Source organism: Gigantopelta aegis, chromosome 6, assembly GCF_016097555.1.
Source record: "Gigantopelta aegis isolate Gae_Host chromosome 6, Gae_host_genome, whole genome shotgun sequence".
NCBI lineage: Eukaryota > Metazoa > Mollusca > Gastropoda > Neomphalida > Peltospiridae > Gigantopelta > Gigantopelta aegis.
Genome location: NC_054704.1, coordinates 72,139,327 through 72,279,326, shown reverse-complemented (window position 1 = coordinate 72,279,326; position 140,000 = coordinate 72,139,327). Strand labels below are relative to the sequence as shown.

The 140,000-nt window shown below is 38.1% G+C and overlaps 3 protein-coding genes across 5 annotated transcripts; all 3 read left to right on the top strand.

Moving 5' to 3' along the window:
* Positions 1-13,938: 13,938 nt before the first annotated feature.
* Positions 13,939-17,973, top strand: LOC121375461 (alpha-crystallin B chain-like). Its single transcript, XM_041502929.1, has 3 exons — positions 13,939-14,378; positions 15,566-15,742; positions 17,628-17,973. Exons 1-3 carry the CDS (start codon positions 14,088-14,090, stop codon positions 17,775-17,777), a joined length of 618 nt encoding a protein of 205 aa, XP_041358863.1. The 5' UTR covers positions 13,939-14,087; the 3' UTR covers positions 17,778-17,973.
* Positions 17,974-22,800: 4,827 nt separating this feature from the next.
* Positions 22,801-29,836, top strand: LOC121374058. The gene is made up of 2 exons (XM_041500953.1): positions 22,801-25,475; positions 28,890-29,836. The coding sequence occupies exons 1-2, from the start codon at positions 23,294-23,296 to the stop codon at positions 29,192-29,194; spliced, it is 2,487 nt and encodes an 828-aa protein (XP_041356887.1). The 5' UTR covers positions 22,801-23,293; the 3' UTR covers positions 29,195-29,836.
* Positions 29,837-47,549: 17,713 nt separating this feature from the next.
* Positions 47,550-108,556, top strand: LOC121375008 (putative ferric-chelate reductase 1). Of its 3 annotated transcripts, none has more exons than XM_041502199.1 (13): positions 47,550-47,649; positions 82,308-82,380; positions 85,353-85,547; positions 89,459-89,557; positions 90,472-90,619; positions 93,273-93,389; positions 96,931-97,046; positions 98,806-98,892; positions 100,249-100,323; positions 102,710-102,809; positions 104,573-104,713; positions 105,883-105,953; positions 108,216-108,556. In XM_041502199.1, the coding sequence occupies exons 2-13, from the start codon at positions 82,330-82,332 to the stop codon at positions 108,306-108,308; spliced, it is 1,293 nt and encodes a 430-aa protein (XP_041358133.1). In that variant the 5' UTR covers positions 47,550-47,649; positions 82,308-82,329; the 3' UTR covers positions 108,309-108,556. The 3 variants fall into 3 exon arrangements, with proteins under 3 accessions (XP_041358133.1, XP_041358134.1, XP_041358135.1); XM_041502200.1 differs by lacking the exon at positions 47,550-47,649 and adding an exon at positions 77,601-77,921; XM_041502201.1 differs by lacking the exon at positions 47,550-47,649 and adding an exon at positions 77,891-78,012.
* The last annotated feature ends 31,444 nt before the right edge of the window (positions 108,557-140,000 follow it).

The following is a 140,000-nucleotide window of genomic DNA, read 5'->3' as shown; positions in this document are numbered from 1 at the left end:
CCCATGTTAAACTGCCCAACTTCAAGCGAAGACTGCCCATAGAACGGGTTCTCGTTGGCACTAACAACATACACCATTGCGAACATACATTATATAAGCATTTATATTCATTCTAAAATTGTGAACATTTCCGTCTCAGTTTTTTGCTATATGACCGCATCTGGCTGTAGTACCGGTCCGAACAGGTGGTTCATAAACCGATTCACTCCGGCTATCACTTGCACTATATACCCATGTCCTAAAAGGTCGATGCACAATATTACAAAATAACATGGGCAAAATACAGCCAGAAGGCTTACCATTAAACATACATATTGTTTTAATTCTTCGCCATTTCCTAGAAGTGAATATGTGAACCATAACATGTGCCACAATTAGGAACTATAGTGGACCGTGATGAATGAACTCTCACCCGGAAGTGATCTGTGTAGTGAGACCCAAGCTCTCGGAAATTCTGGGGTGGGTTCCTGATGTTTCGCAGTCGTCTGCCAAGTTTATCCCAACTGTGCTCGATAGGATTTAAGTCTGGTGAGCGGGACGGCCATTCCATGACATTCACACCGGCATTGCGTAAAAAGTTTCGTGTCACGGCTGCTGTGTGGGGCGTAGCATTGTCATGCTGAAACGTTAGTCCTGGTCTATGTGCGCGAAGAAATGGAAGCAGCTCTGGCGTCAACACGTGGTCACGATATTGCTGTCCTGTTAGGTTGCCATTAATGACAAGGAGTCGAGATCGACCGTTTCCTGTAAATGCACCCCAAACCATAACGCTTCCGCCTCCAAATCTATCCACCTCTCGTACACAACACCGATCAAATCGTCCTCGTTGCCTACGCCATACTCGTACCCTCCCGTCGGCAAATCTCAGCGAGAAACGAGACTCGTCACTGAATACAACCCTATTCCACTGTCTTTGGGTGAATCTCACATGTCACCGTGCCCAGTGTAAACGCTGAAGACGATGATTTGCCGTCAAAATGGGTCCAACGTAAAGACGTCTGGCACGAAGTTCTGCAGCGCGCAACCGGTTTCGAATGGTCTGTGGTGTCACCCTCCCCCTGAATAATTCCCTTGATGTTGACACGGAAGTCATAAAGCGATTGCGTAGATGGCTTAACCGTATTTGTTGGTCTTCGAAACGTGACGTCACTCGAGGTGCTCCTGACCGTGGGCGATCTGCAGTAGACCCAGTTTGCTGAACACGTCCTTAGGTTGTAGATTGTCTGTTGGCTACAACCAAAGGCTCGCACAACTTCTGGTACGGACTGTCCAGCTTACAGCCTACCCGTGGCGCGTTCTCTGTCGGTATTGGATAGTCTAGGCATTTGCAAATAATTGTTTGCCGAAGATTTTCGTGTGTTTTTCCGTGTACTACGAATAATTGACATACATCCGTATCACTGTAGCAATTAAAGGTGTGGTGGTCACGTGACATAATGTACGTGCATTTCATGCTTTTCACAAAATAGACCGTGCACGTGCAACATCTCGCATGACTGAGTATTGTGTATGTGAAATGTCATGTCAACAGCTGGACACAGCATAATATAACAATTAAGTTACCTCAAGTTGCAGCGTGTTGTTGTAGGGCATTTTGTAATAAAATCAATTTTCTTTTTTGTTTCAGTATAGTTTAATAATATTTGTAGTAGCCAATATTGTTCTTGTTTTTATTAACAGAGGATAGGTCGGATAATTTGTGCCCAATCCTTTGTATTTTATATGCAATAAAATATATTTCAGTAAGAAAAACGCATACATTAAAGAAATCATCGTGATTAGATAATAGTAGGCCTAATTAATTAAAACTAAGAAATATATATGATACGCAGGTTTTTTTTAAATCTGTTTCCATGACGTTATGAACTTTTACAAAGCTGAGTGACCGAGTGCTTAACACATTCCATTCACAAAATATGTTCACCTATAACATTAAATGTTTCATTAAGGCGCCAAAATGTAAATATTCTGATGTTAGACAGTTTGCTTTCACTGAAAACATAGTCACTTAAACAAGCCTGGAAGCTGGAATGTACCAGGTTCGTGTTCCAGTTACGTCAATTAACATAAAAGTTAAAAGTTTGTTTTATAATCTGTCTCCGCCCTTAACATAATAACGTAATCATTAAAACTACCCGTCTCTATACTTACAAGCAATTGTGTCCATCCTGATATAAGCCCATTGGGCTCTTTCTCGTCCCAGCCAGTGCTCCACAACTGGTCTAACAGAGGCGGTGGTATGTACTATCCTGTGTTTCGGATGGTGAATATAAAAGACCCCTTGCTGCTATTAAATCGAATGGATGGGCGACAACGGGTTTTCTCCCTAATTTTCTTTGTGGTCCTTAACCATTTGTTCAAAAGTAAAGTTTGTTTTATTTAACGACGCCACTAGAGTACATTGATTTTTTTTTATCTTATCATCGGCTATTGGACGTCAAACATATGGTCATTCTGACACTGGTTTTTTAGAGGAAACCCGCTGTCGCCACATAGGCTACTCTTTTACGACAGGCAGCAAGGGATCTTTTATTTGCGCTTCCCACAGGCAGGATAGCAACAAACCGTGGCCTTTGTTGAACCAGTTATGGATCACTGTTCGGTACAAGTGGTTTACACCTACCCCACTGAGCCTTGCGGAGCACTCACTCAGGGTTTGAAGTCGGTATCTGGATTAAAAATGCCATGCCACGACTGGGATGCGAACCCAGTACCTACCAGCCTGTAGACTGATGGCCTAACCACGACACCACCGAGGCCGGTCCATTGATCAACGCCATATAACCGTAATTAAAATGTGATGAGTGCGTCTTTAAATAAAACGTGTTTTTCTTTCTTTCTTTTCTTTTTTCTTTCTTTCTTTCTTTCTTTCTTAAACATTGTAACTGTTTATCTCTTTTACCTGCCTGTGAAATATGTTGCCAAAAACCCGTAGTTTATTTTTATGTACTTTAAAACCTACACAGATGCAGATCGCGTGGCTTCAAAAGATCCAATTAAAACGTTCCTAATGCAACGTTTGTTTTATAATGGCGATAATCGGCCAAATCTATGACTACGTGCACCGAGACTAATCTGGCCAGTCTTCATAAAGTAAACGACTCTTTAATAGAAAAAAAGAAGAAAAAAGTTAAAAGAACTGTCAGTCTAGTTCTCGATTCATTGCGATAACTGCAATATTTTGTACCTGTAGATGCATCTTTTCATCATGGGGCGGGATGTAGCCCAGTGGTAAAGCACTCGCTTGATGCGCGGTCGGTTTAGGATTGATCCCCGTCGGTGGCCCCATTGAGCTATTTCTCATTCCAGCCAGTGCTCCATAACAATTGTAACAAAGGCCGTGGTATGTGCTATCCTGTTTGTGGGATGGTGCATATAAAAGATCCCTTGCTGCCATATAACCGTAAATAAAATGTGTTGTGTGCGTCGTTAAATAAAACATTCCCTTCCTTTTCACCATACGCCTCTGATACATACACACGTGTACTTGTAAGTATATAGCGACACAACGTGTACACGGAGTGTAGTTGCACTTAAACCTATAGCAGTTGCATGTACGTGTACTAATAAGTACAGCGACACGTACACGTACGTAAATTCATTATTATTACTTTTTTCATTTTCATATTTATTTGATCTTACATGCACATAGTTATTAAATACATATACTACACACATAAAATGTAGTTGGAATTACAACATATACCAATATTTTCTTTTTCTTTTTTTATTCTGGAAGCCTTTGCAGAAGTGTATAAATATAATGAATACAGTTCTGTGTGTTTATACTTATCAATTATTGACCATCATTGTGGGCAATATCATGTTTTATGGACCGAAGAAATTGATATTGACCGAGGCCAACGTCCGAGGTCAGTATCAATTTCTTCGGTCCATAAAACATGATATTGCCCGAAATGTAGTCAATAATTGTTTTATTACATAATGTCATCCATAAGACTCGTGCATTTCTGCTTTGTTTATCAGAATCGAAATACGCCAACGCTTATAATTTCCCGCAATGTGTTAACGCTGATGGGATTTAGTGACGTCACGTAATCCTATGACGTTGTATGACACGCAGAGGAATTTGAAAATAAACTGTTGAAACATTACCAAGACAAAAAAGTCAAATTCGAGACATTATAACCAGCAAGAGTGCCAAAATCATATTAATAGCAAAATAAAACACAAAATGTGATAAATCTGAACATACATTTATACTGAACAGTTACCGATTACCTTCAAATGCATTTTTTATTTGTAACATAAAATCCTAAGAGTGCCGATTCCAACTGTATTTTGATGTATTATGTACATTTCTAAATTTGTGATATATTCCTACACAATTTGACGATTACTGACCTTGTTTTTGTCGTATTTGCGGAATTAAACTCGGTATGACTAAAGATGTTATCTTTTTGCTGAAGGACAGCAAAGCGTTTTGTCACAAGTTTGTGCTTGTTTACATTAGAATTAGCAGTTGACGTTGTATTACGTTACCTACTCATTTATTGGATAGAATTTTGTCTCATCTTTATTTTCATTGGTCAGGACAATATCACTTTTGATGGACCGGTGAGACCGTCTCAGGGCAGTGTCACTATTTACGGACGGTTATGTGACTGGTTTTTAACCAATAAGAATACAGATATATTTGCATTATGTAATAAAACTTAATATGTTCTACCTTTTTAATTCATCATGTATGGATATATTGTTTTATTAGAATTAAACACAAATTAATGATGTCAGATTTTGAAAGGCACAATTATGTTACATTTTGTTTTTAGTATCTCAAAGAACCCATACCAAACAGTTCAGAGATACTGACATTCAGCAAATAGATGAATTAATGTCTCTTATGTGTTTCCACAAAAAGTACATTATTCCGTTTCGTATAAATTACGTTGCATAAATTTACTATTTGTAACGTACGTAAATTGTAGTTAATTTGCACAATGTACATGTACTTGTACGTATAGTGACAGGTACATGTACACGAATTGTAGTTAACTGATACGTGTACGTGTACTTGTAAGTTTAACGACACGTACACGTAGGAGAATCGCAGTTAACATGTGTATCTACGTGTACAGCGACACGTACGCGAACTGTCGTTAATTTGCACTTGTACTGGTGTCTGTGGCGACACGTAGACGAACACGAATTGTAGTCAACTTGTTCATGTACGTGTACGAGTATGAATTGCGATACATACACGTACACGCATTTGTAGTTAATTTGTACATGTTCTGGTGTATGTGGCGACACGTAGACGAACACGAATTGTAGTCAACTTGTTTATGTACGTGTACGAGTATGAATTGCGACACATACACGTACACGCATTTGTAGTTAATTTGTACATGTTCTGGTGTATGTGGCAACACGTAGACGAACACGAATTGTAGTCAACTTGTTCATGTACGTGTACGAGTATGAATTACGACACATACACGTACACGAATTTGTAGTTAATTTGCACATGTTCTGGTGTGTGTGGCGACACGTAGACGAACACGAATTGTAGTCAACTTATTAATGTACGTGTACGGGTATGAATAGCGACACATACATATACATGAATTGTAGTTAATTTGTACTTGAACTGGTGTGTGTAGGAACATGTAGACGAACGCGAATTGTAGTCCACTTATTCATGTACGTGTACGGGTATGAATAGCGACACATACATATACATGAATTGTAGTTAATTTGTACTTGAACTGGTGTGTGTGGGAACATGTAGACAAACGCGAATTGTAGTCAACTTGTTAATGTACGTGTACGGGTATGAATATCGATACATACACGTACACAAATTGTAGTTAACTTGGTTGCGAAATAATTGGAAACGTGTTCTACCATACTCCCTCAACTAATAAGCGTACAAGACAATAGGCAAGGACGGGGGCAACTGCCATCTTAGTTCTTGGACAAAAATCTCAAATTCGGGCAAAATGTGCTAACCTGAAACTTTTTTACCATGTATTTCCACCATTCTACACTTAAAATTTATTGTAATATTGTAATCCATGTAAAAATGCGTAGTGATTCGTTTGCAACCCTATATAGCTGTTTGGCAGTACTGCTAATATGAATAAATATTGTTATCCAGATTCTGGCAGTTTCGTTTAATTCGGGCAACCCCCCCCCCCCCAATAAAAATGGGAACCTGTACGCCTATGCTCCCAAACCCTTTCTACCTCCCCCTTTTCTCACCTTTTTGAACTCCTTTTTTTTCCCCCATCGCTTCTCTGTTTATGTTATACATCGTGTCATACACTATATAGCTCCCGTGTAAGACGTGTTTGAAAGGTTTTTGAAATGTTGATTTCTCAAACAAGTTTACATTCATGAGATTCATGAAATATTATACGGCTGACATACCATATAAACATATGGTACAAATATCATATATATAATTCTATATTTACAATGTAAACACAACTGTCTTATTTTTTACACTCAGATACCGACACAGCTGCAATGACATTGGATGCCCGCTTATCCTCCATAATATTACATAATTTCAAACAGCTGGATTAACTTTGGATGCTTACTTATCCGCCCTATTAAATAACTGTCCTATATCCAGGCAGCCATTGTTAACACCTGTTTTAAGCCGTATCCAGCTTATTGAGGAGTAACCAACCGGCCTCGGTGGCGTCGTGGTTAAGCCATATTTTTCTCGACCTAAATAAGGATGAATTAGTTTTTAAATACCCATTTCAAAACTGATATTTGTATTTTGTATTTCTCTAGAATATTTCACATTATATTATAAGCTCGGTATCCCTCAATTTTTGGGCGGGACGTAGCCTGATGCGCGATCGCAGTGGCGGAACCAGAAAATCCATTTGGGGGGGGGGGGGGGGGAGGGGGCAGTGAGATGAGGTGGAATGCCAAGGGAAATTAATATATAATAAAATTATAAATTTCGCAAAAATTAGGGGGGGGTGCCTGGGGCCCCCTAGAACCGCCTCTGGATCGATCTAGTATCGATTTCCATCGGTGGACCCATTGGGCTATTTCCCGTTCCAGCCAGTGCTCCAAAGTTGGTGTAACAAAGGCCGTGGTGTGTACTGTCCTGTCTGTGAGATGGTGCACAGATCCCTTGCTGCTAATCGAAAAGAGTAAAAAAGAAAGAAATGTTTTATTTAACGACGCACTCAACACATTTTATTTACGGTTATATGGCGTCGGACATATGGTTACGGACCACACAGATTTTGAGAGGAAACCCGCTGTCGCCACTTCATGGGCTACTCTTTCCGATTAGCAGCAAGGGATCTTTTATTTGCGCTACCCACCGGCAGGATAGCACAAACCATGGCCTTTGTTGAACCAGTTATGGATCACTGGTGGGTGCAAGTGGCTTACACCTACCCATTGAGCCTTGCGGAGCACTCACTCAGGGTTTGGAGTCGGTATCTGGATTAAAAATCCCATGCCTCGACTGGGATCCGAACCCAGTACCTACCAACCTGTTGACCGATGGCCTAACCACGACGTCACCGAGGCCGGTCTCGAAAAGAGTAGATCATGAAGTGGCGACAGCGGGTTTCCTCTCTTAATATCTGTGTAGTCCTTAACCATATGTCTGACGCCATATAACCGTAATTAAAATGTGTTGAGTGCGTCGTTAAATAAAACTTGCATTGACAAATGAATTCGGCAGCAGATATTAAGAATAAATAATGTATTATATATATACAGCACTGGACCAACTAATTAAATAAATAATATGTATTTTATTGCTTTTCGGTTACACGTGTTTACTTTACTGTTTGTCCTTATATGCGCGACTATTGAATGCTGTGTGCTAAAGCGCTCGCCTGATGCGCGGTCGGTCTAGGATCGATCATCTAGGATAGTCTTAAAAAGAAAACCCGCTACATTTTTCCATTAGTAGCAAAGCAATCTTTTATATGCACCATCCCACAAACATGATAGCACATACCACGGCCTTTGATATTCCAGTCGTGATGCACTGGCTAGAACGAGAAATAGTCCAATTGGTTCAAAAGATCCAATTAAAGCGTTCTTAATGCAAAGTTTGTTTTACAATGGCGATAATCGGACAAATCTCTGACTATACGCGCCGATACTAATCTGGCCAATCTTCATAAAGTAAACGACCCTTTAATAGAAAAAAAAGAGAGTTACGTCTAGTTCTCGATTGATTGCGATAGCTGCAAGTATTTTGTACCTGTAGATGCATCTTTTCATCATGGGGCGGGATGTAGCCCAGTGGTAAAGTGTTCGCTTGACGCACGGTCGGATTAGGATCTATCCCCGTCGGTGGCCCCATTGGGCTATTTCTCATTCCAGCCAGTGCTCCACAACTGGTGTAACAAAGGCCGTGGTATGTACTATCTTCTCTGTGGGATGGTGCATATAAAAGATCCCTTGCTGCTTATCGAAAAAAGTAGCCCATGAAGTGGCGACAGCGGGTTTCCTCTTTATATATCTGTGTGGTCCTTAACCATATGTTTGACGCACTATAACCGTAATTAAAATGTGTTGAGTGCGTCTTTAAATAAAACTTGCATTGACAAATGAATTTGGCAGCAGATATTAAGAATAAATAATGTATTATATATATACAGCACTGGACCAACTAATTAAGTAAATAATATGTATTTTATTGCTTTTCGGTTACACGTGTTTACTTTACTGTTTGTCCTTATATGCGCGACTATTGAATACTCGGGATGTTGTCCAGTGCTAAAGCGCTCGCCTGATGCGCGGTCGGTCTAGGATCGATCATCGCTATTTCTCGTTCCAGCATCGACTATTGGAATGAATGAATGTTTAACGACACCCCATCAAGAAAAATACATCGGCTATTGGGTGTCAAACTATGGTAAATGCAAAACAATTGAATCGGCTATTGGATGTTAAACATTTTCCATTAGTAGCAAGTAATATTTTATATGCACCATCCCACAAACATGATAGCACATACCACGGCCTTCAATATTCCAGTCGTGATGCACTGGCTAGAATGAGAAATAGCCCAATGGGTCCACCGACGGGGGTCGATCCTAGACCGATCGCACATCAGGTGAGTGCTTTATGCCCGGCGCAGACGAGCGTTTTTTTAACGCATGCGTCTTGCGTTAAAAAACGCATCCGTACGAACGCAATTAAAACGCATCGTGTGCGACCCCTTCTGCGTTGCGTTTTTTAGCGCTGCGTCGATTTTTCAAATATCAAACATGTTTGATTTTAGACGCACAAACGCATCCGTCTCCTGCCGCATCCGTTAAAAACGCACGTGTGCGCCTACTTGCGTCTGCGTTGCGTTCACATTTTTATACTGACCAATCATCTGTCTATATATCTGTATATAACGAAATTAACAATTATTGGTTTCAGTGATGAATAGAACTGTGAAAACAGACCCGACCATTAAAAATGACTAACATGTAAATGTTTCAACTCAAATAATTTCCAACTGCTCATCTTTGAAACAAAGACTAGGCATGTGTAATTAACGACAATTCTAAATAGATGAAATTAAAAAATATAAATTATTGCATTCATTGTACTATGCCTAATAATAATAATTAAAACAAACAATTGTGAAATAAGAAAGATTTATATCGTAATAGTATATTGTACATAATATTTTAAATAAAGTTTATTATGTTTTAAAATGTATTAATAAATTACATTTAATCTTTGTTATTTTTCCTAGAGTAAAGTATAAATAAATTAATTATTAAAAGAAATCGTCAGTGGATCGCAGGAACGCATCGCAGGTAGGCGCACACGAGACGCATCCGTCTGCGTTGAGACTGCGTTTTTTAACGCAGACGCATGCGTTAAAAAACGCTCGTCTGCGCCGGGCATTACAATGGTAGCAAACTCAGGACAGTCTCTTTAGTAAGTAGTGCATGTCCACACAAAAAAACAAAAGAAAAAAAGAAGGAAAAAAAAAAAGGTTAAGAGCGTTAAGAACGATCATCACTGTTCCAAGAAGACAATAAGACTGCACATCGTTGCTCAAATTTGTTTACTTTTTGTTTAACGACACCACTAGAACACATTAATTAATTCGTCATCGGCTGTTGGATATCAAACATTTAGTAATTCTAACATATAGTCTTAGAGAAAACCCGCTACATTTTTTTCATTAGCAACAAGGCAGTTGTTATATGCACCTTCTCAGACAGGACAGCATATACCACGATCTTTTATATACAATTCGTGAGGGGGCGAGGCGTAGCCCAGTGATACAATGTTCGCTTGATGCGCGGTCGATTTAGGATCGATCCCCGTCAGTGGGCCCATTGCGCTATTTTTCGCTCCAGCCAGTGCACCACGACTGGTACATCAAAGACCGTGGTATGTGCTATCCTGTCTATGGAATGATGCATATAAAAGATCTCTTGCTGCTAATCGAAAAGAGTAGCCCATGAAGTGGCGACAGCGGGTTTCCTCTCTCAATTTCTGTGTGGTCCTTAACCATATGTCTGACGCCATATAACCGTAAATAAAATGTGTTGAGTGCGTCGTTAAATAAAACATTTCCTTCCTTCCATTCAGTTAAGGGGGCGGGACGTAGCCCAATCGTAAAACGTTCGGCTGATGCGCGATCGATCTAGGATCGATTCCCGTCGGAGGGCCCATTGGGCCAATTCTCGTTCCAGCGAGTGCTCCATAACTGGTGTAACAAAGGCCGTGGTGCGTACCATCCTGTCTGTGGGATGGTGCATATAATAGATCCCTTGCTGCTAATCGAAAAGAGTAGCTCATGAAGTGGCGACAGCGGATTTCCTCTCTCAATATCTGTGTGGTCCTTAGCCATATGTCTGACGCCGTATAACCGTAAATAAAATGTGTTGAGTGCGTCGTTAAATAAAACATTTCCTTACTTCCTCAGTCAAGCGCGTTACCCACTGAGGTACATGTCGCCCTCACACGCTCTTCAGATTCCCCAGATCACTATAAAAGTTAAAGTTTGTTTTGTTTAACGACTTCACTAGAGCACATTGATTATTAATCAATAATCATAGGCTATTGGATGTCAAACATGTGGTAATTTTGACATATAGTCTTAGAGAGGAAACCCGCTATATTTGTCCATTAGTAGCAAGAGGCTCTTTTATATGCATCATCCCACAGACAGGATAGCACATACCACGTCCTTTGATACATCAGTCGTAGTGTACTGGATGGAACAAGAAATAATCCAATGGACCCACCGACGGGGATCGATCCTAGACCGACCGCGCATCAAGCGAGTGCTTTACCACTGGGCCACGTCCCGCCCTCTAGATCACAATCATGTCATGTTGCAATTATCATATTAAACACTTACTACACCAGAGGCGGATCAGGGGTCGAGGGTAGGACCCCCTAAATTTTGCGAGAGTTTTAGTTTTATTATATATTAATTTTAATTGTTTTACGATTCCCCTCCAAACCTCCCCAAAAGTTCCCTTGGCATTCCGCCTCATGTCATTGTCCCCCCCCCCCACCCATCCCCCTTAAATGGATTTTCTGGATCCGCCACTGTACACTCTGACTAGACAATTGGTTGGGATGACAATACAATTTTTTAAATCAGTAGTTTCGTATAAAAAAAAATCCAAATCAAAACAAAACAACAACATTGTTAATAGGTTCCCTTTCAATTCCTTTGAAACCCCTTGTAAAACATTAACATACTCAAATAAATACAGAATAGACAAAAACTAAACCAGTCATAAAATATATTCATACAAAATTTTATTATACAAATTATTATACAGAATGTGGCATAAAATGTATACAGACTAAGGTGTTACCATTATACATTGACTTCAGTGGCGTAACCTGGGTTGCCAGCATCCGGGGCAAGGCAAATACTGCGTTCCCTAACCAGTCCCTTCCACCAGTCCAGAATTTTGCGCCCAGGGCAACCGCCCCGGTGGCCCCGCCCATGCTACGCCACTGACCGACTTCTTACCGTAAATGTACAGGTGTCAACAATTAAAATATTATTTTGTCCCATTTCAATCAAAGACGGTGATTTGATAGTCAATTATCTGTTTGAAGTGCACGTGTGCAGTGTTATTAAAACTTCACTGGAAACGAAAGTTTGCTAATCATCTTTTCGAACTGGTATAATGATGTCTTCTCCAGTGTTAGCTTTACTGGAAGCCGCAATGATTAAAATTCCGTCTTCTTGCAGTTTGCTGATCACGGTCGAAGGATCGGCTGAATCGGGGAGATAAATGTGTCTGTCGTACTTCTCAGTGCCGTCATAGTTATCGCCCCTTATTTTTCGTTCCGCCGATACCCGAACAACATTATCTTGAACTGTCACGCGTATCTCACTTGGTTTGTATTTCTGAAGACCGAAACTCACAGAAAAACAGTCTCTACCCGTATGACGTGTACTGACTTTGTTTTGGATACCCTCAGTGATATTCAGTTGTATCTTGTCATCAGGCAGTCTCTCTGGATGCTCCGAATATACATCCTCTTCGGTTTCTTTGGCTTCATCAGCTTTCACTTCACCTACTTCTACGTCAGCTCTTGTGTCGTCTGCTTCTCCTGCAGTCTGAAGGAAAACGAAATCATGCTCCTCAAGACTTTTTTCTTCTCCATCTTCGTTCATGGGATCACCGCAACACGCGACGACTTCATCTGTGGATGAGTCTCCATCACACTCATCGCATTCTTCCCTGATCTCGCCACAACGTACTTCTTCAAGTCCTGTGGATGTTTCCTCTTCACATTCACCCCTTTCATATTCTCCTTTGTCTTGAACGCCACTTCCTTCTTCTACCGTCTGTTCAATGACAGTCTGTGCGTCATTTCCACCATCACTAAGAGTCTTTTCGACTGTGTCCACCTTTTCAGTAGTTTCGTCCATATTCTTCATTTCAACCTCTGGTGCAGGATCAACAGGTGCGCCGTGTTCTTCCTGACCCTTGTGACAAGTTGTGTTGTCGTCAGCCATATCTTCAGAATGAGACTTCGTACAAGGGCTGCAGGAACAGTCAGTAATTGTAACTTGTTTTTCTGTTTTACCCATCTCGCTTTCCGTTCTCGGTTTCGCGTCTTCAGTCGCGTTCTTCACCCATCTCCCCTGCAGCAAGAGAATCCCACTCGGATGAAACCTGCACGAGACGGTGGACAGGTCGACGTTGTGAGGAACTGGTATCGTCTGCTTGATGTCCAGTACATTCCCCGCGTCTTTTTGCTCGTGGCGAATATGAATAAACACTTCCCCCTTTCTCACCTTGACGTTAATATCATCAGGAGCAACGCCGCTACAGTTGACTATTGTTTTCCATACAGGTGATTGCGGCTCCTGTTTTATCACCCGACAGGGTGTTTTAGCACCTTCACCCCGTGCATAGTTCCGTTGGCATGGTTTCCATGTGGTTTGTTGCCCCTGAAATCGGGGTCTGTGGAGGCACCGTGGTCCAAACAGGAAGGGAACCATGTTGGGTCGCCCACATTTATGAAAACTACTCATGTCTGGCATTTGTCCAAAATATTGACTTTCGAAAGGTAACAAGAGCAACATTTTCGGAGGAGATAATAACTTCTGTGCTGTGCAATTTCTCTGATCTCGACTGGTTAAAAAATCGTAATACCCCAAAGCCCAGCGAGAGCTGCTGATATACAGACTGTGGTGCGCCGGTAGAATTTACGAGAAACTTCCAGAACGCGTGCAAATGTTTATGGAAATTGCGTCAACCAAGTAACTGCGCTGTCATTCTAAAAATAGCGAGTGTCAGTGTCGCAAAATTATTTTGCTGAATAGTTTAGACCAGTACCAGTTAATTTAGGGAGAATGTAGTTTATGGACGTCCCTTATTCGCATTGCTGTGAAATGTAAATTAAAACAGTACAGTCTACACTGACGAGGGGGAAACCCCAAGCAGAAACTGCTATTTTTAGTATCAAAACAACATTCTGCGTATCGATTGGTAAGCTGGTTTCGAGACTTCGAGAAACTTCACAGTCGCACTGCATCACCGGTGTAGCCGCGACGTCGCAGTTCCATTCCAGCTATAAAATTGCGTCAGAAATATTTACAAGTGCATTTCGAGTTTTGTTGCAGCAGCGAAAAGATGTTTCGACAAGTTTTCCCACGAATTTGTAGAAATCTTCGAGGACCATGTCGGCAGATGAGCAAAAAGAGCGGCTTTGTCATGAGGTTTAGACCGAGGGAAAGAGCGATGCCATGGAACCGATTTTTTGATGACTTTCCTCCCCGAACTCCGTTCCGGGCTTTTGACGAAGCGTGTGAAAACATGGCCAACAGGATGGAGAGGATGATGTCCCCGGGGTGGCCGGGCTACATGGCGCGACCCGTCGGACGCTGCCGCATGGCCGCGATGGCGGAGGATGCAGGAACCGAGGTAGGTACACAGTGGCAGGGACAGCATTTTTATGGGGGTGGGGACCTTGGCGTAGCGGGGAAGGGGGGAGAGGAGGGGGTCACGGGGGCAATGCCCACCCCAATCAAACCTTGTTTCTTTTTTTCTGTATTAAATTTTATAAAATTATACATATACACATAGTCATAGTGTGGGTTGCCCCCCCCCCCCCCCCCATAGTGGTTTGGCCCCCACAATATAAAGTCCCTTCTACGCCCGTGGGTGGAGGCGACACCCAGATAAATCGCCAGTGGAAAAACAGGGTCGAACATACATGTAGTTTATGGGGGAGCTGGAGGTAGAATGCAGGAAAAAACACCAATGTATTGTCCCCCCGATTTATTTAATTTTAATTTGTTTCTCCTCTCATCGATTTTGTCTTTGCCATGTAAGGCCTTTGGTACATAAGTAACTGGTAGGCCTACAGAATAATAACTAAGAAATATAGATCACGTTTCTGAATTAAGATATAAAATCATTGATTTAATATTAATCGGGTGGGGATAATATAATATTAATTGTGTAATGTAGTTTGATGGCATTGAATCTTATAAACGACTTCTGAGCCACTCCCAAATTACTTCGACCTATACATGCGAACGTGCAGAAATTTTAGCTGGACAAGGATTCTAGACAAGCAAGCGAAGTTTATAGGGGAGTGGAGTCCAGCTTCCCTGGAAAATATATTGAAGAAAAAATATGCGGGGGAGGGGGATCTGACCCCAGACCGGATTTATAATGGGGCAAGGGGGGGGGGGGGGGGGTTGTCCCGCCCCCCCCCCCAAACTAAGGACTTCCTTTATAAAAAATGTAATAATTATAAAATTAGTTCATGTTTTTATTTGTCATGTAATTTAATTTCTGTGTTGAGGGGCCCCCGAACCTGAAGTGCCCGGGGCCCCTGCGCCGGGCCCCCAAGGTCTAAATCTGGCCCTGCCCAGACACCCACCTGCACACGTGCCTTCTATATAAAGGCATCGGTTCTGGCTTCCAAAAATATTAGTGGGTTTCCTCCCTCAATATCGGTGTGGTCCTTAACCATAAATAAATAAAATGTTTTGAGTGCGTTGTTAAATAAACCATTTCCTTCCTTCCTAAAATACAGAGAAATTCCTGTTTGATTTGATTTCCTTTGATTTCAGGTTTATTATTGTTGTGATTGATTTCAGGTGAAGTACGACAACAAGTCTTTCCAGGTGAAGGTCGACGTGGACCAGTTCGAGCCGGAGGAACTGAACGTCAAGGTGTCGGGGAACAGACTGGTCATCAGTGGACATCACGAGTCGAAACCCGACGAGCACGGCTTTGTGTCGAGGGAGTTCACACGCGAGTTCATCATACCAGAGGTCATTATTCTGTCATATTTTTAACATGTTGAAGGGTTTATCGTCTGCTACAGTTTTGATTGAAACTTGGTACCTGGGTTACCCGCCACAAACTAATAAAGATATTTAGGAAATTTTGAAATTTTATTAATTTTCTTTAAAATTTGAAACTTTGCACAATGATCCTCTGGGGGTACCCGCCACAAACTAAGATGTTTTTGAAATTTGTTAATTTTGTTAATTTTCTTTTACATTTAAATTTAAAAGTTAAAAGTCGTCTTCTAGAATTATGATTGGATAGTTCTGAAACTTGGTATTATGGGACAGTCTTTTCAAACTAATAACAATATTTTGGAAATTTATAATTTTTTATTAAATTTAAAAAATTTAAATAGAAATTTAACATTGACAATTTGAATGTATATCTTCTGAAGCCTAGAGTGTTCATTATATAGTTTTGAAACTTAGTGTTGTGATTGTCTGGGGCAGTCTTCACAAAGTAATAGAATGATATTTAGGACATTTAGAATTTGTGAATTTTTATTAAATTTTAGATACAATTAACATTGAACTTTTAAGTTATCTTATAGAGCTTTGATCTGAGATATTTAGGAAATCTATAATTTTTCAATTTTTAGGAAATATTAAAATTTTAAATAAAAAATTGACATAGAACATTTAAACGTATATTTTCTGGAGCCAAGAATTTGATCAAATAGATCTGAAACTTGGTACCATGATTCTCTGAGGGAATCATCACAAACTAATAGAGATATTTTGGAATTTTAAAATTTTAATTACATTTTTAAAATTGAAATAAAAAATTAACATTAGGTGATCTTCACAAATTAATAAATTATCTACTGCTGATAAAATTGAAACTTAAATAGTGGAGGTCTATAGGCCGATTTTCCTCTTGTTAAATGTTTCCACCCCTTCCTGAAGACTGTATATGCCCCTTTAAGATGTTACACCCCTCTCTGAATACTGTAGGTGTCTTTTTAAAATGTTGCAGCCTATCAATAGAAAAATACTATATCTGTTCATGGCTGTCCGCAATCAGATTTTCGCAAGTCAAGCATACTTTGTTTTGTTTTTGAAACACCCAGTTGATACAGGGTTTGCACCCCGGTACCGGCTACGCCCAAAGCGAGTTTCACAACTCAATGGGTAGGTGTAAGATCACTACACCCTCTTCTCTCTCACTAACCACTAACAACTAAACACTATCCTGGACAGACAGCCCAGCTGAGGTGTGTGCCCAGGACAGCGTGCTTAAACCTTAATTGAATATAAGCACGAAAATAAGTTGAAATGAATAAATGGGAGTGATTAATTGCTCACCTAACTTATATATTATGGGGGAGCCATATAAGATATTACGATACTGATACCATATACATTTAACTTGAATAAATATAAAGGGACATACCCTAAGTTTTAAACACTACGGCATATCTTTTTTACTATTAGAGCCGTTTTTGATAACTAAAATCATACTTTACTTAGAATTTATTGTTTAAATTATCCATTTCCGTACATTCGAAGTGTATTTGGTCATCCTGGTGTCTTTAATATCACAAAATGCATTTCTCATATTTAAAAAAAAAAAAAAGTGCGTCTGAGAAGTAACAGTTATGGAGTCAAATTTTAGTCTATTTTTAGAGGGTATTTCACTATGTCAAAATCACAGACTCATGTTTTGTAGTTTTATCCAAATGTATTTCAGGTTTGTAGATTAACTAAACTTAGTGTCCATTTTGATGGGCTGAAACTAGGGATCTGTCCCTTTAAAGCTACTCTCCTTGAACTGGTCTCCAGAGAGTGATGGTGGAGCAAGGGTGACAGCTCCCCTTAAACAATGTAGTCTACATGCAAATATACTTATAGTTTTCTTTTATTGCAGGATGTTGATTTGGAAAGTCTGACCTCTCAGATAACAGAAGACGGTGTCCTCGTGGTTGATGCCTTGGTGAAATCTTCTCCACAGCTGGAGGAGAAATCTATCAAAATAGAGCGGCAACCCGCTGAAAAGACGGACACAGACAAGAGCTAAATACAATCGAATGAGCTTGACTGTATAAAGACAGTTTTGTGCTTGTGACTGTGATGGAATCGGTGTGATGTGATGACATGTCCATAAATAGACAAGGGCGATCAAGTTCAGTGAAGGCTGGCTATGTGTGTATAGCAATTAGTGCTTGTTGTAACAGTGATGTCTGTGTGTCTGTAATAAATTGATAATGAAAATATTTATGTATTTCAAATTCATTCATCAGAACATTTGGAGAGGAAGAAAACAAATGTTAATGTATGATGCATTTCAGTATTCTTACATTATTATACAGGGCCGGGCAAAGGTGGAGACAGGCAGGTGATCAATCTAATTAAAATTAGCTCCACTATTACATGTGGATCTAACAGCAGCCAGTTGGAGCTCATGTCCACCAATCAAAACCTTACTTGCAGAATCATGCTAGTGATTTAAAAATAATTTGAAAACATTCCGAATTATCCTGAGGGTATACGACATGTTTCGTGTGAATTACGAAAGCCTTAAAACATGTTTTATTTTATAAAATAAACTCGCTTTTGCTCGTTAGATACATTTTAAAACAACTCGTTGTGAGATAAATGGTATCTAACGGCCACTCGTATATTCTAGGGCTAGTGAATTTTTAATCATGTCTTAGTGAATTTTTAAAATCACTGATCCCATGGCTAGTTGATTTTTAAAAAATTCTACATGCCCCGATATTATATAAACTTTATTATCCCCAGATCAATTACAATGTCAGGGTTGGGGAGCCCTTGAATTATTGCCTTACAATATAGTAATAATATATTTAATGAAACAAATAGGTAACACAGAAATTTAGCATTGGTATGGAGACGTTGTCTTAATAAAACGTAAAAAAAAAGGGAGTAAAAACAGATATTATTAAGGAAATGATGGAAGTTTTATTATTTTGTTTTCAGTGTTTTACGAAAACAAGCTTTGATTTATTTACGAACAAATATATATATATATAAGTTAACAGTAACAGACTAGCATATTTTAGTACCTTAATGAGGGGTGTGGCGTAGCCCAGTGGTAAAGCGCATACGTGATGCGTGGTCGGTGTGGGATCGATCCCCGTCGGTGGGCCCCTTGGGCTATTTCTCATTCCTAGCCAATGCACCATGACTGGCATATCAAAGGCCGTGGTATGTGATATCCTGTCTGTGGGATGGTGCATATAAAAGATCCCTTGCTACTAATGGAAAAATGTAGTTGGTTTCCTCTCTAAGGCTATAATGTTGGAATTACCAAATGTTTGACATCAAATATTCGATGATCAATAAATTAATGTGCTCTAGTGGTGTCATTAAAGAAAACAAACAAACTATTTTACCGTACTTGTTTTTTTTTTAAATTATTATTTTTTGTAAATAATATTTTGCCATTATAATCTACTAAACGAAAAATTAAGCTGTATCTAAAATTATTTGCCATAGAGCCCATTGTTCATAATTTGTTTTTAATGACAATTTTTATAAAATATATACTTTTCAATATTTAATTTCTTACTAATAATTTAGAAAACTACATCTTTGTTCAATCCATGTTTTTGTATTTTCATCCTGTATATGTAATACGCCAACCGCGACAGAAAGAAATGTTTTATTTAACGACGCACTCAACACATTTCCATCCGCGACAGGTGATTGCTCTTGTGGCTATATGTGCCACATACCTGCCATTCCCCATCAGCTTTTAGCTGTGGACTTAATCTGACCACTTAAGAGAGTATTCAGTAGTTACTTCGGCGTTGATAAGATGCACTTGTAACCACCTACAATACACCCCTATTACCGGCGGTCGTTAGTTAGTGTCGTGGGTCAGACCAGCTTTATTAGCGGCAGAGCATGGGCGGATCCAAGGGGGGGGGGGGGGGACCAGGGGGACGCGTCCCCCCAAAAAATTGTTCAAGTGCCCTCAAAATGTCCAAGTGCCCTTTTTGTTTGTAGATTTTTTTTTTTTTTAAGTAAACAATAATTATATTGTAGATAAATGAAATCAAGATTTTCGTGTACATGCGCAAGCTTGCAGATATGTGTCTGTGTTATTGAGTCTCAATGGGGCCCCATTGAGGTTCTAACGCGAGTGACGCCAATTTACTTCATTATTGCTAGTATATTATGACGTAGAACTGTAGGAATTCATATTAATTGTAAATATCAAAACTTGTAGTAAGGTGCCCTTTTGACGAGTCAATGTGCCCTTCTTTTTTGGTCCCCCCCTAAAAATATTTCCTGGATCCGCCCATGCAGAGGACGAGGATGCCAGATTGGTACAGGGGAATACACAGACTGCACCTGTGGAGAAAGTTGAGACAGGTAAGCGATGGTGTGGACAGCTCAGAAGACGGTCGGAGGAAACTGACAGAAAAGTTCGAAATGGATTGGGAGAAATTGGAAAGTTATTTTATATTAAAATAATGAGAATGATAGACAGAGGGTGATAGATGAGAAAGATGAATGAAAGTGTGAGCCATCTTTGACGGGATTTGAACAACTGTCGTTATCTTGATTGTCAGCAGCTTATCCATTAGACCACGGAGCTCACTATAAGCAGTACTTAGATTTTTTTTTTTTATTTTTATTTTTTTATTTTTTTTTGTAATTCCAAACAATATTATATTTTTATCTAATATAGAATTTTCTCCATTGTTGACAATCCATTATTCTATAGCTTTCCAAAGTATGTCCATGGATATTAATAATTATTTATTTCTTAAAATTAAACAAAAGTAACTAACTCTATTAGGCTACTTGTTCTATTACCTTCGGTATATTATTTTTACGCCAACTTGGTTTCCTCGTCTTCTCTAAAGATTATATGTCAAAATTTACCACATGTTTGACATCTGATAGCCGATGATTGGTAAATCAATATGCTCTTGTGGTGTCGTTAAGCAAAACTAATTTTTTAACTTAACTTTTCTTTTACTAATATACATGTAGTCCCACTCTCACACCTTGGTATTAATTAACAACTTCTAGTGTTATAAGTTTGGACATCGTCATACAACAGCATATTATACAACTGTTCAAGAATGTTTGATAGTATCGACAGGACTGCATCGAACCCAAAGATACCACATACATTTGTGTGTTGATTTTTAGAAGAAACGTTCGACAGTTTGGGCGGTGCTTTACTGCAACTTGGAGCTTGTAAACAGGGCCCTGATTCTCGCGAGCTTTCACTTTCATACATTTCCGGATCGAAAAGCCGAAATATTCTGAATGGCAACATTCGGGAAAACTCGGCTGATTTCGGTTTTTATGATATTTCACTCGTATAGATCTGAATGGATATTATTTTTCTGTCACTTTTACAGTAGCTTTTACGGCGACATTGCAGATTATTGCAAATTTGTGGTCACAACATGTTGACTTCTGAAGCTAACAATTCGCCAATTTCTACTTTGAAAGTTTGTTCGTTTTATTTAACGACACCACTAGAACACATTGATTAAAGGGACATACCCTAGTTTTTAAACACTAATGTATATTTTTGACTATTAAAGCTCTTTTTGATAACTGAAATCATACTTTACTTAGAGTTTATTGTTTAGATTATCCATTTCCGTACATTCGAAGTGTTTTTGGTCATCCTGGTGTTTTTAATATCTCAAAATGCATTTCTCATATTTTTAAAAACGCACGTGCGTGTGAAAAATAACAGTTATGCAGTCGAGTTTTAGTCAATTTTTAGAGGGTATTTCACCATTTCAAAGTCACAGACTCAGGTTTCACTCAACTGTAACTTTATCCAAATGTGTTACAGGTTTGTAGATTAACTAAACTTAATGTGCATTTTCATGAGCTGAAACTAGGGTCTGTCCCTTTAATTCGGCTACTGGATGTCAAAATAATATATATGTTTACACGAAATCTTAGAGGAAATCCGCTATATTTTCCCATTTGCAGCAAAGGATCTTATATGTACTTTCCCACAGACAGGACAATACATACCACGGTCTTTGATATCACAGTCACTGGTTGGAACGGGAAAAAGTCAAATCAGAGAATGGGTCCACTGAGGTGGTTCTACTAAAAAGCACTACATATATAATCAATGTACTGACGTTGATGTATGAGGTTAATAGTACTTAATACAAATATACATGCATTTACAACCGTTTGAATATTCTCTTGTCACATAGGGGCAGGACGTAGCCCAGTGGTAAAGTGTTCGCTTGATGCGCGGTCGGTCTGGGATCGATCCCCGTTGGTGGGCCCATTGGGATATTTTTCGCTCCAGTCAGTGCATCACGACTGGTATATCAAATGCCGTGGTATGTGTTATCCTGTCTGTGGGATGGTGCATATAAAAGATCCCTTGCTGCTAATCGAAAAAAGTAGCCCATGAAGTGGCGACAGCGGGTTTCCTCTATCAATATCTGTGTGGTCCTTAACCATATGTCCGACACCATATAACCATAAATAAAATGTGTTGAGAGTATCATTAAATAAAACACTTCCTTTCCTTAATTTCCTTCTCACATAGGTACTGTTTGGCCGAGGTAATGTGTTTGTTTTTGTTCTTTTAGTGGGAGAGGGTTTCACAGTTGCCACGAAACAGCTACCACCTCTTGACATACAACATAATCGAGTTCTTGAATAGTTCTGAATAACAGTGGTGAAAACACGAACGAGGAAACACAATGGGTTCGTGTAGATGATATTATATATTCCAAACACGATATGCGCACACTTGTCTTGTCTCTTAAGAGTGTTTATGCGTTAACGCCACTCAATCTCAATCGTTGCAAAGAGACACCGAAGAACGAGTATGCATTCAATAAGAGGGCAAATGTCTATTTGAAAACACCAGCTTAACCTCTCTTTGTGAATATCTTTGTGATATATGTGTCCGCTGAAGGAAAAATAAAAGCAATATATATATATATCACATTCACGGCTGTATTATACGCGTAACTAACCAATGACAAACGGCGAGAAAAGAATCCAGAGAAAGCGTGTGTTGTTTGTATGTACATACTCTAGATGATTCACAAACGTGGATATTGAGACCCCACCAACGGCGTCGTTACGATACACCGGTCGTTTGTCCAGCTGCTCGGTTTCGGTGTCTCGACAAAACTAACGAAGAAAACGATAACTCAATACAAATTCCGCTCAGTTATGTGTGTATTATAGACTTCCAAGGAGATATTTTGTGTTTGTGTCTCGAGTAGAGGATACAGTACAAGATACAAGATAGAAGAATTAAATTAACGAATGAATTGTTGTTCTTCAGTTAAGGAAGTGTTTCTGTTTGTTTGTCTACGCTAGTCCACGTCTGACAACCACATAAATGAAAGAGGTTTAAGGACGTATTTTGTGGACACAAGTTCCGCCTTTGTCAGAGACATGGGACTGACAAGGTAAGACTCCGTTTTAAAATCGTGTATATATATATAACAGTAATACCAACCATACTGCATAGACGCCACCCTCAAGATAATACAACTGAGATTCCTACGCCTTGGTGATTATAGAGATATTACATATTGAAACAGCATGGAGGATCCACAGACGAACAAACGCAGGCAGGGGCCATCCATTCCCGTACGCAGCAATCGCCGTACCGTGTTCGTGCGGATGTCTGAAATGAACGAAGATAAGTTGCCGCAGTTACGGAATGTTGAAAAACCCGAATTCAGCAACAAGACGAGACATTACAACGGACTCGTGAGGACCCACATGTGGAAGAACGTGCACCTGATGTACAAAGAGCACGTCATAGCTCTGAACAAAGTGAAGCGAGGACAGGATCAGATTTTGAAAACTCTGTGTAGGGTTACGAGAGACAAGAGGAAAGCACAGCGAGAGGAATACACCAGACGACAGGAGGAGGGGAGGACAAGACCGTCCATATCTCCGCGGATACTCCTGCTAATGCGAACCGTTGTCGAGAAGTTTAAGGAAAATGTGAAGAAGAAACGAAAGCAAAAGTCCGAAGACGAAAAGAGGAGTTTAATACTAGATCAGGACCGCAGTCGCAGACGTGAGTCGCTGTTCATGGTGACTGGCAGTCGCAGAGGATCTTTGATGTCCGGAGACGAGGATAACGCAAATAATGATTTGGCAGAAATAAATAAACTGAGATTAAAACTACAGAATATTGAACTGAGCACGAAAGCTAAAACAGAACAGACACAAATGTCAGATACAAAGGAACCCAATAACAATAACGCTGACAAACATGTTTCGAAAACAAAAGAATCTAGTACCCATAAAACAGACAAAGCTAGAAGTCACAGTGCAGAGGGAAACAAAAAGAAAAAGCGACTCTACACCGTACAGACCGCAGAGAATAGGGCGAGACATGGGAAGTCTATACTGGATACAGAATCCTCAAATTCAGCCGAAACTGCAGAAGGCGAGAGTCTGGAATCACAGATGGGTCTTCTTCCAACGAAAGCCATTGAAGTCAGCAAGGATACAGAACACCGCACCCTATTAAAACGTTCTGCCTCTGATCGAGCTGGTTCCTCAAAGCGTCGTCACAGAAAACGATCGACAAAGAAGAAGGATTCTTCTTCTTCCAATATGGAAGTACCAGAACCAGGTTCACGACAAGTCAGTTTTGCCATAGAGACGGAAAAGAACTCTCCAGGATCCGATACTGATGGTCATCCACAGACACCGCCGGTCAGAGTACCAGTGAATCGCGGCAGACGAAAATCCTTGTTTGAGAAACTCGACCCAGAGGATGAAGAGGATCGAGACGTTGGGTGGTTTACCTTTGGTAATCCGAAAGACAACACAACAAGTACTGTGAGTGTAGATACAGACTCGAATACTCACTCCCGTACCAGTTCTGGGTCACGAACAACCATGGAGAAGCAGAGAAGTGTGATATTTGAGGACGAATCTCTTGGCAGTGCCGGCTCGGGTGTCTCAGACAAGCCAAAGGAAAGTCCTGTACAAACGTCTTTACCTCCTGTGAGAAGAAGAAAAATAACAATTGTAGGCGACCCTCCTCCATTTCTTTCTTTACAAGACACTACAGACAAAGACAAAGAGTTAAAGTCTTACGGGATGGATGTGATTTTAGAATCAGGATCAACACACAAACAAAAGAACACTTTCGACAAACAAGACGAACCGTCACCAAATCTTCTGGAAACTAGCAAGCAAGACCCAAGACTGGTTAAAAGAAAAAGTGATTTTGATTCTCCGGACAGCCATGAAATAATTACCAAACCCGAGGATAACTTTGCAGTGTGGTATCCAGTGTCGAGGAAGGAGAAGAAAACATATTTTCTAGAACCGTTGAAGAATAGACCGACAGTACAGTTCAAGGAGTCTAATACAGATCAAAATAAAACGATGGAGCAACCAACAGTCGCGTCAGTAGATAGGCGTAAACGAAAGCCCACGGAAGCTACTGGGCGTGAATGTAAAAGTCTTGATGATGAAATGTCGGCTAATATGATATGGGTTTTGAAACAGGAAGAAAAGTACAATAAGAGCCGATACGCCAGAATTCTTAATAAAGAAGAGGTGCGACATTACAAATTTGTATCCCACAACAAACTAGTGAGCGAACTGGTACAGAAGAAGACGGGTCAGTTTGTAGCTCCGAGCCACAAAGAGCTCTATCTCCGGAAGAAGCTCAAGAGAGAGAATCGAGATGACATCGTGAAACAGAGAATAAAGATGGCGCAATTCTTCCAGACCGTTACTGTCGGATTCGGTAAGAAACGTTAATCCTGGCCAGGGTCCATATTTTCGAAGCAATCATTAGCCTACGAAATCGTAAAATCATCGTAAGCTATGACATCACTATGGCGTGTGATCATGGGCGTATGGGGACTCTTTGATTTAGGGGGGCTGGAGGGGTTGATTTGCCCGAAATTTTACCCAGATAAAAACTGCCCGAATTTCCCCCACTGTTTTCCTACTGTTTTGCCCGAATTTGGGGGGGGGGGGGGGTGCAATTGCCCCCCCTGCCCCCCCCCCCGGGTCGTACGCCCATGCGTGTGATGTAGTGACGTCACACCCTACGATGGTTTTACGATTTCGCAGCACTAAGATAGCTTCAAAAATATGGGCCCTGGTACTTATAAAACGTTTAGAGTCTGAACTCAAGACTCTAATAGGGTCTGAGACTTTATCGTCATTGCAACGCTATACAAATTGCACGCCTGTGACGTCATTTGAGATTTAATTTAGACTCTAAAAATTTTATAAACACGGGCCCTGGGGCGGGATCTAGATCAGTCGGTAGAGCTCTCGCCTAAGGTTCTTGGGTCATAGGATCGAATACCCTCGGTGGACCCATTATCAGATTGTTCCCCGTTCCAACCATTGCCCCACGATCGGTATATCAAATGTCATGGTATGTGCTGTCCTGCGTCTGAGAAAGTTCATATTAAATATCCCTTGCTGTTAATGGAAAATTGTAGCGGGTTTCCGCTTAGGCTATATATGTCAGAATTAACAAACGTTTGACACCCAATTACCGATGATTAATAAATCAATGTGATCAAGTAGTGTCGTTAAACAAAATAAACTTTAACTATAGCAACGTTAACCCTTCATTCCTAGGATCAGGGGCGTAACATTATCTAACAGGGTGGGGTTCGAATATGAATCTAACGGACCCTCTTGTGTACGATACATTTTTCATGGCCATCTATATGAATAGCCTAATATTACACTGTAAAAAATTGTTTTAGCCTCCGAACTCCCCCCCCCCCCCCCCACACACACACACCGTCTACGCCCCTGAGGTTTTGTTCGTTATGTTGACGTTGCCCCGTCGAAAGTGGTTCATATAATTGTTGAAGGGGTTAAAATACTGTAAAATCTGTGTTAAACAGCTATCTCAACAAGTATTATCAAATAGTCTCGATAAAGAGATACTCAAGAGAGGTGGCCGCCTGAACTTGTTTGACTATTGTACGTTTTGCGCAATGAAGCCTAAGTTTGTTAAAGACAAGGTCGCAGAGCCTTTGAACTACTAGATGGCGCATCAAAATATTGTCTGAAAATGTATAGACCTACATTTAATTCATCATATATTAATTTTATTTAAGTAGTTTTTATCAGCCAGCTACATACAGTGTAGTTATATACCCGGTATATTGGTCTATAATTGAAGTATAACTACGTAGCCATAAATAAAAAATTAATCAAATCTCCGTTATTTGTTTTTTTTTAGCTATTCCTAGCTCTTTAAAATATTTGCAAAATGTCTTATGATAGCAATCGTTAGTTGACTAAGAACGTATCGTCCGTTTATGTCAAAAGGGAGCCGACGAATTGACACGCAACTCTATTATTAATACAGTTAAAGTTTGTTTTGTTTAACGATACAACTAGAGCACATTGATTTATTAATGATTGGCTATTGGATGTCAAACATTTGGTTATTCTGACTTATAGTCTTAGAGAGGAATCCTGCTACATGTTTCCGTTAGAAGCAAGGGGTCTTTTATATGCACCATTCCACAGACAGGATAGCACATACCACGGCCTTTGATATACCAGTCGTGGTCCATTCATATAAAAGACATACATGTATAAAATAATATGTTATCCCATCTAGTTATGTTTGGTACAGCCCTGTTATCTGAATACTTTATTTATTACATTGTACATTACAGTCAAATCGATCTTTAAAAACCACACAAAGACTTTACAAATGTAACCTTTATGTAAATACATGCATTTTCTGAGGTGTCCTTTGTAGACAGATGATTGATAGATGTCCTTTGTAGCAGAATCGAGTGGATTATAATCGAATAACATAAAGAAAAGCAGAAAGATATATTTAAAATGTAGAAAACATTTTGTTATAATAGTAAGACACCGATTCAACATATTCATAAGGCTATACAAAAATATAGAAATTCACAAGATATATATATATTCATTTGAAATCATTTGATTGACATCTAAGGCGACAACCTATAATAGAAAAATGGAAAATCCTATTAGTATCATAGCACACGTAGTTTATTCTACACGTTGAATGCCTCTGACCAATTCTCCAAAACATTTCATCGTCTTAAAATGTTTAGACCGCAGGAGAGTTCTACACTGATCGCTTATATTATTTCTAAGCCGTCATGGAATTGAAGGTGACGAAGGTATTTGAAAGGCAATGGCATGCCTGGCATGTACTTGGTCGTATATTTTGTTCTGTATTATCGCCACACTAATGATAGCAAAATGGAGAACCCATTAACGACAATGAATTATTGTCATGGTAATATCTACTCTGCAAGGAACCGATTTTGAAAGGTCTAAGCTACCTTTTGAAGACTTACAATCGCTATTATGAGCCGGTCGAATTGTAATATATCTTGTCGTTCATATTATGCTTTAGCTATGTAGCCAAACATACTACTAGTAAAGTGAAACTCTTCTAAACCGGACACCCACAGGTTCATGTTAAAAAGTCCGGTTTTAATGGGTGTCCAGTTTATAGAGGTTCTGTTCAATACTTATATTTTAAAAGGGACCATGAAATTCCAGTTTACTGAGAGTCCTGTTTTGAGAGGTTTCGTTGTATATTCTTATTAATTATATTCAGTGGCTACAATTAAACCTTTTATAGTGAGTGACGGTCTAACGCGTTTGAGACGAATCTATTTGAGGGACGGTTGAGAATGTTGAGAATGAGCTAATTTTTCTCATATTGAGCCTGAACCTGATCTTTCACGATTACTGACTTTTCACTAAAACAATTTACATGTTTTTTTAAATTTTATGTTCTAAATACATCACTCAAAACAAGTCTGTTTGGGAACCTGTCAATTACTAATCTAATGTTGTATTTTTATTTTTCGTTAACATGATTATTTTATTGATTCCATCCTTCCAATCTACAATCCGCCATCTCACCTATCCATCCATGCATCCATGCATCCATCCATTCATCCACCCAAATCTCTCATGGATTTATCCATCCATCCATACATACATCCATTCATTGACCCACCACAAAACCCCCACCCACCAATCTATTCATCTATGCACCCATCCTTTGATTTATTTAATTAATTTCTTTATAATTATTCTGTATGTTCATTCTTGTTTCAAAGTGACATTAACATCAATCAGTTAATTATTCAGTCTGTCGATTATTTGTGTATTGTAGAACAAGACCAAAGCTTCCACGAAAAACCAGCGGCTCAGCCTCAAAACCTGACTCCAGAGTCTGCCGAGTCGCTGAGCTCCAGTGTAGACAACCCGGCCGGCGTCTCCAAACTGACTCTGAACATCTTCAACAACGAGCAGATTCGTCTGGCCGGCAAGTCGGACTCGAAAGACAGCATGAAAAAATGTAGATACATCAGGAAGAAGGAGAGCATGATGGTGCCAGGTCACCGTGCAGGAAGAAGAATGTCCATGTGGGATCTGGTCGACCCCAGTAAACTGAAAATCTCTAAAGGTTATGCGTAAGGATTCGTCAGATGTATGATGTCATAGACCAGATGTGGTGGATTTCAGTAAAATGAAAATCACAAAAGGTTACGCGAAATTGTCTGATGTGTACTGTGTAAGACTGGAACTGATGGACCTTAGTACACTAAAAATCTCCAGAGGTTATGCGTAATAATTGTCAGACTTATTGTGTATTGCGGTAGTCTTAGGCTGGATCTGTTGGACCCCAGTAAACTGGAAATATCCAAAGGTGACGCATAATCGTCAGACTTATTGTGTATTGCGGTGGTCCTAGACTACATCCGGTGGATCTCCGTAAACTGAAAATCACAAAAGGTGACGCGTAATCGTCAGACTTCTTGTGTATTGCGGTGGTCCTAGACTGGATCTGGTGGACCCCAGTAAACTGAAAATCTCCAACGATTACGCGTAATCGTCAGAATGATTGCAAGACGTATGTGTGTTGTGTCATGCGGTGTCATGATTGTCCAGCAATTCATTCTGTTGAAAACACTAAAGCTAGATTTATATTCTACACCGCTGGCTTTTGTCGGCGAGTAGTTGACTCGCCCAGTTCTGCCTCTGTTTAAACCTAACCCTCAGTTTTCAGTGAATTCAGTATGATTGTAACATAGTTCATATTAAATGCTATTGCCCGTTCGTTCAAATCTTTTCAGTTTACCTAATACAAAATGTAATTTCAGTTTCACATAAAAAAGGAAATGTTTTACTTAAGGACGCACTCAACACATTTTTAACCATTAGAAAGATATTTCCATTGGATAACATATCTTATGACACTTGAAAAACCACCGCCTGAAATATTTATTTGGACGCACCCCGAGCCTGACGATAAACAAACAATCAAACACTTACCTCTGTTGATAATCCACTCCACACTTGTAGAAAACATTGCAAGAGAAGAACGCAATAGTTAGCTGCAGTCGTCACTAGGTCGAGCCATGCATGTTTAAAATAAATATGATTGTAAATGACAAACAGCGATTCTGTACGTATATTTCTGAAGTTTAAACTATTTTCAGAAGAATGTACGTCGTATCACTTTGGCATTAATAAGCATATTAAAAAGTTGACGTCAAAGTATTGTTGACGTAACGTAAAAGACATGTTGCCGTTTTCATGGTAACATTTCCGGAAATTTTCGTAACTGAACGGAAAATACCGAAATATCATTGAAATGTGGGTGAAAGTGATCTGGCAGGTATAAACGGAATAAGACTATTATCGTTAAAGACGGAGAGAAATTACAGATGTATCAATTTGTATAAGTTTTTTTCTGATCAAAGACTATGGCAAGCAAAATGGAAGTAAAAGAAGCAAAGTCGCGTATGCAGGAAATTTTACAGGGCTGAAGCCTATTTCGCAAAACATCGTAAATTTACGTCTGCGACTAGCAATTATTCAGGTCATACGTTTACACGTGTTTGGCAGAAACTTACATCATTATGGAAGATAGAGAATTTTAAAGACCAAAGAAAATTAAATGTTTGTACTTCAAACTACATTTGTTGTACTGTTAGTAGTAATAAGAATTTACGTGCAAAACGTCGCTTACGATGTTTTGTGAAATTGGGCCCTGTTCTAGACTAGGGTTTCCACGAGTACTCGAGTACTCGGGTACGGGCACTCTCATTTAATTATTAAAAAAACAACAACCAAAAAACAATACGTCATTTTACCATATGCTTGCAGCCGGTTACATTATAGGGCTATGGGACATGAAGGGAAAACAAAAGTCGAACGTGAGGAATGTAATACAATGGCATCATTTGGCATCCATCTTCAGCGCTGGAATTAAGATACATAATGCTATTTTATTTTATTCCTTAGTCCCATCATCATCGGGTATTCGGGTCTGCGTCGAGTTGGACTCTAGGGAGGTTCAGGTCATGTTCTCCTGAAAATACACACGCGTCTGAATCAGATTCCCGACAAAATCAGGATCCAGGGAGGGTTTTAAAAAGGCACCCAGTGCTGCTTCGGTGTCCCCATTTTGCCCACCGTCTGGCACCCCATAGAACAAGAGGTTGAACCTCATGGTCCTGTGCTGCAGGTAAAGTATCTCATCGTGTGCCTTGTCATATTCCATTTGTGTTTCACTCAAACTCTTGGAAAGATAGTGAATGTCTTCATGTGCAGTGCTCATGTTTTTAGAGAGATCATCTATTGTTTTCTTGAGGTGGTTAATTTCAGAGTTTATGGTATCGTAGGTGTTACTTATAAATTGGCAGCTGTCTTCTACTTTAGATATTCGCTCATGACCCATAGTATTCAAACGTACATCAACACGCATAACCATAGGCAATCTTCCCCTGAAACACCAAGCCAACCAAGATATTACAATATATTACAATAAATACATTTATTATATCCCTCTGACAAACTTTGCATTTTCGGGCGGCACTCCGTAATTTAGGAGGGGTGCACACTGGTATATCCTTTCCCTGGATCTGCGCCTGAAATGAAATACAAGTTAAAGTTTGTTTTGTTTAACGACACCGCTAGAACACATTGGTTTATTAATCATCGGCTATTGGATGTCAAACATTTGGCAATTTTTACATATAGTCTTAGAGAGGAAACCCGCAACATTTTTGCATTAGTAGCAAGGGATCATTTATGTGCACCAACCAACAGACAGGATAACACATACCACGATCTTTAATATACCAGTCGTGGTGCACTGGCTGCAGATCATAGACCGACCGCGCATCAAACGAGCGCTTTACTACTGGGCTACGTCCCGCCACTACATGGAATAAAGATAGCGCATAACTATGTACCATAATTCATTGCACGTCATCGGTATTATTGATGATGTAAAAAATATGAAATACATAAAACAACAATTATTCTTTGTCAAATTCAAAATTAATGTATCATCACGTTTACCTGTAGGCCAACTTGTCTGTCATCCTTTTCGGATGTTTCAATAATACACATTTGAAAAAATCGCAGTGAAGGAAATTATTTGGATATACATGTACATGTAATTTACCATTTAGAAACAGACTATCAACATACTTTGCTTACTGTTGAACGCCTTTTGGCTATACGTGACTCACAACAACGTATTCATCTCTATGTTAAAAGCAATAAACAAGCTGCTGTTTAAAGGCACATTCCTGGATTGTAAGATGTTTTCGACTAATAAAATATTTAAAGATTAAACTTACATATTAAATATATAGATTCTCCCCCGTTCTCTATATATTAAGAAATCATGGACTCCCCCTGAAAAGCGTGATGAGGCCCTAGACGTATATTGTCAGTCTCAGTGTCTACAACTTAAAAGTCATGTACCCACCACAGTCCGAGACAACCTTTCTAAAGTAGAATGTCAAGCCCTCAAGGTGGAGGTATAGTTATCTGGAACAAGGAGGATTATATCACTGAATGTGAACGTCACTTGAAAGATAAAGATGTGTATGTAGAGGTATACACAGACAATTCCCAGAAAATACACCAAGACCTAGAAAACTGCCTTCATTCACTTGACATTCCAGAGGAAAAAAATAAAGCTATTGTTAACTGGCCTATTGAGAAACCAGCACAATTTTGCATCCTAGGAAAAGTACATAAAGTGCATGAACCTTGTGATATACCCATAGGGAGACCTATTTGTAGCCAAATCACAGCCCCCACCAAACAAGCTTCCTCGTGGTTAGATTGGAAACTTAAACCAGTTGCTGACCAATACTGCACAGATCTAGTTAAAGACACTACCCCATTTCCTCCAAAAATAGAAGATATCAATAGTAAACAGTCACATTTCACACATGTATTAGCCCTTGATGTCATCAGCCTCTACCCCAATATCCTCATTGACGAAGGTATCCAAGCTATTCAAAAAGTCATAGAAGATGCTAACATCCTGGAAGATAGAGAAACTACAGCTGTTCTTAGTATAGCTAATGTTGTCCTCCGTAACAACGAATTCGAATTCAACAGACAATTTTATCGTCAAATCTCGGGTACTGCTATGGGTACCCCTTTTGCTGTCACCTATGCCAATATATACATGTCATTCTGGATGAAACAGTTTTGGCATATTACACCCCATACCCCAGATATTTGCTACAGATTCATCGATGACATTTGTGCATTTTCATCAGATACTACCGAAGAAATCCAGGAGTTTTTAACTATACTTAATCAACACCACTATTAAGTTTACTATGGAAATGAGTGTAGAGAGTGTCCCAGTCCTTGACGTTCAAGTGATCCTAGATACAAACAGCATTGAGACGGATATCTATTCTAAAGAGACTGCAACCCATATATATCTAACACCTTCAAGTTGCCATCCTAGACATGTATTCCATTCTATTGCATACAGTGGAGCACTCCGGATCCGACGCATCTGTAGTAAACCAGAATGGGCCGAGATAAACCGTAACAAATTCTACCAGTATCTGTGCATCTGTGGTTATAAAGCCAAGGTCATTAAAGAAATGTTTGATAAAGCCCGAATTCAGTCTAGAAAAACGCTTCTACAGTACAAACAGAAACCCCATACATCGGTGGGTACTATAGCTTGGGTGACAACCTACGACCCACGACAACCAGATTTGAGAACAATTGCTAAACAAAATGTCATTCTGAAAACCAGTGAAAACATGACCAAAGTGATGAAAAATTGATTATTGCAGAGAGAAGAAACACAACTATTGGCAATATTCTCAAAATTAATAAACTTAGACAGCCTCAACCTAACAGAGACATGTGTAATACTTGGGGGTGCAGACCCTGTCATCGACCAAGGTGTAAATCATGTGATACCATGACTGTTTCTAAAGCCATTCTAAACAGAGACGAGGTTTCATTCCCCATTAGACCACCTTGAATTGCCAGTCAGATTTTGTGATTTATTCACCGACTTGCACTAAATGCAGCATGCAGTATGTAGGTCAGACAGTCACCGCCTTTACTACGCGTCTTTCAGGTCACCGTCACAATATAAAATACAATAAAACGTTTAAAGCCCCTCATGTAGCTCCACACTTTAATCAACCTGAACACTATTATGTTTGTCACCTGCTTGAAAAGGTATCCAATCAGGATAAAAAGAAACTCAACATAGCAGAGTCCCTTTGGATTCACAGGCTGAACTCAGTTTGGCCACATGGTCTAAATGAAAATCATCCCAGTGGCTTTGGGTAGCTCTTGATTCTCCCTTTGTTGTTTTATTCGTGCTACTATGGTTTTATAGCTACGTAGCTTTCACCTGCTATACCTATTGACAAATATCGTTATCAGATGAGATGTGGTGTGTATATGCAACTGAATGAATAAAGTACTTATTAAGACAATCCAAATGTATTTATTATCTGTGAAAACGTTCTTAGGTTATTCTGTACGTCATTTGACAGTGCATGTCATGTAAATACTTTATTTAGACATCCCAACCACTGCTCCACGACTTGGATACCAAAATGCCGTGGTATGTAGGGCCTACTAGGGCAAACAATATTTAAACTTTTAAAGGATCATGATTTTCGTCTACACAGTCGAATGTTTATGATTTGGTATCACCTGCTATACCTATTGACAAATATCGTTATCAGATGAGATGTGGTGTGTATATGCAACTGAAAGAATAAAGTACTTATTAAGACAATCCAAATGTATTTATTATCTGTGAACACTTTCTTAGGTTATTCTGTACGTCATTTGATAGTGCATGTCATGTAAATACTTTATTTAGATATCCCAACCACTGCTCCACGACTTGGATACCAAAATGCCGTGGTATGTAGGGCCTACTAGGGCAAAAAATATTTAAACTTTTTAAGGATCATGATTTTCGTCTACACAGTCGAATGTTTATGATTTGGTATTAAATATACAAAAAAAACCCAAAAACCCTACAAAAAACCAAAAACAAAAACCAAACAAAAACCAAACAAAAACAAGAAAAAAGAAGAAACATCAAAGGCAAGAAAAAAAGATGAAAAAAGGAGAAAGAATTTGTTTTGTATAATTTTAAGGGGATTCCTAATTTAGGTGTTTGTTCAATTTGTTGAGCTTAGACTAATTCACAGCATTTATTAAAAATGTATTTTATATAACGACACAATTAGAGCACATTGATTAATTAATCATCGGCTATTGGATCAAACATTTGGTAATTCTGACACGTAGTCATCAGAGGAAACCCGCTATATTTTTCCATTAGCAGCAACGGCTCTTTATACATGCACTTTTCAACAGGCGGGAAAGCATATACCACGGCCTTTGGCCAGGTGTGGTGCACTGGTTGGAATCCACCAAGCACCTCAGGCCAGCACTCAACCGACTGAGCTAAATCCAGCCCCGTATATATATATATATGTCTGTCTGTCTGTCTGTCTATCTATCTGTCTGTATATCTATCGATTTGTCTATCTATCTATCCGTCTGTATGTCTGTCTGTCTGTCTGCCTGCCTGCCTGCCTGCCTGCCTGCCTGCCTGCCTGCCTGTCTGTCTGTCTATCTATCTATGTGTGTGTGCGTGTGCGTGTGTATATATATATATATATATATATATATATATATATATATATATATATATATATATATATATATATCCACATATATATATATATATATCCACACACACACATATATATATATATATATATATATATATATATCCACATATATATATATCCACACACACACACACACATATATATATATATACACATATATATATATATATATATATATATATATATATATATATATATATATATATATCCACATGAATCAACATTATTTTGGCTTGTGAACTTGGATCCGCACATACTTGTCGACTTTCAGCACAATCGCTCTACTGAGTATTGATCCAAGTACCCATATACAGATCAGGGGTCTAATTCACAAAGGTCTCTTAGGCTCTGCTAGACAATAAAGCATCCTCTTTGCAAGTCTTTTAGCATTGCACTGCGAGAGTGAATTAGGTCCCAGAACATGAAAGAGAAAACTTATGCTGTGAAAGAATTTTATAAACAGAGTTGTTTCCCTTTCATTTCAGATAATATTTTTGGGTCATTTAGTTAACCAACTGTCTTTTAAAAATATTTTCCTTTGTACCTCCGTAATATTTTAATACTTGAAATAGCTCAGAAATGATAACAAAAAGGGTTCAAAGGAAAATAAAACAGCAAGAAGATATTAAAAACGGTTCACGGTTTCATGTTGTTACGCCAGGACATAAATAAGGAAATCACCTTTCTTATCAAATAATAAACAACAATACGGTTTTCTTTGTTGAGACTTTGTTTGATCAGAACCTTTAAATTATATCTGGAACAACCCATCAACAAAGCTATATAACAGACTGAACTGACATTAACACCGTAAAAACGGATAACATCTGATAAATTGTAACAGTACATTTTACTTTTTAAAAGTGTTATTAAAACAGAAAACTAATAAATATTCGAGTCAGTGTCTTAGTGTTGTACTCACTAGGCCACTAAATAATGTAACTCCTTGGTCATGTTCAGGAGGGCGAACGTTCGCGATCGCTCACTAAACTGGTACCTAATGCTTGATACGATAGAACACGATAGTACCAGTCAAATTGTTCACGAAAGTTTGTTTAAAGTTTGTTTTGATTAACGACATAACTAGAGCACATTGATTTATTAATCATTGGCTATTGGATGTCAAACATTTTGTAATTTTGACATATAGTCTTAGAGCGGAAATCGGCTACATGTTTCCATTAGTAGCAAGGGATCTTTTTTATGCACCATCCCACAGACAGGATAGCACATACCACGTTCATACCAATTGTTCACGAAAGTCTGCTCTCCTATACACACTACTGGTATGTATTTATAAGATATTTTAAAAATGAATATAGCAAGACAATACTTAACACACATATTTAAACGAACGATAAGACATACATATATTTAATACAGGGGTTCAGTAGTCATATTCTTGCAAAATGGGGGCGAGATGCAGCCCAGTGGTAAAGCGTTCGCTTGATGCACGGTCGGCTTGGGATCGATCCCCGTCGGTGAGCCCAAATAATGTGTAGTAGGTATCGACACCTGCTTTCTTTTGCGTTGTGGCTTGTTTGCAGTTGGTTTGTAATAAATAAAATACTAAACTAGCTTGCCTGTCATGCCATTTTTTGAAACTCGTGAACAGTGTTGGTATCTGACAAGCGAAACTGTTAACTCATTTCATAAAAATGGTATAACAGGCAAGCTCGTTTAGTATTCTATATATAACTGTAATTTAATTAAATACGGACCATATTTGATACCTTTTAGGGGTGGGCCCAGAAATTTATGAATGGTAATGTGTATCGAGACGTGTGCAGGCTGAATTATTAATGTCAAATTTGAACGAGTAGAAAACAGAGATAATTTTGAATGAGTGCAGTTGGGCAGTCGAAGAAGAAGGGTCGATTCTACACTGCCGCCGCTGCAAATACACATCAGACTTTCTTGCACACTCGTTCCAAAGAACACCGTGTATTGCTAAGCGATGTCCCATTATTGGGATATCAATATGGTTGACTGTTCCATGACGACGATGCGGTCACCACTGCCATTCCATCCAATGAAATAAGCACAACCAAAACTGACAGCGCGGTGATGTTAAAGTAGCACCAGCGCAGCAAATAAGTTTTAACTGAAAAATAAGAAGACATTTAATTTTCGTTTCAAACCTGATTTGTGAAGATATGCAAGAAATAGAATGTTACACTCATTACGATAGATAAAACGCTTTCGCTCATTAAATGCACTTTGAAACAACTCTTTAAAGAGACATACCCTAGTTTTTAAACACTTAGGCATATTTTTTACTATTAGAGCTGTTTTTGATAACTAAAATCATACTTTACTTAGATTTTATTGTTTAGATTATCCATTTCTGTACATTCGAAGTATTTTTAGTCATCCTGGTGTTTTTAATATCACAAAATGCATTTCTCATATTTTTAAAAACGCACGTGCGTCTGAGAAGTAACAATTATAGAGTCAAGTTTTAGTCTATTTTTAGAGGGTATTTCACCATTTCAAAGTCACAGACTCATATTTCACTCAATTGTAATTTTATCCAGATGTGTTACAGGTTTGTAGATTTAACTAAATTTAGTGTGAATTTTCATGGGTTGAAACTAGGGTTTGTCCCTTTAAGATAAATGGTATGTAAATGCCACTCATGCAGTATTGTAAGGATTTCGCAATGTGTGGTGTATTTTATAAATAATATCTGCATTATTGTTGACGTTCATATTTGAAGATAATGCACCTTTAATAGAACCAAACAAGAACGTTTGTTTACATTCTTGTTTACACTTATTTTAACAGCAAGTTGAATTACTCACAGTTCATACGAAATATCATTAGATTTGTTTAGCATTAATGGAGGTATTTACTACCGTATGCCAGATGTTATCAGTTTCCAAGTGGAAACAAGATCGAAGATTAGCAATAGTAGATTGTAACATGTATGTTATACGAAAATGGCGCCAGAGCATCGTTCTGAAATACTTCCTGTCATAAACAGCTGATTTGCAGACGATATTCACTTTGCAAAGGTGAAGCGCTATTTTTTTTTTAGCTGATTATGTATTTATGTGTTTTTAAAGAACGAGAAATATCTTATAAAAGTTATAAAATATGTAAACTTAAGTATAGTTGGCTAAAATAATATATTTATAATTTTAAAGAATTAATTTTTGCGTTATTTGCAAATTTATCCAATAAAGGGCAGAATAATTCTGCCGTTCCAACCATTGACGGGATCGGCGGAATTGTATAAATTCCGCAAGCGGCTGGAAATCCAGCAATAGCAGAATTACGCCAAACGTAAAATGTGGCAGGGGTATAAATAGCATTCCAGCCAATGTTTGTTAGGTTGTCATGCCACGAATTGAACAGTTCAGGCCCTTTTAAGGGCCCGTCGGGCAACCTAGGGAGACATACCAACTCCGGCCAGGTCTTAATCGCTGAGCTACTCTCGGTCTACTAATATCCAAACCTACTCGTAGCTCCTAACCCTTTCCATTAGATCGACCGTTCCAAATTGCGCCTAACTTCCTTCATCAAAAACGCACACCCTTTCTCTTTGGACATTCCAAATTCCATAGCACCAACCCCCCCCCCCCCCCCCCCCCCCCCCACCCCCACCCCTGCTACCGACTACGGTCGGGCTGCTGGTGCTTTCTTGCACCGATCAGCGCAGGAGGTCCCTCCTCCACCTCCCCCCCCCCCCCACCTTTCCTGTCTTGGACAGAGAAACCGGCCGAGGCCGGTGCCTGTGCCCAAGATAGGCGTGCGCTACAACAGCTTGCTCTGAATGTGCACGTTAATCACCAGTTCCAGTTACAGATGTTTCTTAGTCAATCGCGTCATCTAGTGTGGTCATAATCACGTCATAGTATACTCAGCTGGGTTGTTGTCATAATTTCGTCCCATTAGGTGGGTTGGTGTAGTATTAACAATAAAGATTTAGCAGATGTTTTAGTATAGTATAAGGACCAGACTCATTTTTAGGCCATGAAACGAAACTTGTTAAGGAATAGATATAGGTTTTGACTGTGCATTAAGTTAGGGAATAGAGTAAGCAATACCCATCACATAAAGGTGTAGGTCCCGGGTACTGTGGATATTTATGTGACAAGTTAAAGTACAAGTGTATAAAGAATAGAGTGTGCACACACGAGGCTAGTGCATGTACACTGATTAGGCAAACAATTGGTTATTGTTTGTATTGTTTTGTACCAGTGAAGTAAATTCGAGTGCACTAGTACTTAAAATATGTTAAAAAACATTCGTTGGGAACACGCGCCTGTACACACACACACACACACACACACACACACACACACACACACACACATGTATATATATAATGTGTGTAACTTGATTTCTGTCTGGGTGTCCAGCCTTCTGATTGGTCTCAATAACCATTCTGGTACATACTGGTTATGCAGGGAATACTGCGACGATCCAGGAAAACTGAATGTCTAGTAAATGGTCAATTTACTAATGAAGGCAAAATATCACCAACAAATGTTCAACTTCATCAACGTTTATTAATAACTAATATATTTTAACAGGTTAACAACTTGTTGAATATACTATATGTATATGTCTCCTTTAGTAATTAAATAATCAATAATAGCTATATACTAACACTAAATTATTCCAGGGCTAAATAACTAACAAGTGAAGACTATGCATATATATCAGGCCTAAAAATAAACTTTTCCAAATCTAAAGCTATTTGGATAGGAACGAAAAAGTTTTCTAAGGATGTATTCCATCATACGAGATGGAAGTTAGAATGGGGTCAAACACATTTTAACCTGCTTGGTATCAACTTTTCAGTGAACATGGAACATATAATCGAACTGAATTATGATTAAAAAATATCAGAAGTACAAAAATTGATGAGAGTATGGTCTTTCAGAAGATTGACGGTTTTAGGAAGAATAACAGTATTGAAAACGTTAATAATGCCAAAGTTAACTCACCTATTAATAGCTTTACCGAATCCAAATGAAATTCTGATAAAACATATAAATACATTATTTTTTAAATTTATCTGGCAGAGTAAAACTGAAAAATTGAAACGAAATTTAATAACGCAAGATTATGAAAGGGGTGGTATTAAAATGATAAACATAAATAATTTTATAACAGCATTGAAATGTACATGGATTCGAAGAATGTTTTTAAATAACTCAAAGTGGATCACTTTGTTTAAGTCAATTACAAACATGTTGTTAAGACATGATTAAACAAGGTGATTATTTCCTAACGCGCAAAATAGAACATATTCGCAATAGGTTTTGGAGAGAAACACTGTCCAGCTGGATAGATATACAAAAGTTCAAAACCCACAGAGTGTGGATGATATATTAAGTATTAATATCTGGAATAACAGCAAAATATGTATAGGTAACAAACCATTTATATACAAACATTATATCAATAATGGTATCACATTTATTAATGATTTATTAAACGAACAAGGTGATGTTTTAACATACGAACAGTTTATAACAAAATATCATATAAATACAAATTTCTTGGAATATGCGTCAATAACAAATGCTGTTAAATCATTTATAAACAAATTAGAAAACATAAACGATGACACTTTCACAAGTCTTAAAAATCCTGTTTTCCCGTTTAAGATAAAACATTTATTAAAAGACAAAAGCGGTTGTAAACATATGTATGATATGTTAAATTCACAAACTGTCATTCCAAAAGCAAAATTGAAATATGCAAATGAAGGATACATGTATGATACAAAGAAATGGGAAAAGTATTATGTTATTCCTTTTTGATGTGTAAAAGACACAACATTATCATGGTTTCAGTATAGAATAGTACACAGAATCTTAACTACTAATACATTTTTGTATATGATACATTACGTGGATTCTAATGCTTGCGACTTCTGCAAAGCTTCATGTGAAACGTTACAACATCTTTTCTTTGACTGTAACAAGGTTAACCACATTTGGGAATCAATACGAGAATGGATATTGACTGAAACAGGAATTGACATTATTTTGAGTCAAGATATTGTTATGTTTGGTATGATCAATAACGAAAATAGTAACTTTGTAAATTGGTTGATTATCAACATTAAATATTATATCTACTGTATGAAAGTATAGAAAAAAATATTAAATATCAATGGAGTTAAAAACATTTTGCGAAACAAGTTTGAAATAGAAAGATTTATTTTATATAAGAATTGCAATTACGAAATGTTTAATCAACAATGGACACCATGGCTTAATCTCTTTGACTGAAAGGTATTTCCTAACAATAGCTTGTTTCGAATTCCAGGTCTTTTTCATTTCGCGCTAGTATAGATTTACACCACCCCCCCCCCCCCCCATGTATTTACTTATTTATTTATTTTATTTGTTTATTTTGTTTTGTTTTGTTTTGTTTTGTTTTGTTTGTTTGTTTGTTTGTTTGCTTATTTATTTATTTATTTATCAATTTATTATTATGTGTTTTAACCATTATATCTTCTTTCTTCTTCTCTTATATTTCCCAGTCCTTTCCATTATATGCGTCATAGCAATTTGTTTTGTTTTTTGCCAATCTTTAATTTATACAGAAACATTACAAATGCATTTATGTATCAAATTGTTATATATGACTATATAACATTATTGTACAACAAATTAGATATATGTACTTGTATATAAATTATATTACTTTGATGTAAGGCCATGAATTCAAGGCTCCCCAACCTTGACATGGTCAGAATGGACTGGGGAAAATAAATATTTAAAAAAAAAAAAAAAAAAAAAAAAAAAGGGAAGACTTTTAAAAGACTGAGTTCAATCATCTACTAATACTTTAACCACTTAATTACGAACTCAACAGAATGAGTCAAAAAAAAAAAAGATACAGATAATGGATTTTGTACTAAAAAATCCTCCAACGCTTCACCAAAAAAATACTATAGTTTACAAACAATATCTCAAATTGTTTATGTCAAGTACTAGTGCACTCGCACTTACTTCACTGGTACCAAAAAATACAAACAATATCCAATTGTTTGCCTAATCAGTGTACATGCACTAGCCTCGTGTGTGTGTGTGTACGTCCTACCCCACAAAATGTTAAAATATAGAACTCTTTAGCGTTATCCTGGCTTCGTTTCTGCTACTTTCGACAGATTTTCAAAATCACGCTTTTTAGTTTCATTAATAACATTTATTTGACCCAGCCTGTAAAATAAACTGCAGCCATCGTACAACCTTTTTTGGGTCAGTCCATTTCAAATCAACAATCGCCCCACTCACTTCTGTTTCAGATTCACTTAAAATTTCTATCAAATATTCCCCAGACATCTACATGAATAAATCTGAAAGGTTGGCTCAGTATTCCAAGTAGCTTTTGAGAAATGGCCATTTTGCTAACCATGGTAGGTGTTAAATTTAGCTCGAAAATCGCTGCCATAATTTTTATCCTTTGTTTCAAGTCCCATTATTCGATCAAATAATCTACATATATAGCTTCACATTTTGTATGGGCACTAAGAAGGTTATAAATATATGATATATAGCGGTGTGGTAGTTTTCAGTAGTCATACTGAATGCTTAGAGACAACTGAAACATCTTTAAAAGTCAAATTTTAATCAAAAGACAATGTTTTGTTACGCTAAACCTACCATTAGTGACGTCACGCCACTGCCGTTCAGCTAGTTAACCAGTCTACCGCTGACATTCAACCCACATTACTGACATTGTTTAGGGGCCGTCCATAATTTTCCACATTTTCACGAGCGTACAAACCCGTACGCGGGGCGAAGGGGGTTAAGGGGCCAGCGTACACTTTTGTTGAAAATGAAAAATGTCGATCAACATTTTTCATTTGGGGATGTACACTTTTAGGGGGGGGGGGGGGGGGGCGGGTAGGGGGTGGTCAAAAGTGTAATCTTTGTACACTTGTGAAAATGTTGAAAATTATGGACGGCCCCTTACAACTGTCGCAAATGAAAAGAATGATAATGGATGATAAAAAGAATACCCCCGTTGATAAAAGTATCAAATTCTTGGCAAGCCTCGGATTTTTATCAATTCGTGCTGATAAATTATGATATCACGTGACACTCGGGGAGTGTCCTCTATTTATTTTACTTTGTTTGAACAGATCCTTAAATTACATCTGGAACAACCCAGCAACAAAGCTGTATGAAAGCCTGGACCGACGTTAACACCGTAAAAACGGATAACACCTCATATTTGTAACACATTGGGCTATTTCTCGCTCCAGCCAGTGCACCACGAGACCGTGGCATGTACTACCCTGTCTGTGGGATGGTGCATATAAAAGATCCCTTGCTGCTAATCGAAAAGAGTAGCCCATGAAGTGGCGACAGCGTGTTTCCTCTCGCATTATCTGTGTAGTCCTTAAGCATATGTCCGACGCCATAACAGTAAATCAAATGTGTTGAGTGCGTCGTTAAATAAACCATTCCCTTTATTGCTTCGTCCTGTCTATGGGAAAATAAATATAAAAGACCCCTTGCTGCTAAAGGAAACATGTTACATTGTAGCTGCCACCCCCACCAGGGCTGAAGCAAATCCTTCAATTCGGGCAAAAAAGTTTGAGATATTTGTCAGAATTAGCTCGCATAAAACCTTTTCACCATCCGACCAACAATATTAGTTGTAATCCATGTAGAAATGCGTAGTGATTATTTTGCAACCCTTTATAAAAGAAAGAAAGAAAGAAATGTTTTATTTAACGACGCACTCAACACATTTTATTTACGGTTATATGGCGTCAGACATATGGTTAAGGACCACACAGGTATTGAGAGAGGAAACCCGCTGTCGCCACTTCATGGGCTACTCTTTTCGATTAGCAGCAAGGGATCTTTTATATGCACTATCCCACAGACAGGGTAGCACATACCACGGCCTGTGATATACCAGTCGTGGTGCACTGGCTGGAACGAGAAATAGCCCAATGTGCCCACCGACGGGGATCGATTCTAGACCGACCGCGCATCAGGCGAGCGCTCTGCCACTGGGCTACGTCCAGCTCCGCAACCTTTTATAGTCGTTTGGCGTAATGGTAATATGAATAAATGTTGTTATCCAGATTCGGGCAGTTTCGTTTAATTCGGGCAAAAATTAGCCTACCCACGCCCCAACCCTACAAAAATAGGAACCCGTCCGCCTATGTCAATCAATGTGCAATAGTAGTGTCGTTAAAGGCATATTGTCACAGACCACTGACCTATTTAATGGTCTAACAAACTATTACCTGAACAAATATAATTTGATTTGTCCCTAACTGTACTTTATTCAACCATCTTCATAACCACCATACTCCATTTATTAATGACATTTTCTAAAAATAATTGAATTATGGCAATGGTCCATAATTCAAAAACTAAAATTGTCGAGAGGGATGACATGGATTTCACTCCATCATGGTTCAGTTAAAGGGACACACCCTAGTTACGGCTAGTTGTTAACCATTACGGCGTTGTTTTTCGCTATTAAACCCATTTTTTCACAAATAAAATTGCACTTTACTTACATTTTATTATTTAGAATACACATGTCCATTCACCTGAAGTACTTTTTGGTAATCCTGGTAATCCTGATGTTTGTAAAACCACGAAATGCATGTTTTGTATTTCTTAAAAAGCCGCGCGCACTCGAGAAAAAACCGTTAAGCAAGCGAGGTCCAATCTGTTTTTAGAGGGAATCTTCCTGTGTAAACGTCACAGACGTTGGTATACCACGTGACCGTTATCATTTTGGTTCGGTTTGTTTTCTCGTGCACGGTTCGCGCAATCAACATCCGATTTGTTGTCGTTTGCTTGTTGTTCATTTGTGAGATTTTTCTTCACAGTTCGTGAACATTTTCAGTAACAATAAAGTTCAGACAAGTAAGTGTCTCAATACAAAACGTTACAAACCCTTAAAACCAATAATTTTGCTAAGTCTTACGATATCTGGAGAGGGGATACAACCAGGACAGAACAGTTGGAACATGTCCAGGAGAGGTGAAACGAACGCACCCCAAGTCTGTGAAATTTGTCGTGACGTAGGCATTTTGTGCTTCGAGCGACATCTACCGGTGACATCAAAATACTAACTTTCAAAATTATTTCAAGCAATTGGGACATGGGGATTCCCATGGTATTTATCGATATAAAAACCTTCTTTTTCACTCCATTTGATAAAAACGTGATCTAAGTGTGTTACAGGTTTGTAGATTAACCAAATTATAATTTATTTTCGCTGGATGGAACTAGGGTGTGCGGCTTTAAGGTGATGCGATAACTAGATTTGGTTTCCACGAATTAATGTAATTTTTATTTATTATCCATTTTTAGAGAAATAAGGTCCTTAAATCTGTGACAGTATGCCTTTAAACAAAACAAGTTTTTACACGAATGCTCCAAGGCATGCTCAAGAGGGCGAGGGATCACTGCCGCTCGTTAGATTGTTTTTTGCGCCTTACGTTAGATGAATTATGTGATATGATAAAAGACGATAGTACCGTTACAGTGGAATTGTTCGCGAGCGCTCGGCCTCCTGAATTCGTCCGTTTATTTAAACATGACGGGCGTGACGTAACCCAGTGGTAAAGCGCCTGTTTGAAGCGCGGTCGGTTTGGGATCGATCCCCGTCGGTGGGCCCATTGGGCTATTTCTCGTTCCAGCCAGTGCATCACGACTACTATATATCAAAAGCCGTGGTATGTGCTATCCTGTCTGTTGGATGATGCATATAAAAGATCCCTTGCTACTAATAGAAAAATGTAGCAGGCGTCCTCTCTAAGACGATGTCAAAATTACCAAAATGTTTGACATCCAATAGTCTATGATTAATAAATCAATGTGCTCTAGTGGTGTCGTTAAACAAAACAATACAAACTTTAAAATGACCGCGTAGTGACAGTATGCCAGATTAAAGAGACTGTCCTGAGATTGTTGCCATTGTTGTTAAGATGTTGTCGACTAGCACAGACTTTTTAACGACTCTAATTTACATATTAGATATATGTTTCTGCATAAAATATCAGTGGTTGTATATTAGGCTAAATGAGTTTTTGATCTTCCAGTAGTGTTTTCCAGCCAGTGCACCACGACTGGTACATCAAATGCCGTGGTATGTGCTATCCTGTCTATGAGATGGTGCATATAAAAGATCCCTTGCTGCTAATCGAAAAGAGTAGCCCATAAATTGGCAACAGAGGGTTTCCTCTTTCAATATCTGTGTGGTCCTTAACCATATGTCCGACATCATATAACCGTAAATAAAATGTGTTGAGTGCGTCGTTAATAAAACATTTCCTTCCTTCCTTCCCATAGTGTTTATATTAGGTCAAGTATCATTTTATTTCTTAATATATTTTTTTTTTCGTACGTACAAAATTATTGAGAGACCAAAACCAGTTTGGGCTACCTACAAACATTAGAACGGCCAAAGAAACATTCAATGTGACATTGAATCTACAGACATTGATACTCAAAACAAGAATCTGCATTTACCGTATGTAGTTTTTTAATCGATTCCAAATTTTATTAGTCAGAAACATCTCACAATGGCTGCAAACTCAGGTCAGTTAGTCCCTTTAAAAATAAACTATACAGCTGCGTAAACATTAAAGTAGCGTGGAATAACAACGCGAAAATGCTTGCGCCACATTTGGTCCGATGACCCGCACTGGTCAACTCATCCGGAAACTGCCGAGTCATAATAACAGCGCATAGCCATGCATTCTCTCTATTACTTGCGTTACTCAAAACTGCCATTAACGAGAGGCACATGTGACCGTGTTGGGTGATCCGGAACCTGTTGTCAGTGGTTGTGTGTGGTGGAAAAAGTCGTCTTTCCAGTTCTGGTTCCGTACGTTGTTGGCGTAGGACAGGTGTTTATTATATCGTGGTGGTGTTTACAGTGAGGTTGACAGTCGTAGCTGACAAGGTAAGACTATTGATTGATAATGTCAGGCGAGAAAATGACAAAGATATATTTTATTCATTTGAACTGTTTGCGTAAACATCGCGGGGCCGAATTTACGAAGACTATGTTTGTTGAATGCGCGGGTTTTAGTACTTTAAATATAAGAAGCTACTGGCGTGTAAGACAAATCCAGCCCTGTATTATTATTATTTATTTGTTTACTAATTAACCTGTAAAATAGGTCAATGCTTCTTGCTGTATATGACCGTATAGGATTGTTTGTTGGGGTCGGTGGGTGGTGGGGTGAGTGTGTGTGTGTGTGTGGGGGGGGGGGGGGGGGGCAAATGAGTAGTTAATAGTCTAAAAACGGTTAAGAAGAGAGTTTTCTTTAAATTTCTATAAATGCTTTACGGATTTTTTCCGGCAGTTGCCCCTTCCCCCTTGCCCCCCCCCCCCCCCCCCCGCTAGCTACGGCCGTGCCGAAATTACGAGGTCTGTTTTAATATTAGTTCGAAGGGACGTAGAAAGGAAAACACTGACTTAATGTACGCCCTAAATAAATAAATGTATGTAGTTACACGCATGTATGTGACAGTATGTCTAAAACAGACTTTGTAAATTCGGACCTGAAAACATATGTAATGTAGTGGCACATAAAACAGGTTAAAACAGGCTTCGTAAATTCGGCGGTGCCGTGGTTAAGCCATCGGACGTAAAGCTGGCAGGTAAAGGTTCGCAGCCCGGTACCGGCTCGCACCCAAAACGAGTTTTTAACGACTCAATAAGTAGGTGTAAGACCACTACACCCTCTTTTTTCTCTCACTAACCACTAACAACTAACTCACTGTCCTGGATAGACAACCCAGATAGCTGAGGTGTGTGCCCAGGACAGCGTGCTTGATTATAAGCATGAAAATAAGTCGAAATGAAATGAAAATTATGACAGTCCAAATCCATGGGCCAGATACCGAAACCCTCTCGCTAATCTAATACATTACAGTGCAGTTGAATACACTACACTACACTACACTACACTACACTGTATTATAATGTGTTAGAAAAAAAAGGTGTTTAATGAACGCCCATTGTAGACTTGTACCTAAATCCTTCATGCCTACCTGAGTGTCAACACGATGGGGAAGCTGGGTTAGATTCTAATTTTTATATTGATGTAGATCATTAAAGGCATATTGTCAAAGACCACTGACCTATTTAATGGTCTAAAAAGGATTACCTAAACAAAAATAATTTGATTTGTCCCTAAATGTACTTTATTCAACCATCTTCATAACCACCATACTCCATTTATTAATGATATTTTGTAAAAAATAATTGAATTATGGCAATGGTCCATAATTCGAAAACTAAAATTGCCGAGAGGGTTGACATGGATTTCACTCCATCATGGTTCAGTTAAGGTGCTCCGATAGCTAGATTTGGTTTCCAACAATTAATGTAATTTTTATTTATTATCCAATTTTAGAGAAATAAGGTCCTTAAATCTGTGAAAGTATGCCTTTAATTCATTCTAATAATTTTTATATTTACCTTTGTTTGACACCCAATAGCCAATATATATATATATTTCTGAAGATAACATTGAAACATGTAAAAGGATCATTATTTCTTTAAATTGTTTTTTAAAATACATATATACTGTACACTTGTTTTCTTTTATCATTTTTATTTTATATATATATATATATATATATATATATATATATATATATATATATATATATATATATATTGTGTACTAGGGTGTCGTTAAACATTCATTCGTTCCTTCCTTCATTCGTTCGTTCGTTCGTTCGTTCATTCATTCTTTCATTCATTCATTCTTTCATTCAACCATTCATTCATATGGTAATTTTGATTGATCTGGAAGCTATGTAAATATAACTGATTATAGCGAATCGAATGTTTTAAGTGTTGCAATTGATGGATTTGATGTCATGGCTTTAGGGCATGCAGATGTAGCATTTTCCTTGCAATAGATTGCGACTGAAAACTACATTTGACGAGTTGTCATTTTTGACAAATTGGTATTAAATTCCTTGTGCTGTAATTGGTGCGTGTGTGTGTATGTGTATGTATGTGCGTGTGTGTGTGTCAGTGTGTGTGTGCGTGTGTGTGTGTGCTGAGAGAGAGAGAGAGAGAGAGAGAGAGAGAGAGAGAGAGAGAGAGAGAGAGAGAGAGAGAGAGAGAGAGATAGAGTGTGTATGTGTGTGTGTGTTTTGTGTGTGTGTGTGTGTGTGCATATCGTGCATAAACCTAAATACTTATACAATACTATAATCACAGTAATATGTCATATTATCACCACCACGTGTCTATCCGTAATATTTTTGGCAGTCCACTCAGGTATGTAATCGTCATACCCATTACGCAGGTATTTTTAGAATGACCCGAAAAATCGGCCACCACACCGGTCGTGTCCATCGATAACACCTTGGCAGCCCAATCAGGTGAGCGAGTGTATGGAGGAAAATACCTGTCGCGGTGTGACGGTGACTCACGTAATGTATCCAGACACAGGCATATACTTGGACATGACATATAGCGGGATAACACGGAGTGCATTGACGCACAGTCACTTCAGTAAATATTATCACTCAGGGCCGTTCCAGGGGGAGGCGAAATCAAGGCACTGCAATCGTTAGGTTATACCTGGTGGGTCTTCTGCAATAATTTCTTTCTGGAGCAATGCATGAATGAATGAATGTTTAACGACACCCCAGCACATACCCCCTCCCCCACCCCCACACCCCCGCAAAAAAAAAGAGAAGCAAAAAAAGGAGCAAGGCGGGATCTAACGTAGCCGCTAGAGTCGCTCGTCTGATAATAATGTTCTTTTAACGTATGGAATGATCTCAGTAGATTCTGACTATTGTACAGGTCCTGGCCTGGTGCTTATAAAACTGTTTAGAGTCTAGACTTGAGACTAATAGAGTCTGAGACATCAACGTCATGGTAAGTCATACATAATTGTATGCGTGTGACGACATTGGGACTGGGAAACTCTGGGAAACTCTTTTTACGTGCCCCTACTATCCACAGAGGTTCAGGCACGCCCACCACGGATTTAGCCTCTGACTTCGCCAGTGACTAACTCCGGAGCAGGGGGGGGGGGGGGGGGGGTAAGTTTGAGGTGGGCGGAATTTGGAATAAAGCCATTTAGTAAGGTCGACGCGAGCGCGGACCAAATAGCAGACACTTCGTAAACTTGAAGTACACCGAGTGGGAGCCGTGCTCTGATTGGCTGAATTTCGATTCCTCGGTGAAGCCTGTATTTTACCTAAGTCTGCAAAGAGTAACTGCATCCAAAACATGTCCGGACTCTAAAATTTAACCAAAAATAGTTAAGACTGCTCAGCCAAAAGGTTTTTAAGGTGATTTTGAGCAATTGAACGGGCGCCAAAATAAAATGCGTTAGACTACTTATATAAAAATAAACATAAGAATTTAGAACTGCTTCCAAAACGTTTAAAGTCTAACTAGCCCAAAAAAAAGAGGTTGTTACCTGTCCTAGGAAAGGTTGTTAGCGGGGATGTCGTCACGGAGAGGCGATGAATAGGGACGAGTCCAGATGGGTGAGGGCGTACCGGTTTGCGGACTTGGCGATGCTCTCGGTGATTGGACGGTAGTCATCCCCGGCAACGGTCTTGATGACGCGGTGGATGGTCGGGTTGTCCATTTCATCGAGAAGCATCCCTTGGTTGAAAAGTCCCTTCCGGCGAACGGCAAGGCAGATCCCTCGCCCATCGTTTATCGTGATCCTACGCACCGAGAACTCTCCCTCAGTTCGTGGCAGAGGTTGGTAGGACTCCGGAGTCGGTCCACAAAGGAGCTGGCGGACATCCCCAATGTTGGTCTTGACCAGCCTGGAGTAGCGTGTTGGAAGCTTGCCGGCCTGCAGTGACCAAGGTTCTTCAGGGGGCTGGTCGTTCACTGGAGATGATGTAGGTGGGGGCGGTTGTATCGGCGGACTTGGCTTGGCTATCTGGTCGCCTGGTGACACCATCGTCTTTCGTTTTCCAACGAGTACCAGTCGGGCCTGGGTCTCTACAGCGCCACTCTTCCTGGGTGGGGGTGGCATCGCTGGAATCCCGGGGGTTGAAGTAGTCGGAGTTGTTGGTGGCGACTCCATCTGGGCCTGGTTAGGGACCGTGTCCGCCACTGGCGAGTCGACGACTGTATCCTGCAAAGCTGGATCAGCTGGCCTCGCTGGTATTGACTTGGGCTTGGGGGGTTCAACGGGAAAAGTCGCCGCCGGTAGTTGAGCTACCGGTTTTGACCTCCCCCGGTCCGCCCCTGGCGCGTCCGTCTTCCTCCTCCTTCTCCTCCTAGTTGGTTTCTTTACCGGGTCGCCGTACACCAAAGTCACGGTTACCCGTGACCCGGTGTACGCGACGCGGTATTCCAGTAACGTCCCGTATGAAGCAATGAGTCCCCCCAGGTCACACGCATACAATTTGTACGGCGTTGTCATGACATTAGTGTCTCAGACTCTATTAGAGTCTCGTCTCAAGCACCAGACCTGGTAGGTAAGCTGTAATATTTTATCTATGGTTTAATATTTTGTCTAGTACAGTTGGTAGAGCGTTCGCCTGAAGGCCTTTTGCGCGAGGAACAAACCACTTACATGTAGGTGAACCCATTCTCTGATTATTTCTTTTACCAGTCACAACCAGTATCCCACGACTGATGTAGCAAAAAACCGTGACATGTGACACTGTCTGTGGAAAAGTGCATATAAAAGATCGCTTGCTGCTAATGTGAAAATGTTGCGGGCTTCCTCGATATGAATTACCAAATATTATATATCCAGTAGACGATAATAAACCAATTTATTATATAACATTCAGTGAAATATCTTAAAATATAGTGAAATAAAAGTGTTATCAGTCACTCAGTGACGATAACACATTTTGGAGTGAAAATTTCACTATTTCACTCTAAAATGTGATATGTCACTGTAGAAAGTGTTATCTTCACTGTTAGAAAGCCGGAACTATTTTGCTGCTGGCATTTTAAAAATAAAGGTAAATTGCCAAAAGTTATATAATAAATAGAAAATTTCATGTGTTTTGTCAAATATGATTTGTATCTCATCTCGTGAAGTTTGCAATCATATTGCACTCGTCGCGACTCGTGAGATATGACTGCAAACTTGACTCGATGAGATATAAATCATATTTTACAAAAAACATGTAATATCCTCTATGAACTCTATAGTGGTGTCGTTAATTAAAACAGACTTTGAAGTTTATCGTGTCTATAGAGTATGCGTACTTGATTTAAATAAAATGTTATTATATGGGTGGTGAGTATATAAAGACAATACCCCCTCCCGTCCGTTCCTCCTATTTGCTTCAATTTGGATCAAGGGCCGGGACGTAGCTCAGTGGTACAGCGCTCGCTTGCTGCGCGGTCGGTCTGGGATCGATCCCCGTCGGTAGGCCCATTGGGCTATGTCTCGTTCCAGCCAGTGCACCACAACTGGTATATCAAAGGCTGTGATATGTGCCATCCTGTCTGTGGGATGGTGCATATAAAAGATCCCTTGCTGCTAATCGAAAAGAGTAGCCCATGAAGTGGCGACAGCGGGTTTCCTCTCTCATTATCTGTGTGGTCCTTAACCATATGTCCGACGCCATATAACCGTAAATACAATGTGTTGAGTGCGTCGTTAAATAAAGCATTTCCTTTCCTTTCCTGTGCTTATAAGACGTCACGTCACACACACACACACACACACACACACACACACACACACACACACACACACACACACAATTTGTATGGCGTTGTCATAACATTACTGTCTCAGTCTCTATTAGAGTCTCGAGTCTTGACTCTAAACGTTTTATAAGCACCAGGCCAGCTCTCATTAGGAGGGTCCAGTTCCTCCGGTGCCAACGAAGCACGCGACATTCCGCTGATATATGTCCCTGGCGCCGAGTGACCGACAATAAGATCGATGGCTCCACGAGAAAAATACTAACAGCTGACCAGACATTAGCCTTGGAGAATTATTGTATATCCAACCATCCCCCGTCTGTCCTTCTGTTTGTCTATCTGTTCGTATGCCGTCGAAGACACAGGCCCGTAGGAACCGGGGGCCTTATGAGCCATTTTTTTTTTTTTTTTTACCACATTAATGTTTGCCATTGTACCAAAATCTGATATAGAGTTTGTACCCGATCCGTCGGTCCCACCCCCCCCCCCCCCCTCCACTCCCAAAGTCATTCCTACGAGCCTGAGACAGGTCGCTTTTCCAACACCATCTCATCGCTGATCTAGCTCGAACTAAGCACTGACCATTCGCAAACTTCAGGTGTCAGGACATTTTGACAGGACTTGTTAAAGGTAAACGCAAGTAATAGGACTGAATCTAGCTACAAGGGTGGGTGAAGACAAAAAAAAAAAAAAAAAAAAAAAAAAAAAAAAATTAAGTGCCCTTTCCAGGCCCTTAGGAATGATATTTGGAGGGGGCACAACCTCTGGTGGGGTGGGTTTTTTATGTGGATGGGGGGAGCACAGGCCATATTTTTACCTTTATTTATATAGAGTAAGAAAACCGAAACCCGTACATTTTCGTCCTTGAGTGGAGAGGCCTGTATCCCCGACGCGCCTGACCCGGTTTTCTAGCTGGAGAAGACCTTATATTATTACTGTGCCTGGTCCAGAAAGATGTATTTGGGACAGTTCTCAGCTATACCGTGCCCTAATTATTTTGTCTAGCTACCCCGACCAGTTATTTCGGGCTAGGTACGGACCTGGGCAGTGTGGCATGTTTGTACTGTAAAATGCTCTCGCAGTAGTAGGTAAACATGCGAAAAACAGGCATATTTACCTGCGACAATAGGCCACAAATCCAACAGAGAAAGGGCGGTGGTCTAAGATATCACGCCACAATTTAAATACGCACGTCATGCTACTCGGATAATAATGAAGATTAGTTTTAAATGAGTGATACATTTAAAGATAAAAGATCGGCCTGACTGTTCTTAATTTCAAACAAAATGCTGGCACCATAAGAAAATTGTGCTAGTTTATCAATATTATATTTACTAAACGTCATTCTCCCGAAATTCTGTATTCGTTGTGTATTGCTATATTTTAAACGGAAATGCCCGAATCTAGATAACAAAGTTTAAATTCACTTTTGCATTACTATCAAACAGTTGGGGCTGCAAATGAATCACTGTGCATTGTTACAAGTTGGTTTGGAAGGCATGTATGTTCAACTCTCTCTCTCTCTCTCTCTCTCTCTCTCTCTCTCTCTCTCTCTCTCTCTCTCTCACACACACACACACACAGACACTCTCTCTTGCACGCACACACACACACACACACACACACACACACACACACACACACACACACAATTCTGTAAACATTTCAATCAAATCTATATTTAGATCGCGTTTCAACTGGAGGGGTTGGGTGGGTGGGTGTCCCTCTCGCACACACACACGCACGCACACATAAACACGCACACTGACTTAAAATGTATTATGGGCCTGTGCCATACTCACATATATTCAAGTCTGTAGAGGGGTCTGGTCGCATGTTCTCTACGAACATTGTAAAACCTGGATGTCCTAAAATGCAATTTCCTGCATTCTATAAGTAAACTTTATCATGACTTAAATGCTGGTAGCATATTTACGTAAGTTCTAGAGTGTTTCGGGGGAATTCACCTCAACAGAATAATGAAAATACATGGTGAAACGTTTCGGTCCTGCTCATTTTGCCTGAACGTAAATTTTCTCTACTACTAGGGGTAACTGAACGGATCAGTTGACCCATGCCCCGTTCGTACATTTGCGCATACATGTCAACGTCAATGCTCACTTTTTGTAAACCTGTTTATTCAATCTATGCCCCTGAATGGCGACCTTGGGCGTAATAAAGATCTGATAAACATATAATATATATTAAGTGTGAACCTAACATCAGGTCAACTGATAAGTTTAGTGAACAGATTCACGGAAATACTCCATGCTTTATTATTGTGTTTAATAGCGTGGCTGTATTAAAGCCACTGACTCTGGTTCGTGAGGTAGGTACGTGTTTCGTTTCACACAAAATGCAGGGCTCGAACTTAAGAGTTGGTCTCCCACGGCAATTTAAAAACAAAATTGCCGTGGGTGTAAAGTCTGTCCACGGCAGTTGAGAAAAGAGAGACTTTTTCAGCAAATAAATAGGACTGGAAGGTTATTTTGCTGTGTGTAGACATATTTTAAATGTACTAATGTTATATACAGGCAGTTAATGCACATCACAGGTATCCCCAAACATTAACGTCAGATATGTTATAGTAACGTTATATAATAAAGAGTACTCTTTATATATGTAACTATAGTATTTGTAGTAGGGTTTTCAGTTTGGGGGTACCTGTGATGTACATCAGATCATTGTGGAGCTTTACCGACGGCACGTTTGTGCACGATAGCACGTACCACGGCCTTTGATATACCAGTCGTGGTGCACTGCCTGGCTGGAACGAGAAATAACCCAATAGGCCCACCGACAAGGATCGATCCCAAACCGACCGCGCACCAAGCGAGCGCTTTACCACTGGGGCTACGTCCCGCCCCCATAACTTCAGTAAACAATGGTTTATATGGATATTAGTTGTAATGTAATAGTTGTTTCGGCATAGATGGGTAGCACTGATATAAAGTTATATAATGACGGGTTCCTGCTAAATTATTTATGAACCTTTGCTTTGGTAATGTAAAGTATATAACATTAACTATATTATGCTCATAAATATGAACAAATAAATAACTTAATTTATTGGTAAAAATATGAATATTTGTAGCGAACAGTCGGTGCCGTAATGTAGGCAGATGTTGCCGATAAGTTTGCTGTCTTTGTGCACCTCATCGGTGAACATTCTAGATTTTGTGGATTCGCTTATTTCATAACATTTATCACGACGTGAATCGTTTTCATTTTAACTTATTTCCGTGCTTATATCCAATTAAGGTTCAAGCACGCTGTCCTGGGCACACACAGCTATCTGGGCTGTCTGTCCAGAACAGGAGGTTAGTTGTTAATTGTTAGTGAGAGAGAAGAGGGTGTAGTGGTCTTAAACCTACCCACTGAGTCATTAAAACTCAATATGGGTGGGAACCCTGTACCTACCAGCCTTATGTCCGATGGCTTAACCACGACGCCACCGAGGCCGGCAACGTGAATCTAATCGTACTGAACGCGACTCTGTGTACACAGCGTGCAAGAATATTACAATTGATATTCCCTAATTATTTATGCAAAGATTGTGTTTGGCCAATTTGGGATCAATATATCACAAACAAATCACGTAAAAAACATAATAGCGAAATATTGTATTTGTAACTATGGTACTGCACGTTTAATATATTTATAAAGAAGTTTAGCCTCCTCTACCTACTAGATATGCCAACAGTTGATAACGATTGTAATTATTTATCCATTACCACTTGTCACGACTATGTAATTATTGCCACCTTATCTCCAAACACTTATTAGTAAATATAACCTGTCAAAGCAAACTTATTACATTATAAGTAATATATTCACGTAATATACTGACATTACTTACGCTAACGCATATGTACTCTTCAAAAAAAAAAAAAGGTAGGGGAACCTGAAATATTAATGTTAATATCAACTACTAGTATTCGACCGAACATATGTTTTGACCACAGACATCCTGGTAAAGAACGTTCAGGTCTGTTTATCAACACACCGAAAAACATTCCATAGTTTCTACGTGCTTCACGCAGTTGCACCGTACACGTGCGTGAGGTGTCATTTTCGATTTTGACAATTTCCAGGAAGGTCAATTAATCACTGTGGAACATTATTTCTGTCAATCTTTTTCATTCTGTTGATCATACAGTTGTTATTGTTTTGTTTTTAGTCATTTTATTGTTTGAATTTGCAATGCGGCGTATGCAACGCGATGAGCGTCTACAGGCTATTGGCATGCTGCAAACGGGCATAAGTCAGCGTGAAGTGGCCAACACCTTCAATGTTTCGAAGTCAGTGATTAGCAGACTATGGAACAGGTACCAACAAACCCAAAATGTTGACGATGGACCCTGTTCAGATCGTCCCAGGGCAACGGCAGGAGTACAGGATCGATTCATCCGTAACCAGGCTCTAAGAAATCGAGCTCAAACGGCAAATCAAATTGTTGCAAACCATCATCAGGCTACTGGTGTCCGAATTACGGGTCAGACGATTAGAAATCGTCTTCATGCAGCCCATCTTCATGCTCAACGGCACCGGGTTGTGCCTACCTTGACAAATCGTCACATTGCCCACAGACGTGAATGGTGTAGGGAGCGTCAGAACTGGGGTATTGGTCGCTGGTCACGTGCCATGTTTTCAGATGAGTCCCTGTTCACTTTGGACTTCCTTGACAGGCGTTGTCAGGTCTGGCGACGACGAAATGAACGGCACGCCAACGTCACAATGCGATTTCATGACAGATTTGGCGGTGGATCGGTTATGGTGTGGGATGGTATCACTATGACTGACAGAACACCCCCCCCCCCCACCCCTCCATATTGTGTAAGGAAGGGTCACTGGGCAGTACTACCGGGACAACGTACCGACACCCTTTTTCGTCCCGTTTGCTAGGCGTGTGGGTCGACGTTTTGCTTTTCAGGACGACAATGCCCTATGCTCACCGTGCATGAATCGTCAGTGCTCACCTCCAGCAGCACAACATCTACTGAATGCCATGGCCAGTGATGAGCCCAGACGTTTCCCCCATTGAACACGTCCGGGATATGATAGGGAGACGTGTGCGTCAACGTCAAAGACCGCCGACCACGTTAGCAGAACTTGGTCAGACGCTGCAAGAGGAGTGGAACAGACTTCCTCAAATGGCCACTGGGAGACTCATACGCAGTATGCCTCGTCGACTAAATGAATGTCTGACACATCTCGACGGTATCATCCACTACTGATAAAAAAACCCGTCAACTTTCAAATTTCACTTCTGACCCCAGTCGTCCTTCAAGATCTTAGGTGGTCATAAAACCTACTGTAATACTGAACTACCGGTTGTAATGTTTGACCAATTGACCAATTTCTCTTTCTCTCTCTCTCTCTCTCTCTCTCTCTCTCTGTGTGTGTGTGTGTGTGTGTGTGTGTGTGTGTGTATATATATATACATACACATGTATACACACAATTTCTACAAACACTTCAATCAAATCCATATTTAGATCGCGTTTCAACTGGAGGGGTTAGATGGGTGTCCCCTCTGGCTTCAGATGGGGTTTTTTGGTGCCCACTTCACACACACACCCGCCCAGCTTTCGACGCCTATGGCGTTTTTATCAAACCGTTTTCAAACGTTCCGTTATTATACAGCAAATCATATGATCGATGAGTCTTTGCTAAACCGTTATTATTGTAAGACGAATCGTTTTACCGAAACGTGCAGGGTGTAGCCCGGTGATTAAAGTGCTTGCGTGATGCTTGGTCGCTCTATGATCGATTCCCGTCGGTGGGCCCATTGGGCTATTTTTCGTTCCAGTTGGCTACTTGGCCGCCTATTTCTCGTCCCAGCCAGGGCACCACGACTGGTATATCAACGCACACACACACACACAAAGGAAACCCAACACCCCTAACTCCTCCAACCCCCCAAAAGCAATATATATTCCGTCCCATAGAGAAAGCATTTTTTTCATGCTATATGGAATTTACTACAGGTTATTTATTTCTGACCCTATTGATTTGTAAATTGCACCTAAAAATAGTGCGTGTTGATGGGTTTCTGTTTTTGCTATTTCCAAAACACTTTTAATTTTCTTCGTACGTCAAACCAAACTGAAATTATTTACAAAAAAACATTTTTATACAATGGTGAGACGGACTATAGATTGCCCGCAATAATTTTTAGGACAGTAATACTCTGAGGCCATCTTAATACCACTGTAGTATAGACTAGTATTATGTTTATTTGGTGTCTTAACATTAACAAGGCCACTGTTCTCCTGGGTGGGTAATTTTTGGCATGATTCCATCAGGACTGCATGTCGAAATGACCAAATGTTTGACATCCGATTATAGCTGAGGATAAATAAATCAGTGTGCTATAGAGGTGTCGTTTAAACAAAACAGACAAGCTTCCATCAGAGAACTGTTCAAGCAAGCCTGTCATGGACACAACCTCTGACTTCACCAGAGAGATCTGTGTCCAAGACAGGTCATTCTCCTACAGCCTGGTCCTGGACAGCCTTGGCCTCATGACCGAAATATAAAATAAATTCTGAAATAATAATATTGTAGATAACTCATTTGTGTGTTTGTAATTTGTCATATTTTTATCTTACAGTGTAAGAAAATACGTTACAGCACAACCTTGACATAACTGACGCGATAACAAAACCATGGGAAGGCGTTGTAGGTCAGGTCAGGTCATAGGGGTTTACGTGCACATTCAGAACAAGCTGGTGTAGCGCACGCCTGTCCATCCATGACAGGGGCGTTGTAGGTCTGATCGGTTCTTTTATACAGAAAGAGAGACAAACAGACGGCCACGTTCCAATCCACGGCGTTAGTTACCAAGGTCGCCCAGTTCGCGAAGTTTAAACGAGACATGCGTGTTTGGTGATGCGTTGTCGATCTGGGATCGATCCCCGTCGGTGGGCCCATTGAGCTATTTCTCGTTCACGCCAGTGCACCACGACTGGTATATCAAAGACCGTGGTATATGTTATCCTGTCTGTGAGATGGTGCATATGAAAGATCCTTTTCTACTAATGAAAAAATATAGCGGGTTTCCTCTTTAAGACTAAATGTCAAAATTACCAAATAGTTGACATCCAATAGCCGATGATGAATAAATCAATTTTGTTCATGTAACAACACCACAGCACATTGTTTAATTGACGACTATTACAGTCTGTCTGCGGCAAAAGACAATCACTTGCCTCGCTGGTGTCGTGTCGTGTCATGTCATGTCATAGGGTTTTATGTGCACATCCATGACAGGAAAGGTTGGGGGGGGGGGGGGGAGAGGAGGGACCACCTGCACTGGCAGGTGCAAGGGAGCACCAGCAGCCCGATCGAATCGGTGGGGGTGGTGGGGGTGCTATGGAATTTTGAATGGAGCCGTTAATGCCAAAGAGAAAGGGGTGCGCAATTTTGATTGAGGAAATTTGGCGCAATTTTGAACGGTCGGTCGAAAGGTAAATGGCCGAGCTAATATAGGTTCTGATATTATTGAATCGAGAGTAGCTCGTTAATTATAGACCTCTATGATGCTGGGCGTCTCCCTAGGTTGTCATGTCATGTCATGTCATAGGGTTTTACGTGCACATTTAGAACAAGCTGTTGTAGCGCACGCCTGTCGTAGGCACAAGAGCCGGCCTTGGCCGGCTCCTCCGTCCATGACAGGAAAGGTGGGGGAGGGGAGAGGGGGGCCGCCTGCACTGGCAGGTGCAAGGGAGCACCAGCAGCCTCCCTAGGTTGCCCATAGGCCCCTTATAAAGGGCCTGACCGCTTCTGGTCGTGGCATGACAACCCAGGGGAGACTCGTGCAATTGTGTAGTTGACACTGGCAGGCAAGGTAGTTGTTCCGGGTTGGTCGACGTGATGTTGTTGGCGTAGTCCTCCTCTTTAGTGTCACCAAGCAGCAAGTATTGGGGGTTTGGGTGGGGGAGGCTGATATTCTTTTGTTCAGCTTTCCCCGGGTGCATTGCAGTTGTGTACTCGGAACCGGTATTCTTTTGTCCGGTTCCTTATTAGAGCACGTGCTGGGCCATTAAATGGGTGCGGGTGCATTGTTAGTCAGTGCACCCTGTGTACTGATGCAGTGAGCGTGTAGTCTGTGTGTGAATCCTAGTTTTGTGTTAAGGTTGTACCTATTGTCTTAAGTCCCTATTCTAGTGAGTTCAACGGTCATTCATGACCACCCATCCCCCTCCGTCTTTGCATAGCATTGAATACAATGACGGAGGGGGATTTATACTAGCCTAGCTATCTAATTTGAAGGGCGGAACCCTTACAGTGCAAGTATTGGTTTAAAAAGCCTAGTATTTGGCATACTTAACTTTATTACCAATGAATGAAACGAAATTAACAGTGGCAGGTAGCAATTGTACAGTAGATCAGTTGACAGACAGGTACTTAGTTTGAAGAATTTTGATTCCCGTCCCCTAAATAAAATATCTTAGTAGCCTTACTTGGTTTGTCTTCAGGTTATCTGGTTTTCCTGCTTGTTTTTTCTTCTGGAGCCCTAGTTGACTTACCTTAGTCAGCTAGGATTTCATGCATCAGTAATAAAGAACATGGTGCGAGTGCAAAGACAAATTCGCGCAGTTTATTTACAGTTAGGTGTGGTGGGGTTCTTGATCCGTGATTGGTTGGATTGGACCACTGAGGGGTGCTGCAAAAAAAAAAAGTGATATTTAGTGGTGTCCTATCCTGGTTGATTGTCTAACGATGTTGATTGGGTGGTTATTAGCCAATTGGGTTGTTGCGATTTCGATCCTGACTTAGTGGAAAAGAAAAAGAAGAAAAAAAATCTAATGTGTCGCTAACGGACGTGGGGTATGCCAGTTGTCAATCACGGGTTTCAGAACATTAACATATCTACAGTAGAATAATATGGTTATCGCGGTTAGGTCTAGTTGGCGTTGGCATATCTAGTGGTTATTAAACACTCGCTACCGTCCCGCCGTTAATCCCCAGGTTGAAGTGCCTGGTCGCTCTTCCATCCAAGGGATGTACAGGCGGGTGGTTTTGAGTAATTGTTAATTTATATTGCTAAATTTATGCCAGCTAATTTGGTTGAGCATATGCTTTTACTTTTGTCGTTTCACCGTTCTCCCCCCCCCCCCCCCCCCCCCCCCGGGTGGAATACGTGGTCTGTTGGAGTGCGTAGGGTGGATGTTTCACCAAGGGGGTCACAGGTGTCACGATCCAAGCATTGTCATATCTAGCGGTCAATCAATCAATAAAATATTTACATGCTCCTATACCACGAAGGTTTCGAGCATGTCTATCCCAGGTTCGGCCACCGGATGCCAGTAGTCCAACCTGGGACAGAACAATTACTGGGGCAATTTTGATATTTAAACAAACAGGGAAAAAGGACTTTACAATAAATAATTTTGTGCGTTATTTTCCCAAACAATATTTAATATACAGCAAACAACTAACAATTTGTAACGCAAATTTAGATCGGGCAGTCCTAAATATAAATATATTTTAAAATAATTTTTTAAATATATTAATTAGCCCTCAAAATAGGGGTGGCAGGTGACTAAGAGGTTAGGCTTCAGCCACAAAAAGTTTTTTTTAATAGGGAAATATGTTTTACTTAGGGGCACCCATCGTATTGGGGACTTCGGTGTGGCCGAAACCGGGGAAGGCTCCGGGGGGGGGGGGGGGGGGGCAGTCCCCCGGACAATATCTAGCGGTTCTTAAATCATTCGCTACCGTCCCGCCGTTGATGCCCGGGTTAGAGTGCTTGTGTGGTCGAGTGCTTAAGGTCGCTCTTCCATCCAAGAGATGTACAGGCGGGTGGTGGAGAGAGAGAGAGAGAGAGAGAGAGAGAGAGAGAGAGAGAGAGAGAGAGAGAGAGAGAGAGAGAGAGAGAGAGAGAGAGAGAGAGACACACCTTTATTTCAACCCAGATCACATAAAATGATACAGGAGCAAATAGCTACTACCGTGGTATGTGTTATCCTGTCTGTGGGATGGTGCATATAAAAGATCCCTTGCTACTAATGGAATAATATAGCGGGTTTCCTCTCTTAAGACTACTGGACTACGTCCCACCTCTTTCCATTTATGGGCCCGTGTACTTTTATTTACCTTTGTTTGACACCCAAAAGCCAATACCCGAGGTATTCTTTGTGCTGGGGAGTTGTTAACCATTCATTCATCCATTCATTCATACTGCCACCTGTATCATTATCTCCCAAATCATCTACGGTAGATCTACTTTAAAAATTGACCTATTTTATAAGCACTTACTTGCTGACTTAAACAGGTCATTATTTAATACCATTTTAACATTTCTTAACACTTTGGATTATATCCTGACTGCAAACAAACACATAAATATTTTATGAAATGAAGGAGACAACATTCGTGGTAATGCTGTTGTAACAGCGTGACACAGCAAAATATATAAGTCAAGAATAAAGGATCCGGGACAGAAACTTACGCCTTTCATTACCATACACGTTGTCACATGCATTTATACACATAAAGATGGAATATTAATAATAATGTCCTGAGTCATCTCACACATTGTCACGACCCGGTGGTAACTAGCGGCGGCAGGGGCATCGGAGGGGGAGGGGAGGGCGAAGGGAAGATTGGCTGTATCAAGAAAATACGAATAAGTGCCCGTTTCATATTAGTTTAAATATGTAGTTTTTGTCTACCCGGAGAAGACTATAATATTACTATGTCCTTATTATCATTCTGTTTCTATCTGTCAGTCTCTCTATGTCTATCTCTCTGTCTGTCTGTGTCTTTCTGTCTGTGTCTCTCTCTTCCGCCCTCTCTCTCTTGCTCCCTCCCTCCCTCTCTCTCTATCTATGTCTGTCTGTCTGCCTCTCTCTCTGCCTCTCTCTCTGTCTCTCTCTCTCTCTCTCTCTCTCTCTCTCTCTCTCTCTCTCTCTCTCTCTCTCTCTGTGTGTGTGTTTGTGTGTGTGTGTGTGTGTGTACAGGTAAAATATGACCCATGATACACACCGTGTTTTTTTTCGGCCATTAATGAAAACTACACATTCAAATTCAACTAGTATTGGTAACTAAATTGTTATTTTAATAATTAAGTTTAAGAACATCGATATCATACATGTACAACAGATTGGAGCTGGCTCTTTTTCCCCCACACTATAATATTTAAAGTAACATGCCAATGATATCCTCTGTCCCGTAATTAATTTGGTTGAGTATATCCGATGCCCTTGAGACAACCAAACAAAACAAGCTTTTTTTCAACATTAGACCTACATAATATTGATTAGGTTAGAATATTGATATTGACATAATGTGTTTTCTATGTACACAGCATCTTATTTAATTGATGCCACTGAATGCGTTTTGTCCATAATATTGCTTCATGTCAGTTCTTTCAAGCCGTGTATGCCATATGTCACACGCGCAGGTAATATTCTAGAGGCTATAATATGTTATACGGCCACACGTCTCTGACCTAAGCTCAGCCTATCGTGGCATCCACCTGTTTAAAGAAACTGTGGCTACGGCAACGCCATGAATCAACAAACTTTATGAACGAATCGAGTCCATCGCCAGTGAAATTGATGTGAATATAGTCACGCCAATGACCACAAAAATTCAACGTCACAGATCGAATGCCGGCGCAGATATTTCACAAAGTGCCAAAGATTATTTCAGGGTGAACGTATTTGATCTTGTTCAAGATTAAAGAAAAATGCCAATGATATCTATTGACCATCTTGTTTAAGACTCCAAATTTTCTAACCAGCATAGTAACCTAGTGGCTGCTGAAGCGCTCATACCCGTGAATTTTGGACACCTGACACCAACATTCATGGTCAAGTTCAATGAATACTATTCGAAATTTCTGAAACGGAGAGAGTATCTTCAAATTGAAATAAAGAAGTTAAAACACCTGTTCCAACATACTCCAGTAGACTCCATCCAGACCAGCGGATAGTTGTACCACTTTGGCAGCCTGCAACAAAGATTATTTCCCAGGAATTCACCGAATTTTGGTGATATTCCTCACTACTCATGCTGGCTATGCTCCTTTGCCATCGGAACACACCATACATTCCTTTCTTCTTTAGCATTTGTAAAGTCTTCAGCAGTAACAAATATACAATATTAAACTGTAACAAAAACACAATGTGCTTCAATGCCACCTATACCACAAACTAAACGTGACATTGCGAAACAAGTGCTGTAACTACCTGACATAAGGCCTATCTCACAGGAATTTCCTACATTTAGCCACTTACCACAGGCAGATCCGTATTAGTGTAGGCCTAGACCCAATCTAATTAAAATTAGCTCCACTATTAGGTGTGGATCTAACAGCAGCCCGCAATGCTGTTAGATCTACTGGTAGACCAGTAGAGCTAATTTTTATCAGATTGGGCGCACGTTATGTCAATACTTTAAACCACACTTTCTACGTCCCTTCGGACTAACACATACAAAATTATTATTATTATTATTATTATTTTTCTACAACCTATACATGATATTACGATTATAGTTTGGGAGGCATTGGTGGGATGTGTGTGTGTGGGGGGGGGGGGGGGGGGGGTAGGGGTGCACAAAAATATTAGTTGTCTAAAGGCTCTATATATACAGTATACTAAAATGTATACATGTCTGAACACAGGGGGATATAAAAGATCTCTTGCTACTAGTGGACAGATGTAGCGGGTTTCCTCTATATGTCGGAATTACCAAAAGTTTCCCATCCAACAGCCGATGATGAATAAATCAATGTGCTCTAGTGGCGTCGTTAACAAAACAAACTGACCACAGGGATCATGGAGGCAGGTTTAGCTCAGTGATGCGGGTCTCCGAAGTCGGCGAAGGAATTTCCAACCAACCAACCGGAACATTGTGTGAAAATGCCTACTGTGATTCTAGCGAACTTTTGTAGCGAACTTTTTTGACCGGAAGTTATCGATTGGTAAAACAAAAAAGCTTGTCAAGGGAGACAACTCTTTATTATTTTTGTACATTTATCAGTTTTATTTGGAGCACCAGCTTAAATGTTTCGACATTGTCTCAATACCAATAATGAGCTGTTTAATGGTATATCGTACAAATAAATATAAAGAGACCGTGTATATGAACATAACGTACTGTAATTGTTATATATTTATCGTAAAATTTATTTAACAAGTTTATTAATTAATTTCTTTGATATCAAATAAAATTACTATTTCCCCTTTTTATATTGTTTTGAAAACCCCCCAGTCCAATACGTCTTGCTTACTAGCAATAAAGCATACATGTTGTTTATTTTAATGTGTAACCTTTGGTGTTTTTGTATTCCTGCTTTGTTTTTTGTTTTTGTTGATTAGGGTTTTTTTTGGTGTGTTTATGTCGGGGGGTGGGACTCACCTTCTGCATCTTGTATCTGTTAAACTTTTCGTTACATATTTTTGTTGTTGAAATGCATCAACCCTGATACCTTTGTGGTGACGTAAGTTAAGTGTACATACACACTAACTTAAAAGTACAATACTGTTACTTTAATTTTATAGAAAAGACAATCCATTGAATAATTTATGGAGTACTGAATCTTTTAATTTAAAAAAAAATTTATTGTAGAAAATTGAAAAATGTACCAACACATTCAATTTCAATTTCAATTTCTTTTAATATTGTGTCACCCCAAAGGTTTCGGCCTAATTGTCAGCATTTCTAAAATAATTTTTATTCTCAATAGGCCTTTCATGTAATTTTTTATACATGAAACCATAACTGGTCATCAGTCAGGGTATGAGAACAAAAAGGTTTTTCTAACTACCAAGTTTTATTTTGCATTCAAGAAGAAAGACGCTTCTTCTAGTGCCACCTTGACTGACAGAAAGATAATGTATTAACTGAAAGTAGTTAAACCCAGATTCCCAATGACTTGTAAAATGTGGTCAATCATCTTGGGGTCGCTGTAACCCAGCTAGATTTTCAACCATTACATTTAATAATTAATTATTTAATTATCCATACAACAATTAGTGAAACTGTTGTTCACATATACTCAGGGCTTCTAGAATGTTATAAAAAAAATCCCTTAGCCATGGATCAGTGATTTTAAAAATGTACTATCCATGATTAAAAATTAACTAGCCCCACTTTAAATATATACAATTTCACTAATAGTAATAATCAGATATGTTGTCTAAAGAGATAAGACCTTAAAAACCCCTAGATTGGGGGCGACAAGAGGGGGCAGCATATTCATATTCACAAAATAAGACAAGGTTTTTTTTTTCCAGTAGTTATTTACTAGCCCAACACTGAATATTACTAGCCATGGGAGTGGGGCTACCATAATGTAGAAGCCCTGCATATACTTTTTTATATATACAGACACTGCCAAATGATATAAACTTGAAATGTAATTTTTGCAAATATATATAAAGTATCTGTAGGTGTTATTAGTTTTTAATATTTCAATAATTTAATTAAACACATCAATTATATATGTATCCTTGTACAGAAGTAAACATTTTAACCCAAATAATGAAGAATGTGATGAAATAATGAAGAATGTGATTATTCCATGGTTATGACTCCTTTCAATTCGCAGGTGTTTATTGCTCAGCTATAATTCTCACTCGTTTTGAATAGCAATACACATATATATTATGTGCAACATATGGTACCAAGTTCACTTTATAATTGTAGCCAATGTCCTGAAATATAAAAACTATAATTAGGTATGTGACACAGGGTATGAACTTAAGGATAATTGCCTACAGCAATTCTAAAATCTTTTGCCTACTGCAATTTTATAGTAATAACTTTGGATTAAAAACAAGAAATAATCCATTCAATCCACAATAATTTTTATCCATTGGCCCCCCAAAAATCTATTATTCATATAAGACCCGAACACTGCACAACATAAAATATATTACGTCAGTGGTAGAGTATCTGCCTGAAGTGCACTGGTGGACCCATATTTGTGGTAGATATGGTTGTGCTGTCCTGTCTAGGAAATACTATTTATGAATGCCATTCTACCAACTGTACAGAGTAACCTACATATACAAGTATATGGTAGATGTGACCAATGGTAATGTGGAGTAACCTTTGCTGCAACAGCACTAAATACATCATGCCTAACCCATGTACCAGATTCACCAAACAAATATTTCAAGTACACAGTAAGGCAAGCACTTCTTGCCGATCAGCATGCAATTCCAGTTCTGGACTGGAAACAGTACAGTTAAGTTTATAACATTCCTCAACAATGTCCAAATGCAACCGCAATAGCCACTTTTGGGCAAGTATTGGAATTGGGTGCACACCATCTTTCAGCAGTGTTCGAGTAAAAATTCGCCGGCCCGTTCGAGTACGACAAAGGTCACAATTAAATTTTAAGGTACAACGACCAAGATCACTGTTCAAATCTTCAATCGCTTTGTTAAGTGAATCCACTTGTTCTTTGATTTGTGAATCCACCAACAAGAACTGATCTGTTGCTGTATGACCTTTCGATGCATTCCAGTCAACAGCTGAGTCGAATGTCGTACCGACAAACCTAACTTTCCCACCCACATTTAAGACAAAGGCCATTAACTGCTTGTAAATGCTGACAATGTCTTGTACTATTCGAGAGGTTTCATCTCTCAATGTAATGTATCTTTCCTTAGAAAAGATTTTGGTAATGTCGCAGGTACCTGACCAGACATACACAACAGGTGGTTTGCCATGCTCTTTAATTAATTTAGGCAACCTGCTTTTCAAAATATTAAAAAGTACTGCTGTACGAGCACCTTTTTCACAAAGGAACACTACAGGCAATTGCAATTCCTTATGTGCATTTTTCAAATATATTCCCCTGCTGTCAGCTAATAAAACAGCAAAACAGCTGGGATCTACTGAAGGAATATTAACCTGATGTTCTGCAATAAATTTTGCTAATTTTCTTTCTGCCATAGTTAAATTTAAAAGTGTTGAACAAAATTTATATCACTCTGTATATATTTGTAATTAAAAAGAAGGATACCAGTATGTATTCAGTTGCACAGTTTTGAAGATGTACAATAACCTGAAAAAAGAAATGAGAAAATGTGTAATATTTAATGTTTGTAAAAAACACCAAAACCAAGAGTACCAGCAAGGTACACGATACACCCATCAGGAGTTTGATGGAAAACCACAGATAGTAATGAATATGTTACGGGTATGATTCAATTCTAATTATGTTACCAGACCATAATACAATCCATCATAGATGGGCATATAAAAATTACCATTAATGAATTTTTGTATTAACTATTTAGTATTTTACTGCTTTAACAATTGTTGTTTAGGCCATTCAAATATCATTTAATGCATGAGGTGGTGGGTATGTCCAAATTTTGTTACTTTGTGGGGTTGTTGTCTCAAACTGTTACACAAAGCAGTTATTCATTATTATTTAAATGGTATGCTTTTTGTTTGTTCAGGGATGGGTTGGGGGAGTCGGGGGGGGGGAGGGGGGAGGGAGGGGCTTTTATTTTGTATTGTAGGTAAACGTATGTACACAAAATAATTATCATATGGTCGAAATCTGCTTTCCCACATCGTCAAATGCTTTAAAATTAAAGTATACATATCGCATGACTTGTTTGTGAATATTGTTGCGTGTGTTTAACTTACACATTACAAAATGTGTGCTGGGGTATGGTTTAGCGTTTCAGAGCATAACATTGTTAGAGTGTTTAATTGTAGTCGGACAATCCATTTCCATTACTAAACATTATAACTTTTAAACGAAAACAAAAACAAAAGCAATATTAATTAAAAACAGGCAGTAATCACGCTTGGCAAAATGCCACCATTAACTCACCAATTCCCGCTGCAGCTATATTTAGAAAACCGGAAGCAGCTAAACGTTATATTATATGCTACTAACTATACGTACATGTCATTAATAGGGGTGATACGGATACACAATACATCCCGATACTAGTACTGACAAAATACACGATACTGTGTATTCGGTTATCGATTAATATTTTGACCGTGTATTGATTCCTACTTTAATTCTGTAACAATTTACTAATTTCTGCTGATGTGCATTTATTGTCGTTATTTCATGTATGAAAAAACATTCAAGGGAACAGATAACATGTAGTTGCCTGATTTTGTCGATATTTATTTTGAAAATACTGTTAATTGGTTAACGTGGTTTATTTATCTTGAGGTCGGAGTGTCCCGATATTTTTTCTAGCCTATACCCAAAAACGTGCTGCACACGAGTAGTCTCCCCTACATTAGAACGAAATCACATACTGCATTCCAATACTTCTTTCCAATATATATTCAATTATGTAGTTTTTTTTTTTTAAGGAAGTTAAATGGAATACATTTAAAAATACAAACCCATTTATGTAACTTCACAATTAAATTTCTTTAACTCTTCCAACATACCCCAACTACATCATCTAAATATAGAGTAGAACAAATTTAAACTTACCTGCTTTTTATTCAAACCATACTTTGCATCATACATTTATTGCATCTTAAAAAAACTTTACAACTATTACTAAAATGCATCAACCCTGATACCTTTGTGGTGACTTGTTTACTGTACATATTGAGCTTTATGTATAGGGACATTTCATAAATGGTATTGTTACTACAATACTTATGAAGTGGTGGTTTTCTTTATAATAAATAAGTAGTGGATGCACTATGCATTGAAAGACAGAAGAAAACAATGTCACTACAAAGGTTTCGGCCTCATTGTTAGCATTTCAAAATGTACTTTTGTTCTCAATAGGCCTTTCATGTACTTTAAAAATTTGTACATGAAACCATAGCTGGTCATCAGTCAGAGTATGAGAACAAAATATGTATGTGTGTTTAACTACTTGAACTTGATGTCGCTTGTCTTCAAAAAGATAACACCATCCATCATCTTCTTGATCATTGTAAACTTTTAAAAAAAAGAACAAGAATATTCCCTTCTTGCGTTTATCAAGAGGTTGATCATCTTGGGGTCGCTGTAACCCAGCTAGACTCATAACCTTGTGATTACTGCATGCGAGATATATCGATTGACGTCATGCAAGCAGACACACCGCATAATGCATGTAGTAATATATAATGTAATGTGACTTAACACAGAATATAAGTAAGAAATAACACTCACTTTTTCCACATACAACAAACACTTTGCTTTGGCATACACAACATTTCTTCCAATGTCAAGTTCCATCAAACTGAAAGTAAGACAATATATCAATATATATTTCATTAGTATTTTCTTTAAAGGCAAGGCTTGTAGCTGATGGTATCCTCACTCCCATGGCTAGTGATATTCAATGTTGGGCTAGTAAATAAATACTATTGCCATGCCTAATGGCTAGTGAATTTTTTGGTGTCAAATGTTGCATTTAAGTCTTATTTTATAAATATAAATATCCTGACCCCACCCCAACCCCCAATGTTAGTGTTTTTATTAATGCAACAATGTGTACAAATATATATAAATCTTGTACTACTGAATGAAATTATTTAAAAAAATATTATTTCAATCAGAACAGCATGCAAAAATAAATTAGAAATAAAATGTTCTGTAGAAATGTATTGAAGTAGTTAGTACTTTATTAATTTTCCATAATATAAGAAAACAAAATGCTTCTATAAAATGTCTCGTGTAATATAATTCTCATCCTATGTAACTTCTGGGACTAGCATAATTTAACAAATGTGTAGAAATGACCATTTTAAGAAATATAACAGACAGACATTAATTACAGATTAACAGCGAAACATATAAGAAAAGAAATGTTAGTAAGGAAATCCAAATTCGAATATATACTTACACTTTGTGTTTTAGTAGCTGTTAAGTTTGAACTAAATGATTTTTAAACAACAGGCATTATCACTTGATATCGAAAAGGATGTAACATTACATGAATAAACCTACAGGTTATTGCAATTATGAAGAAATATTTGGAAATGGGTGGATACCTCAATATACTGTGGAATTTTTATTCCCCCCACCCACTGCCCCCTTTCCTTTCTCTCCTTTAAATCCAATCTCATTTCTTCCCGATCTGGTAACTCGTCCTATCTTTCAACTTGTTTAACTGTCCACCTCCACATCCCAGCCCTCGTCTCACTAACTGTGACAGTTGCTTGTGTGTTGTGGCTATCTGCGACACACCTGCCATTCTCCACCAGCTTTTAGTTGCGGGCTTAGTCTGACCACTTCGGGTAGTGTTCAGTAGGACGAGGATGCCAGGTGGGTACAGGGAAGTACAGAGACTGCACCCGTGGACAAAGTTGACACATGTAGGCAATGGTGTGGACAGCTCACAAGACAACAGTTGTAGGAAATAACAGTTTTTGTTTCCAAAAGTAATGAACCTTCAGGAATTGAATTACATATCATTTTATGTTATATCTGAATGCGAAATACACTTATGTGAAGAAAAAGGGAAGACATCGCATTTCAGACCAAATATAAATCACTATTACTTAAGACTGTAACACAGTTAACTTCCTGATATTATGGATGAACATATAAAAAACAAAAAATTAATGAAAAATGATAAGTAAAATACATCACACATTTACAACATGAAATGTTTGAAAACTAAATGTGAAATGTAACAATTGTATTACCCCTTTTGCAGCATGACATCTCTCATATTTCGTTTCTGTCAAGTGACAAAAGTATAACTCGATACAAATAATTACATTCACACCAAACAATGTCAATGCTTCAGTGGAAACATAAAAATCAAAGGCACAATGTTCATAAAGGCAACGTGTAGTGAATGAATAGTTTAAATGAAAACATGTTGACATAAAGTTTGGGTATGTGTGTGTAGGGGTTTGACGATTCACAAAAATCACTATTTTAGGCCCACTGTTCAATGCACCGTTTTCCAATGTGAGTACTGCAGTTTATTTGTATTAACTACCCCTTCAAATTGTACATGCTGGTAATCACAGTGCTCGATTTATTTTACAACTGACAACTTCGCTTGGGTGATGGTGACCCTAGGTCCAGGTCACATCATGCAGCGAACCCGAAAATGTATTTGTCTAAAACAACTGAAACACAAACAAATTGTCCCATGCCTATGCGTGTGTGTATGAATGTATGTTTTCATGTCTGTATGGACACATAACTACATATACATTCAGATATGTAAGAATGTAGACATGCATATGTAGTATAATCAATATGAAATTCTTACATTAAAAGCACATTTGGTGACCTTTTCCCACAATGGGACCGTATTATTAATTTCTTCTGACTTTTCAGGATTTGAACATAATAAGTTGTCATCTTCATGAGACACTTCAGCCTATAAATGAAGTCGCTTTATGGAAAAACAACTTAAGAACATACAAATGAAATGCATCATTTTAATTAAGGTAACATTCAGTGAATGAATATTTAGAAATACAAACCTGTTTACATAACGTTTGTGTGAACATGTGTGAGTGTGAATGTATGTTTGCATGTCTAATGTAGACATGCATATGTAGTACAGTAAGTATAAATTTAGATAATAATTAATACATACTTAAAAAAGAGCACATTTATTGGCCTTTTCCAACAATAGGACCGTATTAATTATGTCTTCTGATTTTTCAAGAATTGAACTCCATACTTTCCGATATTCATGAAACACATCGACTTATAAATACAGCAACTTTATGAAGCAACAATTTAAGGTTTGAAATGAAAAATGTGTATTCAAATCTGAAAAACACGTAAGTTATGCAGTGTGAATAAGTACATAAATTAATATTTTTACCTGAAGTGAGTCATCCCATCCAAAGGTGACGCCACAATCGACTTCAGGATAGGGCATGTCAACACCCTAAACAAATAACCAACCAAAAAAGTTGAACACATGTAGTATGTTACTTTTAGAACACATCATTGATTATGTAAGTCATTTAAGTAATACAGTGTGAATATATTTTATATATAAATTAATATTTTTACCTGAAGTGAGTCATCACATCCAAAGGTGACGCCACAATCGACTTCAGGATAGGGCATGTCAACACCCTAAAGAAATAACCAACGAAAAACGCTGAACACATGTAGTATGTTACTTTTAGAACACATCATTGATAATGGAAACAATATTAAATATTGTTGAGTATGAAAACATACAATGAACAAAAAATGTAACTTGAGTGCCATTATATTATATACATAAATTATTTTTTTTACCTAAAGTGAGTCATCCCATACAACCGAAAAAGTTCAACACATACTTTCAAAACATATCAATGTTCTCGCTGGGAGAAAATTAAAGGAGGGCGATCGCGGCACTACACCCGGGGGGGGGAAAGAGAGAGGAGGGGGGAGAGCTAGGTAGTTACCATGTTGTTGTGTGTTGATAGACTTTGTGGAAAGACATACTCCTTATTTTGCCTACAAAAAGGTTTATACGAAATACAAGCACTCGTCTTTTAATTGAACCGAAGATGTTATCAGTCTGATATTCACAGGCAGTTCCGGTTTTGCTGAACAGATCAATGTTTCAATATTATTATTTTACGAAATACAAAAAAGATGTTTGTGTGATCCCCTAATGTCGAATACATTTTTTGTTATTTCCATCTTCGGTGTATATATTATTTGGCACCCAAGATAAATTATTTTAATGCTAAACACTACCACTTCCGTTGTTTTTATAAGTGTGGATATCCCCCCAAAAATGAAAAGTTTATAATATGAAATGCTGAATAAACAGAATGACAGAAATGACAGAAAGTAAAAATCATCAGTTACAATCAATTATATCGGAAATCAAGGACAAAATATCGAACGACAGTCACTGGAAACAAAAGATAGAGTGACCGTTCTGATCATGTGGCAAATTTGGCGCCAAATAAGTGAGAAGACTGCATATCATCAATTTAAAAAAAATGTTCAATGTTATTAATGTACGTGATGGCACATTTAAGAAAACTGCGATAAATCACCTAAAATTTATATAATTATATAAAAATTAAACCAAAAATACTTCTTTGGATACTTCCACATCTGAAGAACAGACAGGTGCAGCAAATGGGACTAGTTCAGGCCAATCAGTCTCCAGATACCTATATAAAAATGAATTTTATACACAGGGATTCAAGACAAATCATTTTCTGTCTGTCTGTAAATAGAACTTGAAGGTAGCTAACGACAAATTTTCACGGGAAACCAACCCCAATACCCACCCCATCTGCCCTTAAACCGATTTTTGTGACGGAAATGGCTATGTAGTTCCTAACTCTACACTATAATAGGGTATCAGCCACACATAGGGATTCATGTCACATCATTTAGTTCTGTCTCTAAATGGAGCCTGAAAATAGGTAACAACTTAATTTCACGGACACCTATACAACCCCAATACCCACCCCATCTGCCCTTAAACCGATTTTCGTGACGGAAATGGCTATGTAGTTCCTAACTCTACACTATAATAGGGTATCAGCCACACATAGGGATTCATGTCACATCATTTAGTTCTGTCTGTAAATGGAGCCTGAAAATAGGCAACAACTTAATTTCACGGACACCCATACAACCCCAATACCCACCCCATCTGCCCTTAAACCGATTTTCGTGACGGAAATGGCTATGTAGTTCCTAACTCTACACTATAATAGGGTATCAGCCACACATAGGGATTCATGTCACATCATTTAGTTCTGTCTGTAAATGGAGCCTGAAAATAGGCAACAACTTATTTTCACGGACACCCATACAACCCCAATACCCACCCCATCTGCCCTTAAACCGATTTTCGTGACGGAAATGGCTATGTAGTTCCTAACTCTACACTATAATAGGGTATCAGCCACACATAGGGATTCATGTCACATCATTTAGTTCTGTCTGTAAATGGAGCCTAAAAATAGGCAACAACTTAATTTCACGGACACCCATACAACCCAAATACCCACCCCATCTGCCCTTAAACCGATTTTCGTGACGGAAATGGCTATGTAGTTCCTAACTCTACACTATAATAGGGTATCAGCCACACATAGGGATTCATGTCACATCATTTAGTTCTGTCTCTAAATGGAGCCTGAAAATAGGCAACAACTTAATTTCACGGACACCCATACAACCCCAATACCCACCCCATCTGCCCTTAAACCGATTTTCGTGACGGAAATGGCTATGTAGTTCCTAACTCTACACTATAATAGGGTATCAGCCACACATAGGGATTCATGTCACATCATTTAGTTCTGTCTGTAAATGGAGCCTGAAAATAGGCAACAACTTATTTTCACGGACACCCATACAACCCCAATACCCACCCCATCTGCCCTTAAACCGATTTTCGTGACGGAAATGGCTATGTAGTTCCTAACTCTACACTATAATAGGGTATCAGCCACACATAGGGATTCATGTCACATCATTTAGTTCTGTCTCTAAATGGAGCCTGAAAATAGGTAACAACTTAATTTCACGGACACCCATACAACCCCAATACCCACCCCATCTGCCCTTAAACCGATTTTCGTGACGGAAATGGCTATGTAGTTCCTAACTCTACACTATAATAGGGTATCAGCCACACATAGGGATTCATGTCACATCATTTAGTTCTGTCTCTAAATGGAGCCTGAAAATAGGCAACAACTTATTTTCACGGACACCCATACAACCCCAATACCCACCCCATCTGCCCTTAAACCGATTTTCGTGACGGAAATGGCTATGTAGTTCCTAACTCTACACTATAATAGGGTATCAGCCACACATAGGGATTCATGTCACATCATTTAGTTCTGTCTCTAAATGGAGCCTGAAAATAGGCAACAACTTATTTTCACGGACACCCATACAACCCCAATACCCACCCCATCTGCCCTTAAACCGATTTTCGTGACGGAAATGGCTATGTAGTTCCTAACTCTACACTATAATAGGGTATCAGCCACACATAGGGATTCATGTCACATCATTTAGTTCTGTCTGTAAATGGCGGGACTGAACATGTTAGTGGCTGTGAAAAAAAGACAAATATTATGATTAGATACAATTTAATTTAACAAAAACAACAATATTATACTAAGTAGTAAACAATGCAATGAACAAATTCTAAAGCACAATTATTTAAAAGACTTAAAGTGATGGCAAATTAATACTGCAATATTTTTTTTCAATCTATATCTATTAATTTTAACTCAGCGAACAAAACATGGAAGCTAGCGAACAAAATGGCAGAGGTAAGGTGAGAAGCCGGATGCGCATTGATACCTAAACTAATAATCATATTTCAGAATTGTAATATATTAGTATTCACTGTATTGTGGAAGAAATAATTGTTTATTGCAAAAACACTATAAATCTATTGATACAAACAGAAAATAAAGTAAATCAATGTGGGAACTATATTCTGGAAAGACCTGACATCCGATAACCTCTTATTGTTCGCTGGCTTCACAGCGGATAGAAAAGTAAAATGTGAGAAGTGTTTATCAACATCCAATGATCCATAGTATTACGCCTTGGAAATCAGAAGCTGTAAATTATTTTAAATGTTAACAGCTGTTGAACATGGAACTGTTAAAATGCCAAGGTCGGTATAATCGTGGCTGGTCAGTAGCTGAGTAGGTCACCATCATGGGTCCGGATCATGATCTTAACTGATAACAACTTAAACAAGGCTGGTCAGTAGCTTAATCTCAAACGACGCTAGCCCGAGTACTCTGACTGTAAGAGAGCTAGACGGACATTTGGACATAAACACGCTCTCATTATAGTCAGAGACCAAGCTATGTATTTTTTTGGCAATTCCCGACAACCAAAAAGTTGGCAAAGATTTCCGCTCTAATACCACAACAATCCTATGTTTGACTTCAAATACCTTTACATCGATCATCATCATAGCTTGGTCTCTGACTGTAATGAGAGTGTATTTATGTACTCGGGCTAGTCAGTAGCTAGTTAATCAAGATAAACTCGAATGTAAGTGCACATTATGATTACATTCGATTTTATCTTGATGAACTAGTCCGTAGCCACAATGACAGCAACTTGTCAGAGGTGTCGAAGCTAGGGTGCAGGCGCGGATCCAAAGACTCGAAGGGGGTGGGGGATGGGGTGTCGAAGGCTTCGTAAATTCAGCCCATACTCTGCATATCTGAAAATTGGCAAAACTGAAATTTGTTCCAGTGTGAGCCATGTACATACCCTGTACATTGTAGTGATGTACATGTGTAGAAATGGACACCTTTTATTTATATCTGATCTACATAAATGACTTTACATGTATGAAGAAAGGATATATGTTTTATTTAACGACACACTCAACACATTTTATTTACGGTTATAAATATGGCGTTGAACATATGGTTATGGTTACAAAGACCACACAGATATTGAGAGAGGAAACCTGCTGTCGCCACTTCATGAGCTACTCTTTTTGTTTGGCAGCAAGGGATCACCATCCCACAGACAGGATAACATATACCACAGCCTTTGATATACCAATTGTGGTGCACTAGCTGGAGCGAGAAATAGCCCAGTGGACCCACCGATGGGGATCGATTCCAAACCGACCGCACATCAAGCGAATGTTTTAGCACTGGGCTACATCCCGCCCTTACATGTATGAGTTCATAAATATGATATGAATGTATCAAACTATTTTACTATAGGTGACGTGTGCATACTATACAGTATTAATTAATAGGCTATATATACACATGCTGTAAATCTTTATCAGATCAAATGAAAATTAATGACATATCAGTCTTATGGTAAAATAAGCGGACCATCTTATCTGGCCATAATTCATCATGTGGACTGTTCCAAGTGTTTTATATATATACTCGGACACACATTATTGCGCAGAAGAGATTTACATATATGTACATGCAGCAATCAATGTGAGCAAAGTCTGTGCTTTCACCTGCCTATTGAACCTAGTGACACACTCCGGGTTGGAACCAGGATATGACAGTCCATAAATCTGGCAAATAACTAACAATAAATATTTAGTTGTCATAAATTTGATATCGACTAACCAGACGTGTCCACGTTGGACACCTACATGTGGGAATAAAAGAAGACTGCATATAGGGCCCCACCAAAAGTAAATTAAATTTATTTTTGTGTTTCCATAACCCAGTTTTATCTCAGTTTTATATATATGTGTGTGCAGGGTTCCAGCTGCCGTTCGCCATTGTCGCCAATTGGCGAATTATCACAAATTTGGCTATAATCTGGTCAATCAGGCGATACAAAATGGCGATTTATTTTTTTCAACCAATGTTTCCCGAAATTCGGATTATCTTATTTTCCTAATATATATATATATATTTAATGTCGCCGCCATTCCAAAGAAAATATACACGCGAAACCCTTGCCCTTAATAAAATAAAATGTGGATGCAGTGAATCGTGAACCAATCAAATCGTTAATGATTCCTCACGAATAAAATCTACATACAGGGATCTGTTCAATCGAGTACTTCATTCGTATGAATATATTTATTTCAGTTTGCGTAAGCTTGGTATAACCTATTAAAACGCCAGATATGTGGGTCCACAATTTTTTATTTAAGTTTCACACCGAATTATCTACCAAGATAATTTGCATTTTGTATCATTGTTTAGGTTTAATTTTAAAACATTGTTCTAGTAAATCAAACGCTCGTTCAAATGCGATCTTTAATCACAGTTATCACGTGGTGACGCTAAGCATTACGGGACCGGCAGTGATTACTACACAATGCATCCATCACAGGTAATATAGCTTTCTGACACAAATAAAATTTAAACATATACACTTTACCTCGGGTTGTTTTTATTTCATAATTATAGTTTGTTAACAATCTGAATGGGCCATTTAAAAAGCAGTTCAAGGAAAGCTGAAAAGAATCACAAATGTATTGCTCACTAGGACAAATACACCACATGAATTTGAGAATAAATTACACAAATATAAATATTAAAATTTTCAATCCGCTCTTTTGGCTATAAAATTTATATCGTGGCTATAAAAGTAAACATTTGGCTACAACTTTGGCTATTAATGAAAATTTTCCAGCTGGAACCCTGGTGTGTATATATATATTTTGTATATACTATGGAACTCAGTTTTAAAAACAGGCTAGGTGCTTATTATAAAACTTTATAGTCTTTACTCAAGATGTTAATACAGTTAAAGTCATGGCAATACAAATTGTATGTAGTTCAGTCTGAAGACGTTACTTAAATGTTGATTCTGGACTTTTTAAAATTTTATAAATATGGGGCCGGCCATAACCAAATTGATTTAGTCTGATAATGTTATTGGTTTTTCTTCTTTTTTTAATACATTTAACAACATTTTTATTTAATTAACTGTAGGGGAAGGGGATACTATCAGCAGTCTTTGTTATATGAGCAAAATCACGGTGAGCTGAAGATCGCTCTTAATTCTGTAATGGTGCTAGGTGAGCAATTACAAAAGTTTCAAATAAAATGTATTGAAAATTTTGTTAAGCGATCAGTTTGCCAGTCTTCTAAAACTTTCCAGGTGAATGTGGACTGGAGTGGGTGGCAAAGACTGTGTCAACATCCATGTTGTTAATAATGGTGACATTTTTAATGTATGCCTTTAAGATTAGGGGGGTGATCGAGACATAGCCCAGTGGTAAAGCACTCACATGGTATGTGGTCGCTTTGGGATCAATCCCTGTTAGTGGGCCCACTGGGCTATTTCTCGCTCCAGCCAGTGCACCACGACTGGTACATCAAAGGCTGTGGTATGTGCTATCCTGTGCATATAAAAGATCCCATGCTGCTAATAAAAAAGAGTAGCTCATGAAGTGGCGACAGCGGGTTTCCTCCCTCAATATCTGTGTGGTTCTTAACCATATGTCCGACGCCATATAACCGTGGGGCGAGACGTAGCCCAGTGGTAAATCGCTCACTTGATACACGGTTGGTTTGGGATCGATCCCTGTCAGTGGGCCCATTGGGTTATTTCTTGCTCCAGCCAGTGCACCACGACTGGTATATCAAAGGCTGTGGTATGTACTATCCTGTCTGTGGGATGGTGCATATATAACCGATCCCTTGCTGCTAATTGAAAAGAGTAGCTCTTGAAGTGGTGACAGCGGGTTTCTGCCCTCAATATCTGTGTGATCCTTAACCATATGTCAGATGCCATCGGTCTACAGGCTGGTAGGTACTGGGTTCGGATCCCAGTCGAGGCATGGGATTTTTAATCCAGATACCGACTCCAAACTCTGAGTGAGTGCTCTGCAAGGCTCAAAGGCTGTAAACCACTTGCACCGACCAGTGATCCATAACTGGTTCAACAAAGGCCATGGTTTGTGCTATCCTGTCTGTGGGAAGCGCAAATAAAAGATCCCTTGCTGCTAATTGGAAAGAGTAGCCCATGTAGTGTCGACAGCGGGTTTCCTCTCAAAATCTGTGTGGTCCTTAACCATATGACTGATGCCATATAACCATAAATAAAATGTGTTGAGTGCGTCGTTAAATAAAACATTTCTTTCTTTCTTTTTTCCATATAACTAAATAAAAAGTGTTGAGTGCATCATTAAATAAAACATTTCCTTCCTTCCTTCCTTTAAGATCAGGGGAGGGGAGGTCAGGGTGTCCAGAAAAAAAGAAGACATAGTTGTTATGCTTGTGAAAATGTTGATACTTATGAATGACTTCTCAGGGTTAGGCTGAAGCTCATAAAATATTAGCAATTTGGCAAATTTGCCAAGAACATAAAGTTAACAAATCCAAGTTTCATTTAGCCAAACAGCAAAAATGGAAGTACATCTATAAATGATGGCAAATTTGTGAATATAGCCTTCTGGCAAATTAGTAATAAGATATATTTGCCAAATTTAACTGCAATTCGCATTTGAGACAGTGACAGCTTAAACGCTGGCTTGCTAATTTTATCAACAAAGTTTTAAAGAATGTTATTTTTAATATTTTTTTGTTTTCTGTTCCAGGTGTCCATAACATACTTTTGAAATGAAGACGCTAAGTTGTTTCTTGTTGCTCCTGCTGTGTGTGGACATTGTGGTAAGTCTGACCATTACAGTATTATCCTGGTGTATCCAGACTTTAATTTTAAAGGAAACATGACACGAGACCATATTATAGCTCATTTTAAAAGAAAAATGATATAAAAATAATATACAAATAACTTTATAACAATAAAATACGTGTAGTTAACTTAAAATGAAGAAATTACGCTAATCAGTATCAAAGTACGATTTATGCATATTTCTTCGTGAGCGTTCGGAAAAAAGGGAAGTGACGTCAGAGCCGCTGTACTCTTCCATTGTTGTTAACTGTTTATATATGGAGTAAGGGGCTTGTGATCTTTTCAGTCCAACAGTGCCGTACTGCGTGGCCTTTGGGTGTAAAAATAAACAGTTTAAACGATTGGGATTGTCTTTTTATGGTTTTCCAAAGGATTGTATCCGAAGAAAGACGCGTGTATTTTATCGCAAAAGAAAAGATTGGACACCAACACCGCATAGTACTTTGGTGTCAGCCTATTTACAGCCCGGAGCCCGAACGTTACCCGGAGACAAAAACAGTACTCGGTTGCGAATGCCGAGGTGTACATTGTACATATTTGGCACAAAGATACACCTCAGCATGATGTATTTATATATGTTAAAACAAAAATGTAGAATGTTTTATTTATTTATTTTTTTGGAAAAAAAAAGATTTTTCATGTTAGGGCTGTAGACCTACATAACACAATCTGTATTCACCGTCCGAAGAAGGAAATGTCAATAAGTAATTAAATATGGCATATACAAACATGGGATTTGGCATGAGGATACATCTCAGTACGATGTATTTAAATATGTTTTTAAAAAAACGTGTAGAAAACAATAATAATTTTAAATAATGTTTTTAATCTTCGGGCGGAATACGTCACAAAAAAACGTTCCTCATCGCCCGAAGCCCCAAAGCAACACGAAGTTCAATACAAAATAAACCACTACTGTCGGTGTCGAAATAACTATTATGTTTCATCCACGGGCTGACTTGAGAATCGGAGTGTTGTTTTAGTTAATTGGTCCTTTCTTTCCGTGGCCTGCACATGTGATTCCTGATTGGCAGGTGTATATTGCAGGGTATCGACCAGGTAAGTGATTACCACGGTCTAGACATACGTACAAAATACGTGCCAGTTTTTTTAAGATCACAGGGTATTGTGGCGTAACCTGTCGCGACTATAGTACAATGTTAATGGACATTATCAGCCGCCCTGCTTCATTACTGTAAATAATGCTGTAAAACCCTTGATTAAGTAGACTTTCCCATCTAAAATTACAAAACTGACCAATTACGTAGTACCAAAGAAAAGAAAATTATCATTTGGGTATCGTGAGTGGTCGTTTTTACTCTAACGCACCCTACCAATAGGCTACTTTTTTTTATGAGAGAAAAATACTATAACCCCATTTCGTTCTATTGATGCAAATAGAAATATATTTAGTTTAAAAGTTGATTATACTCTCAAGTCATTTATGTTGTTTTACAAGTCAGGTTAATGAAAGAGAAGCGCCTTGTCGTAAATTAGAGCGTTTGTTTACACTGTGCATACAGATTTCATTATGTACAGCCCGAACATAAAAAATGCGATATTTTTTTTAAAAAAAAACCAATTTTTTTTTGTCCTACATTTATATTTTTTACATATTTAAATACATCATATCGAGGTGTATCTTTATGCTAAATATGAACAGTATACACCTCGGCATTAGCATCCGAGTTTTGGTTTTGTCTCCGGGTTACTTTCGGGCTCCGGGCTGTAAATTGGTCGACCGGTCTGGTCTGGCACCATCAGTTTCTCCACCCTCCGACTCGCTATCCGTTTTTTCTTCAGTATCACTGTTGTAAGTAAATGTGTGTCTTTCTTCATTTACTAACAGCTCATATTGATACGGCAAAACGTTTTGCGAACGAACACTCATTGTTTTGGTAAGCTGTGCAAGTCTTAGATTCTTTATGAGTGGTATGGACTAATGCTTTTAAGTGTAAGGCTTCAGATCAAGCGACGCGTCTCTGATGTCACGGACCTCGTGATTGCCCTGCTCATTAAAGATCGACAATTTCCGCTAAGAGCTCGTATCTGGGGTTCTTTTATGGAGATATTTTAAGTAATTAATTTTTTATATTTTTTTTTTTTAGGTGATTTAATTTATAATTAATTGTACATGGTTGGTGCCAAATATGGTTTACGTGACATGTTTCCTTTAAAGGGGTGTTGCTTGGCATAGAATTTACTGTAAACATAGTTGACTGGAGAGAGGCACAGGTTTCCAAGCCTAGTTTACATGTGTTTAAACTACTGATTAATCTATCTTGTACATGTTAATCTTGGCATAATTAAGTGTTTGCGGTTATAATGAGCTGCCTCTCGATTTAACATTTGCTTCCTTAAGAATCCTATGTAAAAAAATAAATAAACAGAAATCAATCTCCATGACATATCCATCAAAGAAGCAGTCAGTTAGTTGCCATCAAAAAACTAGGATTAGAAAATGTATATTGCTTAACCAATCACCATCTTTAGATAATCATAGAATTGTTTAGTTTTTTATACCAGTAAATGAATGTTTTGTGGTTGTAATTTTGTTTTTCCAAGGTACATGTATAATCTTTACATTTCATTCCAAGAATTTATAAATATTTTGGGCGTTATGAGATATTGAGATGGCTCCTTTAAAGAAACCGGCAAACTACTAAGCCAATTGAATCCAGGTTTACCCAGGAAAAGTTACTACTTACACTGTAAAGAATTTAGTTTTTAGCCACTTCTCACATACATTTTTTGTACAAGTAGAAATTATTAGTCAAATACTTAATATTGTAACCACTTTGTATATAAATTAGCAAATGGCTAATTTGGCAATGTACAGAGAGAGCCTTGTTATATAGATATGTATTTTCGATTTTGTTTTTAGGGTTTTATTGTAAATGTCTCCCCCACCCATTTATTATGATTATTATTTGTTTTGTTTTTACAGGGATCCACATTTGTCAAACCAACTACCTGTGGTACTACAAAAGGTTGTTACCATGACTGCGACACTTCCGGACAGTGCTCGTTTGTAGTCACATGGAAGGAAAATGGTGCCAACATCGACTTTGAGATCAAGGCCGTGAACACCCTGACTGGTGATCAATGGATGGCTATTGGGTTTTCACACGACGATAAAATGGTTTGTCTTTTGCCATCACTGGCTTCTCTTTATTCCACTCTTATCATCACCATCCATAAACCCCCATCAAACTGCTAGAGTGCGGAAAATACCAGTCCAGGGCTTGAACTTGAGAATTTGTCAACCACAGCTTCTTCTTTTTTTAATTGCTGTAGGTGAAATGGCCCACCGATGGCAATTGTTAGCCTGCCTATGGCAATTTTTTAGAAAGTGACTTTTGCAGCAAATAAATATGACTGGACAGTTATTTTGTTGCATGTAAACATATTTCAAATGTACAAATGTTAAATACTGGCATATAACGTACACCAGATATATATTAATTTTACTGTTGTTGAAGAGTTTTGCCAATGGCAGCAATTTTTATCCAGCGGCACAAAATTGCCATCAGTGATGTTCCTAATTCACAGCAATTTATATCTCAACGACAGCAATTGCCGGCAGTGCCAGTGTTAAGTTAGAGCCCTGATGTCTGCTTGCCAAATACGAGTAAACATTCCAATGGTTGGGTTAAAAAATAAATAAATTTAAATATGTCTTCAGGGGGAAATAAGGAAGTCACAGGATGATCATTTGAAAGTGAGCTTATATTTAATATATGAATATAATATTTTGCTGTTGTCTGATAGAATTTGATGAACTCTGGTGGACTGGTAAATTGTGGTTGGTACCGGTCCAGGAGATGGTGAGATATTTATGATTGCTGCACCCATAAATTGCCTTTATTTTCTCACCTTTGAGGCCTGTAGATATCTTTTTTCACAACATAACAGTTAGTTAGTTTGTTTTGTTTAACAACACCACTAAAGCACATTGATGTATTAATCATTGGCTATTGGATGTCAGATGTTTGGTAATTCTGACATATAGTCTTAGAGAGGAAACCTGTTACATTTTTCCATAAGTAGCAAGTGATCTTTTTAATACAATATTCCACAGACGGGATAGTACATACCACAGCCATTGATGTACCCATCGTGGTGCACTGGCTGGAACAAGTAATAACCCAATGAGCCCACTGACGGGAATCGATCCTAGATCGACCGCGCATCAGGCAAGCGTTTTACCACAGGGCTACGTACTGCCCCTTTTCCCACAACAGTACTTAAGAAACACGATGCAGAGATGGTGTTACATAAGTTATGTGTGCATTTCATTTTATAATTGAGTTACATACTAAAATCAGGGCTAGTAACTGGGTGATCAGAAAATTTCTCCACCTTATATCTCAAAAATGCAAAACCCATAGCTATTTTACAACAAAATATCACTTGTTACACTAAATGTTTTTTGCCAAATTTAAAAAGAAAAGCCATTTGTTCTTAAAATTAGCAATTTGCAAATTTAGCTAGTAGCAGAATTAACCCTAAAAATATTGATAACACATGGAATATGATGATTACAGGTATGTAGCTGGGTGAATAGAGTACTTTGTGGGACAATTGCAGGTATATTTTTTCAGGTAAAAGTTTAATATATCAACTGCAGTGCAATCCTGCCTTTAAATTGGCTTAGGGTTTAATTAGTCTCCTACCAGTCCAACTGTCTGTCTGTCTGTTCATCCATCGGTCTACAGGTCTGTCTGTCCCACATATATTTTTCCGGGTTTTGTTTTTGCAATGCCTCAAGATATGGAACTGAGAGTTATTAGCCAGATCAAGTTTGACTTTCATGGGGATTTATTCAAGGGCCATAACTGTCAGAAATGGAATTTATCCATTTTTGATAGAGTTATGGCCCTTGAAGTTTTTGAAAAGTTTTGTGGGCCCAGTTGAGAACAAGCTTTAGCAGTAATCTCAGAGTGCTTGTTTCATATGACTGTGTAAAAATGTTATACATATACAGGATTTAACATGAAGCCTCAAAATTATTTGCAGTTCTTGGTTAAAATTAAAAAAAAAAAATCTGTGTCCAGTTTCAATTTCAGCTAATGATTGATAACTAGTTTAATACCACTAGGGTTTCGAACATGCCCATCCAGAGTCCGACCTCCGATAAGATCGGTGGCCTGGCTTGGGATGGGGTGGGGGGGGGGGGGGAGGAGAAAGATAGAGTTGAAAATGGGCAGAATTTTGAAAATAGCAATTAGTAAAAAAGTTAATATAATTCAAGGGAAAAAAAAAAGAACAAAGTTTCAAGCCAAAAATAAAAACAATTGACTGCTCGGCCGAATATTTATATAATTTGGAACATTTCAGAAGGACAGTCCAAAAATAAATAGAGAAAGAAGAGTGGATCGGACTATTTAATAATATTAAAAAAAAGAAGTAATTTTGACATAAAATTTTGAACGGAGGTCTAAAAGTTTAAAGTCAGCTAATGACAAAATACTACAAAATTAAAGCTTATTAAAGAAATGCATTTATTTGATTTTCGAATAAGACTGGACAATTTAATAACAAAATATATTTGTCAAATTCAACTTTAATTTGCTTTTGGCAGTTTGGTGAATGACAGCTTAAACCATGAATGTAGCCTACCAAACTGATAAAATACTACTGTAAGTCATGGAATTAATGAAAAGAAGATATTAATTCAAAAAAATAAAATGCAATCAGTGTATCAGTGCACTTGATGTATTATATTTTGAACCAATGTCACCACCAAGAATAAACATTTCAGAAAGACAATAAAACCGAAACAAACATTAACACACATATGTAACAGTATCTGTCACTGTTAGAACGATAATACTATTTTATATCGCTATAAAGTAATGAACAATGTGTAATGAACAAGAAATCACATGTGAAAAAAAAGTGTATTCTAAACAAGTGAAACAAACAGTCCACAAATTGTTGTTCAAATTATAATCAGTCCCATCCTTCTACAAAAATGTTTTTTTGTTGTTAATAATTTCAGTTTGGTTTGAGATAAGAAGAAAAGTAAAAGTGTTTTTGAAATAAAATAAAAATACAATTTTTTGTATGCAATTTTGGAAACAGTTGGTTCAGAAATAAATAACTTGTAGTATATTTCATAGTATGAAAAAAAGCATTCCCTGTGGGACGGACTATAAGTATCTAAAACAAATGTTAACAGTTATTGTTTGATTGGTTTAAGCTAAAACTAAATTAAATTTAGTCAAAACAGCTCTCTTTTTTTTCATATGGTGATCTTTAAAAGTTGCATTGGTCAGACACATTAATAAAATACACATTTTAGGACACGTACCAGTCTCATCGTAATAATATGACACATTCTTTTCCTGATTTAAGGTGTACTGAATATTTTTACTATTACTTGACTACATATTGTTCAGTATATTCTAAATCATACATGCGATACTTTTATGCAGTGGTACTATTATTCTCGATATGTTTCCAACAATATACAGGGCTTCTAGAATTGTTATGAAATCCACAAGCCATGGGATCACTGAATTAAAACATTTACTAGTCATGTTTAAAAATTCACTAGCCCTACTTTACTTAATACACTTTTACTAATTGTAATAATAAGATATATTACCTAGAGAGGGAGATACTGTAGTGATTAAAACTAAGATTGGGTCGTGGGGTAGGGGCAGGGTATTCATATTTACAAAGTAGACTTAAATGCAGCATTTGACAACTTTTTTATCACTAGCCGTGGGGCATGGCAATAGTAGTTATTTACTAGCATTGAACATCACTAGCCATGGGAGTGGGGCTACCATAATCTAGAAAACCTGCTATAGTATGAAGTCGTTTAGCTCTTGTAGGTCGAGCTGTTGTTTTAAAAAAATTTCACAATTCAAATTTTTTCTTCTGATTCATCTTTCGATATATTTTTTCTCTCTTGCTTTATGTTTTTCCTATTTATCAATGTAAAATGTTTGAAAACATTAACAAATAAAATTAAAAAAATTTCAGTGGTTTATTCCTGTTTCTGAAAATGTGGTGTCTAATGTGAAATTTGTCTGTTTACAGGGAGACGATGCTGTCACGGAATGTGTCATGGCGTCTGGTACCATGCTGGTGAAAAATTCCTTCAATACAGGCCGGTCAAATTCCAGATTGACCCCAGATGTGAGTATTAGTCTGCAGATTAATCCGTGTGATATCGGAGATGAGTTTCATTATATTTTTATTTGTGATAAATTTAACAAGGAACGAAAAAGATTACTAAAGCCATACTATGTTATTAGACCAAATGTAATTAAATTTAGAGAACTGTTTAACTGTAAACGTGTCAGCATCCTTAAAAGCTTTGAAAACGTATTAATATTATAAATAACCACTTTACCTCCTGAAAGCCCATTTTATATAGCTTAATCTTACTTATTTGTTTGTTATAAACACTTGTCACTTAACGTATGCGTGTATATGTATATATAAAGTATATATTGTACTCCTCTGATGCCACCGGATGGTGGCTTTGAGTGAAATAAAGTTCTGTTCTGTTCTGTTCTGTTCTGTTACTCAAGTTTTCAGAGTTTCAGTTAATTAAGTACTGGAACACTGCTTCCTAACAGTCTGCAGAGTAAACCGTATACTGTAATCCTGCAAGTTGCAGCATCTCTGTGTGTCTACCCTGTGATTCATAAACAGCTGTGTTTGAATTCTAGGACTTTTTGGATTAATCCTACAGGACTTTCAAAATTCAGTAGGAACAAAACTACCCTCTGCTCACTACCGACCCCAGTCAGGCTGCTGGTGGTCTCTTGCACCTGCCAGTGCGGCCGGTCCCCTCTCCCACCCACCCCAACCCATTTCCTGTCCTGGACAGAGGAGCTACAATAACTTGCTCTGAATATGCACATAAAACCCTATGACCTGACCTCACCTAATCCTGGGACTCGTTAGCTTGTTTGTTCATAAGTATATGTTTGTTCATTAATTCATTCTTTCATTAGTTCTCTCGTTCATTTGTTCGTTAATTCATTCTTTCATAATCTACAAATTAACTACTATAGTATTCTGCTTTATTTTTTTATATTTAGCCTGATACTGGAATCACCAATATTGTGGGAAGTCACATAAACAACATATTCCAGTGTTCGTACACACTGCAGAAGTCGGGTAGTCCTCAGAATGTAGATCTCAACAGCCACTACTTCATACTGTTTGGCAGTGGTCCAGCCTCTTCTGGTAAGTCTTTGACAGCTTCAAAAATATATTTTTGCCAATTTAAAATGTTCGTAAAAATTAAAGGTGCAATCTTGAATATCGAGGATGAAAATGCATGTATTCCTGACTTTTCTGGAATTTCAGAGTTTAATGTTATTCGCAGGGCTTCTAGATTATGGTTGCCCCACTTCCATAGCTAGTGATATTCATTGTTGGGCTAGTAAATAACTACTATTGCCATGCTCGACGGCTAGTGGATTTTTTCTGGGTCAAATATTGCAGTTAAGTCTATTTTGTAAATATGACTATCCTGCCCTCACCCCTACTGTTAGTCTTTTAAGCTCTGTCTCCCTCTTTAGGTGACATATCTGATTATTACTATTATTTATTAAAATTGTATTAATTTAAAAGTAAAATAGGGCTAGTGAATTTTTTATCGTGGTTAGTACTTTTTTTTAAGTCACTGATCCCATGGCTTGTGGATTTTATAAATTGTTTAGAAGCCCTGGTTATTCGAAACCTTTAATATCCTGTATGTACTTTTCAAGATGCTGCTGTTTTCAAGATTTTTTTGTCCATTTTCATTTTCATCCCTGGAATATATTTGTATACATGTGGTTATGTTATGGAAATTACCTCCTTGCACATTTTAACACAGTACACTTATACCAATAATATTTTTTTCGCTAACTGGATTTAAATGTAAATATATCAGGCCCGTACGCAGGGGGTGGGTGGGTGTGTGTGTGCGAGGAGTGCATACCTCCCCCCCCCCCCCCCCCCCCCCCCCCCCCCCCCCCCCCATAGTCTGCCGAGGTCCGTCCATGGATGTGTAAAAAAAAAGTCAAATTTACTTCCCAGAATGCAGGAAAATGCATCTCCTGCATTCTAGATTTCGGGGGGCATGCCCCTGGATCCCCCTAGCAACTCAATTTCTGCTTACGGGCCTGCATATCAAGTAGTGAGTACAAAGATGTAATAGAAGTTTATAAAGTTTGTTTTGTTTAATGACACCACTAGAGCACATTGATTTATTAATTAATTGGCTATTGGATGTCAAACATTTGGTAATTCTGACACACAGTCATCAGAGAAACCCACTACATTTTGTCATATATAATAGAAGATGCAATAGTTAGCTTCATAAATGGTCCTGTATAATTATTCAGACACGACGGAACAAAGTAGACATTGAGGAAGCTCACTGAGATCAAAGATGCAAAGCAAAGTTTCTAGGGGGTTCGGAAGTATGGTCCCCCATAAAATTTAGAATATTAGATGTCCTGAAATGCAATTTCCTGCATTCTACAAGTAAAATTCATGTCTGCCTTAAGATTTACTACCAATAATATTTTTTATTCACAATTATTGGGGCTAGAGGCCCCCCCCCCCCCCCCCCCCCCCCCCCCCCCCCATGCTCTGCATTGCCCATTATTTCTTCAGTAATATTAATCACTGTTAGACCTCAGTAGTATAACGAGGAACAATTAACAATGTTGATTTTTTGACAGCCAATTAGCTGATTTTTAGTTATGGTATCATCAAACATTCTAATTCAACACGTTTGTAAGAACAAATCTTATTGTATCTCTGTGGAAATCTGAAAAGTTAAGTTCTTTTTCTTTAACGACACTACTGAAACACATTGATTAATTAATCATCGGCTATTGGATATCAAACATTTGGTAATTCTGACAAGTAGTCATCTGAGGAAACCCGCTACATATTTTCCTAATGCAGCAAGGGATCTTTTATATGCACAGACAGGAAAGCACATACCACAGCCTTTGACCAGTTGTAATGCACTGGTTGGAACGAGAGAAAAAACAATCAGTTGAATGGATCCACCAAGGTGGTTTGATCCTGTGACACAAGCACCTCAAGCAAACACTTGACTGACTGAGCTAAATCTGAGGTAGTAAATGCCACAGATTTTTAGGTTGAACTAAATCATGACTTGAGCAAAGGACAGGATTGGACATTCGAAATGTACATGTAGACAATTTCATTGTGTATAGATTTCATGAAATTTTGAATCATTTTAAAACCAGAAATGAACATTTATTATTAAAACAACAACAAACGGTTAAAATTAGAATAGTGATAATTCTACTGTTTTCCAGTTTGTCGACATAGTTTGGTTTTATTTCTCACATCGTTCGTTTGTTCGTTTGTTCATTCGTTCGTTCATAAATTTTGACAACAGTTTGTTTTTGTCTTTTCGAAGATTTTATTTTTGGTATATTGTGTTGATCGTTTGCAGCTGTTTACTTCCAAATCGTTTTGTTTTGTTTTGTCTTGATAATTCGGTTCAATATTGGTTGTTTACCACAGCGCTATACACTTTTTTTCATGGTCTGACAAGAGCATTTATCTTTGTCTTTTTGAAGATTTTATTTTTTGGTATTTAATGTTAATATTTGTTATTGTGTCTTTCATTGATGTTGATCATCATATAACATACATGTAGTTCGACACCCAATAGCTGATGTGTTTTTTGTGCTGAGGTGTCGTTAAACCATTCATTCATTCATTCATTCATTCATTCATTCATTCATTTCAATTACTCAAGTGTGTTTTTTGTGCTGAGGTGTCGTTAAACCATTCATTCATTCATTCATTCATTCATTCATTTCAATTACTCAAGTGTGTTTTCCAAAACTCTTGATTTTAGCTGGCAGTATTCAACAGCACACAGACAATCCGCTGGCATCATCGAGCATTGCAGACTTTCAGAAAATCGAAGAGATATTTGCAGTTGAACAAGACTTTGATCTCGTTAAAGCTCATGGTAAGTTTGACTGGCTATCGGTCCTTTCACCCTGAACTAGGTTGTTTTTGTTCACCTAGCTTGGTGGAATTAAAAGGCTAGATATAGGTAGTACTAAACCAAATAACTTCCAGCTAGGTCAAAGTTCGAGGTGCACCCAACTTTTGATAGAGAAGTTAACACCATAAGTCTTGTGATTGGTGATAAATGCAAGTGTGTTGTTGTAAAAAAAAAAAAGTTTCATCTGTGCAAAAAATGTATGCAATTTTATTTCATCTAGTACCACTGTGTCAAGTAGCCTTGTGTTTGAAACATCTATGGGATACCTGTGTAAAAAAGTCCCCAGTTTTTATGCGGAACTAGGGTAGTCATAGACACTACCCGTTATCTCTGAAATGAGTAGCTTCACCCCCAATTTTTTCTGATTCACTTTAAGGGTGAAGGGTAGTAGTATTTATATCCATGGTGTTTAGCTTCATTTAGCTTCAAGTCATAGAAGAATAAAACTTGCTTTTTAGCTGCACCTATTTTACTTGTTTGTTCATCTCATTGTGGGGCGAGACGTAGCCCAGTGATAAAGTGTTCGCTTGATGCGCACTCGGTCTGGGATTGATGCCCATCAGTGGACCCATTGGGCTATTTCTCGTTCCAGCCAGTGCTCCACAACTGGTGTAACAAAGGCCATGGTATGTACTATCCTGTCTGTGAGATGGTGCATATAAAAGATCCCATTAAGTGGTGACAGCAGGTTTCCTCTCTCAATATCTGTGTAGTCCTTAACCATATGTCTGACGCATATAACCGTAAATAAAATGTATTGAGTATGTCGTTAAATAAAACATTTCCATTCCTTCCCTTTCATCTCATTGCATGTTAAATATATATATTTTTAATTATATATTTTTTTTTAAATTCAAATACTATACCATTTAGCTCAATGTTGAAACGAAACTTTATTGTAATTAAAATATACTGTGAGAATAAAATAAGGGAACAGTTGGTACTGTAGACCAAATTTCAGTCACTGTTAGTGTTGCATGTCTGTATAAAATACAACGGTGTACTGTGGGACTGAATGTCAGTAGTGTGAGATAGAGTGTCTGTAACAAGATTAACTTCCTGGATCAGGATTTTGCTTACAGTCAGTCTTTCATGTTAGTCAGGGTTTCTGCCAGAGGGTAAAACGGGTATGGCACCATACCCAGAATGTTTTGCAGATATTTTTTTTTTTAAGTTTACCTTTTGACAACGTTAATGACTCTTGTCATTACTGTATGATTTTCTTAACCCTAACCCCTAAACCTAACCCATTTTCTTTCTGGGGGGAGGCCCCCCCCACCCCCCATATCCCCTGTCGACTGTGGTTTGCATTCAGCACACACATGGGGCGGGACGTAGTCCAGTGGTAAAGCCTTCGCTTAATGCGCGGTTGGTCTGGGATCGATCCCTGTCGGTGGGCCCATTGGGCTATTTCTCGCTCCAGCCAGTGCGCCACTACTGGTATATCAAAGGTTGTGGTATGTGTTATCCTGTCTGTGGGATGGTGCATATAAAGGATCCTTTGTTGCTAATCGAAAAGAGTAGCCCATGAAGTGGGGATGCGGGTTTCCTCTCTCAATATCTGTGTGGTCCTTAAAGTTACATTCTCTGGTTACCATATTATAACATCATGTACAAATGTGAAATACAAGCTCAAATGCACTTTTAAAAAAGTCATGTGTGTTCGCTATGAACGGATATCATCAAACGTATACGCTTGATTCGTCGCCTGTGCCGCTATAGTTGGACAAAGCACAAACCACAGCCTGTTGTCAGTTTCAGTTAACAGGTGTGTTTGCCGATTTCAAATTGTAGGGTTTGTCTCAAAAAATTAAAAGAGAAATCTTGCGCTGTACGAAGAACGTTCGGTTGAGGATACGGTACTAGAGTCTTTAGTTAAAACTGGTTTGATCTTGACAACGTATTATCGACAGTCGTACCTTCCTATTTCAATTGATATTTTATAAAGTTTTAGTAGAACTTTCAAAGTTTAGTTTGTATACTAGTAACACATTAATCATGTATATATTTTTAAAATAAAATATACTAAAGTAGACAATGAACATTTTCACTTCTTAATTTTACGTGTTAAAATCGACAAATTCAAATAAATATTATTTCGTTTGGAAAGGGTAAAGTTGGAGAGGGGGGGGAGTGTTGTTTAACGACATCAAAGATAAAACATATTGATTTAATAATCATCCGACCCCATACAACCGTAACTAAAATGTGTTGAGTGCGTCATTAAATAAAACATATCCTATCCTTCCTTCCATCTGCTGTTGGATGTCTAACATTTGGTAATTTTGACATATAATCTTAGAGAGGAATCAGGTGCATGTGCAGGGGGAGGGTATTAGAGGTCGAAACCCTTACTTGCCCAAGCTTAAAAAAAATTGAAATGCATTTCGGGTGGGGGGGGGGGGTGGGGAGCATGGCCCCATATAAACTTCGCTCAACACAGTCTATAACCCCAACCCCGCTGAAATCCCTGCATACGCGCCTTGGAAACCCACTATATTTGTTTTTGGCAAGGGATTGTTTATATGTACCATCCCACAGACAGGATATCACATACCATGGGTTTTTTTTGTATACCCGCCGATGGGGATCGATCCTAGACTGACCGCGCATTTCCCAAAAAACACCTTTTTAGGTCTAAGTAATGAATAAAAATAACATATAGTCTTGAAAAATGTTATGTAAATTGAACACAGTACCCTCTTCCTCTACCCCTAGAGCGTTACGTAATTAGTAACACCCCTTACATGTAACACGTATGCCAACAAGCTGGCCACTGTCATAATTTCAAGGCAAATCCCCCACTCACCGACCCCTGGAAAGGCGTTGTACCATACCTCTATGGATATAAATATGTTTTGGAGATATGAGATGACCCCTCAATCAAGAAAGTTAAATTTGTTCAAAAATTGCGAAATCTCACATGATCTCTTGTTGGGGAATTCTATACTTGTGATAAGCCAATGAAAACCGGGATCGGTACGAGCCCATCAAAAGTGTTCCACTTTCAAAATCATGGCTTTGTTTTTAACCTGGATAAGCCAGCGTGGTGAAACCAATGTGGAGTGTGGCGTCATATATGCATGCACCAAACGTTATTGGATTTTCTGTTCTACAGAGTATATGCTTAAATAATAAAAAGATTCCAGGGAATGTAGTTTTAATCATATGTCTGACGCCATATAACCGTAAATAAAATGTGTTGAGTGTGTGATTAAATAAAACATTTCCTTCAGCACACACATTGTAAAAATTAAATTCATAGCACCATACCCTCAAATTTCTTTCTGGCAGAAACCCTGTTAGTGTGTTGGTCCGATTCCTTATTTCTTTCCGTCAGTATAAGTTCTGATTATGGAATATTCCTAGGACAAGATTAATATCAAAACATGTGCAGTGTGTGTAGTGATGCTGGAGATGTAGGTTACACTGTTTTGCTCATGTGTGTTAGTAATATACAACATGTTATTACATTTTGCTGCATGTACTGATTTACATGTAGGTTCTCTGATGGTTATTGCATGGATATTTGCCGTCAGCATTGGGGTCATCCTTCCTAGATTCTACAAACCAATGTGGCCCAAATCCAAGTTGTTTGGTGAAAAAGTCTGGTTTCAGGTTTGTGATACTTTGAAAAACAAAATCCTTATGCATAGTTGAACCTGCTATACATGGCACCTTGAATAACAGCCACCTGTTTATAAAGGGTGCACCAGTACAGGTGTTTTTAATCTATGTATTACGTGACAGAAATAAAACGGGCTGCGAAATAATGTATGAGAATCAGTGATATATATACATGTAGGCACATCACACCTGATTTGTCCACTACATTATAAAACTGTTTTGACACTTTATGACCATTTTGTCTTTTTCTGTTAACACATATGGTACATGTATATGTTGTAACAATTTAGCTTTGTAAACAAATGACAGTTTTTGTTAATATCAATGAGCATTGGCCAGTCAAATAACAGATGGGTGTTACGCTCCTCGTTACATTCTAATGGGATAAACACATTGATAACAATCATTTGATAATAAATATATGTTATGGAACATAAATAGGAACATAAAAATACTTATAATCAAATGATTATAAATATGTTGTTAAGATAATACATTAATTAAATCTAGAAGTACACAACAATGTACGGTAATTTGACTGTTATTGTGAATTTTTTTTTTTTTTATCTCAACTCATGAGAATGAAGTTACACCACTGAAACCATGATTCAGTTTGATCATTTTGCTACAAAGGCTCATAGCCATTAAATTGCCCTGTTAGGTAATTTTTGTGTGTACAAAGGCTCATAGCCATTAAATTGCCCTGTTAGGTAATTTTTGTGCCTACAAAGGCTCATAGCCATTAAATTGTCATGTTAGGTCCTTTTTGTACCCACAAAGGCTCATAGCCATTAAATTGTCATGTTAGGTCCTTTTTGTACCTACAAAGGCTCATAGCCATTAAATTGTCCTGTTAGGTCCTTTTTGTACCTACAAAGGCTCATAGCCATTAAATTGTCCTGTTAGGTCCTTTTTTTGCATCCAAAGGCTCATAGCCATTAAATTGTCATGTTAGGTCCTTTTTGTACCTACAAAGGCTCATTGTCCTTTTAGGTAATTTTTGTACGTACAAAGGCTCATAGCCATTAAATTGCCCTGTTAGGTCATTTTTGTGCCTACAAAGGCTCATAGCCATTAAATTGTCATGTTAGGTCCTTTTTGTACCTACAAAGGCTCATAGCCATTAAATTGTCATGTTAGGTCATTTTTGTACCTACAAAGGCTCATAGCCATTAAATTGTCATGTTAGGTCATTTTTGTGCCTACAAAGGCTCATAGCCATTAAATTGTCATGTTAGGTCCTTTTTGTACCTACAAAGGCTCATAGCCATTAAATTGTCCTGTTAGGTCATTTTTGTGCGTACAAAGGCTCATAGCAATTAAATTGTCCCGTTGGGTCATTTTTGTGCCTACAAAGGCTCATAGCCATTAAATTGTCCCGTTGGGTCATTTTTGTGCCTACAAAGGCTCATAATCATTAAATTGTCATGTCAGGTCCTTTTTGTATATGTACCTACAAAGGCTCATAGCCATTAAATTGTCCTGTTGGGTCATTTTTGTGCCTACAAAGGCTCATAACCATTAAATTGTCCTGTTAGGTCATTTTTGTACCATGATAATACAAAACCAAAAACTGTTCAGGCCATTTTTAGGTTCCCTGAACATTATTTTATTCTCAGGCCAGATTTTAACTTTTTATATTAAGATTACTTGTGTTAATATTTTATGTCTCTCTAACAGTGTTCTGCCATCCCACACGAGATACTGAAAATAGATGGTGTGTTAATATTGTTGTTATTTATGTTCACAGCTTCACCGAGGTTCCATGATGGTGGCTTTCCTCTCGACCATCATAGGTTTCATTTTAATCTTCGTCTTTGTTGAAGACTTCAGTGAGGTAATTATTTGCATTTCATTTGCTCTACTGGCTATGGTTTAAAAAAAATAAACCTAACAAATATTGCTAATTCCATCAATGCTCTCATGGCCATTTAGTATGTAAAGTAATTTTTAAATTCTGCCTGGCTTTTGATCGGGATTGAAAACTTGTGGCTTAGTAGCATATTTGACCCTGCTATGATGGAAGATAAATAAGTCGAAAGGATGAATGTTTAGTGATTGACACTCCAGCAGAAAAATACACATCGGATATTGGGTGTCAAAAAATGGCAAGTATATGAATGGAATGGATGAATGTTTAAAAACACCCCAGCACAAAAATACACGGCTATATATTGGGCGTCAAGAAGTGGTAAGTGCCCTCCCCACTTTAAAGACGTGAAAGCATCTTAAACTGTACTAGAATATACCCCAGAGCATCTGCAACTACAACATCATATCACCTGATACAACAAAAAAAGTTCCCATTGACTTAAAAATTACTTGAAAAGTCTATTAAGTAAGAAAATGTTTACGTTGATCATATACACTTTCGTTTGCAATATTAATACAGGCCGCTGAAAATTGCGAGAACGATCATTTCGTTCGCGTTAAGTTCACGTAAATCTAATTTAGCGTAACCTATTTTCTGTTTGTGCATTAAATTTAGGACATTATTTACATGGACATAACAGGTTAAACAAAAAGAAAATGGGTTACCTGAATTTATTTTTGCGACTGGCCTCGGTGGCGTTGTGGTTAGGCCATCGGTCTACAGGCTGGTAGGTACTGGGTTCAGATCCCAGGCGAGGCATAGGATTTTTAATCCAGATACAGACTCCAAACCCTGAGTGAGTGCTCCGCAAGGCTCAATGGGTAGGTGTAAACCACTTGCACCGACCAGTGATCCATAACTGGTTCAACAAAGGCCATAGTTTGTTCTATCCTGCCTGTGGGAAGCGCAAATAAAAGATCCCTTGCTGCCTGTCATAAAAGAGTAGTCTATGTGGCGACAGCGGGTTTCCTCTAAAAAACAGTGTCAGAATGACCATATGTTTGACGTCCAATAGCCGATGATAAGATAAAAAATCAATGTGCTCGAGTGGCGTTGTTAAATAAAACAAACTTTACTCTCTTTATTTTTGCGTAACCAATAAATGGTTCATGCAAATATTCAGTTCTCAGAGGTGGTTAATACATGTACTTGAACATTAAAATTAAAAGTATCGGACAAAGAATTGCTTTTACATTTAATAAGGTAGACCGCATATATCTTTTTAGAATAAAATTTACAGTGAAACTGATTGAATGATTATCATAGCATTTTGTGCTTGACACTTTTTGTTAATGTATTGTTTATTTATATTCCTTTCAGTTGAACCAAAGTGATAACCTCAAAGTGGCCCACCCAATCATTGGTGTGATTGTCACGGTCTTGGTTTTTATCAATGTAAGTGCATTATTATTATATATTCTGAATTATTATATACATCTGAATAGTCCAGTTTACCTTCTGCATTTGATACCATTTTTAACAATACCAGTATAAAAGAACAAGTAAAGTCAATTACAGTAATGGTATCTCTTTTTTTTTGTATAATGTAACTTCAGTAAAATTCTTAGTGACAATTAATGACATGATCATATCAAACAATCTACATGTATGTATAAATGATTAAAATGCAAATGCCAAGGCATAATGTATTTTAGCTGAAGCTAACAAGTTTTGTCACAGCATTTGTGTTTCCCGAAACAATTTTCTGAACTGCATAGGCTGTTAGTGTTAAGACATTCCTGAGTTTGCTGCAATTTTTAAGATGTTATCGACTAACAGAGACTTTTTAACGATTGTATTTACATATCAAATATATTTTTCTGCATAAAATATTAGTGGCTGTGGCTGTGTATTAAACTTGTTTCTGATCGTTCTAATATTTGTACTAGGTTAAATTTAATTTAATTTCCTAAAATATATTTTTTCATACATACAAAATTATTTGAAGACAAAATCCAGTTTGGGCTTCTTACAAATATTAAGACAGCCAGAAACACATTGAATATACTGACACTGATATTCTAAACAAGAAAATATATTTAATATGTAAGTTTAATCGTAGAAATATTTTATTTTTCGGAAACATCTTACAATGCAGCAAACTCGGGAATGTTCCTTTAAGTTTTCATATTTAGCTAGGATGTTTACAGAGTAATATTTCTTATAAATACTTTCACCTGTGCCCTTGAACTTTCCCTGGGCAAGGTTGTTAAGTTTAGTCAAGTATTCTGGAAATTACTATGATTAATTCCAAATTAAAAGTTTTGGTGATGTTGATTAAGGCCATTCCAAAATCGATCATATTTGGGAAGTTGGGTACAGTTTGTTCTGTATATCCACCACTCACATATGTAAACTGACCTCTCACCTACGGCACTTCCCTCCCTAGTCCCATGGATTGGTCCAAACATCCCAACATGGGGAGGTTGGGATACAGTTTGTTCTGTATACCCACCACCCACATACATTACCTGACCTCTCACCTACAGCACTTCCCTCACTAGTCCCATGGATTGGTCCAAACATCCCAACATGGGGAGGTTGGGATACAGTTTGTTTTGTATACCCACCACCCACATACATAACCTGACCTCTCACCTACAGCACTTCCCTCCCTAGTCCCATGGATTGGTCCAAACATCCCAACATGGGGAGGTTGGGATATAGTTTGTTCTGTATATCCACCGCCCACATACATAACCTGACCTCTCACCTACGGCACTTCCCTCCCTAGTCCCAAGGATTGGTCCAAACATCCCAACATGGGGAGTTTGGGTACAGTTTGTTCTGTATACCCACCACCCACATGCGTAACCTGACATTTCACCTACAGCACTTCCCTCCCTAGTCCCATGGATTGGTCCAAACATCCCAACATGGGGAGTTTGGGTACAGTTTGTTCTGTATACCCACCACCCACATACATAACCTGACATCTCACCTATGGCACTTCCCTCCCTAGTCCCAAGGATTGGTCCAATCATCCCAACATGGGGAGGTTGGGTACAGTTTGTTCTGTATACCCACCACCCACATACATGTACATAACCTGACCACTCACTTCCCTCCCTTGTCCCAGGGATTGGTCCAAAAATCCCAGCAGCAAATCAAGTGTGAAATCTTCTCCTGAGTCCTGACCACCTTGTTCAGCCATGTGGTAGCTGTACATCCTGCCTCCTTTCTCTTTTGCTTCTGAAAAATATGTCCGATGCCATATAACCATAAATAAAATGTGTTGAGTGCAGCGTCGTTAAATAAATCATTTCCTTCCATCTTTTGCTTCTACGATCCAGGGGCCTAATCCACAAAGCTCTTAGGCTCTGCTAGACAACAAAGCATCCTCTTTGCAAGTCTTTTAGCATTGTACTACAAGATCGCAGAGTTGCGAGAGTTTAGTGAATTAGGCCCCAGTTTGGTAGAGTATTGAGTTGATTTCTTCAGTTTATTAAAACGATGTATACATTTTTGCGGCAGATTTACCAGGCATAAAGTAATAATTACAGTGTTTCCAGCCCACCCAATGTGATTTGTTCTGATACAACACTCAGTGTGACGCCACACGATACACACATATGTCTCATACGACAATAGCCGATTACATAGCAACCAATGAAATAGTAATGTTGTCATGTCACAATCAGCTGTTATTTCTTTTTATTGTGTCTATACTCATACGAGGCACTTGTAATGTGTGGTGTCGCCTTAAGATATTAATGCTACCCCTCGGGTATTGCTTTGATGTATGCTATGCTTAACAACCTTTTTCCCCGTTTCTCTGCAGCCCACCATGGCAATATTCCGTCCTCATCCTGGCACAAAGAACCGACCGATATTCAACTGGGCGCATTGGGGAGTGGGCACTCTGGCTCACATTTTAGGAGGTTTGGCACACGTCATAAATATATCCATTAGTTAATAACTTTACAATCACCACTAGCTAGCTTGGTCTTCTCGTATTCACTGTGGCTATTTAAATTTTTTTTTAGTGATTTTTATTATGCAAATTGTAGTTATTTAAATCCTTATATCTAAAATTGGAGGCTCAGATTTTTTTTTAACTCCCATAAAAAACCAAACAGAAACAACTAAACATCACAAAGCAAACTATGTATGTAGCTAGTTTTGTTATACTGTTATTTGTGTGTGCATCAGGTATCTTCCTGCTAAGTAACTCCTTTTTTGTGGAAATGTGTGTATTTTATTACTTTTTTGCTTGAACAAGTTACAATTTATGGTGTCAGTTTCAAAAAAATTATCTCCCTTTAATGACTGAACGTGTACAGTTTGAGTTTTGCTGCTTATATTCACTGCCAAAAATCCATTGAGTCTAAATTAAAATAAAGCTATGTGCTAAATATCTATAACTACGTAATTTGTGGTCTCTAAAAATTAAGACAGATTTTTTTTTAAAGCTTTATCCAAACAGCCACTTTTTACTGTGATTACAATAACCATGGCTTAACTTGAATAAGTTAAATTTTTATTTAATTTATTAGAAGTATTGCTGAATTAGTGTATGGTTTATAAGGAAGAAACTAAGCAGAATAATCTCCATTCATTAAATACATGCAATTTCACTGTAGGCTGAATTAAGCAACAGAGATTTCTGTCTATATCACAAGACAAGCGCTGTGATCGGATTTCAGGCAATTTAGTAAGCATGTTATTGCTTTCGTCACTATTTATGAGGCAGCATCCCTCAGCCTTCAGGGGATTGCAATTCTCTGCTATATATGTAATATATATTACATACAAATTCAATCTTACTATAGTGATAAAGTCATTTCAAACCATGTGATAAATTTATCTTGTATCGCACACATATGTGATCTCAACTGGAACTTATAAATGGGGAATTCCCTTTTTATTTTTATTGGAGTTGCTGCTTTTTTATTACTTACGTCATATGATCAGGGTTTCTGCCAGAGGGTAAAACGCCATCCCCAGATTTTGTTTTACAGATTTGTTTTTAAAGATAACCTTTGGACAAAATTAATTACTCTTATCATTAACCCTAACCCTAAACTTAACCCATTTTTTTTCTAGGCAAGCACCCCCCCTCCGCCCCCCCCCCCCCCCCCAATACCCTCTGTTGGTTGTGGTTGCATTCAATTCCATAGTGCCATACCCAAAAATGTCTTTCTGGCAGAAACACTGATGATTTACAACTTACATCATATATGATTTACAAATTAATGTTAGTTTGAAACATTACACCCGATTGCCACAGAGTATGATTCTTAATGTAAAGTAAATCCATGAACGGAGTATTGACCATAGGTTTAAGTGAGTGTAGTTATGACATTAAATTAAGAACCGTTTTTGGTAAAAAATAAAAGACAGTACAAGTACAGGTTTGTAATAAATACAAAACTTCACATATGTTATTTTCACTTTCTGTTTATTGCACTCGATTATTTTGTGCAAGAACATACCACTCGACTACTAAGCGGTATATATTCTTGTGCAATAAATAGTAAGTGAAAACAATGTATGTGAAGTTCTGTTTATTTATCATGTTAAACAGCTATTTCTGGATATTATGTAAATACCGTAAAGGCAGTGGGATATTGGGCATATGTTTTTCTATTTTTGGATTTTAGTTTAGTGTATTAATTATTAATATAAATATTTTAACTTTCAGTGGTGAACTGTTTCCTCGGGGTCCGAATGGGAAAACCAAACCTGCCTGAATATCTTATCTACATTCTTGCTGGGTTTGTTGTCTGGCAACTGTTGTTTGAACTCATCATGCAGTTGCATCAGTGTTTTGCAAATAAAAAGGGTATGTTAAATAATTATATATTTCAATAATGTTAACCTCTGCATTGTGCAGCATTGCCCACGGCAATCGGCAATGCTGTGGAGATTGCCATGGGAGTTTTAATTCTCCACGACACCATTTTGCCTTGGACTATTTTTTTTTTTTTTTTTCAATGACGTGTGTTTTTGCTGTGGACATTTTCTTCATTGCAGGGGTTCAATGTTAACTTCAACACAAATTGAGATTACCAAATTTATATACCTGACTGCCTGTCCGTCTGTCAGGGTGTCCTTTGGTGTCTGTCTTCTCCTACATTTTTTATTGAATTATTCTGAAACTTGGTACAATGATCCTCTGGAGCACCCTCCACAAATTTATAGAGAGATATTTAGGAAATTTTAATTTTGGAAGTTTTAAAACATTTAAATTGAAAATTTGAAAGTCTATCTTCTGCTAGAGTTTCGGATAATTCTAAAACTTGGTATTATGATTCTCTGGGGCAGTCTTCATTTATTTTAAAGAAGGACCCTCCTCCTCAGTATAAACTTTGTCAATGTACACTGACTGTGCGACACATTTTGGTGGAGTGTAATCATCTCAAGCTGACGAGAAATTATATATTTGGCAACAGAAATGTTTTGGAATCATTTAAATTCCATCCAGAATTAATTGTAAAGTTTTAAAAACACTTTGACTTCTATACAAAGTTTTAAAATATAATTACCTTGATTTTATGTATTGTATTATACTTTTCACCCACAGCTCCTTACACTGTGGTTTTACATAAATATATAAAAATAATATTTTTGTTATTAAAAATTTAAAAGTGCTAGAATTTTAATGGAATAGTTCTGAAACTTGGTACTATAAATCTCTGAGGAAGAGTTCACAAACTAATAGAGAGAGATTTGGAATTTTAAATATTTATTAAGTTTTTCAAATTTAAATAACACTTTTAACATTCAGTGAAAAATTGGTGGTGCTAGTGGAAATTACAAGTGTCAATTAAGATAGAACTGAGACTGGGAAAAGTCGTCTTGTATTTATTGCTTAAAATCAGTCAGTCGTAACAAATAACAGTTGTAACATTGCATGAAGAGAACGAGAGTTAAACGGTTTATTATTTCAACAGGTACAGTGTCCGATCATGTGCAGAATTAAGAATGGTATCTTTTATGTTGTATTTACAGGCAGTGACGAGTATGAATTGCAACAAAGTGGAGATGTACAGGTTCGAACAACTCAGCAGGTGGTAGAACAGGTAACTGATGTTAATTGTTATGTGACAAGCAAGAAATATTCAACTGTGGGCTTAGGTGGGTAACTGATGTTAATTGTTATTTGACAAGCGAGAAATATTCAACTGTGGGCTTAGGTGGGTAACTGATGTTAATTGTTATTTGACAAGCGAGAAATATTCAACTGTGGGCTTAGGTGGGTAACTGATGTTAATTGTTATTTGACAAGCGAGAAATATTCAACTGTGGGCTTAGGTGGGTAACTGATGTTAATTGTTATTTGACAAGCGAGAAATATTCAACTGTGGGCTTAGGTGGGTAACTGATGTTAATTGTTATTTGACAGGAAAGAAATATTCAACTGTGGGCTTAGGTGGGTAACTGATGTTAATTGTTATTTGACAGGAAAGAAATATTCAACTGTGGGCTTAGGTGGGTAACTGATGTTAATTGTTATTTGACAGGAGAGAAATATTCAACTGTGGGCTTAGGTGGGTGGTGGAAGAAAACAGTTATTTTTAAAAAATTTCAAGGGTCTACTAAACTTTGTTCATATGCACTGAAGTTTATTTATGCTTAATAGGAAAGATATAGGCACGGATTTATGGAAGGGTGGAAAACAATTGACTTACTGATTGTACTGAGGCAGTACGTAGCCCAGTGGAAAAGTGCTTGATCCACTTGTTTACGACAGAGGGCGGGACGTAGCCCGGTGGTAAGTGCTTGATCGACTTGTTTGTGATGGAGGGCGGGACGTAGCCCGGTGGTAAAGTGCTTGATCCACTTGTTTGTGACAGAGGGAGGGACGTAGCCCGGTGGTAAAGTGCTTGATCCACTTGTTTGTGACATAGGGCGGGACGTAGCCCGGTGGTAAAGTGCTTGATCGACTTGTTTGTGACATAGGGCGGGACGTAGCCCGGTGGTAAAGTGCTTGATCGACCTGTTTGTGACATAGCGCGGGACGTAGCCCGGTGGTAAAGTGCTTGATCGACTTGTTTGTGACAGATGGCGGGACGTAGCCCGGTGGTAAAGTGCTTGATCGACCTGTTTGTGACATAGGGCGGGACGTAGCCCGGTGGTAAAGTGCTTGATCGACCTGTTTGTGACATAGGGCGGGACGTAGCCCGGTGGTAAAGTGCTTGATCGACCTGTTTGTGACATAGGGCGGGACGTAGCCCGGTGGTAAAGTGCTTGATCGACCTGTTTGTGACAGAGGGCGGGACGTAGCCCGGTGGTAAAGTGCTTGATCCACTTGTTTGTGACAGAGGGCGGGACGTAGCCCGGTGGTAAAGTGCTTGATCCACTTGTTTGTGACAGAGGGCGGGACGTAGCCCTGTGGTAAAGTGCTTGATCCTCTTGTTTGTGACATAGGGCGGGACGTAGCCCGGTGGTAAAGTGCTTGATCCACTTGTTTGTGACGGAGGGCGGGACGTAGCCCGGTGGTAAAGTGCTTGATCCACTTGTTTGTGACATAGGGCGGGACGTAGCCCGGTGGTAAAGTGCTTGATCCACTTGTTTGTGACGGAGGGCGGGACGTAGCCCGGTGGTAAAGTGCTTGATCCACTTGTTTGTGACGGAGGGCGGGACGTAGCCCGGTGGTAAAGTGCTTGATCCACTTGTTTGTGACATAGGGCGGGATGTAGCCCGGTGGTAAAGTGCTTGATCCACTTGTTTGTGACGGAGGGCGGGACGTAACCCGGTGGTAAAGTGCTTGATCCACTTGTTTGTGACAGAGGGCGGGACGTAGCCCGGTGGTAAAGTGCTTGATCCACTTGTTTGTGACAGAGGGCGGGACGTAGCCCGGTGGTAAAGTGCTTGATCCACTTGTTTGTGACAGAGGGCGGGACGTAGCCCAGTGGTAAAGCGCTCGCTTGATGTGCCATCTCTTTGGGATCGATCCCTATCAGTGGGCACATTAGGCTATTTTTTGTTCCAGCCTGGTTTATTAAAGGCTGTGGTATGTGCTATCCTGTCTGTGGGATGGTGCATATAAAAGATCCCTTGCTGCTATTGGAAAAATGTAGCAGGTTTGCTCTCTAAGACTATTACATCCAATAGCTGATAAATAAATCATTGTGCTTTAGTGGTGTCGTTAAACAAAACAAACTTTTTAATGCATCCAATGTGTAAAGTAATATTCAAATTCACCCTTAAAGGCCTAAAATATCGGAAGGGCAATAGCATTATATGTTCTGGCTCTAATATGTTGGCGTTTGTGTTTTGTTGGGGGTTTTTGTTTTCTTGTTATGTGTTTTTGTTTAACTTTTTATCTTTTATCGTTTCAGAATAGTAACTTGAAGATGTTTCTGCTGGGAGTTCATGTGGTGGTCGTGTTTGGATTCTGTCTAGCAGTCGTCATCATTATTGTAATAGCATAAGACTGTCACATGGTCTACGTAAAGCAGACCGTTAAAAAAAATATCTTTTATCACATCTTATTACCATTATAAAGTTGCAGGGATGTGAGAGCTATGCGGAAATGCATAAATGCGCTTTTTCATTTCATCTAAAAAAGAAAAAAACTCATGATGTTCAGTACTGTTGACCACAAGTTTATGATGTGTGCCTTATATTATAAGTTATAACCAGTTTAGATTTGTTAACAATGAATACAATTTTTGGCAGTTCCAGTGGTTGCAAATAACAATTTTCCTTCAGGGGCCATTGAGCGGCCCCTGGACCCCCAGTCACAGTAAGCTTTTTTGTTCCAGCCCCTCTCACATCCCTTAAGCTGTTTTCACATTAAACATGGATACGGATCTGATCATGCGGCGAACAGAAATGGGATCCAGTAATCGGACGTAGTGTTCACATATGTATGATTATGAATGCAATACATGTATGGCAGTACGTCTGTCCAAACACAATAACTTACTCAGATGCACGTTATATTGGCGGGAACTCTTTTTAGTTTTGTCTACTTCTGGTGATGATACTGTTTCAGTCGCTACATGGGGCAGTCAAAATAATCATGTTGGTGTCCGTATACTGCATCCATATACTTATCCAGACATGCACGGTCAATGTTTTTTGGCATGCAGTTGAATCCCGTTGGCTCGAACCCTGTCAGTGCTTGAGAAAGTGTTTGACCCATCGGGCAGTTCGACCTAACCATTCGGTCAACACCGTGTAACTTGGGATGTTGTTTTTGGTTCGAGTGTGGCAGTGTATTCGACCCTCTCGACTTCGACCCAATGAGATTCTACTGTATTTGTATCCACATATGTATCCATGTATATGTGAACATAGCTTTAGATAATGCCTATTTTTTTAATTGTTGTTTATGGCACTAGTTTGTAGGCACTGGTCCGTCTGCATGTGGTTATTAAAGCAAAGTGCCTGTCAACACTTGAACTATAAATAGAAACAGTTTTGAGTGCCAAGCAAAAAGTCATTTTGTTATTGAATTTTGTAAATTTGGCAAATGAACTTGTTTTGCTGGTAAAATATTATGGAAATGAAAGACACCTCAGCACATTTTAAACTACATCTCTAAAGCGGCGTTCTCATTATGCAATTTGTCGCACTAACTTGTCGCATGTAATTTGTCGTAGCGACTCGAATTGTGTTTTTGTGGGAAGACGTTATGTGATAAGATTCCATGATGTCAACAAAGCTCGTCAGTTTAAAAAATATTTTGTGGGAAATGTATGTGCATACAAATTTTCCCTGAAATAAAGAAAACATGAATGCAGACAATTTACTGATGGCATTATGTAACAAAACAATCACTGACCACATCTGGACAATAATAGGTTTTATGGACCCATGAAATCTGGACATTTGGACATGTTTATAAGCAAACCGAAAAACCCAGAGGTGACAAAACTGAACGGTTAAACTTTGATGTGATTTGATTGGCTGAGAGCTTACGATTTTGTTGTTAGAAATAGAACATGTTCTAGTTAGTACGATTCCAACACGACTTGTCATATGACTAAAATCATTCCGATTTAGGTGTTCTCACAGTACAATTCCATCGCATGCGACAAGTCGGTACAACTAATCGCACTGTAAGATGACTAACATGCATTGTGTATGTGGATATCTTGACACTTGGTTACGAAAGAATACAGACTACTCATGCTGAAAAAGCAGCAAGGATCTTTTATGTTCACTTTAACATTGGCAGGACAGTACATACTGCAACCTTTAATATACCAAATATGGAGAACAGGTTTGACAAAATATTAGTGCAAGGGTACAAAGTGTAAAACACCTGTGGGCTTAATCGTTTACGGTTACTTGAGAATGGGTTTCATTATACAGTGAAACCTGTCTAAACTGGACCCTGAACTAACTGGAATCCCGTCAAAACTGGAGAAGTTTCATGGTCCCGAATTTTGAAAACTCTGAAACGCGACCTTGCAAACTCTGGATCCTGTCTAAATCGGATAAAGTTAGACAAGTTTCACTGTAACATATAAAAAAGAAAGAAAAAAGCACAATATTCGTTGTTAGGAACAATATTTTTTGGAAACTAGTGTACCAAAAAAACCTTTGATCAGAGCATTTGTTATATAAGTGCTTTTTATTTATAAGATATTGTATTTTTAAAGTATTTTTGTTGTTGTTCTAAATGTTTGTTGTTACGACTTGTTATTAACTGGTGAGAAAAACAAAGTGCCATCAACATTTCAGTGCTTTTCTACCTGTACGTTTGGTGCATTTCTCCATGTTGCCAACAGCATAATAGATTACCTTGGTCACATAAATAACTACAGGTAAATACGATTGTTGGTCTGTGTATGTTATTGTTCGTTCCTATCATTGTTTATGATGTTGCTAACATACACATACATGTAGCCTGTGTAGTAGGTTATGAGATATAGTTTTGGGGTAAAAAATTTTTTTAAAAGATGTCTTGTTTTTTATATATAACATTAACATACGCATTTTGAACTTCTAAAAAGTCAAATATTGAATTACTGCAGTTTATGTATGTAGGTATACATGTAATTTTGTGAGTATTTTGTGTTGGTAAATTGAAAAATTATTGAAATCAATGTATTTCAACTGAAATAAATGTTGCTTTGTTCTTTTTACAAGATCTAAAGAATCCATGTAGAATATAGCATTATTTTAATCATAAAAGAAATTTAAAAAAACAAAAACCCAACCAAAATACCCACACACATTGCATATAAATATGCTAATATTTATACCATTTTTCTTTGAGTTAAACATAAATTTTTAGTACACATAATTGTCTGTTTAGAATTCATAATTTAAGGTGGCAAGCTCCAAAATTTTGAAATACAATATATGAATACTGTGAAATTATTTTAAAATATATGCATAACTTTAAGTATTTGGATTGACTGTTATTTCTTATTGTGTTATTAACATAATAAAATGCGCACAAATAAGTAATACCACTAAGTGTTGCACAATTTTGCATTATATATATTTTACTCTTTTTTTTGTTGTAATTAATGTGAATGAATTTTACATTTTATTTGCATTCATTGATAGCTAACATTTTATAATTCTATCTGTCACACATGATCAGTATATACTATTTATTTTTCACAAAAGAGTTATTACAATACATGTAATATATATAGAATTTGTCCAGTCAAACGTCCTCATCTCTACCTGGGGCAGGATTTAGCTCAGTCTGTTGAGTGCTCACTTGAGGTGTTTGCTTCGCAGGATCGAACCACCTCGGTGGATCCATTGAACTGATTTTGTTTTCTCATTCCAACCAGTCCATCACAACTGGTCAACAGCCATGGCATGTGCTTTCCTGACTGGGAAAGTGCATGTAAAAGATCCCTTTCTGCATTAAGAAAAATGCAGTGGGTTTCCTCCAATGACTACGTGTCAGAATTATCAAATGTTTGACATGATGATTAATTAATCAAAGTGCTCTAGTGGTGTCGTTAAACAAAACAAACATTTTCATCTCAACCTCTTGTCTTATGAGCTGATGAAATTTCAAGACATACATGTAGGATTTGCCTCGTGGCATAATTTTCACCACTACATGTACTTATGTAGGATTATTTCCATCCATCGATGTCTTGTGCTTTTTGACTTGATTCTTCAACATCGAAATAATGACATTTGACTGCAGTGAAACCCCTCTAAACCAAATAACTGTAGAACCAAGTAAAAGGTCTAGTTTTAAGGGGTGTAGGATTTAGAGCGGTTCTCTTCTATATTGACATTTAAAAACGGACTGTGAAAAAATGTCCTGTCCTCCCTGTCATGGACAGACCTCTCTGGCGAAGTCAGAGTTTGTGCCCACGACAGGCGTGATTGAACAGTTCTCTGATGGAATCATGCCAAAATTCACCCACACCCACCCACACTCAAATGTCCCGGTTTTGAGAGAATGGCTGAGGTCTGGTCTTGAGGAGTTTTGCTGTATATGTATATTTTGTATGTATATGTAATTAAAATAGCTGTTATGCATACTTGGATTATTACAGAATATAATTTACAGGCTCTGATCATACTGATGAAATGGTACCTTTTTTTGTGGCTTTTTGTTAAAAATTAAAGAGGTCGTTAAACAAAACAAACTTTAACTTTTATTTCAGTAATGCCAGAAAAATACATATTAAAATTACTTTCATTTTTACATAACGACACATAAGTATTAGTTACTTAATACTGTCACATTGAAGTATTCAATTTTCTTTACATTTTATTATTTAAAATATTACTATTTGATAATGAAACATTACAGTTTGGGCTCAGTATATAAATGAATGAATTGATGCTTAATAACACCCTAGCACAAAAAACATATTGGCTATTGGGTGTCAAAAAAAGTTAGTTTGTTTGGTTTAACAACACCACTAGAGTACATTGATTTATTAATCATCGACTATTGTGTGTCAAACTAAGGTAAATGTATCAATGGTGTGAGAGCCGCGTGTGTAATTCAGAGTCTTTCAAAATGAACATCGAACATAACGAAATGCTTTAAAACGTACCAATAAATGTTCACTTTGCCCATGTTTATTTAAAACACTCTCCTTTCTTTTGGAAAGAGAAGTCACTTCTACTTTTTCAATTCTAGATCAGTTCCTTAGTGTTGTAGATTCAGGCACTAATCGATGATATGACACTCAAATATGGTATTCAAATACTGGCAAGCTAGTGAGGTCGAGTTAATTGACATTTAAATGTTTATTTTCTCATCCCTGCCAGTGCACCACAACTGGTATATCAAAGGCCGTGGTATGTGCTATCCTGTCTGTGGGATGGTGCATATAAAAGATCCCTTGCTACTAATGGAAAAATGTAGCGGGTTTCCTCTTTAAGACTATATGTTCAAATACATCCAATAGCCGATGATTAATAAATCATGTGCTCTAATGGTGTTAAAAAAACCTTCTTTAAATGTTTAGTGTACTAATAATTAGCATTTATGTTTATCTGCACAAAAAGATTATTGGAGAGGATTTAATCATTTCTGGTCACACAGACCTAATACTATGATGTATTTTTTAATAATCAAACAATTCCTTTCTATTAATGCATATACATGTACATTTATAATATTGTAACATACATATTTTTCTCAAATACTAGTATATATTTTGTATAGTGATCTGTTTTCTCGAAATCTTGATCTTGCCTATGTGTGATTTACAAAAACATTTCCATGACTCTTTTTGTTCTGTACTCGTATACTCTTGAACACTTTGTCACTTTGATAACTATTATATAGACATTATTATTTTAATATATTAATGGAATTCCTTTCTATTAATGCTTTTAGTCTATAGACATTATTGTTTTAATATATTAATGGAATTCCTTTCTATTAAATCTTTTAGTCTATAGACATTATTGTTTTAATATATTAATGGCATTCCTTTCTATTAATGCTTTTAGTCTATAGACATTATTGTTTTAATATATTAATGGCATTCCTTTCTATTAATGCTTTTAGTCTATAGACATTATTGTTTTAATATATTAATGGCATTCCTTTCTATTAATGCTTTTAGTCTATAGACATTATTGTTTTAATATATTAATGGCATTCCTTTCTATTAATGCTTTTAGTCTATAGACATTATTGTTTTAATATATTAATGGCATTCCTTTCTATTAATGCTTTTAGTCTATAGACATTATTGTTTTAATATATCAATGGAATTCCTTTCTATTAATGCTTTTAGTCTATAGACATTATTGTTTTAATATATTAATGGCATTCCTTTCTATTAATGCTTTTAGTCTATAGACATTATTGTTTTAATATATTAATGGCATTCCTTTCTATTAATGCTTTTAGTCTATAGACATTATTGTTTTAATATATTAATGGCATTCCTTTCTATTAATGCTTTTAGTCTATAGACATTATTGTTTTAATATATTAATGGCATTCCTTTCTATTAATGCTTTTAGTCTATAGACATTATTGTTTTAATATATCAGTGGAATTCCTTTCTATTAATGTTTTTATTCTATAGACATTATTGTTTTAATATATTAATGGCATTCCTTTCTATTAATGCTTTTAGTCTATAGACATTATTGTTTTAATATATCAGTGGAATTCCTTTCTATTAATGTTTTTATTCTATAGACATTATTGTTTTAATATATTAATGGCATTCCTTTCTATTAATGCTTTTAGTCTATAGACATTATTGTTTTAATATATTAATGGCATTCCTTTCTATTAATGCTTTTAGTCTATAGACATTATTGTTTTAATATATTAATGGCATTCCTTTCTATTAATGCTTTTAGTCTATAGACATTATTGTTTTAATATATTAATGGCATTCCTTTCTATTAATGCTTTTAGTCTATAGACATTATTGTTTTAATATATCAGTGGAATTCCTTTCTATTAATGTTTTTATTCTATTATTGCTTTTAGGAATATATATATATATATATATATATACATGAATATATATATTGGTTATAGCATGAGATTATTGCTAGAGTTATGTCCCTTCATTAGTATACTAAGTATATAATCAGCAACATTTGGTTATGATGTTCTGCCCATTTCCAACTCTACCCCACCCACCGTCTGTCCCAGACCCAGTCACTGGCGAAGTCAGACATTATGCCCGGAAGAGACGTGCTTGAACTTTAATTGGATATAGGCATGTTAATATGTTATCCTATCCCACCTTATGGTTATGGTTTTTCAATCACTATTATATGTGTCGGAATTGTTAGGGGTATTGCATGGTCACTTTAATCCTGAGTACTCTGATGGTAAGAAAGCTAGATGGACATTTGGACAAGACAAGCATAGTTAGTTTATATTGCCATGTCATTGACTTAACTGAAGATAATTTATTGCCCCCCCCCCCCCCCCCCCCCCATTAAAAATTAAATTAACACATAGCTGTCACCAGGGGTGGGACGTAGCCCAGTGGTAAAGCATTCGCTTGATATGTGGTTGGTCTAAAATCGATTCCCGTCGGTGGTCCCATTAGGCTATTAATTATGTCCTTTCAGCCAGTGATCCACAACTGGTGTAACAAAGGCTGTGGTATGTACTATCCCGTCTGTGGGATGGTGCATATAAAAGATTCCTTGCTGCTAATCGAAAAGAGTAGCTCAAGCATGTGGTCCTTAACCATATATCTGACACTGTGGTATGTACTATCCTGTCTGCATATAAAAGATCCTTTGCTGCTTTTTGAAAAGTGTAGCCCACAAAGTGGCGACAGCGGGTTTCCTATCTCAATATCTGTGTGGTCCTTAACCATATAATCATAAATAAAATGTGTTGAGTGGGTCGTTAAATAAAACATTGCCTTCCTTCCCCATCTCCAGTTGCTGTCATCTTCCAATATCCATGCTGTTATAATGCTACCCTTTTTTCCAAAATGATCTTACACAGATGGCGTACAGACTGACCTGTATTGAGCAGCCACCTGTGTAATGAGGCCATCATTTGATGCTGCCTTTGGTGGCTGCCGAATACAAGATAGAACTGTAACTGGCGACCGTTTACAGCTATGAGTTTAAATGATTAACATCAACTTACGGTTATGGTTTTAATTCTTGTATTATCATCATCCAGCTTTATGCACTTGTTATATTCGTTTTTTTTGCTGTGTAGCTTTTTCGTTTCAATGTTATATATATATATATATATATATATATATATATATAGTACATGTATGTGGGTATTCGTTTTTATACTGTAGATGTACTGCTTTATCAAGAGCTTTTAGAATTTTTCTTTCAGGACAGACTTCGTATTTACAAGAATGGCATATAACTGTGGTAAAAATGTGTATTTACAAGAATGGCATATAACTGTGGTAAAAATGTGTATGCACATAATAATTATATACTTGTGATAAAATAATAATGAGAATTTTTGTCTTTAATAAAACTTCCTTAAAACTCCACATTTTAATTGATTTAATATACATGAAGGTGCCCTGGCTAGATGGAAAAAGCTCTTGTCTGAGATGTCCTGACGACGAGACCGTCATTATTCAGGACAGAAACACATGCACGGGCAGGACAGAAACACGTGCACGGGCAGGACAGAAACACGTGCACGGGCAGGACAGAAACACGTGCACGGGCAGGACAGAAACACATGCACGGGCAGGACAGAAACACGTGCACGTGACGGGACGTAGCTTTGTGGTAAACCGCTCGCTTGATGCGCGGTCAAATTACATTCAATCCCCGTCGGTGGACCCATTGGACTATTTCTCGTTCCAGCCAGTGCACCACGACTGGTATATCAAAGGCCGTGAATTATGCTATCCTGTCTATGGGATGGTGCATATAAAAGATCCCTTGCTACTAATCGAAAAGCGTAGCCCATGAAGTGTGGTCCGACGCCATATAACCGTAAATAAAATGTGACGAGTGCGTCGTTAAATAAAACATTTTCTTTCCTTTGTATTATATATATGTGCAAAACATATGCCGCAGATGCAACCGTCGGACCGCACACATGCGCCACACCCAGTCTATATGAGCCTTTGAGAAGAAGTTTGTTTTGTTTAACGACACCACTAGAGCACATTGATTTATTAATCATTGGCTATTGGATGTCAAACATGTGGTCATTTTGAGACAGTCATAGACCCGCTACATTTTTCCACTAGTAGCAAGGAATCTTTTATATGCACCATCCCAGAGACAGGATAGCACATACCACGGCCTTTGATATACCAGTCGTGGTGCACTGGCTGTGACGAGAAATAGCCCAATGGGCTCACCAACGGGGATCGACCCCAGACCGACCGCGCATCAAGCGAGCGCTTTATTACCACTGGGCTACTACCTTGTGCGGTTAGGATGCAGCAATTGAAATCATAAGTTCTAAAATAATCGCTCGCGTAAAACGTGTTTGAACTTTGAACCATACTAAATTGCTGCTGCTGCTGTCGCCGTTGTTGCTGCTGCTGCTGCTGCTGTTGTTTCTGTTGTAGCTATTATCTGCAACATTCCTGGCCACACTGTAATGTAGGTATTTTGTTTTCTGTAACTTCACATATTTAATTGGTATTGATTTATTCCATGGACGTCCTACATTAACTATTAACGTCAAAATGTATCCTAGCAACTAAATATTATGTGACGTAGTCTGTTAGTAATAACGTGTAAATACCACACCATCTGGGAACCGACCTGGTTCATGTCGGGGTATACTATAATATACTAAACAATAAAAGAAACGCATATATATATATATATATATATATATAAATAGACTGTCAAATTCGGCCTAAAATGTTAATAAGACATTGATAAGTTTAATTTATTCATTTTTCATTTTAACTTATTTTCGTGCTTGTATCCAATTAAGGTTCAAGCACGCTGTCCTGGGCACAAACCTCATCTATCTGCGCTGTCTCAACTACGACACCAACGAGGCCGGTGATAAGTTTAATAAAACAAAACGACTAACGAGATTCAAACTAATTGATTTTAAATATCATTCTATTGAAATGTTTAGATTTTTTTGTAGATAATTTCAGTTTGGTTTCATGTAAGAAGACAAGAAAAAGTGTTTTGGAAATAACAAAGAAATACAAGTAGTGTGTGCAATTTACAAATCAATCGGCTCGGAAATCTATAACCTGTAGTAAATTACATATGAAAAATATGCGATTGGGACGCACTATAAATGGTTATTCACGTTTCTTTTCTTTAGTATATATATTATATTACAAAATAAAAAAAATCAGTTCATTCATAAGTTTCTTTATATAATACACAATTAATGTATTTACTACCAAATGTTATATTTGTCAACGGAAATGCGGCCCCTTTCATTTTAAATTTTCGTTCTACTACCCTGGGCCCATATTTTCCAAGCAGTCGTAGCCTACGAAATAGTAAAACCATCGTTAGCCGAAAGGCAAGATAGTGCGTAAGTATGTGGCATTTGTCGTGTCAAGTAAATATTTTAATACGTCAGTAGTTTTAACAGTTTTGAGACATGACGGAAAGGTGTTGAGGCGAGAAAACCACACACTCGGAGTCTCCTTTCAATTGACGAAATAGAAGGTATCTGAAACGACGGAGAATCTGTTTCTTAACTGCGACCATGTCGGACTTGAGTGTTACAAAAAGTCCGCTATCTCCGCCAGTTTTCAAGGTAAATATATAAAAATATCTTTTTTAACTTGTATTTAATTGGAATTGAATTTAAACAGACGAATTTTAATATTGGGTAGCTTGTCCTTACATCATGTTCACAGTTTCTTGCCCACTAGGCTAATAGAATCTATCACCGTTGTGACAAAATGTCCCTCGGATTGGAATTGCCTTATCTATACCTCACAACGGTGATAGATTCCATTAGTCTACACTGGAATGTCGTTAAACATATAATTTATGGTAAAGGTACACGGTTCTCCAGAATATTTTTTATTTTTTTAGTCTCTCATAACTCCATATAAGGAGTGGTCTTTATTTTGTTTATTAAGAATGTTTCTCATGTATTTTACTGTGTATACTAGTAGATTGGATGAGATTTAAATAAAATATCTGTCTGTCTGTCTGTCCGTCTTTGGCATTCAGTAGTCTGTGATTAGTAACTCAAGGTGATCTAGTGATGTCGTTAAATAAAACAAACTTTAACTTTTCTTGTTGAAAGGTAGAGTTTTTTTTATCAGAACATTTCTGTACATCCGTTTTACCGACGTCGGCGGTGTAGTGGTTAACAATCGGACGTAGTACTCTCTCGATACTAGGTTCACATCCCGGTACCGGCTCCCACCCAGAGCTAGTTTAACGACTCAGTTCGTAGGTGTAAGGCCACTGCACCAACGTCATTCTCACTAAACTGCTTACAGTAACACACAGTTCTGGACAGACAGCCCATTCAGCTGAGTTATGTGCACATTCAACTGAGTTATGTGCACATTCAGCTGAGTTATGTGCACAAACACTCTTAAGTGATTATAATAATATATTATATTATATATTTTCTCAGCGAGATTTTAAAAGTTAGGATTGTTTACAATGTTTGGTTTAAACAATATTTATTTCTGTTTATATTAACAGATGGGATTGGTCAACAAGCATAGCCTATATAAAGACCTTTCCCTACATTATACAATTGAAATATTCGCTGGTCAACATGGACATTTTAGAAAGTATAAGATGTGCATTTAGTGTTGAAACATGTAAAACTACTGTATATTTAACCTGCCAAAATATAAATATTTGTATATATATTATAACAGTGAAACAAGCAGAATAAAGGTGAAGGTGAACGGTTTTATCAGTCAAAACGTTGGCTTTCAGCAATGAAATTGTGAATTGCTTTGCAGATGAGACTGTTTTCCTGTAGTGTCAAGTTGGGATCGCCATATATTAATGTGTTGATATTTAAGTTTAAATGATTTAACATGGATAAGTAGGACTGGCGATCTTTATTATATAGAGGGCAAAATAACAGGAAATGTTTCGAATCTTCAACGTGATGAACACAGGTACAATGTGGATTTTCTCCAACGAAGCGTGATGATTTGTGGCCGTTTAGATCACTTATTCCTAATCAAAGTCTGCAGTACAGTATTTGTAGCTTTCTTTCGCCTTCATAAAAATGTGCAGGGACTACCAAATCTTTTGATTTTAATTTTTTCTTTAAAGAACAGATAGATGTGGAATTTTTAATATTCATTGATAAATTGTTCCATAATTTAATGCTAGATGGGAAGAAATATTCAGAATATAATTTTGAAAGACATCGATACCATTGAAAGCGTTCGGTATTCCGCAGGGAATATCTGTTTATTTGACCGACAGTTCGAGGTAGTTGGATGGACAAATATCTAAGAGAGAAAGAAATGTTTTATTTAACGACGCACTCAACACATTAATATCTAAGAAAGAGACCGTTGCATAGTCTGTACATCATACATACTTTGTGTCTCCTCCTCCTGTCGTATAAGCCCCGTTTCTTTGTACAGCAATTGGTGAGATGTCCCACGAACAGCCCCACAGATGGTGCGTAAAGCATCAAGCTGCATATTTTCTAACTGCTCTGATAGATAAAGGGTACAGTTATCCCAAAGTATGTCAGCATAATCAAAGACTGGAAAAATACACGAACAATATATTGTTTTCTAGTGACTTTTTAAAGAGCCGGTATTGTAGCGAGCGGAGAAAATTTGTCATTTTACTTGTTTGTTTCTATAATGTTCTGGATATGAAGATACCATTCGCCACTGTTTTGAAATGTTAATCCTAAATGTTTGTGATGGTCAGTTTCATTTACAGTAACGTTAGGTTTAATGGGGTATTTTTTCTAGTAAATGTCATAGTTTCAATGTTTACGGTATTTTTCATTTTGATACGACCTGTTCCTCATATTGCTCCGCTATTCCATGTTTCATTCATACCTGTAGCTACTAAATATATTATAGTCTGGCTGGTCCCCCCTACAACACACCACCCACCCACCCCGCCTAAAAAAAGAAGGAACATACATTTTGTTTCATGAATTCGCTTGTCGGCTAAAACAGTTGTTCCAAAATACAATCATATGCGCGCGCACACACAAACAGACACACACACACACACACACACACACACACACACACACACATTTCTTTTAATTGTTGTTATTCTTCTTTATTTATTTAATTTATTTGCGAAAGAAAGATGAATCTAAAGAAACAATCATCACGGACACACACACACGCATGCACGCACGCACACATTTCTTTTAATTGTTATTCTTCTTTCTTTCTTTAATTAGCGAAAGAAAGACAAATCTAAGAAAACAGTCATCACGGAGAATTCTGCGGGGACTGACAAAAACTGCATGCACGAGGGCGACCACGTCAAGGGTGACCACTACAACTGGGTGATTGAAACATACATTGGCGGTGACAGACTCCGAGAGCAACACCCATAGACAATGGACATGCCAGCACCGGGAGAGATAAATCGAGTTCTCAACTCACAGCTTGGGTCACAGCTTGACTCACAGCTCAACTCGCAACTCAACTCATAGTTCAACTCGCAGCTCAACACACAGCTTAACTGTCACGTCAACTCATAGTTCAACATGTAGCTCAACTCATAGCTTATTAGTCAACCTAACTCATAGTTCAACTTGCAGCTCAACACACAGCTTATATGTCAACTCAACTCTTAGTTCAAGTCTCAGCTCAACTCACCTGTCAGCTTAACTCATAGTTCAACTTGCAGCTCATCACACAGCTTAAATGTCAACTCAACTTACAGCTCAAAAGTTAATTCATAGTTCAATTTACCGCACAACTCACAGCTTATCTCTTAACCTAACTCATAGTTAAATTTGAAGCTTAAGTCGCAGATTAACTGTCAACTCAACTCAGTTCAACTCGCAGCTCAACTCACAGCTTGATTGTCAGCTTAACTCATAGTTCAACTTGCAGCTCAACACACAGCTTAACTGTGAGCTTAATTCATAGTTCAGTTTACAGCACAACTCGCAGCTTAATTCATAGTTCAACTTGCAGCTCAACACAGCTTAACTGTCAATTCAACTCATAGTTCAACATGCAGCTCAACTCACAGCTTAACTATGAACTCAATTCATAGTTCAATTTACTGCACAAATCACAGTTTAACTCATAGTTCAATTTGCAATTCAACACAGCTTAACTGTCAACTGAACTCATAGTTCAACTTGCAACTCAACTCACAGCTTATCTGTCAACATAACTCATAGTTCAATTTTAAGCTTAACTCGCATCTTAATTGTAAACGTAACTCATAATTCAATTTGCAGCTAACTCGCAGCTTAACTATAAACTTAATTCATAGTTCAACTCGCAGCTCAGCTCGCAGCTCACTTGTAGCTGCTGCATTATATATCTATATTAATCTATTCAGATTATTAGAAATGTAGTTACATGTATATATTTTACAATCACATTTATAGACATTAAATGTTATAGTTAGACAAAGTCTTGAAGAAATTACGCAAATTATGCAAACTTACCAGGGACGGAATTATAGTATGCAAAGGAAAATAGTTTTATTTTTTGGCTGACCAAATGTTCAAATGCCCGTATGATATATACGTTACATCCCTCCCACAAAACATGGATCCGTCCATGTTTACCGTGACATCGACATGGCCTCGTTGCAAGACAACTTAAGTACATATGGTTGTTATGCACGTTAGATGATCTTAGTGCAATGGGGCTCAGTGTGTACCGAGAAGAATGTAGGCCTAATATATAAGGCGGCCCTCATAGCAAAATGGGTTGTATTGTTTTAATTTATTGTGAGTAATGAATAAAGATATCAAAATCATAAACGACTTCAGTTATTACTGGAATATTTCGAAACGAGAAGGCGGGGTGTAGTTCAGTGGTAGAGTGCTCGCCTGAGGTGCGGTGGACTACACACATGTTTTTCCCATCCTAACCAATGCCCCACGAATGCTACATCCAAGGTCGTGGCATATATAGAGATTATTATACGAGCTTGTGTATCGTAATTTCATTCTGATTTCAATTTATTTTCGTGCTTATATCCAATTAAGGTTCAAGCACGCTGCCCTGGGCATACACGCACACACACCCACACACGCACACCTCGGCTATCTGTCCAGGACAGCCCTCTTCTGCGTTCAAGCTATAGTTGATCATGCTTTAGATTTGGAGTCCGGTTGTGGTGATAAACACAGCTATCTCTGCCAGTGTTGCTCCGTTTGGCCAGTGTTTTATAGTTCAACATGCAACTCATAGTTCAATTTTAAGCTTAACTTGCATCTTAACTGTAAACGTAACTCATAATTCAACTCATAATAATTCAACTCATAATTCAACTGGCTTCATCGTAGAGGGAGCAGAATTGCACGAATGTACCTACCAGCCGTATGTTCGATGGCGTAACCACGACATCACGGAGGCCGGTGATTGTGTGTCGTAATGATATTACGAAACGAATTGCCTTCTTGGCAGAAGTAGCCGACGTGACGGCGGCAGCTGGTTTCTTCTCTCTCCATCTTCGTCCCCTTTTCTCTGAATAAAAGTTCGAAATAACAATGTTAGTCAGCAGATTGTCATAGTTTAAAATATGAAATGAACTATTCACACAATAACAAACATGTTACATGGGCGTACAGACTCCCATTTTTGTAGGGGATGGCTTAATTTTGAGCGAATTAAACCAAAAAATGCCCGAATCTTAAAAACAACATTAATTTTATTCATATTAGTATTACGCCAAACGGCTATATAGGGTTGCAAACGATTCACTATGCATTTTTACATGGATTACAACTAATTTTGTGGGTAGAATGATGGAAATACATTGCGAAAAGGTCTCGTGTCTTATGCACACAGTCCGCACTAACTGTTTTTGAAAGAAAACTTATTCTGTTACATAATTGAATAAACTGTACATTATCGTCCACATTTCAGTTTCATTTGAACTTATTTTCAGCTATCTGGGCTATCTGTCCAGGATAGTGGGTTAGTTGGTACCGATAATTGTTATTATTACCCATATGGACAGAGAGAAGTGGGGAAAGAAAAGTGATCTTTCCCTAAGCAAAGAAAAAGCCCATTGCTTCCCCTAGATACGTTTTGACGTCATCAACAGTGCTTCACCGTAGGCGGTTAATTGTGTGTAAGCACAGTTTCCATGGTGAAAGTCATGTCAACAGCTAACTTACGTCAACAGCGCTACGTACGTCACAGCTATGACGCAATCCTGCCTCTTGTTCTCACATTGCAAACTTGTTTTCAACAACAGTATCGTTCGAAAATCTTCCATAAAATGATAAATATTGAAAATGGGTAATACAAAGAATACCCAACCCGCTACTCGACAAATACCCGTTATCTTGCATTCGTGAACTGAAGTTGTTCTTCACTCGCCATAGACTCGGGAAGGACAACATCAATTCACTTGTGCAAGATAAACGGTATTGCCATGTAAATCCTTATCCGGACCATATCTTGCATACAGATGCATACAGGACCATCACACATCACATGTAGGAACAACTTAGGATGGTGGTGTGTCACATACAATTACTAGGTCTTTGTGACACAAATAAATCAAATAATTTGTCTATATTCTGAACATCATAGGAAAATCAGCTTCTCCAATGGAAATGGAAGGAAATGGTTTATTTAACGACGCACTCAACTTCTCCAATGGATACAAAGGCAAACTAATTAGGCCTTGACAAGAAATGAGGAGTGGAGGCTTGGACCCTACCTGGATTTTTACGCGGCCAGTTGCAAACAACCGTTACGCCATTAGATCTGACAGCGGGCGGTTATATCTGAACAGCTGTATGACAACGTCTAAACTGTGGTGGTCCTAATCGGAGGAGGAGAAAAATGGCAAAACTTTGAAAATATATTTAACATGTTCTTGGTTGTTAAGGACGACCTTCAAAATTTAATGTCATAAATATGGATAGCGAAATTACGCGATACGCTTTAGAATTGTATCGGGATATCTGAAACTTGAATACTGAACAAAATATTCCCTGTAAAGATCCATCACTTGCTGATGTTTGCCAGCTAGTAGTAAAAACTGTTTTCACAATCAGTATAGACCTACAAACTTGTATCTATAGTGGTCTCTATCTCTACCATGTTTATATGTGTGGATAGCGCTATATCAGGCCAGTTTTTATTTCGGGACTTTAAAATGTCTTATAATGCTAATACGGAAACCCGACGATAGAACAACCATAAAAATGAGCCCCCCTACTTTGAAAATCCGTCCTACGGGCCTGTATAAGCATAATATTTGTGTTTCAAGTCTAGTAACCATATTGAAGTGGGAGGGCACACGGAATAGTGTGGGGTGTGGGCATAATCGCTTATTATTTATTAATTTTCAAAAATATATATAACAAAATATTCTGTTGTATTGGTAAAAGCAGTTCACGAGGGCGGGATTTAGCTGTCAGCTGAGTGCTTGCTTGCAGTGCTTGCGTCGCAGGATCGAACCACCTCCATTGAACCGATGTTTTTCCCTCGTTTCAATCAGTACACCACGACTGGTATATCAAAGGCCGTTGTATGTCCTTTCCTGTTTGTGGGAAAGTAAATATAAAAGATCCCTTGCTGCATTAGGACAAAATTTAACGGGTTCCTATGATGACTACATATAAGAATGACCAAATGTTTGAGATCCAATATTGTAGCCGACGATTAATTGATCAATTGTCTCTAGTGGTGTCGTTAAACAAAACTAACTTTAATTTTTTTTAAACAGTTCATAACAAAAATTAATATGTATAAAATGTGCAGATCGTAAAGTCGTAAAATGAGATAATATTAGAAATTGTGCTGCATATATGAAACCTCTTCTTTATGAACGTCATTTAAAGTTACAGTGTCTGGTTATCATATAATAATAGGGTCTATCATGCACAAATATGAAATACAAGTTCAACTGCACTTTTAAAACATTCGTGTGTATTCGTTATGAACGGAGAACGTCAAACGTATACGCTCGATTCGTCGCCTGTGTGGCCATTGCTCGGCAAACCACAAACGACAGCCTGTTGTCAATTTCAGTTAACTGGTGCGTTTGCGGATTTGAAATTGTAGGATTCGTCTCAAAAAATGAAATGAGAATTCTTGCGCTGTATAAAGAACGTTCGGTTGAGGATACGTACTATTCTTTCGTTAAAACCGGTTTTGATCTTCACAACGTACTATCGACAATTGGAACTTCCTGTTTAAGAATTAATATTTTATAAAGTGTTAGTAGAACTTTCAAAGTTTAGTTTGTATAACACATTGATCATATATATATTTTTAATAAAATATACTAAAGTAGAAAATGACCGTTTTCACTTTTTAATTTTACGTGCGGTAAAATCGACAAATTCAAAGGAAGGAAATGTTTTATTTAACGACGCACTCAACACATTTTATTTACGGTTATATGGCGTCGGACATATGGTTAAGGACCACACATATATTCGACAAATTCAAATAAATATTATTTCGTTTGGAAAGGGTAAAGTTAGTTTGTTTTGTTTAACGACATCAGTGTTGGAGCATATTGATTTAATAATCATCTGCTTTTGGATGTCAAACGTTTGGTAATTTTGACATATAATCTAAGTGAGGAAACGGGCGCATGTGCAGGGGGAAGGGTATTGGGGGTCGAAACCCTTCCCTGACCAACATAAAACAAAATTGAAATATATTTTCTGGGGGAACATGACCCCATATAAACTTCGCTCAACGCAGTCTATAACCCCCAACCCCGCTGAAATCCCTGCACACGCGCCTTGGAAACCCGCTACATTTTAAACATATATATATATATATTTTTTTTTAGCAAGGGATCATTTATATGTACCATCCCACAGACAGGATATCACATACCATGGCCTTTTATATACCAGTCATGGCGCACTGGCTGGAACAATCCCGCCGATGGGGATCGATCCTAGAACGACCGCGCATTTAAAAAACACCACATTTTTAGGTCTAAGTAATGAATAGAAATAACATATAGTCTTCATAAATGTTACGTATATCGAACAAACCGCCCTCTTCCTCTACCCCTAGAGCGTCACGTAATTATTAACACCCCCTTACATGTAACGCGTATGCCAACCGCTGGTCACTGTCAACATTTCAAGGCAAATCCCCCACCGACCCCTGGAAAGGTATTGTACCATACCTCTATGGATATAAATATATTTTGGAGGTATGAGACGACCCCTCAATCAAGACAGTTAAATTTGTTCAAAATCACGTGAGAAGCTCAGCGCCTGCACAAATAGCATAAATTCCCAATCTACTGGCGTCCCGCTAATTGAAGAAAAACAAGCTGGCCATTGGGTTTGCAGTTGACCTAGATAATGTAGATAAGCGAGCATTGCAAAACTATAGCGATGTGGTAGGCCTTTTATGTACCAAACAGAACTGGATCATCTATTCTAAATGCTTAAATAATAAAAATATTCTAGACACTGCAGCTTTAGTATCAAGTGATTCATAAAAAAGGTTCCTACTTTTTAAAGTTAAATAATAGTAAACAAAGAACGTTTGAAAATGATTAATGCAAAAGTTTATGATGTATTTATCAATTAATGGTTAAAGTATTACTATAATAATGCAAAGTTCCCGCCTGAATCCGCGCCTGATATCACTGGCCTAGCCAGCATGAGGCAGACGAGCCGCTGGCCTCGTCTGGAATTTCCCCAGATTTATTTATTCTTCCCATGACACGAATATTTATTTTACAGGTCTGGGTTTGCCTCGGCATTTTTTCCTCTCTGGCTACGCCCCAGGATATGAATATAATTTTCATTTATAATCTATTATTATAAAAATAAGATCGTTAAATTCGCGAACATGTGTCTTTAAAATGCGCCTGTTCTTCATTTAGGTGCCAGTTCGGGCATCGGGGCTAGGGCAGCTATAGAGTTCGCTCGTCATGGGTGCAAGTTGTTATTAGGAGGGAGGAATAAGGACAATCTGGAGATCGTTCGGTCGAAATGTCACGAAGTGCTTCGTTCCAGTTTTGCTAGACAGATACTACACGACTCCATACAGGAACCATTTTCAATTGTCCGTGGAGAGTGGAGAAGTTTGGCCAGATCGATATTTTGGTTAGCTGATTACTTTTGTGTTTTAATATTAAACTGTTAGTCCAGAAATGGACACGGGGGTGGGGGTGGGGGGTGGGGGGGGGGGGGGGGTGGTGGCATCCCCTTAATGTATGAGCAATGGATAGAAAACTTTAAATTTAATTATCCCCTGCGCCAGTACGTTAATATCTATGTATGTAAACGTCAAACCCGACATACATACAATATATAGATATCCATACATCAATACATATATACAGACAGCCAGACAGACACACGTATGTAGTATCACCGAAACGACTGGTATCCTGGTTATTTGTAGTAGATGACATGTATAAGCTATACTTGACGATTCCTGTGCACATTAGGGACATATTTACATTTTCAAATGTCCAGATATTCAATCTCAATTTGGTTTTGGTGAATTCACATCAAACTAGACTTTTTTTTTTAAACGAATTGAACACCAATATAGCCACAATTATTATCTACGTTTTACATACACAAATGGTCCCTAAAATACGCCTATAGTTTTCAAAACAACTGTCCTATCCGGCTTAGATTTGAGATATTCATTAAACATGTTTTCATATGGTGGCCATCTTTACATCCTATATGACTGACACATGACCTATACACCAAACATCTACAGTCTTCTAAGTTGCGTCGAGGACGTAATTTCCTCTAGCAGCCGTTATTTGATTAAACACTGGGCTCTGTTATTGTTAAAACAAACATTCCTTTCTTCTGCTCTCACAGATTAACAATGCTGGTCGAGGGGCCGGGCATACTTCAGAACCGTTCAGCCAGGTGGAAGCGGACAGTCTTGACGTCATGTTCAACATCAATGTCTTTTCCCACGTCCTCGTCACCAAACTGGCTGTACCACATCTCATTAAAACTAAAGGTGAGACATTTAACTTCTTGCTCTGACCTCGACGTGAAAACATATCGAGTGGAGTGCTTAATTATTACCCTCAGAACTTAGATTCTGGGGAACCATTTACGATATTACCATATTGGTACTATATAACTTCACATGCCGCGGCTATTTATCTCGGTCTCCCAATATTTTTCCGCTCTTCTTTCTCTCTTACCTTCTTTCTCGATTTCTCTATATATTTGTCTCAATCTCTCAATCTGTTTCTGATCTTCCTTCGCCCCCTCTCTTTCTTTCTTTGTCCGTCTCTACATATATTTGTCTCTGTCTCTCAATCACGTTCTGATCTTCGTTCTCCCCCCCCTCCTTCTTTCTCTATCTGTTCATATATTTGTATCTGTCTCTCATTCACGTTCTTACCTTCTTTCTCCCCCTCTATCTTTCCTTCTTTCTCTTTCTCTACATATATTTGTCTCTGTCTCTCAATCACGTTGTTCTAATATTCTTTCTCCCCCTCTCTCTTTCCTTCTTTCTCTATCTCTACATATATTTGTCTCCGTCTCGCAATCACTTTCTGAATTTCTTTCGCATTCACCACCTGTACTATCTCTCTTAGATTATAAAGTTATATTTGCATATTTGTGCAATAACTAAATCAAAAATGACTGTTATTAAGTTCTAGTATTATAATTATGTTTGTTTTAATTAGTTTCTTTTTCTTTTCATTTTCATGTATATCCAGAAAGTGTCTTTTGTAGACCTTCACAGGCAAAACCACACGACGATACTAGACCTTCATGAATAAATACGCCTAGATCTGCCTTGTCTGAAGAAAGAATGAAAAAGAAATAAATGTTTTATTTAACGACGCACTCAACACATTTTATTTACGGTTATATGGCGTAAGACATATGGTTAAGGACCACACATATTTTGAGAGGAAACCCGCTGTCGCCACTACATGGGCTACTCTTCCGATTAGCAGCAAGGGATCTTTTATTTGCGCTTCCCACAGGCAGGATAGCACAAACCATGGCCTTTGTTGAACCAGTTATGGATCACTGGTCGGTGCAAGTGGTTTACACCTACCTATTGAGCCTTGCAGAGCACTCACTCAGGGTTTGGAGTCGGTATCTGGATTAAAAATCCCATGCCTCGACTGGGATCAGAACCCAGTACCTACCAGCCTGTAGACCGATGGCCTACCACGACGCCACCGAGGCCGGTTGTCTGAAGAAAGTCTTAAAATCCATCTTGAACTCTCCCCCCACCTGTGCCCAAGACAGACGTGCTTGAATCTTAAGTGGAAGTAAGCACGAGTCAAATGGTTAATTGATTAATTGCACTCTTTCTTAGAAATAAGAAAAGTTAAAGTTGGTTTCGTTTAACGACACTACTAGAACACATTGATTTATTTATCATCGGCTATTGGATATCAACCATTTGTTAATTTCGACATATAGTCTTAGAGAGGAAACCCGCTACATTTTCTTTCATTAGTAGTAAGGCATCTTTTATATGCACAATCCCATAGACGGGACAGAACATATCACGGCTTTTGATATACCAGTCGTGGTGCACTAGCTATAACGACCCCAAACCGACCGCGCATCAAGCTAGCGCTTTACCACAGGACTACGTCCCGCCCTAGAAATCAGAAATAATCTTCACTACCATTTGTCACGTAATTTTCGGCATCGTTTTCCAACGTTACAGGGCAGATGCCGAATTTTCCCAGGATTTGGGGGTGGGGGTGCAACGTTTAAAACTGGCACACTATAATATTCAGAGAGGGATGCAACCTTTCAAAAGAGCACCCACAATATTAAGAAGTATACTAGAAGATGCATTTTGTATGGCAACACTCCCCGAAAAAGACAATCTAATTAAAATTAGCTCCACTATTACATGTGGATCTAACACCAGCCTATTGGAGCTCATGTCCACTAATCAAAACCTTACTTGCAGAATCCTGCCAGTGATTTAAAACTAACAACACTGCGTAGTCCCCAATGTCCAGGTAACATTTCGTCTGTAAATAATAATTTAAATATTGACCAATCACACTTCGCCTTTTATAACGTTATTTGGGAGCATACAAATTCTAAAAATATCGGGCGAGTCTATTTTAGTGGCCGCAGTACAGCGAACCATACCAATACGTACGGGGTGGGTTATCAGTCTTCTATTTTACATTAAAAATTATTTATTTATTTATAAAACCCCCCAACTAAATCAGTCTTCAGTTTTACATTACAAATTATTTATTTTATAAAATAAAACATGTTTTAAGGCATTCGTAATTCACACGAAACATGTATACCCTCGGGATAATTCGGAATGTTTTCAAATTATTTTTAAATCACTGGCAGGATTCTGCAAGTAAGGTTTTGATTGGTGGACATGAGCTCCAACATGCTGGTGTTAGATCCACATGTAATAGTGGAGCTAATTTTAATTAGATTGCGAAAAAGACCACGTCGACGAAAGTATTAGATCATGTCCCCCACTAAACACAAATAAGGTCTCACTACACAGATCACTTCCGAGTGAGAGTTCATTGATCACGGTCCACTATAGTTCCTAATTGTGACACATGTTGTGGTTCACATATTGACTTCTAGGAAATGGTGAAGAATTAAAACAATATGTATGTTTAATGGTAAGCCTTCTGGCTGTATTTTGCCCATGTTATTTTGTAATATTGTGCATCGACCTTTTAGGACATGGGTATATAGCGCAAGTGACAGCCGGAGTGAATCGGTTAATGAACCACCTTTTCGGACCGGTACTACAGCCAGATGCGGTTATATAGCATAAAACTGAGACGGAAATGTTCTCAATTTTGGAGTGAAAATAAATGCTTATATAAAGTTTGTTCGCAATGGTGTATGTTGTTAGTGCCAACGAGAACCCGTTCTATTGGCAATCTTCGCTTGAAGTTGGGCAGTTTAACATGGGTTTCAATGGCAGATGACATCTGTGTAGTGGGACCTAAATTGATCCTCCCAATGTGGGTTCCCCATCACAATATAAAACACTGTCTACACTAATGCCTACGCACCCCACCTAGCCTCCTACTTCATTGGGGGCGGGACGTAGCTCAGTGGTACAGCGCTCGCCTGATGGACGATCGATCTAGAATCGATTCGGACCCATTGAGCTATTTCTCGTTCCAGCCAGTGCTCCACAACTGGTGTAACAAAGGCCGTGGTATGTTCTATCTTGTCTTTGTGATGGTGCATATAAAAGAACCCTTGCTGCTAATCGAAAAGAGTAGCCCATGAAGTGGCGACAGTGGGTTTCCTCTCGCAATATATGTGTGGTGCTTAACAATATATCTGACGCCATATAACCGGAAATAACATGTGTTTAGTACGTCGTTAAATATAAAGCATTTCCTTCCTTCCTATTACATCGGGCTTGATAAAGAAACAATTAAACAAACAAGCAACAAGCAACAAATAAACAACCAATCACTTACCTCTATTGGTATATCCACTCAACATTTGCAGGAATATTGGAACAGAACAGCACACTAGTTAGTTGTCATCATTAGTTAGTATTAGATCCATGCACAGATATTTTATATTTATACGCATTTAAAATAAATATGATTATAAATGTCAAACAGCGATCTTTTCGCACATTTCTGAAGTTAAATTATATCCAAATGAATGTGGGTGGTATCGCTTTGACACCAATAAGCATATTAAACGCAAAAGCATTGTTGACGTCATGTCAAAGGCATGTTGACGTTTTTATGGTAACGTCTTCGGCAATTTTCGTAACTTAACGCAAAATGTCGAAATACCATTGCACAACCAGCACTCTCCTCCCACTGGATCCGCACCCGACAGGGAAAAAACAGTAGCGCAGAACTATGTACAGTAATAATCCATTATTTGTCACATTTAAATAAATAAAAAATATTCAAAATGTAACGTCACGCCTTAACCTATCGGCCATTCTTATTGGATGTTTTAATAAAATATGTTAGTTACATTAATATTGTTAAATAGTTTCGCTTCATTTTCCATTACATTACTAATCCGCTGCAACATTTTAAAAAAGGGCACCTCCAGTATTGAGGAAATTAGCAGCGTTAAAAAGGACACTTATAGCAAGGGATGCGGAGCAGGGGACCGCAGAGGTCATGGCACACCGCCCACATTTCCGGGTTACTCTGTTCAGAAGACTTGAAATGGCCTATTTTAACACCTGAAATTCAAAATGTTCTCCGGGAAGCATGCATACGATCGTCAGCCCGTTCGTAAATTACTGTGAAAATTTACAATTGGTACGAGGCAGTTGTAAGCCACTAACGTAGATGTCAAATGACAGTTAGATGATGATTTGATAATTTTCTAAGAAAGATACTAACTTATTGTGTAAAAATATATCTAATACAAACCAAATACATTTTATGAAACTCGGCGTTCCATGAAAAACATTCTAGGCCATACGACCTTCACATGAAAATACGGGAGATAACTCACATGTCTTATGCATTCGGCAATTTTCGCTTAGCACATAGACTGACAAAGTTACTCCATGCATGTCCGATACCAATGAATACATCCAAGATTTTCCGAAAAGTCGGTAACCAATTTATTAACTAATTCACACTTCTTCGCAAGTACCGTAAGGTTGCTTTGTGAACGGCTGTAAAGTTTACGGTGCCAGTTGTAAAACTCACCTTATGTCACTACAATTAACCTTAGCTACAATTCTTTCATGGAACGGGGCCCAGGGGTCTAGCTTGGGATTTTCAGGTGATACGCAAACTTTTTCGGCGATGGAATAAAACCCACACACATACACGCATATAAACGCATTTACATCATATATTTTAATTTTTAAAATTAAAAAAAAAAAATTGTAATGTCAGGTGGTACGCAGATAGGCCCCTGCATACCTATTGTAAATTTTGACAGTCATTTACGACGATAGTAAGCTACGCCGCGTCGTGGAACGGGCTGGCGATCGTAGACACAAATTAAGGTCGCGATGGTAGGTATTTACGGTGATAGTAGTGCTAAAATTGCTTCGTAGAACGGGGTCCAGGACCGCTAATGTTGGAGGGGGCATTTGTAGGCACTGACAGAGTCGGGATTTTATGTTGGAGCGCACCTACGCTGTCTATGAGACGTGTCAGGGGATAACCCCCCAAAAAAGAAAAACAAGTGGTGGGAGCATGACCCGCGTGACCATCTTCCCCCTATTCGCTAGACCAATGTACGTAGGGGTCATGCCACCAAGATATTTGGGGAAATTTGAAAAATAAATTATCGTGTTAACACTCACATAGCTAAACTGTTATGCCCCCCCCACCCCCCCCCCGATTTTTTATTTTAATTTTTTAAAAATTAAATAAAATTAAATTTAAAAAAATAAAATAAAACCTCCACCCTTAGGACGGTAAGGAAGGCTAATATATATACGATGTGACTGGAGAGGACAATGGCTAAGCCATTGCATAGTTAAAGACAGTAACCGAAATGTTCGCGAGGTTAATTCAGTTCAGTTCAGTTTATTGCATCAATTTAACTGCCCTCGAGGGACTGCAAGTGGGGAAGGTTTTTGGGGGTGCGCAGCCTCCCCCACACAGAAATTCGAAGTGCTCCGACACATACTGTGTTTAGCAGATGCATATAATGTATTTATTGTTGTTTTTCTTAGTGGAGAACATGTAACTGGTAAGTTTGATAATTCTGTGAAAGATTACCATATAGATAACACATGTAACTATCATATTAGTTTACTTTTGATTAATGTAGGTTCGCTTTTTGCCCAGTGGTAAAGCGCTCACTGGATGCGCGGTCGGTCTGGGATCGATCCCCGTCAGTGGGCCCATTTGGGCTATTTCTCGTTCCAGCCAATGCAATGACTGATATATCAAAGACCGTGGTATGTGCTATCCTGTCTATATAAAAGATCTCTTGTTATTAATGGTAGCGGGTTTCCTCTCTGAGACTATATGTTAAATTTTCCAAATGTTTGATCTCCAATAGCCGATGAATAATAAATCAATGTGCTCTAGTGGTGTCGTTAAACAAAACAAACAAACTTGTCTAACGACACAAGTTGAGTACATTGGATGTCAATAATTTAATAATTTTGACATAATGTAGAGAAAACCCGCTACATTTATTTTTTCATTAACAGTAAGGATTGTTTTTAATGTACTTTTCCCACATGTCACAACATACCACGGCCTTCGATATACGAGTCGCTGTGAACTGGTTGGGACGAGAAAACAGTTGAACATCTGAGAAGTATCTTCGATATGACACAGGCTCTTCTGTTTTTGACTTCAGAAAATATCGCCCTCATCACTAGGCGGCACCTTAGTATATAGATTGCGGTCGCCCATTGCGTGAAGATTACTTATGCTAGTCTCAGGCTATCAACAGCCAGCAGAAAGTTGGCCAAAATTCTGCTATCACAACTTCTACGACTCTCCAGTTACAACTCGATTTTCGTCGCATACAACTTCTACGACCATTTAGTTGTTAATTTGAAAGCAACCATCTTACGTCGGGAGTTGGAGAAATTAGAACGCAACTGTCGAGTTGGTCAACTTCATCGTGACAGTTGACAGTCTGAGATTAGCATTACCGTATATTGTTAAACAATTTCAGAACGACTAGTTATAACTAAAGTCGGTTATGACTTTCATATCTTTATTCATTCCTAAACATTGAACACATCTACGTATGCTATATGCAGAGTGTAAACCACCCCCATCCCCCCAAAAACCCCACAACAACAAACAAACAACAACCCCAAAAACAAACAAAAAGCAAACAAAACGAACAAACAAAAAAACACCCCAAAACTACAAAACAAAACAACACTCAGTCGAACCTGCTATTAAGACCATATTGATTGTAAAAAGTTTAGTAATTTTATACAATTCTGTTGTCGTCACGTGTTTTACTTTCAATTCCTATTCATAACTTACTGTAATATTTACGAATTCGACTGTATCCATAAACACATTTTAAAAACAGATTCTGAGTACGTTAATAAATATAGTGTAGCTTAATTAGAGTTTAAAAGATTCGAAACTGTTAGCGATACAACTTAAAATCTGAATATAATTCGTCAGCTATTATTAGCAGTCCCTAGTTTTTAAACCTCAAGGGCTATTTTTCACTATTAGAGGATTATTATTATTTCTTTTTTTTATAATTGAAATCAGACATTACTTAAAGGGACAGACCCTAGTTTTTAAACACTAAGGCATATTTTTGACTATTAGAGCCGTTTTTGATAACTGAAATCATACTTTACTTAGATTTTTTGGTTTAGATTATCAATTTCCATACATTTGAAGTGTTTTTGGTCATCCTGGTGTTTTTAATATACAAAATGCATTTCTCATATTTTTTAAAACGCACGTACGTCTGAGAAATAACAGTTATGGAGTCGAGTTTTAGTCTATTTGTAGAGGTATTTCACCATTTCAAAGTCACAGACTCATGTTTCACTCAATTGTAACTTTATCCAAATGTGTTCCAGGTTTGTAGATTAACTAAACTTAGTATTAATTTTCACGGATTGAAACTAGGGTCTGTCCACTTACGTTTTATTGTTTAGATTAGATTATCCATGTCCGTACATCCGAAGTGTTTCTGTATCCAGGTGAGTTACAGGTTACACACCACCATTAATTACTCCATGCAGTTCAATACAATTTCTATGTCAGAATATATTCTGTGAAAAATAACCGGCCTCGATGGCGTCGTGATTAGACCGCCGGCCTACAGGCTGGTAGGTACAGGATTCGCAGCCCGGTACCGTCTCCAACCCAGAGCGAGTTCTTAAAGGCTCAATGGGTAGTTGTAAGGCCACTACACCCTCTTCGTTCTCACTAACCACTAACAACTAACCCACTTTCCTGGACAGACAACCCAGATAGTTGAGGTGTGTGCCCAGGATAGCGTGCTTGAACCTTAATTGGATATAAGCTTGAAAATAAGTTGAAATGAATGTGAAATATACCACACTATAGAGAGTGTCATGTGACAACTAATTTTAGGGAGTGCTCTGTAAGTATCGTGTACAAAATCAACATAGGTCGACCACGACATTTTTCAGTTAACAGCCCTCATGGCTGATCACAGCCCCGTGTTGCTGTTACACACGTGACACTATACCACTTTCACAGTTGTTATCAGTTAGTACTACATATAACTAGTAACTTCAAACCAATGGGTTATTTAAATACTACAGAGGTCAACCTACGTGTAATCCATCATCAAAGAAAGATTTCAAAAATCGTTTCAGAATTTTGTAGCATTTTGTTTATGATGAACTATTTCCTAAACGGGACTATATTAAACTGCTACAACAAGCAACGCCACGACACAACACAACACAATGACAAGACCAATGGTGGTGTTTTGTCTGCAGGTTTGTAGCTTAACCAAACCTTCTTTTTTTTTAAATATTTATTTCCCCCAGTCCATTCTGACCATGTCAACCAAACTTAGTGTCCTTTCTCGCGGGTTGAAACCAGGGTCTGCGACTTTTAATCATCAGTATTTCTGAGCTTGTTGAAAGTTGAGTTGTGAGCTGAGCTTTAAGTTAAGAAGTGGATTCGTCTCCTTCTGTGCTGACACGCTCATTATTGGTGTATGTTGTTCTTTGAGTCTGTCGCCAATGTGTGTTTCAATCACCCAGTTGTAGTCGTCGCCATTACCATCGCCGTCACCGTCACCGTCTAATGAGACTTTATCATCAGTCCTAACTAAATTCTTGTGGACTATTGGTTCTTTTTGTTTCTGCAGTTTTTTCTGCAAAAAGAAAAGAAAAGGAATGCTTCTTTAAAGGCATATTGTCACAGATTTAAGGACCTTATTTCTATAATTTTTTTTATAATAAATGACAATTTCATTAATTTTTGGAAACCAAATCTAGCTATCACATCACCCTAACTGAACCATGGTGGAGTGAAATCTATGTCAACCCTCTTGGCAATATTAATTTTTGAATTGTGGACCATTGCCATAATTAAATATTTTTTTTTTTTACAAAATATCATTATTAAGTGGAGTATGGTGGTTACATAGATAGTTGAATAAAGTACATTTAGGGACAGATCAATTTTGTTTTCTTCAGGTTATACTTTGTTAGGCCATTTAATAGGACGGTGGTCTGTGACAATATGCCTTTAATGACTAACTTGTTATTAAGACTGTTAAGAGGTTATTTCGAAGCTCGCTCAGCAGACGGAGATAGGGAATCTGCTACAATCGCATAATATACTACACCTTCCGAAAGTGTAACAAGGGATATTTTGATTTCACGAACAGATCCTTCCAAACTCAATGTTTTTTTCTCTCGTTCCAACCAGTGCACCACAAATGGACAAAGGCCGTGGTATATGCTTTCCTGTCTGTGGGAAAGTGCATATAAAAGATCCCTTGCTGCATTAAGAAAACTGTACCGGGTTTCCTCTGATGACTACAGACAGGAAAGTACATACCACGGCCTTTGTCCAGTTGTGGTGCACTGGTTGGAACGAGAAAAAATCCAATCAGTTGAATGGATCCACCGAGGTGATTCGATCCTGCGACGCAAGCACCTCAAGCGGGCACTCAACCGACTTAGCTAAATCCCGCCCCTTATTGACAGGTGAATGCATTACATTATTATACCACTTTTGTTACATTATTATACCACTTTTGTTACATTATTATACCACTTTTATTACATTATTAGCGGTTATTATATTATCTAATGACTTTGTTCTTACATTATTGACTGTTATTCCATTACCAACTGTTATTAGTGACAGCTTTAACAGCGCTTCCAGATTATGGTAGCCCCACTCCCATGGCTAGTGATATTCAATGTTGGGCTAGTAAATAACTACTATTGCCATGTCCGATGGCTAGTGAAAATCAAATGTTCCAGTTAAGTCTATTTTGTAAATATGAATAGCCTGCCCCCATCCCAATCCCCCAATGTTAGTGTTTTAAGCTCCATCTAACTCTTTAGGTGACATATCTGATTACTACTATTATTTAGTGAAATTGTATTAACTTAAAGTAGGGCTAGTGAATTTTAATCATAGCTAGTGAATTTTAAAATCACTGATTCCATGGCTAGTTGACTTGTTTTATTTTATTGGTCGTTAGCAATCATAGGCGTACGGCCTCTCATTTTTCTAGGGGGTCAGGCTGGTTTTTGCCCATATTAAACGAAAATACCCGAATTTGGATAACAACGTCTTTTTCCTATTAACAATATTGCCAAACGGCAATATAGCCGGCTATATACAACTAATTGTGCGGGTAGAATGATGGATATAAACGATAAAAGGGTTTAGCACATTTTGCCGGAATATCTCAAGCGTTTTAGCTCGAATTTGCCCCGCCCTCTCCCCACGTCTCATACGCTTATGTTAGCAATAGATGCCTGTTCATGATGGTGGGGGCAGGCAGTGTGCCGCCCCATCCCCTAAGATTATACAGTGCTCCTTGCCCCCAGTTGAAACGCGAATCAATAGACATCTGCCAACACCCCTTCCCCCTCCCTTTTGTCTCACACCCACAACTATATTTTTCACCTCCATCCTTCTGTCTGTCTGTCCGTCCATCTGTCTGTCCGTCCGACTCTCCCACATGTGGATTTCCGGATATTTGTTTTTCACATTACTCTAAAATACTGAGTTGAAAGTTTTTGTTTCTCTTCATCGTGACTTTCATGGCGATATACCCATTTTTGACAGAGTTGTGGCCCTTGAGATACGAAACTTTATTTTGCGGACAAACAAATCGCTACGCATTAAAAAAAAGTTACAGTTTGTTTTGTTTAAAGACACCACTAGAGCACATTTGGTAATTTTGACATATAGTTTTAGAGAGAAATCCCGCTATATTTTACCATTAGTAGCAATAAATTATAATTTATATGCACCATCCCAAAAACAAGGTAGCAATTACCACTGCATTTGATATACCAGTCGTAGTGCATTGGCTGGTACGAGTAATAGCCCAATGGGCCCACCGACGGGGGTCGATCCCAAACCGACCGCGCATCAAACGAGCGCTTTGCCTCTGGAATACTGACTAGAATTATGGAAATACACGGAAAACGTTTTCAGGCCAGCACATTTTGCCCCAACTGCTCCCCCGTTTCCCTCCAAATGCGAAGATTTGTTCC

Bases quoted from the DNA above. Each gene is read 5' to 3' on its own strand.
- LOC121375461 (XM_041502929.1), top strand. From the start codon at position 14,088: ATGTTTCGACAAGTTTTCCCACGAATTTGTAGAAATCTTCGAGGACCA. The intron at 14,379-15,565 runs GTAGGTACACAG...GATTGATTTCAG, and splicing joins CGGAGGATGCAGGAACCGAG to GTGAAGTACGACAACAAGTC. The intron at 15,743-17,627 runs GTCATTATTCTG...CTTTTATTGCAG, and splicing joins GCGAGTTCATCATACCAGAG to GATGTTGATTTGGAAAGTCT.
- LOC121374058 (XM_041500953.1), top strand. From the start codon at position 23,294: ATGGAGGATCCACAGACGAACAAACGCAGGCAGGGGCCATCCATTCCC. The intron at 25,476-28,889 runs GTAAGAAACGTT...TGTGTATTGTAG, and splicing joins GACCGTTACTGTCGGATTCG to AACAAGACCAAAGCTTCCAC.
- LOC121375008 (XM_041502199.1), top strand. From the start codon at position 82,330: ATGAAGACGCTAAGTTGTTTCTTGTTGCTCCTGCTGTGTGTGGACATT. The intron at 89,558-90,471 runs GTGAGTATTAGT...TTTTATATTTAG, and splicing joins ATTCCAGATTGACCCCAGAT to CCTGATACTGGAATCACCAA. The intron at 90,620-93,272 runs GTAAGTCTTTGA...TCTTGATTTTAG, and splicing joins CAGTGGTCCAGCCTCTTCTG to CTGGCAGTATTCAACAGCAC.